Source organism: Podarcis cretensis (genome assembly GCF_951804945.1).
Source record: "Podarcis cretensis genome assembly, chromosome: 11".
Classification (NCBI taxonomy): Eukaryota; Metazoa; Chordata; class Lepidosauria; order Squamata; family Lacertidae; genus Podarcis; species Podarcis cretensis.
This window is the reverse complement of record NC_137180.1, coordinates 16,168,978-16,290,873: the sequence shown is the minus strand read 5'-3', so window position 1 is coordinate 16,290,873 and position 121,896 is coordinate 16,168,978. Positions and strand designations below refer to the sequence as shown.

Here is a 121,896-nt window from a genome sequence, read left to right as displayed (position 1 = left end):
CTGAGCAACGCGGTCCAGGTCCGGTCCCGAATCCAAGGATTCTGCGAGGAGTCAGTCCGACAGGGCCAAGGCAGGAAACAAGGCTAGGTCGGGCGCAGGGTCTCAGGCAGGTTCTAGCAAACAGCAATGTTGCTCCCGCCACCTGGGGCATGGTCCAACAGCCTTTTATCTTTGTCAGGGTAATGGCCGGTCCCGATCCCCCAGTGACTCACCTCCCTGTCTCGCCCGAAGGCAAGCACTCCTCCTGCGAGTACTCAGGTCTCTCCTTCTCTCAGACCTTAGTCTCTGCAGCTCGGGAGATGTCGGTGGGTTACTAGACCCAGAGGCCGCCTCAGCCTCTCCTGACCCAACTGGTAGTGGAGCAGCTGTGATTGCCCAGCTGAAGGCAACGAGGTAATCCCCGCATCTGGAGCCAGGGCAAGCTAAGGCCCCTGACTCGGCTCAGCTGTTGCTTGTTGCAGGGGAACCTGTGCAGACTGGGGCTCTTCAGAATCAGGCCCCAGACTTGGTCCTGATGCCGCCTGAGACAAAGGATCCGGTGCAGACCGAGACTCCTCTGGTTCCGAGTCCGAGCCCGAGTCCCAGGCCATCACACTTTGACATTGGGGGCAAAGGCCTGCACTGCTGCATGTGGTGTGGTGCGGCAAAGTCCTCTACGTGCTCTAGGCAGGTTCCCGTAGAAAGTCCTGCCTCCTTGCCTACTTAGGAAGAGGAAGGTGATGGGGCTCCAGGAAGGGCAGGAACATGGCAGGGAAAGTAATCTGTAAAGAGAAATCATACAATTATACAGTTGGAAGGTACCCCGAGGGTCCTGTGGTCCAAGCCCCTGCAATGCCAGAATCTCAGCTAAATCATCCATGAAGGATGGCCATTCAACCTCTGCTTAAAACCCTCCAATGAAGGAGAGGCCACTGCTTTCCGAGAGAGTCCATTCCACTGTTGATGTTAGGGACTGGGCAGAGGAGGAATGGTGGAGACCGCTGTGGCGTTTGTACGGAGCCCCCGGTCGTCTAATGGACTATTGACCCGTACACCACTAATCCGCTGCCCCCAACCAGGTCCTCCCAGGTAAATCACTTAAGTCTCTCTCTTTTTTTTTTTTTAATAATATTTATTAAAAATTTTCCAGAATAAAAAGGAAAGATAGCAAGAAAAAACAGAAAAAACAAATATGATTTACACTTGGTTTCAGTGGCATCTTTCCCGGACTTCCCCCCCCCTCCCCCTCTTATATTCCATTTCCCTTAAATTGATTCCACAGATTCTTACCCCAAATTTTAAAACCTTATTTGTAATTTTAAATAACCCATTTATTCCAGATTAATTTATCTTATTTATCTTAATGAACCATTTCTCCTTATATTTTATATAATTCCTTAAGATCGACCCCATTTCCCTTCCACGAATTCCCCTATTTTCAAACAACAAACATGAAAAAAGAAAAGAAAGAAATAATATATAATTTTACAGCCTTTGGATTCCAAATCTCTCCCCCCCCCATTCCCTGGTTCCAATCCCCAAAGTTCATCCATTGTCTACTGCCAGCCTGGTGTATCCACGTCTATATCTCAACTCCACTTTGCCGTCTTTTGATAGCTTTTAATTTCAGAAAGTCCAATCTCGAAAAAACTCTCAGAAAAAGTCATTGTTCTTCCATCCAGACCTCTATGTTTAAGAGTCTAACTTAAATTCTATTTCTTGGTCCTTTTAAAGTCTGGATGTTCCAATTACTCCGGCTTCAAATTTGGTCCAGCTCTTATTCCTCAGGTTGCTTTTTCCTGTTCTGCTGCAGAAACCTTCTAATTCAGAAACTTCTTGTTCTCCACAGAGGCTTTTGTTATTCAGGAACATAACTTGCGTCAAGTCCCTTCCTTTCTTCAATAGATAAATCCATTGTCTCCTTTAGTATAGAAACCTCTGTAGACAAAATAATGCTTCGTTTTTGCAGCTTTCCCAAGAGATAACAGATCCTGCTCAAATTCATAGTATTTTTCCACTTGCTGCTACTGTTGCAATGTCCCAGCCTCCCTCTAGAGGGAATATGGTAACTTAATTTCTTTCGAAATCAGACCCAAAAGTCAAATAACTTGTTGCCTTTATTTCCAATAATTTATGTCCAAATTGTAACAAATCTAACCAGCAAAGCCATCGTAACAAAGTTCTCTTTTATTTTCCTGCTTTGACAGCTACTTTGACAGCTGTCAAAGTTTCTGTGTCTCTTCACCAGTCTCTCATAGCAGATCGTTCCCGGTTCCCGGGGGGGTTGCATTTTAGTTCCCACAAATCAGTCTTCTCCTCCAGTACAATTATTGTAATTTCCCTTCGTGAAGTTAAATTTTTTTTTCAGGTAAACAAGTTCATCTCTCGATCTTAGTTGTCAAATCCTTGCGTTGAGCCATCTACAACAGGGGGGGGGCGGACTTCCTTTTTGCACTCGCCCTGCTCGCTCCAAATTCAAAGATCAAATTTCCCTTTTAAGTCCAATCAATTTACTCACGGGTTGTTCCTTTTAGTCCAAATCCGAAATTTTCAAAGAAGAAGTCGTTGCTCTCCGCCGAATGGCATGCGGCTTCGCTGGGCAGGGGAAGCATTGGACTCACAGCACCACACCCCCCGTCACCCGCTCCGCAGCCTTTAAAAAGGCTCCTTCGCGGGTCGGGGGGGCGCAAACGGTGCCCGCCGAGTCACCAAGTCCATGGGCATCTCCACCCATGGTTTTTGAGGGTCCCCGCGTCGCCGGCACGGCAGGACCCGACCCCTACCCAGCCGACTCCCTCTGGAGCTCGGAGGGAGTCCGCCATTCGGCGATGGCGCCGTCCCGGAAGTCCTCGGTAAATCACTTAAGTCTCAGTCAGGTTCTCATGTTAACAAAGAAGAGTGTAGTTTATTTCAGACACAAACTTTAACTGCATTCCAAACATTGTTACTCTTTACCTTCCTAGTCTTATTTTATCCTGTCTCTATCTCTTCTACCTCCCCTCACACAAGAACCAACTGCACTAACTGTCTCTATTACCAACTGCCTGCCAACTGCTTTTCCAACTGCCTTTCCCTCCCAACCAACCAACCAACCAACCAACCAACCAACCCACTAAAACTAACTAACTAACTAACTCAAACCTCAGGCTAAGCCCTTTTATAAACAGGGAGGCTCCGCCTCCGGCTTTCTATTGGTTGACATTTTAACCCTTTCTCTTTCCCCTGTACAGGCATTTTCTAAACGAATGGGCAAACGCCACATCAGCCTCCCCAGCTTGACCCTTCCAGCGAGGAGGAAGAGGAAGACCGTTTAGATTTACAACAGGGGTTTGAGGGAGGTCACAGCTCACAGGCACATGAGGGGGAAAGTTAGGAAATGATGGGAGAGGAGGAGGAAGCACCAGGAGGCAACAGCTGAGGGACACAGTGTCTTTAGCAAGCATTCCAGACCATCCATCTCCCAGAACCCAGTAAGCCTTAAAAGTAGGAGAGCAGAGAGCTCAAAGTCAGAGGGCACGTAGCAGCACAAATGAGGAAGTGTGAGAGATGGTGGGGGTGGAGATTCACTCAGGCGTTATCCTGACGCCATTACCCAAGAGGCTGGGTTCTATAGCCTCTCTCTGTAAACGCTGAATAAAAAGTGGACGATAAGAAACATTTCCTTGTCTTTGTACGTTCCTGGGCAACTGGCCAGCAGCAGCCTGACAGTTGAACAGCCTTACCATCTTCCTGATATTTAGTCAGAATCTCCTTTCTTGGCACTTGAGGCCTCTGGTTTAGGTCCTATCTTCCAGAGCAGGAGAAAACAAACATGCTCTATCTTCCATGCAACCAACACAAGATGTCTTCCATGTGTCAGCCCTTCAAGTCTTTGAGTTTCAATCTAAACCACTGAGCCTCTTGGGCTTGACGATCAGAAGGTCGGCGGTTCAAATCCCTGCGACGGGGTGAGCTCCTGTTGCTCTGTCCCAGCTCCTGCCAACCTAACAGTTCGAAAGCATTCCAGTGCAAGTAGATAAATAGGTGCCACTGTGGCGGGAAGGTAAATGGCATTTCTGTGCACTCTGGCTTCTGTCATGGTGTCCCATTGTGCCAGAAGTTACTGTTAGGTCCATCATGAGACGTCCGCCACCTTCCAACCACAGATACCAGCAGCCTTCAAGCAAACAAACTTGCCTTATTATCGCTCCCAAGCATCCCACTGCCAGAGGATTGCCTCCTTCCATTCACCAGTTTGCCTCCTCCAAGTGGAAGAAACCGGGGCAGTGCTGAATGTCACATCCATTGCCAAGTGTGTCCTGCTGGAAATAGAAAAGGGCTTTCCCCTTGGCCTGCCTGTATATCCACTCAGTTGCCAAGTGCTTTTGTGACATCACAAGAAACCCACAGCCAATGGCAACAGCTGGGGAGGCATCACCTTCATTGCTTTGAAACTCACAATGGCAGGTGGACCTATCAGTGATTGTGTGCTTGTTTATTCGGGACACGAGTGGAGCTGTGGTCTAAACCACTGAGCTTCTTGGGCTTGCTGATCGGAAGGTCAGTGGTTTGAATCCACGCAACGGGGTGAGCTCCTGTTGCTCTGTCCCAGCTCCCGCCAACCTAGCAGTTCGAAAACACACCAGTGCAAGTAGATAAATAGGTACCGCTGTGACGGGAAGGTAAACAGTGTTTCTGTGCACTCTGGTTTCCATCACGGTGTTCCGTTGCGCCGGAAGCGGTTTAGTCCTGCTGGCCACATGACCCGGAAAGCTGTCTGTGGACAAACACCGGCTCCCTCGGCCTGAAAGCGAGATAAGCGCCATAACCCTATAATCACCTTTGACTGGACTTAACCGTCCAGGGTTCCTCCTCACCAAAATGCTGGAGAGGGTGCACCTCCACAGGCACATACCTTCACATGTGGTGGGAGTGTCCCAAAATCCAACTATTCTGGACAACAGCCATACAAGAAATATGTAAAATAACTAAGCAAGTATTAGACTTCACCCCAGAATTGGCCCTACTAAACATCTTCCAAGACAACAATGCCCATTTATACCACAAAGAACTCATAACCCACCTACTTTCAGCAGCCAGAAACACCATAACCAGACACTGGAGAGACCTGTCAGGAATAAGCATGGACCAATGGTACCAAATAGTATGGGAAACAGCCCTACTAGAAAAATTAACTAATAAACTGAAACTGACACGGGGACAAACAGAAGAAGACACCTTCACCCCGGTATGGCTCCCCTTTATCACATACACAGCCCAACACGACAATGACAATAATCCACCAATAGCATACAAATCAATATGGCTAACCTGATCCAAAACACCCACCCACCCCACTCACACACACACGAAAACAAAGATCACCACAGCCAATCACAAACAAACAATCACATCCTAGGCCAACCCCAACCTCTCTCACCACCAAAGGAACACAAGTGAACAACACAAGCACGCTGACACCAAACTACATACATTAAACATAATAGAAACACTGCTACCCGACCCCACCACCATCCATCTCCCCTCCCTCCACCCCCTTTTTTTTTCCTTCTTTTTTTTTCTTCTCCCCCTAATGCCTCAACAAATGAAATGGATTTGTAAAAATGTTACATGGGGGGGGGGGGAATACAAGGCATTACACTTACACTGTAAAACAAGAAAACCCTTAATAAAATATTTAACCGTCCAGGGTTCCTTTACCCTTTTTTACTTTCTTATATTGAGCACTCTGGGGAAGGGGTGCAGGGAGGAAGAAGTTACCTGGTAGATCCTAACCCAAAAGCAATGTTCCGTTGGTGCACCTGTTACCAAGGCAGTCATCATTGTGTTTGTGCCCTTTGACCTTCACTCTACGGGTGACTGTAGAAAACGTGGGTTTTTCCAAGCATGGCAGAGGAAGCATGTCATGGCATGCACAGCCTTCCTTCCCTAATAGGAATAAGGCTTGCTCACATTACCATGGGAAGCAAGGACTCTAAATAGATGGAAATATCCTTCTCTGCTCCTTTTTTCTTTGGCACAAAGTGAGATCAAGCACGCACCTCTGTCTGAACCTGTATTTGTCCCAGTGGCAACGAAAGTGTCTTTCGAACCAGAACCCACCTCTCAATTCATCAACATCTATTTGCATCTCTTAAGGTTAGGATCCGCCACTCTAGGTTTGCAAATGGAACCCTGTCTGCACCAGGTATTTTTGCACTAGGCACTCCTGATCAATGAGAGTATGACCCTAGATTTTCCATTCACATTTGCACCTAGAATTCACCACTGATTTGTGGTGGGATACTTAGAACATCCCATCTCTTCTCATTTAGTATACCCACCTTTTGTGTTGGAAACTTTCAGCCAGATCTTAAGTACTGTTCGTTTTTTCAGTCCACATAACCTTCCCCTTAGTAAGCAGAACGTTTAAGTTGTTTAACTTCTTTATAGGATCCTCCAGGACAGATTGTACTAACCTTAGCTAGTTCACCCTCATTTCTTCTCTACCCTGACTCCTTGCCTCCTTTTCCATGCTTGTTATTTCCCCCATATTTAAACAGCAACCTAAAGGGAATACAAAGTGGTGCTTTCCTTTAAGCCCATTTTAGGAGGGTTTGAGGAGAACCCAGGGATGCGGGTGGCACTGTGGGTTAAACCACAGAGCCTAGCCTTGCCGATCAGAAGGTCAGCGGTTCGAATCCCCCATGACGGGGTGAGCTCCTGTTGCTAGGTCCCTGCTCCTGCCAACCTAGCAGTTCGAAAGCACGTCAAAGTGCAAGTAGATAAATAGGTACCGCTCCGGCGGGAAGGTCAATGGCATTTCCGTGCGCTGCTTTGGTTTGCCAGAAGCAGCTTAGTCATGCTGGCCACATGACCCGGAAGCTGTACACCGACTCCCTCGGCCAATAAAGCGAGATGAGTGCTGCAACCCCAGAGTCGGTCAAGACTGGACCTAATGGTCAGGGGTCCCTTTACCTTTACCTTAAGGAGAACCCAGTCCCAGGAAGTCTTCAGGGTAGCCGATGGATCTTGCTTAGCATGAATCCTGAGTTATTAACCTATAGGTTTTCCCTACAAGTCTTCTAATGAAGAAAAACTTGCCCCTTCTGCAGAACTTAAGAGGTTCTATTGGCAATCATGCTGCATGTATACATTCTGTTAAGTAACGTAAATAGAAGAATAAATGATCAGTGGCCATGGAATGTTGGGGAAAGAACACGGGAAAACAGGGAGGAGGGAGAATTGGATGAATTGTCTTGGAAAGAGGCTACTTTACTGGCATTTTGAATAAAAGCACTTTGCACATGGGCACATGGCAATCTTTCGTTGGAGTCCAGCCTTGTGCAGAACATGCAGCACACCCTGGTCTGAAACAGCACATGTGATCCTCTAAAAGTCTCCAGATCAAAGCTTCATGGATGTGGCTCCTCTTTGCTGATAGATGCCAGGTTGGCAACATTGTCAATATGTTTGGTCCTCTCCTGTGGAGAAAAAGCAGATCAAATCCCGCCAAAGAAACCTCCTAGGAACAGAGAGTGCAAGGTACCAGATTTATGAGAAAGAATAAAATGTGCCTTGATGAACAGCGGGGCATCTTAGTCACCAGGTTTATTTATCTTCTATTAGCCTGTGGTATTAACGTATAAGTTTTCCGCACAAGTCTTAATGAATGAGTGCGTCTCAAAGTCACTGACTGTAATGAATATTTCCATTGGCTAATGCACGATTGCAAGGTGGCATCTGAAAGGCAGATTACTGACAGCAATCAATAGAGCACAAAAGCAATGTATTTCTTTGATTGTTTATTTTGCAAAGATATGGGGAATGCCCTGTGATTTTTTGATTATTTCTCTGTACTCCTTCTGAATGTTAATGTTTTCTGAAGATTGTTTCAGACAGGCTGTTAGGTTGCTGTTACTCACGGAAGCAGCAGCGAGCGAGGAGTTGCTGAGGCAGAATTCACATCATGGCTTGGGTCAAAGAAACGAGAGGATATGTCAGCTAATTGCTGCCTAACACAATCAGAATTTGTGTGTGTGTGCTTTGGAGACCAAGACATACTCGGGTCCTAAGCTTTTCTTCAATCCAGTTCCACAGCTTGGGCTGTTTGCCTAATTTTCTTTATGCCTTGGAAGACCAGCAACGAAGAATGGGGACAAAACTACCTGTAACTGCTGCCGTAGAATGTGGGCTAAGTTTTCTCTCGACTGGACGAAGGTACTTCTATGACAAAAGCTGAACTCCCCAATTGCCTCTTTCAGCTTATGTGTATAACTTGATGTGAAACAAAGGCTCCCTGGAAACGGTAAATATTGCAGAGAGGACTGCGCGTTCCTTTAAAAAAATATATCAGTTGAGCAGATTTACTGAGAAACAAAGACATATTAGATCTAGAAGCATTAAGAAGAAATTAGAAATCAAAGTATATTTTTGAGCTATTGTTTATAGATTCAGAAATGATGGTGAGTTTTTGCGGGGACGTGTTTCTTTTATGTGCTTTGTTTTATTGTAATTGACTAGTGCCTGGAAAATCAAGCTTTAAACCAAAAATGTCTCTATCTTTTAAAAAAACAACCTTTTGGTATTCGTTGTTCTGCTAAACCTATGGCTGCAATCCTAAGAATGCTTACTTGGGAGTAAGCACCATTGAACTCAGTGGAGCTTACTTCTGAATAAACAAACATAGCATCAGGTCGCACATACCATAAAAATAGAGTTGTGTGCTGCATGAATGAAATCATACAGAATGACAGGTGGAATTAAAAAGCAGCAGAACCCTTAAAAATACGTTGAGCATCATTAAGAAATTGTACAGTATGTAATTTAGTTGACGGACTTTCTTTCTAGGGTGTTATTGGAAGAAAGGCTAACTATGATTAAAGGTTTGTTCTCTACTAGCCATGCGAATGTTCAGTAATTTCTTCCTTCCAAACTATTTCAAAGTAGTTCTTGGGAAATGTTCACATTTATTTATTTAAGAGATCATTTCCTGCCTTTTGATTCTAAGGTCCCCAAGAGGGATGACCTGTACTTTATAAAATAAATTTACTGTTCAGGGACTGATTTGCTGGAGATTGCGATGATGAATCTCATGATACCACAACAAAGTTAATAAACAAGCCAGTGCTTTTTTCCTAAAAATAAATAAAAAATGTTCAGTGGTACTCTCATTTTCCTACTCATATTGAAGTACTGCCCTCAAAGAGGCCAAACTTAGATTCACAAAATGTTTAGGGGTGTGCGTCCCCCCAGGAAAAAAGCGTGGAACAAAACTGCTTTTAACAAATTCTTCAGAGCCTAATGTCTGATACAGTACAGATTGGTTTAAAGTATCACTGCCTAGAATGTATGGAACGACACTATAATTGGAAACCAGATACAAGCCTTCTTGTTTGTATCTTTAAAGTACTGTAAGAAAAAGTGTGTCTTCCTGATTTGGGGTGACTTGGGAATCCCCTTTTGTCTCGACAGTCCCCTGTGCTCACAGGGCAGAATTGTGCTATTAAGCCAAGTGTTATTTGCAAGAAAGCACAGAACCAAGTATAAAACCGAAAAATTAAGCAAGGGGATTTGTGTGGTGGACGGAGCAGCACTTTCCCCTGTCCTGTGTGGTAAATGCGACCACTCTTAATCTAACACCTCAATCCTTTTGGAACGCATCAACAACATGAAAGGCTATTATATTATCTCTGAGAATTAAAGAGCATGAGGATAGATGCAATGGTTCTAGTTTATGGTTTGATTTAAAAAAGAAAGATATCTGAATAGTAAAAAACAGCAACCACCCAATTTGCATCCCAATTATACACAGCAATATTTTATCCTCATAACAACACTGAGAAGTAGGTTAGGGTGAAAATTTAGGATTTGGTCAGCCTGCCAGTAAACAGGGAACAACAGGTAGAAGCCTCTCTACATGGGCCAAATAGAATTTCAACAAGATTGTTAGCTTGTACTGCTTGCCCGCCAAATGGACTGAAATGTTTAAGAGCATGTTTTAAATGAGTTGTCCTTTTTTGCAGCTGGCAGTTCAATTTTGCTGCAAGGAAATATACAATGTTTTGAGAACTGTGTTGTATGGTTGTATTATAACATATATATATATATATATATATATATATAGAGAGAGAGAGAGAGAGAGAGAGAGTTGTCCAGTAGCATCTTAGAGACCAGCTAAGGTGCTACTGGACAAATTATTTATTTTTTTACATATATTTTGTCTGTGTCAGACCAACGCGGCTACCTACCTGAATCTATATTTTTATTGTGAGTTGGCCTGGGAAAGTTTTTTGATGCGTAGGTTGCAGACAAAAATACAAACATACCATGTGTAACAGAAGGGTTTGATTCAAATAGCTAGGAGCCACTTTTTTTACTTTTATATTAACTCCAAAAGGCCACGCTCCTGCATATTTTTCTCACATTCTTACTCCATGTGTTCTTTTTAGATGCTTCTCTTTTAATGCCTTTTTATACAGCACTATGTAGCTCTGCCCCCCAACCGTTCATCAGAACACTTTTGGTCTCCTACTCCCTTGTAGGCTTCCTCTCCTTTGTATAAAAGGTAAAGGTACCCCTGCCCGTACGGGCCAGTCGTGTCCGACTCTAGGGTTGTGCGCCCATCTCACTTAAGAGGCCGGGGGCCAGCGCTGTCTGGAGACACTTCCGGGTCATGTGGCCAGCATGACGAAGCTGCTCTGGCGAGCCAGGACCAGCGTAGCACACGGAAACGCCGTTTACCTTCCCGCTAGAAAGCGGTACCTATTTATCTACTTGCACTTAAGGGTCCTTTGAACTGCTAGGTGGGCAGGAGCTGGGACCGAAAGACGGGAGCTCACCCCGCTGCGGGGATTCGAACCGCCGACCATGCGATCGGCAAGTCCTAGGCACTGAGGTTTTACCCACAGCGCCACCCACGTCCCACCTCCTTTGTATAGTGTACAGTTATACCTCATGTTGCGTCGGCTTCAGGTTGTGTGTTTTCATCTTGCGTCCCGTGGCAACCTGGAAGTACCAGAATAGGTTACTTCTGGGTTTCGCCGCTTGTGCATGTGCAGAAGCACTAATTCACGCTTCGCACATGCACAGAAGGGCCAAGTTGTGCAGCATGCCTGAACAGACACGGCGCTTCAAATTGTGGGTTTTTCAGATTATGGACGGGCCTCCCGAACGGATCCAGTCCATAACTCGAGGTACCACTGTACTCTTTTTACTTTGGTCGAATACCATCTTCCAGCTACCCCCATTATTTCTCTATCCATTATTTCTCTACCCTACCCTATCCCACAAGTCTCTGCTTCCTAATATCTCAGCTATGACCCATTGTACTTTAGTTCCCAATCTTCCCAGCTTCTTATTCCATTTGTAGAAAAGCATAAGACAAGGTCATGTTGGATCAAAAGCCCAGCTCTGCTTCCAGTAGTAACCAGGGAGATAGATGCCAGATTTTTCCCATTTTCCACATTCCACGCTGCTCTGGCCAGCGGTGTTTATCAAAACACTCAGAACAGGAGTTATGGCATTCTTCATTTTGCATTAATAACACTGTTAATTCCACCAAATCTTCAAAAAAAGGCCAACCAAACAACAAAATATACTTGACTGAATCCGAGTGATCCCTGCTCTCACAAGGGGGGGCAGATTTATTGCACCACCATAATACAAGCCCTTCCTTTGGTTCTTAGAAATATATTTTTGGACAAGGAACTACAGAGTGAGAAGAACTCTGAGCAAATAACTCAAATAAGGAATGGCTTTCAGACTCAAAGTTCAAACACAATCCCTTTTATGCATTTGGAAGTCACCTCTAAACTTTGTTCGGGATTAGTCCTAACCAATTTTGTATTTCTACAAACTCTGTATCCAATTTAGTTAACTTCCAATTTGCCCTTTGCGAAACCTCATTTGTTACTTCAGTGGAATTAACTTTTGCTATCTTTCCTTATGCCGGGGCTGCCATATGTTCAGAATTTCCCAGACGTAGCCAGGATTCGTCTGTCAACAATGGCGTCTGGGCTGAATTTTCAAGAATGGTTTAAAATGTCTGGGAAAACCTGGGCATATGACAGCCCTTCCCAATGTCCGTGTCCGGATTTTCACTTTCTAAAATATAGCAACCCTACCTTATGCACCCTGTAATATTAAAAAGATGCAGCATGAATAAATCGTATTGTTATTGCTATGTTGGACACAAATGGGCAGATTGGCTGCTCTTGTCTAGAACAATGGGGGGTTTATTGAGTTGCTTTTATTATGCATTTGGTGCTTTTAAATTGTGATTTTATGTTGTAAATGCCCTGAGACCTCCAGGTATAGGACGGTATACAAATTTAATTTAAAAAGTAATAAATAAACTGACTGGAATGTCACCCGTCACACCTATCTGCTAGGACTTGGGATGAGAGCATATCTATCTATCTATCTATCTATCTATCTATCATCTATCTATCTATCTATCTATCTATCTATCTATCTATCATCTATCTATCGTCTCTATCTATCATCTATCTATCTATCTATCTATCTATCTATCTATCTATCTATCTATCTTAACATATAAATTATAAAATGAACCACAAAACTTATTACTTATACAATCTTTTAAAGATTGTATGATGGTGATGATCCACCATTTTAACCACTTCTTATGCAGTTCTTAACTTTATATTGCCTTTACATCTCTTAACAAATCATCCTTCCCCTTCTCCATTTTGCAATACTTACAATAATACTCCTCACAAAACTTCTTGCAAACCTACAAATGTCGTCTGATCCTCACAAATACTTTTCAAGTAGTCCGTAAATTTACTCCAGTCTTCCGTGAATTTCTGGTCCCGCCAGTTTCGAATCCTTCCTGTTAGTTTATCTAGTTCTGCATAGTCCATTAACTTCATTCTCCATTCTCCAATCGTCGGTAATTCTTCCTTCTTCCATTTCTGCCTGGTCTAGGGTCACAAAGAAATGTTTCTCTCTTTGCATCTTCAGAGCCTTGACATCCTACTCAAGACAGACTTACTTATACTTTCGTTTCTCATCTCTTCAGTTTCAGGTAATGAAGGACCTGCAAATGATTCCTACCATGCCCTGATGATGAAAAGAAGAAGATTGTGGGATTCCTTTGTTCCTCTTTCCTGGAGAATGGATGGCGAGCCCTTCACCTCTGCTTTCTTCTCTTCTGGGAACATTCCCGCAGAAACCGGCATCACCCTGGAACAGAAAACAACCTTTGTCTTTGTCGTTTTATTATTCATTTTCCTCGGAATCCTCATTGTCCGGTGTTTCCGGATTCTCCTAGACCCCTATAGGAGCATGCCAACCTCTACCTGGGCAGATGGACTCAATGGACTAGAGAAAGGACAATTTGATTATGCCCTGGCTTAAAAACCAAGGATGCAAAAACTTTATCGATAAGTCTCTGTCATGTGGAACCCGTTTCTCGCACGGGTGAAAATATTAGGGCGTTGTTGTTTTTCAACAGCTGTAAGGCAGGTGTGGGGAATCTTTGGCCCTCCAGATGTTGGTGAACAACTTGGTCAATGGTTATGCTTGGTGGAGCTGTAGTTCATCAACATCTGGAGAGTCAAAATTTCCCCACAGCTGCTGATGGGAAACCAGCAATTTCCTCCAAGAAGAAAAGATGGAATTTTTTCGTATGCAAAATTCAGCTTTGGGTATACAACGCACACAATATCTTTTAGCTCAGACAGCACTTTGATTTGCAGCTGCCTTATTTCTAAAAGGAGATATCTCTTCCCTCTCTCCCTCCTCACCTACCTCCAAACCTTTAATGAGCATATCCATATTTAAAAGCAAGCATGTGATTTTTGTGGCTTGTGTGTGGACATTAGGTAATGTTTTTCGAGCACAGGCAAAAAAATGTATTTCCACTCCACTTGTCCCTCTTACCAGAAAGGTAAAAGTTTCTCAGCAACCTTAATTAAAGATTGATAGCTTCAAGGGCTGATTTCAGTGGAAAATATGGCTCACTCACAGTACAACCTTGATTAGGAAACCATGACTGAAATCATAGATATAAATCAGGAGTGCCTTTCCAAGTTTGAAGGTATATAATCTGCTTCGTTTCAAATTATGCTAGGTTCTTTTAGGTTTGTTTCATGTTGGGTCAGCTGTAGCAATTTTAGTTAAACTCACTATTATTTTTTTTGTTTGTTTTTTGTTTTAAATGCACATCTGCTCCCAGTACAGTGGTACCTCGGGTTACAGATGCTTCAGGTTACATACGCTTCAAGTTACATACTCCACTAACCCAGAAATAATACCTCAGGTTAAGAACTTTGCTTCAGGATGAGAACAGAAATCATGCCCTGGTGGCGCAGCAGCAGCAGGAGGCCCCATTAGCTAAAGTGGTGCTTCAGGTTAAGAACATACAGTGGTGCCCCGCAAGACGAACGCCTCGCAAGACGGAAAACCCACTAGACGAAAGGGTTTTCCGTTTTGGAGGCGCTTCGCAAAACAAATTTCCCTATGGGCTTGCTTCACAAGACGAAAATGTCTTGCGAGTTCTTGCGGGTTTTTCCCCCTCCCCCCCCTTTACTAAGCAGCTAAGCCGCTTATCAGCTGATCCACTAAGCTGATAAGCCGCTAAAAGCCGCTAAACCGCTAATAGCGCTAATCTGCTAAGCTGTCAATGGGCTTGCTTCACAAGACGAAAAAACCGCTATACGAAGAGACTCACGGAAAGGATTAATTTCGTCTTGCGAGGCACCACTGTATTCAGATTAAGAACGGACCTCCGGAATGAATTAAGTACTTAACCTGAGGTACCACTGTAGTGATGTCTGGACAGAGTTTTAGGGCAGGAGTCCAGAGCCAGACTCAACAGAATGAGCAGAAAGGCCTCCTGAATGCAAAAGAGTTGGCTTACCCCATTTTGAAGTAAGGGCTACTCCAAATTTCTTCTTTATTGCATGTTCGTGATTATTTGTGCTCATTTGTGCTCAGAAGGATGTGTCCATTTGGTTCTTTCAGTTTCGCATACTGGATTGCACCATATTAAGAGCTCATCCGAATCAGAAGTTGGTTTCATGGATGCATCCAGCATTAGCAAGAAATAGACAATTCACAGCAGATGAGGCTTGTCTGAAATGCCTTTAGGAAGGCATAACTACAGCTCATACATTCAGGTCAGTGCAATCAGTTTCCATTCACACTGTAGATCAGGGGCATAGCGTGGGTTGCTGTTGCCCGGGGCAGGGCAAGTGTTGCGCCGCCCTGGTGGACTGGGCAGCAGTCAGTCTCTTTGCCAACCAGCATCTAATCAAGGGAGTCTTTGCTTACAAGCTAGGCCCAACCTGGGATCAGAGAATAGACAGAGAAACATGAAGCCAGGAGCACCGCTGTCAACTTGCCCTCCTGTCCTTTCATCAAGGCGCTCTTGCAGTGCTTTCCTGTCTTCCTCTTCCTCCTTCCTTGGTGGGCAGTGGTGGCTCCCTCCCTCCCTCTCAGCCGGCCCAGTGGTAGACCACGCGTGGGTGTTCCTTCACTGGCCACCAGGAGAAGAAGACACTACTTCCACTCCAGCCCATCCAACGACCAGCCTGGTGCGGTTTGCCTCCTCACAGCTGCTGCCTCAATGAGGGAGCCTGTTGTGGGCGTCCCTGGTTGCACCCCCTCAGAAATTTGTGCCCGGAGCCATGGCCCCCGCATGCTATGCCACTGCTGTAGGTTAACTATGTGCTAAAGGGGAACACTTGCACAGCTCATCTTAATACAGCTAAATTACCACAGCAGTTGTGAATCAGAGTGGAGCGTTCTTACCATTCAGTCTTCATTTTCTGGGCTTCCAGGGAGGTCAGTGGGATCCTGTGTACCTGGCCAGAAACTTAAGGTGCAAATGCATCATACAGAACAATCTTAGACATGTTTACTTAGAAGCAAGTACCACTTAGCTCAATGGGATTTACTCTGGATTAAAAGGGAGAACTGTAAGCCCTAGGCAACTGCACAAACACAATGCTGTCATCTTGAATTAACAATAGTAATAGTTGCTATCTTTCTCACTGGACTTACGCAGAATAGCACCAACAGATCTAAGTCCCCATTATTTAAAACTCAGCTCCTAAAATTCACGAGGGGATTAGGAGATTGAGGCACACGCACAACTGGCTGCCAATGGATTTTATTCTTGCCCCAGTCGTAACTCTCCCTGCTCATGATGACCTTCCTGAACTGATGCTCCATCTTTCATTCTCCTCAACTTCCTCCAGTCTCTGGTCACCAGTGATTATATTCCACCCCCAGGTCCTGCAAGTCTGAATAATGCATGCCCCTCAACTTCCTAGAATAGCAGGCAAATCACTATGGCAATACATCTTCCTTCCTTCCTCCCCCTTTGTCAGGATTCAGAAAGAAAATCTATGGATATTATAATTTCATTTATCATATAAATTCTAATAATGTAATATCCATGATTTCTTCAGTGACAAAGGCTAAACATTTAATGGATTTATTGGCATGCTTCATGTAAGTGGTGATTTAAATTCCAGAAAGCAACAAATTTAGATGCAAGACAGAATCATTTTTCCTGGATAGAAAACAACATGAATTTATTTATTTTTACACTGTAGCAAGGCTCCAGCAAATATCTGCACATCTGCCCAGCTTAGGAAGAAATCAGATCTATTGATTAAAAGCGTGCTGTACATGATAAAGGCAGATGTTTCATTGCTCACCTTTAGATTTGCAAGCATGCTAGCAGTTTGCTTGACAAATATATCAAACCCCATGCATTGAGACCATCCTCTTCCCTGCTCACTCCCCACAAGAATTCCAGTACTGTGCCTACATTCTGACATACCAAAATATTAGGTACGTTTGTCACCCAGCTAATGGTCAATGGTGGACTTCCACCTTATGCACACCCCATCATTCAAGGTCTCTTTATATTTCCACCCTTTAGAAGTGGAGGCCTCATTGAACTTGACAGTCTTCCTTGTCTTTGACAGGGCCACTTATCCTTCCTTTCATCCATAGCTTCTTGCTCATACCTATTGATATTCCAGACTTTCTTAGGCTCTACACCCCTTCATTCCTAGAGGGACTTATTTTCTCAAGGCTCAGACAGTGGCATAGCGTGGTTTGCTGGTGCCTGGGACATGCATGTGCACACCGGGGGCAGAGGGCGAATGGAGTCTGCTGTGACAGCCCAGGCCTCGCCGCCAACCACCGCTGGAGCAACTCCCCCCATTGGACCCAAACAAGGCCACGCTGCACCACCTGCCTACCGCCTGACCATCTGAGGAACACGCCAAGTGAGGAGCAGGCGAGCACTGGCCAGGCAGCCATTCAGCGAGGGGGATGGGGATGTGGTGGTGAGGCTGGTCCCCTGGCAGCAAGCAGGGAAGGATGAGGAGCTGGGGACAGGGCCTGCCAGGACATGCCTGGGTGGGATCACCGCAGAAGCTGGCACCTGCTGTCTTGCCAAATGGAAGGTGGTTCTTTCAAAATGAAATTCAGAAGTAATACAAAACACAAGTGAGTGAGAAGATTAAAGATTCTATTCTAAGCAGCAAGCAATATATACATACCGAGCAAGCACTTCCACCTGCCACTTGGAAGCCCTCAAGAAGCAGCGAAGTGACTCCACCAGGTAGCCTCAGTTTGCACGGCCCCATGGCCGTCAGTCCATGCATGGGCTTCTCAAAAAAACTCTGCCCAAACCAATCCAGTTTATAGCTAGCTAGCCTGTGTGGCTTGCCCAACTGACTACATGCAGATCATTCATTACTGGCTATGTGCATATCATTCATTAGCCAACCCCTCCCAATGCCTCACTTTCTCAAAACAATGTCCAACATCAAAGAAGGTACCCACCACTGTCACTTCCTTCCAACTGGTTAGGGCATTAAAGGCTGTTCTCATGCCATCAAAGAACTTAGCAAGAGATAAGAAGGGCGAGGAACAGAGGCAGGAGGAACAACCATGTTAGATCACTAAGTCCTCAATAAACAATTTATCTTCTGGATAGATTGCCCATACACCTGCATGGGGGCACCTGGTTCGTGCTTCCTCAAAATTGTGTGCCCAGGGCCACAGACCCCATGTGCTCCCCATGCCATGCCCCTGTGCTCAGATATTGTCCATAGGATAACTGGCTGGCAGCTGAATGTATGAACTGGCACCATGGGAACACAGAGTGTCTCTAAAGTCACATAGAAGTTGTACCCAGCATGGACAATCTGTGATGGACAATTGATATATTCAAGCCATTCAGACACACCCGAAGGTGTATGTATGAACTAGCCACATACTTGTAAGCATGCTTAGACTTTTAAGGTCTTATTTGATTGTCGCCATTGGAGATAAAGCTATCTGTCCAATTATTAAAGTGCATTAGTGGGACATGTCCTTCAGAACCACAGTCGATTAGGAAATCATTTGTCAAAACTGGATGCAGTTTATAATTTAATCAACCTGAAATTCTTGTGCTGTCTATCAGAACAAATCTCTCTGGGTGCATCTACACGCAGGAAAAACACACACTATAAATAAGTCAGAAATTAAATCTTTAAAAGAAAAGGGAAAAAAACATTATGGAAAATAATGTAGAATTTTTTTACTCTCTGGCACCATCTGGTGTTGCATGGTTACAAAACATTCAAAACACTGCTTCCTGACTAATGTAGCTGAGTCCCCAGTGTGTGATCTCTCTCTCAGAAAATATGTTGCGTAGGGAACATTTCAGATTAGAGAGTTGTGATATTGACTCAGTTGTACAATATGTCCATGGGTTCTGTGACTCAGTCCTTCTTGACACTAGGGAATTTTAGCAAAAGCAATCTCACACTTGCTTCCGGTTGCACTAGCAGAATCCCTCGTGCATCTATTAGACCTGACCAGAAATGTTATATGAAAATAAACATACAGTGCAATTCTATTCATGTCTTCTTACATGTTAGTCCCATTGAGCTCTATGGACTTACTTGAGCAAGGATGAAGAACTAGATCAGTCCAGAGAAGTGGCCAACTCTCCTTGGATCATTTTGACAAGTGGGTGGGCTCGCATAGCCCTGATCTTGCCATTACTACACCCATTCCCTTCCCAGTAAGGGACGCTGCTACTGGGAGACTCTTGCTGGGGCTCCATCCCACTGGGCAACCCACTCTTGCAGTTGCTTATTCAATATCACGAGTGCCAATTTCCATTCTGAAGTAGCATACTCCACACACAGGCAAACCACCACAGCAGAGGTCTCCTACTTTACAAAGGAGAAGAGGTCTTTCTGCTCCAAATCTGGTTTAAAAGTAAATAACCATAAGGAGGGAGAGCAGAGTCTCTGAAATTGTCCACCAACAATTAAAAGGTAAAAGGTAAAGGACCCCGGATGGTTATGTCCAGTCAAAGGTGACTATGGGGTTGCAGCGCTCATCTCACTTTCAGGCTGAGGGAGCTGGCGTTTGTCCACAGACAGCTTTCCGGGTCATGTAGCCAGCATGACTAAACCGCTTTTGGCACAACGGGACGCCGTGACGGAAACCAGAGCACACAGAAATGCCGTTTACCTTCATGTTGTAGCGGTACCTATTTATCTACTTACACTTTGACGTGTTTTCTAACTGCTAGGCTGGTAGGAGCTGGGACAGAGCAACAGGAGCTCACCCCATCACGGGGATTCGAACCGCCAATGTTCTGATTGGGAAGCCCAAGAGGCTCAGTGGTTTAGACCACAGCTCCACCCGTGTCCCGAATAAACAAGCATACAATCACTGATAGGTCCACCCACCATTGTGAGGCTCAAAGCAATGAAGATGGTGCCTCAGCAGCTGTTGCCATTGGCTGTGGGTTTCTTGTGATGTCACAAAAGCACTTGGCAACTGAGTGGATATAAAGGCAGGCCAAGAGAAAAGCCCTTTTCTGTTTCCAGCAGGACACACCTGGCAATGGATGTGACATTCAGCACTGCCCAGGTTTCTTCCACTTGGAGGAGGCAAACTGGTGATTGGAAGGAGGCAATCCTCTAGCAGTGGGATGCTAGGGAGCGATAATAACACAAGTTTCCTTGCTTGAAAGCTGCTGGCCACCGGTGTCCCTATAAAAATTAACATTCAGACAACAGACTAAGTACCAGGTCACCTGATTACAATCTTCCCCAGTCTGTGGAGATGCATTTCTATTTAAATCTGTGCCCTCTTTTGGATTTTGGGGTGGGGTGTGATGTAGTTCCTCTGTTTTGGCAATGCCACTCTACATCTCAGTGGGAAGTGGCCCAAGACTTGGAAGGTCAGCATCGAGGCCAGGGCAAATGAATATCTCAAAGATTGCTCTTCCCAACAGATAATCCCATCAACTGATACTGCTGGGCTGCTTGAAATTGCAGTAAGAGACACCCGAAAACGTCTGCTGCTAATAGATTGGATCATATCTGATGAGAGGCTTATATTGCTTTTGGCCAGCCGTTGCTGCTGTCCAGAGAATAAAAATAAATTTCAGAGATATGGCTATCAGAGAGTCCGTTTCAAGATGAAAACCTGAAATTAAAACTTTAAAAACAATGAAGGTACACCCAATATACCAAGGGGGTTTTCATTATGGCCACTGACTGCCAAATCAGAAATAAATTTTGCACAAATTATTGAGGTGACCACAGCATAGAGAGCATCCCTGCGGGCCACATAAGGATCAGTATAGCTGCTAATGGAGAAACTGACTCAATGGGGAATTACAGTGCTGAAAATCCTAGGAAGCCATAACACTTTGCGATTTGGAGAGTGGTCTCCTGTTACAAGAGTCACATAAATGTTATTGTTCTGTGCAAGTGTGTACCGTTTTATGCACTTTTATGGGATGCCACAGACAGTTTGGCGAGAGATGGTATATTGTCCTGTTGGCAATTTCCAAATGCTTTTATGTGCTATAAAGAGGATATTTGAGTGCAATTCCCCTCTGCCTGATAACAAAGATGTATATATGTATTTGTGTGTCTGCAGGTCTGGCAGCTGACCATTAAACATCTTTATTAGCAATATGGGCAAATAGCAGCAGCTGATGTCATGTGAATTCAAACAGGAAGAATACGCTGTCAAATGTGATTGTTTGCTTCCTCAGAGAGGGATACATGTGTGGGTCATATTTTCTCTTTTTTAAAACAAAAAAAAAAAAAACATTTTAGAAATACGTATAAGCCCCATTAGAGTCTTACCATTTAAAATGCGTATATTGTTGCAGTGGAAGTTTTTAATGTTTGATGTTTTATCGTGTTTTTAATATTCTGTAGGGAGCTGCCCAGAGTGGCTGGGGAAACCCAACCAGATGGGCGGGGTATAAAATAATATATGATGATGATGGTGATAGTGATGATGTCACCAATCCATGTGGAAGCAGCTAGCAGCTATATAAGAATCAGAAGCTCAGGTAGACAGCATGGTACTATTCAGATATCTGTTGTGCTCTGATTCCTGTCAGTGCCAACCAGCATGTCCAATGGTCAGAGAAGGTTGGAGTGGAGGCATCTGGAAAATACCACTCCTCTGGCTACTTCTGCAAGAGTGGAGAAGGCTCCTGAACATTTAATGGTTATCCAACTTTAGGAAGGATAGGTAACATCACCCTCACAGATACAATATAATTTCATAAACCGCCAAATGTCCAAAAGACCGCCATGTCCTGCGCAGTCTAGAAGGCGGTGCTCCTACCAGCTGGGCAACTGATGAGTCATCTGAATTGAAGTCCTTCTCAAGTCTGCACCCTGAAACAGAGGACATGCCACCAGTCTCGCATCAATTTCAAATCAAGGACTAACACTGAGAAGGACAGGAATGGTAAGCCTTTCCCACCCCATTTAGCTAGGCTGAACCAGGGGTGAAGGAAAGGCACTGAAAGGGCTGAAATGCATATTTCCTCCCCCCCCCCTATAATTTTTATTAAATTTTCTGTTTTACATTTTAGAGTATTCATTTAAACAAGTACCCTTCTTCTTATTCCATGGTTCATTTTGCATACCATAAATCCCTGCATATTTTAGATCAACTAAACCATTCAGTATTCCATTATTACATCCATCAAAACTTATTTACACTGTTGAATTTATCTGAATGCTGCCCACGTTTTCAAGTGTACGCAATTCCCCCCCACATAATCAACAAAGGTTTTCCGATCTTCTCTAACCGTATGTTCTTCTTGTTCTCGTATTCTATATGTTAAGTCCGCAAGCTGCGCATATTCCGTCAGTTTAAGTTGCCATTCTTCTTTAGTTGGGACCTTGCTCGTTTTACATTTTTGGGCTAATGAAACACGGGCCGCACTAGTGGCATACATATGTAAATAACCCTTTTTGACACCTGAAATGCATACATTCTTAACTCGCTCTGCGGATAATGTCTGACCATTTGGAGATTAGCTAACATTTCCGATGGGTTAATGTTAGAACTTCAGGAAAACCAAGTGGATTCAGTATTAAAAAACCTGGATGCTTCCCACTCCCCAAAAATATTAACTCTGCCTTTATTGAACAAAAGCAGAGCAGCTGCATCCATCCCACTATTCCCCTATTCATTTTCATACAGGATGTGTGAGGGAAGGAGGAAATTGAGTGGAAAGCAGAATTGTGCCAGAATCATATCTCCATAAAAGCTTTACATCATGAGTCTACGTTTGGCCTTCGGCTAGCGACTGACAGAGGAAGCTCAACAGTGGTTTTAAAATACCCCAGGAGCAATCAGTTGCTTCAGCAGAAATTTGGCACAATTGAGGTCTCTGAATTCACACAGAGCTACGGAAGATGAAACAATAGAAACTGGGGTAGAGCACTATCAGGTTCAGGCAGAGTACCATTGCATTCATCTCCGGTTTGTGTGCTTCCCACGGGCATCAGGTAGGCAGCTGTGAGAACAGGATACTGGACAAGATGGGCATTACCTACAAAACTTCCAGCTTCTCCATCAATAACCTGCAAACACTTCATATAAGGCTTGGTAAAGGTAAAGGGACCCCTGACCATTAGGTCCAGTCATAGCCGACTCTGGGGTTGCGGTGCTCATCTCGCTTTATTGGCCGAGGGAGCCGGCGTACAGCTTCCGGGTCATGTGGCCAGCATGACTAAGCCACTTCTGGCAAACCAGAGCAGCGCACGGAAACGCCGTTTACCTTCCCGCTGGAGTGGTATCTATTTATCTACTTGCACTTTGACATGCTTCCAAACTGCTAGGTTGGCAGGAGCAGGGACCGAGCAATGGGAGCTCACCCCGTCGTGGGGATTCGAACCGCTGACCTTCTGATCGGCAAGTCCTAGGCTCTGTGGTTTAACCCACGGCGCCACCCGCGTCCCTAAGGCTTGGTAAAGATGCTCAACTGCAATAACATCTAACAGTGTAACCTATATTCACAAGGAGGTCCCATTGATCTCAGTGAGGATGACTCCCTATCAAGTGATGGCCTAAATTTATACAATAGTAGTTGCCCATTAATACTTTTTATATTGACCCCTATTTCTTGAGAATTTCCTCTCATTTCTGCAAATATTCATATGTGATTTTGTATCTTGTGAAGTAGCTTTCAGTTCCATATAAATCTACCAGCATAGAGTCAGGCTGATCCTTCATGAGGCAATTTCAGACCCTTCAAGTGTCCCTACTTTCCAGGGACACCCCTGATTTAGAGAAGCCACCTCGGTTTCTGATTTGATCCTGGAATGTCCTGCTTTTCCTTAGGATGTCCCTATTTTCATTAGAGGAATGTTTGAGGGTATATATATATATATATGCATTTTTAATAAGAGACAAAAAACCACACATCCCACATCCCCTTCCCTCCCCCCTAGTGTACAAATTTCATACCAATCTTGACATACCTGGTGATTCCCCTTCCACCCTTTTCCTGGTTTCTTTATTTTTCTATTAAATCGCGCATTCCACATTTTTAATCTTCAAATTTCTTCCTCTGTTAAATTTCTATTAATTCCTATTCTGCTGGATTTACTCAAGACCTGCTAAGTTATTTACTTGTTTATACTGGTTCTTAAAATACCCAATAAACATTTTCCAATCCTCTTCATATTCTTTATTGTCCTTTTCTCTTACCCTATTTGTTGTGCCTGCCAATATGGCCTATTCAAGCATTTTAAACTACTGTTCTATTCTGTATGTTTATGCTGTGAACCGTCCTGAGATCTTCCAATGAAGAGCTGTATGCAAATTTAATAATAAATGAATGAATGAATGAATGAATGTAAAAAGCCAGAGGAAAGGGGTGTGTCTTCAGCATTCGACAGAGTATTATGAATCTCTTTGGATGAGCTTGGTCCTGTTCCTATCTCTTAGTCTTACCCATTTCACAGGGTTGTGTTTTTTTAGGATTCCCCCAAACAATCCTGAGCACTGTATCTTGTTGGTTGTTGCTGAGGTTTGTTAGAAGACTCCTGTTTCCTTCACAGAGCTTCATTCTCAGAATGGTTTAATCATCAATCCCTCTTTGCCAGGGAACTCTTGGGAAATGTAGCTCCTTTGGGGGAATAGGGGTCTCCTAACAGAGCTCAACAATGTGCGGTTCCCAGAATTCTTTGAGGGAAACCATGTTATAGTACTGCTTTAAACGCATCCCACAGATGGGGCCATAATAAAGTTGTTGTCTCCCTTCATAGAGCGTGTGCCCTCTAAGCTTTTCACGACAGGTTTCGTTGTAATAACATGACGAATTATTGGATATTGAAACCCTAATACTAAATGGCTTCTTGCCCCTTCAACTAAACCATCTGAAATCTAATATGCCAGCACAACTAGTTTATGGGCAGCACCCAGATCAGGCATCCCCAAACTCGACCCTCCAACTGTTTTGGGACTACAACTCCCATCATCCCTGTTAGCTAGGGATGATGGCAGTTGTAGTCCCAAAACAGCTGGAGGGCAGAGTTTTGGGATGCCTGACCCAGACAGTCATCTTCAGAGTGCTGCCTGCTGCCTTGTTCTGAATGCTAGAAGGCAACGAGGGGGAGCCCATATTAATTTTCCAATGGAATTTCCTGCCCGAAATGATCAGTTGGGTAAGAGCTCATTTCCCTCCTTCTGCTTTTCTATCTGATTCCTGTACTCGATATTAAATAGATAAGCAAGAAATAAAATTACTGTGTTCTGTGGCCTCGGAGAAATAAACCCCTGATTCTTTTGGCTGGTTAATAAAACATTCCAAAGGGGTGAGAGAAATCTGGAAAGGAGCAAAACCATCTTGACGACTGACGTTTCTGCACACGTATTAATTTGAAGAGGTTGAGACAGACTTTGACGACAGTTTTGAATGCGAGGGACTGTCGTATGTGTTGTGCACATAAAAGAGGAGCAGAGTGCATCTGAGGATATGCAGACTGCCTTTCCCTTTCAGCGATTACAACAGCAGGTGATATGGTGGGTTCTGCGTCGGTCACCTGACAGAGAGGAGGAGGAGCAAGGTGAGACTGGCACAGAACAAATGTGTCAATCTGGCACTCCTGCCAGTGTGTTTGCACTGCGCTAACCTCACCCCTGCCTAAGCCCACTCCATCCTAGGATGAGCAGCCGGGACTCAGATGTGGGGAGCTCAGCTGAACAGGGCAGCTCCATCACCCTGTCTCCTACAGATTGAGTCAACCCCATCAGCCCCTGTTCATCTGAGATGTAGCATCCAGGAACTTAAGACTGCAGATTTGAGAGACTAGTCATCATGACATCATCTAAATCTGCAAGTTCTATGAGTCCAGTTCCTAAAGAGGTACATCAGGATATTTCTGTCAAGTAGTACTTAGGCCAGCTATTGGTGCAGCATAGCAATGAAACATGTGAAATGGAAAGGGTTTAGTTCAACTCTTGTTTCAGATACAAGGTGATAGGTGGCCTGAGGAAGGGCCTCGGTCTCCCCATCTTCAGTATGGACATATTATATTAGAGGGCCATGGATGGATCCTAAAGTAGGAAGGTTAAATTTGAAATGCACTTACTGGAAGCTCATTAACACAGTACAGTGGCACCTCAGGTTACAGACGCTTCAGGTTACAGACGCTTCAGGTTACAGACTCAGCTAACCCAGAAATAGTACCTCGGGTTAAGAACTTTGCTTCAGGATGAGAAGAGAAATCGTACTCCGACGGCAAGGTGGCAGCAGGAGGCCCCATTAGCTAAAGTGGTGCTTCAGGTTAAGAACAGTTTCAGGTTAAGAATGGACCTCGAGAACTAATTCAGTACTTAACCCAAGGTACCACTGTATACAAGGACGCGGGTGATGCTGTGGGTTAAACCACAGAGCCTAGGACTTGCCAATCAGAATGTCGGCGGTTCGAATCCCCGCGACGGGGTGAGCTCCCATTGCTCGGTCCCTGCTCCTGCCAACCTAGCAGTTCGAAAGCACCTCAAAGTGCAAGTAGATAAATAGGTACTGCTCTGGCGGGAAGGTAAACAGCATTTCCGTGCAGTGCTCTGGTTCGCCAGAAGCGGCTTAGTCAGGCTGGCCACATGACCTGGAAGCTGTACGCCGGCTCCCTCGGCCAATAAAACGAGATGAGCGCCGCAAGCCCAGAGTCGGCCATGACTGGACCTAATGGTCAGGGGTCCCTTTACCTTTACCTTTACCACTGTATACAAAAGAGACTGAGGCGGAATCTAGACACATATTTAAAACGCCGTGAAAATGCTTTTCTAAAAAACGTTTTGAAAAATATATTGAATTTGGCACAGCTCACTTTCGCTCTCTAGTGTCACATTTGTATATTGCACTTTACAACACATTTAAAACGGTTAATTTGCAACTGTATAGCTGAGTCCTTGGTTCCTATTAGTGCAAGAGCTAAGCATAATAAGCCCCTTTTAAAGGCCCTGACCTCATTAATGGCTATGCAGCCAGGCCATTCTTTTTCTCAATTTGGATTGAGGCTGGCAAAAAAAAAAAAAAAGAGAAGAAAAATCAAAATGCAGTATTTCATAAGAAATGTCAGGATCGATACGGATTGTGGCTAAAGTCACATGCACACTGATTCCCAAACCAGCAGTGGGAGCACACTGGATGCAGAGTAAACACTCACCATTGCATCATGCAGGACCACTCTAGAAATGCAAATTCAAGTCCTGATGCAATCAAAACCATATGTTCTGTTCTTTTCCCAAGCAGGCTTGAGTATTTGTTATTGCATTACTATCACCATAATTGGAAACGGAGAACCTTTCTGTATTACTCAGAAGTAAACCTGAGCATTCAGTGGGGCTTACTCGAAAGTCAGTGTGCCCAAGTTTACAGGAAAAAACACACAGATTGTTTAAAGATTAAAATGCTGCACAAACAATGTGATATTTTCAGACTACTAATTGAGAGAGCATGGGGCTTGTTTTGTTTTCCTAAAGAGATGCCATCAGGTCTCTGTAACCATGACAATAGCCAGAGCAGCAGGTCTCTTAACAAAAATAAAATTTGCTCCTCCAAATGATGCCGGGCGCCTTGGAGAGGCGATCTCTGTTGTTCATGTTGGGAATTATTTGACTGAAAGCCATAATGCTCCAGTTTCTCTTACCGCATAAGCAACCTGGCCCCTGGTGGTTTGGGGTGTTATTTTGTGAAGTTTTATGTCACTGACATCCACTGTTACTATTTCTCTTATAAAATATGTAAATGATAAACAGAACCGTCCTATATATCTTTTCTGAGGTGCCCCACCACTTTCAGAGGGACTTACTCCCAAGTAAGCACGCATAGTCTCAATGGATTCCAGATTCAGGGGCATCTTCAAAAGAATGGAATGTGGGGAAGACTCACATCTGGTGATCACCACTCCTCACTTTTCAAGTTAAAGAATGACTTCCTGCATCCAGTTTGGGGAGTGGAGAACCAGCAGCTGCCAGCTGCAAACTAAAGGCATGTGTTTTCTTATTTTTTGAAGCCTTGTCAAATTCAGAAAGAGTGAACCCCCCCTCCATCTCCAAGCAGTGTACAGAAAACTGAAGTAACAACAGACAACTTGAAATATTACAAAAATACAGTTACATGTTGTCAGGGAACTGCCATCAGAGCCAGAGGCGGAGGGAAGGCTCCAGAGCGATGCCGGAGAGGGTCCCAGCAGGGAGAGAGGCAGCCCAGCTGCTGGGGAAGGAAATCAACGTTACACCAGGAGAGAAGGGGGGCAGATGGGGGAATCGGAGAAAAGGCTCCAGGACTCTTCACCGGAGACTAGTGGGGAGAGCACAGGTGCTCCGCTGCCCACACCCTCCCTGCGCAGAAGACTTCCGCGCAGGGAGAGTAGGAGGAGACTGGGCGTCAAAGAACTTTTTTGCTGGAAGAAGTTTAAGAAACGCCCACTGACGGATTCTGCCAGCGACTGAGACAGCCACGAAGTGAAGGGCTGTCCAGACAGAAAGGGTTCAACCAGGCAACCAAGCCAAGAGTGGTGGCAACTTACGCATGAGCAACCCCCTAGAACCATTACACATGTAAAGATGTTACATTAATGCAAAGGCACCAATATGTGTGTGTATGTGTAATTTTTTTATTTATACATTTCAAATTTATACATTTCATTAATTTTACAATCAATTTCACATTTCAAATTTTGACTTCCTTCCCCCTCTTTCTGAGGTTCCTTAAATTATTTTTTTAATATCTTCTGCATATCCAATATCATTCAACTTGCTCATTTAATTAATGTACTGTAAATCTATACTCTTATGAAACTGCAGGTTATTCCAATAATCCTGCTAATGTTTTTTATCTGTTTACAATTTATCTGTAAAAATTCAAAAAAACATTTCCATTATTTTATAAAAAGTTTTGTTGTCTAGATTTCTTATTCTTCCTGTAAGTTTCACCATTTCTGCATATTCCGTGAGTTTTTGTATCCATTCTTCCTTTACTGGGACTTCTGCTTCTTTCCAATTTTGGGCGAGTAACATGCTTGCTGCTGTAGTAGCGTACATAAATAAATTTCTATACGATTTAGGTAGTTTTGTCCCTATAATTCCTAAAAGAAAAGCTTCTGGTTGTGTTTTTTAAAAAAATAAAAGTTGTTTTGAACATCCTTTTCAATTCATTGTATATCATTTCCCAGCAAGGCACCAATATATACTGTATATAAATCGGTATCATTTTCCTTCTGACACACCCTCTCTCTCAGTTGCCGGGTTCCCACGCAGGCTCCGAACAAACTCTCAGCTCACCCACAAAAGTCTTGCAAAAAGAAGAGTTTCTGGAAGCAGAAGGCATCACCCTCGCCTCTCACTTGAGACTTGGTTTTTATGGGCAGACCCAAGGTGGATGGCGCTTCCTCAGGCTGCCTGCAGAAATGTCCCATTCAGATGGGTGTAGGTGGCGCTGTGGTATAAACTACCGAGTCTCTTGGGCAGGCATCCGCAACCTGCGGCCCTCCAGATGTTTTGGCCTACAACTCCCATGATCCCTAACTAACAGGACCAGTGGTCAGGGATGGTGGGAATTGTAGTCCGAAACATCTGGAGGGCCAAAGGTTGGGGGTGCCTGCTCTTGGGTTTGCCAGTCAGAAGGTTGGCAGTTTGAACCTGCATGACGGGGTGAGCTCCCGTGGCTATGTCCCAGCTCCTGCCAACCTAGGAGTTTGAAAGCACACCAGTGCAAGTAGATAAATAGGTACCGCTGTGGCAGGAAGGTAAACGGCATTTCTGTGCACTCTGGCTTCTGTCACGGTGTCCCATTGTGTCAGAAGATACTGTTAGGTCCATCATGAGATGTCTGCCAGCTTCCAACCACAGATACCAGCAGCCTTCAAGCAAGGAAACTTACCTTATTATCGCTCCCTAGCATCCCACTGCCAGAGGATTGCCTTCTTCCATTCACCACTTTGCCTCCTCCAAGTGGAAGAAACCTGGGCAGTGCTGAATGTCACATCCATTGCCAGGTGAGTCCTGCTGGAAATAGAAAAGGGCTTTCCCCTTGGCCTGCCTTTATATCCACTCAGTTGCCAAGTGCTTTTGTGACATCACAAGAAACCCACAGCCAATGGCAACAGCTGGGGAGGCATCATCTTCATTGCTTTGAGTCTCACAATGGCAGGTGTACCTATCAGTGATTGTGTGCTTTTTTATTCGGGACATGGGTGGAGCTGTGGTCTAAACCACTGAGCCTCTTGGGCTTGCTGAGTGGAAGGTCCCATTGCTCCCATTGCTCTGTCCCAGCTCCTACAAACCTAGCAGTTCGAAAGAACGCCTGTGCGAGTAGATAAATAGGTACTGCTGTGGTGGGAAGGTAAATGGCGTTTCTGTGTACTCTGACTTCTGTCACGGTGTCCTGTTGTACCAGAAGCGGTTTAGTCCTGCTGACCACATGACCTGGAAAGCTGTCTGTGGACAAACGCCGGCTCCCTCAGCCTGAAAGTGTGATGAGCGTCATAACCCCATAGTCATCTTTGACTGGGCTTAACCGTCCAGGGGTCCTTTTTACCTTTACCTACAAGTGGCAGTATATGCCAGAAGATGATGTCCATCATTGCTGGGTGTTGCATGCATGTACGTTAGCTATGTTGAGAATTCCGTTCCACCTTAAGGAACAGACATGGGATTGTTACGTGTCACATGTTTGTTTACATCCCAGCACAGCTTGCTGGGAACTTCCGTTGTGTATAGCTTTTGCTTTTGCTGTTCTCTCTGAGACGACGAGAGAGAGAGACAACATGTTTCTTTGTCCTGATTTATGATTAATAAATCTGTAGTTATAGTATGCTTCCACAAGTCTCATGCCTATTCTGTGTGTGCAGTTTGATCTGCTGATAGTGTGCCCTGGCTTTGAAGCCCAGGTCTCTGATTTACATCGGAGCAGAAGTGATGGTCTTTGCAGCAGGACGGCTGGGCTAGCTTGGGCTAGCCAGTTGGCCTCCCAGCCCTCTGCATGCCTACAAGCCCCAGGGTGAATGCAGTTTTCATTATGTATCCAAATAACTAAAGGTAAAGGGACCCCTGACCGTTAGGTCCAGTTGTGACCGACTCTGGGGTTGCAGCGCTCATCTCGCTTTATTGGTCGAGGGAGCCGGCGTACAGCTTCCAGGTCATGTGGCCAGCATGACTAAGCCGCTTCTGGCGAACCAGAGCACGGAAATGCCGTTCACCTTCCCGGCAGAACGGTTCCTATTTATCTACTTGCACTTTGACGTGCTTTCAAACTGTTAGGTTGACAGGAGCAGGGACCGACCAACGGGAGCTCACCCCGTCGCAGGGATTCGAACCGCCAACCTTCTGACTGGCAAGTCCTAGGCTCTGTGGTTTAACCCACAGCGCCACCCATGCCCCATGTATCCAAATAGCCAGTGGTATAAGCATGGATGTTCAGTGCTCTCTGAAATCAGGAATATTGGAGGAAATGATCCGCCTAGTCGTGCAATAGTTAATCACACAGCCGATGCTTTTCTTGAGACGATGCCATAGACTCGAATGTTCCCCTGCAACTTCCTGTTCTGTTGCAAGCATATGTGTGGTGCCACCGTTGCCACATGAGTCAGCATCACACAATTCAAAGAGAAGGAAAGGCTGGGAAGACCTTTGCCAACGGGGGAAAAATGAAAAACACTTGGGGCTGCTAGCATCTTTTTGTAGGTGGCCATGACTATGCCTTTCCTTGATCCCAGTACGACCATCTTTGTCGATTTGTATCACAGCTCAATGTTTCTGTTAGAGTGATCTGCAAGGAGGGGGAAGACAAACCGCACAGATTTTTGTATTATGGCGCTGAGTTTCCAAACCATTAAGAAATAAAAAACAAGTGTTCACTCCAGTGTAGCAAATATTGGCCTGATATCACGTGAAGGTGCAAATAAACTATTCGCTGTGTGATATTGGTGTCGAAACTGTGACATATTGAAAATGATCTGCCTTAACACGGCTTGCATGGTGTTTCTCAGCTGTGGGAATACGATTCTTTTCGCATCATCTAGAGGCGGAAAAAAGATCCATGTGTACTTTCCCCCAATCATGCAGGAATGGCACATTTCACTTAACTTGTGGTTAGGGGTGTATGGATGTGCATCAGTCTATCCAACATTCATTACCACTTTTGTCTGGTATTTCCTATTTCAGTAAAATTGGTTTATTTTCTACCATTCTTTTTTTTCTGTTTTGTTGTTTGTGGATGCAGAAATATACATATTTTAAAATTTATATACACATAAGCTTAAAATATACATGTTTTAAAACTTTTATACATATAAGTTTAATGGGGTCAGCAAACATTTTCAGCAGGGGGCCGGTCCACTGTCCATCAGAACTTGGGGGGGGGGGCAGACTATATTTTGGAGAGAAAAAAGAATTCCTATGCCCCACAAATAACCCAGAGATGCATTTTAAACAAAAGCATACATTCTGCTCATGTAAAAACACCAGGCAGGACCCACAAATAACCCAGAGATGCATTTTAAACAAAAGCACACATTCTGCTCATGTAAAAACACCAGGCAGGACCCACAAATAACCCAGAGATGCATTTTAAACAAAAGGACACATTCTACTCATGTAAAAACATGCTGATTCCTGGACTGTCTGTGGGCCGGATTGAGAAGGCGATTGGGCCAGATCCGGCAACCAGGCCTTAGTTTGCCTACCCATGGTTTTAAATATGTATATTTTTAAACTTACAAGATTTTCCAGAGGGATAGCCCTGCTAAGTCTATTGCAGCAAAAACAAAAGTTAATCTTTAAAAAAGCAAAAACAAAAACAAACAAACAAACCATTGAGTCTTGTGGGACCTTAAATGAAAAGGTTAATGAAGTATCTAATTGCCTGTTAGAAACCTGTTCATAGCAGCAGGTCTACTCTAAGGCACATTGAATTCAATGGGACTTACTTCCACATGAAAGCATTTAGAATTGCATCCTTTCTCACTATTTGGATTTCACAGTTCAGAATAAACTTGCCATGCTTTCTCATTTTGCCCAGGGAAGGTCAGTTGATATTTTACTTTTGGGTCCTAACTGCATGTATTCATGTGGGCATATTTAACATCTTCCAGGTAATCTCCTTTGCTCATATGTCCCTTGAGAATTACCATAACATGGAATTGTAGAATTGGAAGGGATCACAAGACCTATCTAGATGATCAGGTGACAACAAAAACTGCAAGGTTTTTAGCAGGGGCAAGAGGCTCAGTGGTTTAGACCACAGCACCACCCGCGTCCCAAATAAACAAGCACACAATCACTGATAGGTCCACCTGCCATTGTGAGGCTCAAAGCAATGAAGATGCTGCAGCCTCCTCAGCTGTTGCCATTGGCTGTGGGTTTCTTGTGATGTCACAAAAGCACTTGGCAACTGAGTGGATATAAAGGCAGGCCAAGGAGAAAGCCCTTTTCTATTTCCAGCAGGACACACCTGACAATGGATATGACATTCAGCACTGCCCAGGTTTCTTCCACTTGGAGGAGGCAAACTGGAGAATGGAAGGAGGCAACCCTCTGGCAGTGGGATGCTAGGGAGCGATAATAAGGCAAGTTTGCTTGCTTGAAGATTGCTGGTATCCATGGTTGAAAGCTGGCTGATGTCTCATGATGGACCTAAGAGAAGCTGGCAGATGTTGGTGGATGGAAGCCAGTGGCTTTTGGATTCGGAAGTTGGTGGAGGCTACAAGGCTAAAGCAGACTGATGTTTGTGGATGTCGGCTGATGGAAGTTCACCTTTGGAAGACAGTCAACAGAAGCCAGTGGATTTTTGTGGAATGAAGCCAGGGCATGAACGTGAATGGATGCCATGTTTTTGGATGTCAGTTGGTATATGTTTGTGTGAGTAAATGGGAAGTTTCAAAATGTGGTTGAGGCAAAATGGTGTTTGCATGTTCACGAATGTGATGTGTGAAAGGTAGATATTCAAGAATAGATGGAGCCCATGGGAAGTGGGATATTGGCTTCATGGAATCAGAGAATCAGGGAATCGAGTTTGGGAGGGTCATCTAGCCCAACCCCTTACAATGCAGGAATCTTTTGCCCGACTTGGGCCTCAAACCCATGACCTTGAGATTAAGAGTCTCATGCTCTACTGATTGAGACACTCATTTCATTAGACTCGATTTTTTTTTTTTTTTTTTAAATGTAGAGTATGATGTATAGATATGAATGGTGATGTCCGGGAAGTATTGAAATTCAGACCTCCTCACTAACAACAAGGAGCCGAAGGAACCATCTAGAATCAGAGGAGCAACAGGGAGTAAAAAAATATACAAAGAGATCAATTTAGACCAAGAAACAAGAACGTGTGTTTTTTAATTATCTTGTGGAGACTGTGTGCGGTTAGGTTTCGTATTTCACATTCTCTCCTCAGGCCTCAAGGGATGCATGAAGAAAACTACTGTATGAATTTGTTTGTGATAGTCAATTGAAGGGCTTCTGACAGAAGTCTGCACTTCTCTCTATTTCTACATTTATTTACAAAGCTAAATTGGGTCCTCAAGGGACCTATTTATGCCCATGCACGTAATGCCCCTTCCGACCTTCAGGAGGAGGGGGGGTTGTGGGATCACGACCCCGCCCACACTCTGCGAGGCTGGCGTCAGCCTCGCAGGAGACAGGGATTCACCCAATTAGCATACCCTGTGGCGCCAGCCAATTGGCTGGCGGCAGGGGCGGGCCTTCCTAGGGCCACTTAAGGTCAGGGCAGCCCCTGGCTCACCCCCTTTCTTCCCTGGAGACGACGCAGTTTGCAGTTTGCAGTTTGGGTTTCCCTCAGCTGCTGGACCACAGGGAAGTTTACCTTTTGTTATTCCTTTCTCCTCTAGGAGTGAGGGCTGCTTAATTCGCCTTTATTGCGCTGCTCTCTTCATAATTGGGTACTTTGGCTGAATTTTAATTGATTGGGGTGCCTGGGGGGGTGACTACATTGCCATTCGTCGTTAATTCTGCTGGTGCGTTGCTGTTTGTGTGTGTGTTTATTGTTCCCGTGGTCAGCAGAGGTGCTTCAGAATTTCCTCATCCTTCCTCCTTTTGCTTCTCCCCCTCTCTCCCCATGGTTTGAATGCTCTTTAATCAGCTGATTTTACACGGTCTCCGTTCTGCCCCCCTTGTTTTTCCCCTCTCCCCAGCTAATTTAAACAGTCTCCATTCTGCCCCTTCGTTTCTCCCCTCTCCCCGGCCAGCCCTCACGTTTCCCGCATATCAGCTGTTCCTGCTTGTGGGAGATCTTATCTGCCTTGCCTGGAGCCTTCCTGCCTTGCTTCTTTGTTGCCTTTGTTCTTGAGCTGCAGGGCACCTCGTGGAATATGCTGTAGCTTCACAGAAAAAGCTCCCTTTCTTTTACAGGGAATTTTCAGCATTCGCTGCTGGTGTTGCTTTATTTCTAAACTGCTTGATTTTCAGGAGTTGTTATCTCTATTTTTGTGGGGCTTTTCTCCTTCTGGGGGTTTTCCCCCTTTGCGCTCCATTCCAGCTGCTGCAGTTTAACACGGGAGCTGTAATTGAGCTAAAATCACTGTGTGTGTGTGTTTGTGTGCTTTCCTTCCAGCATCTCTTTCACGTCTACAGTTTTACAGGAAGCTCTGTGTGTTTCAGTGCAAGTTCCCTGCCCTCAGGAGCTTGCCTTGCCTGCTGCTGCATGCCCCCTTCAGAAGAATTTATTCAGCTTTGTGGAGCTTTTTCTAGTGATCCGTTGCCTGCCCTCGACTGCTGACCGCCTGTCCTGCAAGGAGCTCAAGGAAGAAAGGCCGGAGGACACAGCGCACCCATCCAATCAGGTTTTTGCTGTTGGGGCTTCAGGCTTTAGCTAGGGGTTTGTGCAGGGGAGCGTGGTGCAACTAGGTGGATGGCAGCTGCGGGAGGAGAGCGGGCTGCATTTGGTGCCGGTTGTGTTTCATTTTCCTGCTGGGGTGAGGGGGCAGAATTTCTTGTCAAATAATCATTTCAGCAGCATTCTTGAGGGGGTGAGTTCTACAGGCTGTTTTATTTTCGCGCGGAAGTTTAGACTTGGAAAGCATCGGAAGCAGCTGTGCCGTTGCCGGGCAACCACCGTGCCCCTGCCGCCATTTCATCCACCCACATTGCCTTCCGGGCGGTTGCCATTTTACTATAGGCACTCCACGTGGGAAGTAATTTTAAAAACCCTACCTTTTAAGCCTAACCGGCGGAAAAACCAGGGAAATAATTAATGTTCATAAGGGGTACGTGGGGAATGCCTGCAGGTTTTGCTCTTGCGGTTGTGGAATTTTTTCAGTGTTAAAGGGCTAGCGTTAAGTGTTTCCGCACATGTTCCTTGCCGCTAGGCAGTGGGAACGCATTACGGCCGCCATTTTGATTGCCCACGTGGCCTTGCGGCGGCGGCCATTTTAGGAGAGGCAAAACCACGTGGGATCTACTTTTTGAGTGCCCCTCACTTTCTATTTGGTTTTAAATTCAAAAGCAATATAAACAATATAAACAAAGGAAATAAACACAAGCAATATAAACAAAGGATGATAGCGCAACTATTAATAGAGCCTAGCTTAAATATGAGCATGCAAGGGGCTGCAGGGAGCCCCTCCTCTTGGTGCATAAGCTTGCATAGAGCTGGCTACAGCGTCTCTGGCTAGGCTAATCTTAGAATTAATATCCTCTAATTAATTGACTGCTTTTGTTTATACTTACACTCTCGAGAATTTCATTCTGGGAATTTAGGAAACACATTTAAATCAAATTGAAGCATTAGTGCATAGTATACTGGAATTCAGATTATTTTATTCAGCTTGCGGTGCTCTGTGGAGCTGTGTCATTTACTCTCTGCCTAGGCTTTAATTTTATAATTTGGTATAGTCAATTCATAGTTATAAGGAAAAGAGATCCAGGTTTTACATCATTTGATTTATTAAAGGGTTTCTTCGCCTGCAATCTCTTGCGAGCTTCGCATACAGGTTATAGGGAATCTAAAGCAAATAGCTCATGCCTCTTTTACGTTCATCTCTTTCTGGTATTTCATCAGTTAGTTTATAAGTATATATTTAATCTGGCAATTTTAAATCATTTGGTTGATTTTGATAATAGTGCTTAAGGGCTTTTGGGAGCTTTGCTTTGCTCATAGGTTTGTTGCATAAGTCAACTTATCATCTTTCACTGCTGTATTGCTGGGTTACAATGTATAATTCTACCTCTAGCTTGCTGCATAGCTGCTGACATTATCAAAGGTGCTCTTCTGTTTATTATAGACTCAGTATTCCTCTAAATACATTGCTTGAGGTGTGGGCTGGTATTTTGGTTTGCTATCCAGTGCAGATAATAATGAGCTACGGTGATATTGTTTGCAGCTAAATACAATTTGTTGGAGATTAGTTAGGCATCTTTGATTCCTTTAAACTCACCAGTGCAGACAATACTGAACTACTGTGATATTGCTCGCACCTCACCCATATAATCCAAGCTAGTTGGCGTTGATTTTACTGAACCAGGCTAATTAAGGGTATCAAACTACGTCTGCTCAAAATGCCGCTATATCTGGGGTGGCACAAGGGAACCAGGAGGGGTCCCAGGCTTTGTAATGCCTACTGTATCGGGGGGGGGGGGGCATAAGGGAACCAAGAGGGGCCTCAGGCCTTCGTAGTGCCTAGTAACCCACATACTTTGGCACAGTTTTTTTCAATGCTCTTAGACATTTTATAGGCAATATAGGCCCGCAGGCCAGGTGGCAGCGGTACCTCTTGCGCTCACCCAAGAATGCATCCCGGATACGCCACCTAACGTTGTGGACCGCCCTGGTACCTCCGCGGCCACCGCAGCAGTGCTGAGAGCAGCCAATGATTCAACAGTGAGTCCTGTGTCCAAGATGGGTTAGGGTAGCCTCCTGTGCCCTGCAACCCGCAGGCCTAGTCAGTGTTTCCTCTGCTTTGGAAACCTTTTTACCAACAATTCAGGCCCATGGTCACTACGGCCTCTTCCGAAATAGTGAGGAGCTCCTTTGCACTTTGGCCTCCTTATTTAGGGTTCCACATTCGGGTAGCAATCCATTTATGCATCCTCACACATAATTACAGTCTACGTGTCCCTGGGTTTCCAATGACAGATCCTCGGGAGGTAGGGCTCATGCTTACAATTATAACCTTTCTGCCTCTCAGTATACCCCAGACTTTCCCAGTATTCCACAGGGAATGCTGTGGAAGGGAGAAAGAAGTCTAAGTAAGAAGAAGCATTCGGCCAAGAAGAGCAAAAGAAGTAAGCCTTCTGATGCCGAGGACGATTCAGAAAAGCTTCCTGCTGCCCACAACCTGCTGTGTTCCGAGCGACCAGAATTACTGGATGGAGCATATGGGTCCCTATGTGGGAAAAGGAAAGTCAGAAAATTTGAAGCCAAGCGAGTCCCTCACCATGAGGTTTGCTGGGAGTACAACACGGGTGTGTGCCAAGGGCCAAATTGTAAGTATGTGCATGAATGTGAGAAGTGCCTAGGTAACCACCCAGCGTCTTCGTGTTTTAAAGGTAAACAGCCTTTTCCGGGCAGCAGGGGGCATTTCCATCAGGGGTCTTGAAAAGCTCACAGACCCGCCAAAAAGAACAGCCAGAAACTGGTATTAATTTGGCCCTTGACTGGCATGTTCTCTTCTGTTGAGCCCTCACCTCTTAGAACCCTTCTCGATAGATACCCTAAAAATAGAGGCAGCAAAGAGTTTCTCTTATGGCCTCAGGATCCTCATTTCATTACCCCCTAACTCGGGGAACCCCCCCCCCCCAAACCAAAGAATCAGTTCGGGAAGTGTCCCGTCTAAACAGTTATCGCACTCCTAGAGTGGCAAACCTGTCCCGGACCTTTGACCTTTAGTGCTTAGAAATAAACATCTACTTCTCTAACAAATTTACCCCTGGGGTTAACAAGGGCATCACGGATGCACAGGTGCAGCGAATTGCCACAGCCATTCCGGGAGCACCTTTGGAGCCTTGGGAACATGATGTCCTGAAGGGAGTATTAGCTTCAGGAGCCAAGCCCACGCTTAGATCTTTTAAAAGGGCTTGGGTGGACTTTATGGAGTTTCAAGGCAAACTTATAAAATAATAATAATAAAATATGATAATGATAATAATAATGACAATAATAATAATAGTAAAAAAAAAAAAAAAAAAACCAAAAACCTACGCTTGACACACCTCAAGGTAAATTAAAAAATCCTAAGCTTCACACGCCTCCTACCAAGGCTGAAGCTCTGCAATACTTGGTACATTGGAGAGTGCTGGGTCGTGCAGCAAAGACTCTTAAACATCCAGTAGGCGGCAATCTCTTTTTTCTGTAAGGTTGTTTAATCCAGAGACCCTGGTGTGGCCTTCTTAGTGTGAAGGGCACTGTGGGGCTGGCGCAGGCCGCAGCCTCCTAAAAGTGATGGTAGAAGGCCCTTAACTTATGACATTCTATGCTAATTCATAAATAAATAAATAAATGTAAAATAATAATAATAATAATAATAATAATAAACCATAAAAAAAAAAACAACAAGAAGGAAGAAAATTAAGAAGTATCTGTTGGTCCGAGGACAAGGCCCAGTTATTTACAGCTGCATACTCCATTGCCTTTGGCGCTATGCGCAGTGGCGAAGTGGTTTGTAAGGGCCAACCAGATTCCATTGCCCGAGGTAGTTTCAGAGACCTGACCTTGTTCAGATCCAATTTAGTCCTGCATGTCCAATGTTCCAAAACCGATCAGCAGTAAAGGACACTAAACAATTCATGTACATGGGACCAACCGTCTCAGGTCCATTCCTCGAACATTGGGATGGCTCCGGCCTTGCACGGCATCAGTCCATGCACGTTATGCGAAGGGCGATTGCTGCCTGAGGTTTACCCTCAGCTAAATTCACGGTTAACTCCTTTCGGATTAGGGCCGCCACCACAGCAGTGCATTTGGGACTCTCATCTGAAAGGATGAAGGACTTGGGGGCAGTGGAAGTCTGATGCATTAAGGGAAGTCTGATGCATATAAAGGATATATTCATAAGACCTTGTGATTGTTCACAGTATACCTGACCTGGCTTTGTTACCTTCTTTTGCTTTCAGGTGACGTTGTGATGCATATTTGGAGTATAGGCCCTGCACCGTCCACTGGGATATAAACCATGCCGCTAATGGGGACCTAGGGTGCAGGAGCTACGAGGGCGCGCATCTGGATAATCGGGCACAGCATGGTGCATTGGGCCAGGGTCCGCGCCATCAATTCCGGTCTCGGGCCGCACCTTAGCTACATAAATATATCTTGGATCTCTCGAAGGAGAATGCGCTGGGCCAAAAAATGTTGCCCGCTATTAGGGCCAGAGAGGCGGCGGAGGGGCCCCCAGATGCTTTAGATACCCAATTAGGCGAAAAGTGTTAGCTTACAGAAAGGCAGTCGACTTGATGTGGCATATCTTTAGTGACTTGGAGGAACTTAAGGCCTCTTACCCAAACGTCACTACTAGTTTATTTGGGGCCTCGTGGATGGAGAGGCGGGTTTGGAGAGATTGCAGGTGCCCGATAGCCATAAACAGGGCTAGGAAAGCCTGGCATTGGGCGGTGGTGCGTAGAGTGGCAGCCCTGGGTGGGAGTGGCATTGAGGGCCCACCCAGTGCCATGGTCATCCAGCTGAGCGAGAACGACTTGGCGTATAGGAAAGGGGTGGACTTGATATGGAACATTATCAATGACTTGGAATTGTTGAGGGCATCCCATGAAAACATTACAATAATCTGGTCATCTTTGCTGGAAAGGCGATGTTGGAAAGGGATGCAGAAAAACCCGTGGCTGTGAACAAAGCTAGGAGAATTGTGGAGCGCACGGTGGCTCGTAGAGTGGCCGCATGGGGCGGTCGGGTCATTCAGCACCCATGCATACGGTTTGACAAGGAAATGCTTTATCACTGGGATGGCGTGCATACGGTTTGACAAGGAAATGCTTTATCACTGGGATGGCGTGCATCTATCTGATGCTGGCAATGCTATTTGGTTGGCAGATAATTTTCAAGGCGTTAGGGATTGGTTACAGGTCTGAGGGTATTGGCGGCGAGCCGGCTTGCGGCTCGGTGGCGGTAGGCATTGGCCGGGGTATTATCATGCAGATGAGGTTGGGGGGGAGGAACGCCATCACCTCCCCCAATGCTTGAAGGGTAGTTCGTTAAAGGACTCCGAGGGGCGACGCCTCGTCCGAAACCTACGGAGGCTAGGGCCTAAAGCGCGCCCCCGAGCGGTAACCCCTTGGGGAGCGCCCAGGGATATGCATCTCGGGTGGCTCCCCCTGTTGGTGTTTAACCCTTCCCGGTCAGACCGGATAGTCGGTTAGGGCCAATGCCTAAAGCCAATACCCTTCTTTCCTGTAATCAATAAAGTTGTGGCCATTTTTCGCCCATTAACCTAAAACTCTGTGTCCGTTGTCTTCATTTATTCCACCTGTGGGGGGGAGGGAATAGCCACACAATGCCCCTTCCGACCTTCAGGAGGAGGGGGGGTTGTGGGATCACGACCCCGCCCACACTCTGCGAGGCTGGCGTCAGCCTCGCAGGAGACAGGGATTCACCCAATTAGCATACCCTGTGGCGCCAGCCAATTGGCTGGCGGCAGGGGCGGGCCTTCCTAGGGCCACTTAAGGTCAGGGCAGCCCCTGGCTCACCCCCTTTCTTCCCTGGAGACGACGCAGTTTCCCACCCACCCGCCCTTTAGGTTTTGCCACTGACCTTGCTATGGGCTTCGGCTGGTCGCCGCATGGGGCCTGGTAGGAGGTTTTCCATTTGGCTAATTGGCTGGTTTTGTGAGCCACTTGGTTTTTTCGCCTACCTCGTAGCAAATCGTCACAACTCCCTCGGTTTTGGCGGTAGGCATTGGCCGGGGTATTATCATGCAGATGAGGTTGGGGGGGAGGAACGCCATCACCTCCCCCAATGCTTGAAGGGTAGTTCGTTAAAGGACTCCGAGGGGCGACGCCTCGTCCGAAACCTACGGAGGCTAGGGCCTAAAGCGCGCCCCCGAGCGGTAACCCCTTGGGGAGCGCCCAGGGATATGCATCTCGGGTGGCTCCCCCTGTTGGTGTTTAACCCTTCCCGGTCAGACCGGATAGTCGGTTAGGGCCAATGCCTAAAGCCAATACCCTTCTTTCCTGTAATCAATAAAGTTGTGGCCATTTTTCGCCCATTAACCTAAAACTCTGTGTCCGTTGTCTTCATTTATTCCACCTGTGGGGGGGAGGGAATAGCCACACAACCCAGAGCTTTCTCCTTTGGCGTGCGCATTCGGAACACCCGCCCACCTCTCCCTACTTTTAGGGCTTTGCGCTTGACCTTGCTACGCTGTTGTGTGTCATCTGTCATTGGAACAGGGGCACGGCAGGAATTTTCCCCACTTGGCTGATTGGCTGGTGCCAATTGGGTTTCGCCTGCTATGCAGCAAATCGTCACAACTTGTAAGGTTGCAGATAGGCTCTGGTTCAGGTGATAGGGATGGGAGAACGCTCTCGCCATCCCTATGTGAAGGGTATTCCGTTAAAGGAATCCAGGGACTCGATGGTTTGGTCAACCCCTGAGAGGGGGTTGTGCCCATGCCTGAGTCCAGGGGGACATCTGGGTGGTAGACATAGCCTGTTCCCAGCTTTCCGCCTATCTGGGTGTTCACCCTTGGCTGACCTATGATAGAGCTCTGGGTCAGCGCTACCTGCAAGGGTGCAGGGAGCTAGTCAAACCAGAGCCTATGCAACCACTCACTTGCTGTAATCAAGTTGTGGCCTAAATTCTGCCAAAAACCAAACCAAAATTTGAGTCTTGTCTGAATTTATTTAAGGGGGAGGTTTAAAGGTCTGAACACGCAAAAGCATGGCTTTGTCTCGGCTGTGGCACCAGAGCCAATTGTTGAATCAGAATTATGGAGGTGTCCTAGAGGTGGAGCACTCCAGCACCAATCAACATTCTCTGTCCTTTTACTCACACCGGCAGCCAAACAGTGAACATTGAATAGTCCACTGATTGGTGGCCAAAACATTAATAAAAAACAAACAAACATTGAGAACTGTAATTACAGACTTTGCCCAGAACGTCTGTGTTCCTGGAGTTTGGCTTTTAATATACACAGTTTACATCAATATCTTAAGGTTTCCAGAATGCACTCCAAAAACCAGACCACATTCTTAAAAGACCCTGGGACCTAGTACAGCAGTAATAATAATAATAACAGAAGCAAACCACTGTTTTATTTTTCAAAATAGTTCCCTGCAAATGTCAATTCATCTCTTTTCTCCAATGTCCCGTGCAATTAACATGCCTTCGTGATGCACATATAAGTATTTTTTTATCATATGCATGAAGTTGTAACATGGTGGGTTTTTTCTACTGGGTATTTGCTTTTAAAAATGTAAAAAAAAAAAAAAGTTCTCTTTTTTCCTAATACTTTTCAAGAAAACAAAACAAAACAGCTTTGAATTAAACATACGTAACAGAATCCGGTCACAGATTATAGAATACCTGGTACAGAATCAGACTAGATCACAGCAGGTAATTAAATTTTCTTAGAAGAGTTGCTACCTGTTTTGTGTGTTTATTATTGTTCCGCAACAGCCTTTCCTACTGCAAGTAATATCAGCCAGTCATTGAGGGCATGTCTGACAAAAACTATAGCTGACACCTCACATGCTTCCAGGAATACAGCTGTAATATAGACTTGATGTTTGAGTCGGTCATCATTTGCCTTTCAGTATTTTAAGTTTTGGAACTCAGTCTGGCAGAATCTCTTCATCTGGGTTGCCCTGGTAACCAGTGCCAAGATAGCTTTCCCTTTATTAACAATACTTTCCAACTTGATTTATCACTAGCCGCCATCTCCAATTTAGTATATGATATCCCAAGGTTAGTCCTATCAAATTAGAAAAGATTTTTCATTCTACATATGGTTGCTTTCATTCTCGGCTGCTAGTAAGATCTGGGTCAAGATAAGAGGGAAATAATACATTTTTAAGAGTCTTTAGCATGAAAATGTAGGGTAGTCTCTAATGTTAGCCATATTCACTGTAGACCCATTAAAGCTATTAGGCATGACTAACTTAGATCTATTAATTTTAATGAGTCTGATCTGAGCAAAATTTAATTGGAATAAAATGTATGGCCATAGCCACTCAAAGCTTACAGGGTGGGCATGAATTTATCATATGAATTTCAACCTGCATCTTATCTCTACCTGTTGCAGTATTTGACACAGAGGCTGCTAGTGAAGAACTGTAATAATACTAATACTAATACAACAACAACAACTACTACTACTACTAATTTATTTATACCCTGCCCATCTGGCTGGGTTTCCACACTCTGGGCGGCTCCCAGTAGAATTAATGATGATGATGATGATGATAAGGCGATAAAACATCAGACAGTAAAAGCTTCCCTAAACAGGATTGCCTTTAGGTGTCTTCTAAAAGTCAGATAGTTGTTTATTTCCTTGACATTTGATGGGAGGGTGTTCCACAGGGCAGGCACCACTACCGAGAAGGCCCTCTGCCTGGTTTCCTGTAACCTCACTTCTCGCAGTGAGGCAACCACCAGAAGGCCCTTGGAGCTGGACCTCAGTGTCTGGGCTGAACGATGGGGGTGGAGACGCTCCTTCAGGTCTACTGGGCTGAGGCCATTTAGGGCTTTAAAGGTCAGCACCAACACTCTGAATTGTGCTCGGAAACACAATCTGAAGTCATCTTTCCCACAGTTGACGAAATAGCTCTAATAGTGATAATAATAATAATAATAATAATAATAATAATAATAATAATTTATTTGTACCCCGCCCATCTGGCTGGGTTTCCCCAGCCACTCTGGGCGGCTTCTACAAAGAAGACCGCCCCCCCATTGTTACAATGACATTTAATGATGTGTTTTTCAAATGTTTGTGTTTTAAGGCACAGTGGCAGAACCAGTTTTGTTTAAATATTGGCAAACTTATTATTTGGATAGGAAGCATCTCCCGTTCTTCGACATTTCCTTTGTGACTCTGTCTTCGTGCTTTATAGAGAGACAAATGGGCAGCAGTGACTGAAGACTCGTTGCTCAGGAGCAAATGCAGAGAAAGGAGGATTACACAAAGGCCTAAAATGGGTGGCCATCATTTCATGTCATTGTAGCAATGGGGGGGGGGGAGAGAAGGATCCGTTAAAATGATCTCTCTTTGGATCTAAATGCAGAAGAAAGTGGTTCATTTCATTCATTAAAAAAAGAAGCATACTTTTCAGATATATACATTTCACTGATTTTACAGTCATTTTGAAACTTTTAAAACTTGACTTCCTTCCCCCTTTGTCTGCGGTTCCTTAAGTTTATTTTTAGTTTCTTCTACATATCCAAATTAACTTAACATACTCATTTACTTATCTTCTTTAAATATATATTCTTATGTAGCTGCAGGTTATTCCAATAATCCTGCCAGTGTTTTTATCTGTTTACAATTTGTCTGTAAATATTCAATAAACCATTTCCATTCTTTTATAAAAAAAGTTTGTTATCTTGATTTCTTATTCTTCCAGTAAGTTTCACCATTTCTGCATATTCCTTATGTTTTTGTATCCATTCTTCCTTTGCTGGGACTTCTCCTTCTTTCCATTTTAGGGCAAGAAACATTCTTGCCATCGGAGTCAAATACATGAAAAACATTCTATACGATTCTATCCCTACAATTCCCAAGAGAAAGGCTTCTGGTTGTTGTTGTTGGGTTTTTTTTTTTTTTTACAAATGTTATTTTTAACATCTTTTTCATTACATTGTATATCATTTCCCAGTAAGCCTTAACCCTACTACAAAGCCACCACATATGATAAGTTCATTCCACTCTTCATTGTAGAGCTTGGCTCTGCCATTAAGCAGAATGAGGCGGACACCTCAGGTGGCAGATTCTGGGAGATGCAGAAAGATAATGAAGACAATGAAGAACTAGGTGCACTATTCACAGCCTGCCTTGCATTCCCTAACTTGCTTCCCCCAGATGTAGTAGAGGAGGACATCCCATCAATGGTGTTGTAAGAATTTGTCCTTCACAGCAGGAAGAAAATGTCTTGGGCCAGTCTGTCTAAGCCATGGATAGGCTACTAAATCCGGCCCATGGACGGTCCAGGAACCAGTGTGTTTTTATATGAGTACAATGTGCCCTTTAATTTAAAATCTCTGGGTTATTTGGGGGCATAGGAATTGGTTCATTTCCCCCCCTTCAAAATATAGACCGGCCCGCACAAGGTCTGAGGGACAGTGGACCGGGCCCCTGCTGAAAAAGTTTGCTGACCCTGCCACCTAGCATCACATTATAAATATTGGACCTAGGGAGTAAAATCAGTACTTTTGACAAATAGATGCCAGCACGAAGCCTTCGCTTTTATTGTCTTGTTGAGCCCTAACCTTTTAATCCGATATATTTAGGATAGACGAATTCTCCCTTTTCTGCTCCTCTGATATAAAATGGAGTGTGCTATTCATTTATTCCGTTAAATCCACTTTGCAGACTTATGTGGAAGAAGGGGAAGAATTTAGATCAGATCCGAATGAATCCAGATGGACAGAAATTTGATTATATATAAGGAAAATCAGGACAAGCGTGGGCTATTAGATTTCTTCAGCTGCATCCCCATGATTAAACTTTGAAAAGAAGTTTTGTTCCTGCCCTGCCTCCCTCAATCAGAATTTGGAGCACAAACCTTAATTCCTACCCAGGCCAGAACCGGGGGTGGAGGGGGGCAATGGGCATGGGCCTATGATTTTGAGGAGGCCGACGCAGGTGGCGCTGTGGGTTAAAGCCTCAGCGCCTAGGACTTGCCGATCGAAAGGTCGGCGGTTCGAATCCCTGCGGCGGGGTGCGCTCCCGCTGCTCGGTCCCAGCGCCTGCCAACCTAGCAGTTCGAAAGCACCTCCGGGTGCAAGTAGATAAATAGGGACCGCTTACCAGCGGGAAGGTAAACGGCGTTTCCGTGTGCGGCTCTGGCTCGCCAGAGCAGCGATGTCACGCTGGCCACGTGACCCGGAAGTGTCTCCGGACAGCGCTGGCCCCTGGCCTCTTAAGTGAGATGGGCGCACAACCCCAGAGTCTGTCAAGACTGGCCCGTACGGGCAGGGGTACCTTTACCTTTACCTTTACTTTGAGTTTCCTGGGGCACATCTCAAATGGATGCCAGTGCCACTCTAAGAGAATGAGGGAGGCGTTCATGGTGAGTTCTGGCACCTCTTTTTCTAGAAAAATAGCACTGTGAGCCACCATGCTTACTGACTTTGGGAAGTCAGCACGAGGCTGCCAGAGCCCTCACACTACCTTCCCAAAGTTGGGTAACGGAGACGCAGGGTTTTGGGAGGGAGGCGCTAGGGCTCTGGCAATGTCCTGGAAAGGAGTACAAATTCTGTGGCATACAGTGTGTATGCCACGACTGCGGTCCGTGTTTTGTTAGCCCCAAAATGGAAAACAAGTGAGGTCTCAACTAAAGAAGAATGGCAACTTAAGCTGACGGAATATGCACAGCTTGCAGACTTAACATATAGAATACGAGAACAAGAAGAACATACGGTTAGAGAAGATCGGAAAACGTTTGTTGAATATATGGGTGAAAATTGTACACACCTGAAAACGTCTATCAGAGCATAGGAGTCAACTCCTAGGGGCCAAAATCCCTTCAGTCTCCCCACAAAATAGTTGAGCGCCCCCCCCCAGTTGAATTGCCATTCAAATGGTGTGTGTGTGTGTTGCATCTTTTGTGGGATTATGCAAGGAAGGGCTTACTTGAGCCATCCCAATATTTTATTCAAGTTGACACCCCTGTGTCAGAGACATATTACCTGTGATTCCTGCATTGACTCTTGGGCTCCTTCCAACTCTGCAATTCTATGATTCTACGAATTGAAAGATACATTCAAAACATATGGAACAATCGTTTTCTATTCTTGCCCTTGACTGTCGCTCCAAGCAAAGTTTCTGTTGGAATCCACTGACGTTTTTTAATTTATGAAAGAATGTATGCATTATGTTCCTGGCAAAGCAGACTGCGACAGAACAGCTAATATAGCCTGAGACAATATCTAATATTCCTTCCACCTACACATTTCCCCCTGCGTACATATCCACTGTTATAGATGTCTTTAGAGTAATGCCAGCTTCAGCAAATCAAGGTGGTTGTGATTGTCGTAACAGTAGAGCTGCCTAGAGATTTTATTCCTTTTCCATTCCCTATTCAAAATGCACACTCTTTCTGTTTGAAGGGATCTATTTCTGGCTTAAACTGCCAGGCGTTTTGCTGAAGTTGGTTACACCCACACGGCTCTGTTTAACTTTCGTCTTTTGCTAGCTTGGTCATGCGTGATGGTGACCCACCTACAGCGGTACCTCAGGTTACAGACGCTTCAGGTTACAGACGCATCAGGTTACAGATTCCGCTAACCCAGAAATAGTACCTCGGGTTAAGAACTTTGCTTCAGGATGAGAACAGAAATTGTGCTCTGGCGGCGCGGCAACAGCGGGAGGCCCCATTAGCTAAAGTGGTACCTCAGGTTAAGAACAGTTTCAGGTTGAGAACGGACCTCCAGAACGAATTAAGTTCTTAACCAGAGGTACCACTGTAGTGAGGTTCAAGTATAGGTCAATTATTGAGAAGAGAGGAGGGAATGTTGAATATAATATTATTAGTAAGTTAAGAGTTTTAGAAGTATTGTTCTATTATGGGAAATCTTGATCTGTTTTGAATTTCAGATTATTATAATCTGCTGATTTATAAATTATATATGATTATGAGTTTGACCAAACTGCGGGAGGCAGTGGAAGACAGAGGTGCCTGGCGTGCTCTGGTCCATGGGGTCACAAAGAGTCAGACACGACTAAACGACTAAACCACAACAACATACTACAGTGGTACCTTGGTTCTTGAACTTAATCCATTCCAGCAGTCCATTCAACTCCCGAAATTGTTCAAAAACCAAGGCGCAGCTTCTGATTGGCTGCAGGAGCTTCTTGCACTCAAAGGGAAGCTGTGTCGGACATTCGGCTTCCAAAAAATGTTCGCAAACTGGAACACTTATTTAGGGGTTTGCGGCGTTCGCAAACTGGCGTTGTTCGCAAACTGGAACACTTATTTAGGGGTTTGCGATTTGTTTGGGAGCCAAGCCGTTCGAGTACCAAGGTACCACTGTATTTTGAAACCCAAAGAAGAATGTTAAGTGATATAAAGCTGCATATATATTTGTTGCTGCAGCTGGCATCCATCTGTCTCAAGAGAGAATGGAGTGTGCTTTCGGGGGTGAATTCAAACCACTGTGTTAGCAGCCCCAATGTTACCTCCCTGGGGCGCAAGCCTGGACAATTTATATGCAGGTCCTGGGCTTCACAGGGAAGAAGACCCCCATCTCATCCTTGCTGATGTGGTCCAAAGGAAAGCAATTCATTCTTTCTTTATGTCTACTATATCTGTTAGGGATGTGGGTGGCGCTGTGGGTTAAACCACAGAGCCTAGGACTTGCTGATCAGAAGGTCGGCGGTTCGAATCCCTGCAAAGGGGTGAGCTCCTGTTGCTCGGTCCCTGCTTCTGCCAACCTAGCAGTTCAAAAGCACGTCAAAGTGCAAGTAGATAAATAGGTACCGCTCCGGTGGGGAGGTAAAGGGCGTTTCCGTGCGCTGCTCTGGTTCGCCAGAAGTGGCTTAGTCATGCTGGCCACATGACCCGGAAGCTGTACGCCAGCTCCCTCAGCCAATAAAGCGAGATGAGCACTGCAACCCCAGAGTCGGTCACGACTGGACCTAATGGTCAGGGGTCCCTTTACCCTTAATATATCTGTTACCTATTTGTTAATGCTTACTATATGCATGATCAATTAGCATTGTGTGGGTATTAATTATTCAAACAGAAATTGGCGGGAAATAATGCAGCATTTGTTGCTTTGGGGCAGATGATTGATACCTATCTGCAATGTTATCATAATAAATAGGTTTCCCAGAAGGATCATTCTGGGAAAGGCTACATTCAAAACACATTCAGGATAATGGAAATATCCTCTATTATATTCTAGGCTTGGCTCATGCCCTAAAAATAAATGGTGCATTTGTACATTTGCATATTGTTTCAATGATTTTTTTAAAAAAGAGCTGGGTAATTTGAGTTCATTGATTTATGGCACGGCCAAAAATAACCTCTGTGTACAGCCGGGAACAAGATGAATACATATCTATATAGATACAGATATATGGATATAGTTTAGATAAGTATCTACCCACAGCCTGGACACAGTCTAGATTTTACTCTGGTCCTCATAGTTAGAAAGATCCCCAGTTCACAGGGATTTTAACGTTAGGCTTCATCTAGGTCCTAGATTCCAGGAGTATGCATCAATGCTCTATGGGGCTTGGCTAACCAAAAGGTGATTCAGGGGCTCCCTAAAGTCTTGAGTCAAAATGTGATGTTAGTAAACCCCCAAGCTGGTAGTGTATGCATACCCCACAAGTGTCCCTTTTTAAGCGGAACATCCCAGATCACAGAATCCAAACATGGCTTCTGTTTGGATCCTGGAATGTCCCATTTTTTAAGCCCATCTCTCGCCCCAGGGCACCGGATCAAAAGACGTTCACTCTGGAGCAAGTCGCAGGGTTGCTATTTCTCTGGAACAGGAGAAAACAAACTTGCTCCCCCTTCCTTTAAATATATATATATATTTATTTGCTTTTTCAAATTAAAATTCTACACAGATATATCAAACATAAATAAACAAAAACAAGATTTCAAGGAATCTCCTGGACTTCCCTCCTGCCCTTTGTGGGTCCTGTTATTAATCATTTCCTTCTGCATCTTTTTTGATAGTCCAAATCTTTTACATCCCTATTGTATCTAGAATTCACCCTTAAACTACAAGTGATATTCCAATCGTACTTTTACAAGATTGCTCCATCTTCCATGTGACAACCTGACAGGCATAATCTGTCATAATCTGACCAGCATTCACCCACACCACTGGTAATTCAATTAATTAAATTGGGTGTTAGCCGCCCTGAGCCCGGTCTTGGCTGGGGAGGGCGGGGTAGAAATAAAATTTATTATTATTATTAACCTTGTTTTGTTTGTTTTTAAAAAAAATCCTACCTTTACTAAAGCAAATTTAGCATAGCTGAAAATTATGGGAGCTAGAAATAAACATGGCAATATCTCCTTTTTGGACTAGATCTGGCATCCCCAAACTCAGCCCTCCAGCTGTTGTTGGACTACAACTCCCATCATCCCTAGCTAATAGGACCAATGATCAGGGATGATGGGAATTGTAGTCCCAAAACAGCTGGAGGGCCGAGTTTGGGGATGCCTGGACTAGATTGTTTTCTTGCACTAAATCTCATTAGCCCCCACTCCTCTAATTTTAGTTCATTGTAAATATTTCGTTGCAGCTGTTCATATTTTCAGTATCAGCAATAACAAGCTTCTTTCATAGTAGGTTCCTTTTTAAAACGTTCTGAATTCATTTTTTAAGTGGATCAGTTTTAAGCTGCATCTCCTCCAAAAACAAAAAAATAACAACTAAGAATTAGTTGGTGCTGCAAGAAGGAAAAGGGTTAGGGAAGAAAAAATACATTAAAGACATAAAACCATTTGGCCACTAGGTGCCGCTCTTCTTCCTTGCCAGTCACCAAGTTCTTCCACAGCAGCAAAAGAACATTGTTAGCCTGGAAAGTTTTTAATTCAGTGATTGCATACTGATTCAGTTCGTGCCAACCGTTTTCATTGTCTGGAATTTTTAGCAAAATGATAAGCTTTTCAGAATTTCCCCTATTAGTTTCCATAGATTTTTCAGTGTCGCTAGGAGTGGAGAGGATGAATATGAATAATTCAGTTGGCTGAATAATTCAGCTTACATGTTAATGCAAATCTCCCTAATTTGTACTTCCTGAAACAGGGGAGGCTAAATGCCAGCTTTTAAATTCACCATTTTCTGAATTTTGCAATGTAGTTCTCCAACAAACAAACAAAAGTGCAAAAGTGTGTTGATTAGGGGGAAATGTACACAAATAACTTACAAATTAGGGAAATTTGCTCGCCAAAAAATGTGTATATTAGGAGAAATGTGCCCCCAAATGCTGAATTTTCATGAGGCCTTCTAACAAAGTAAATTGCAAATCAATGAAGAAATATGGTGATCTGAAGATTGGAAAAATGAGTGGTGATGTGGTGATCTAAAGATTGGAAAAATCGGGACAAAGCAAAATTGGCAAATTTGTCCATCTCTAGGTATAACTAAGAACAACTTGAGATTGCTTTAGCATGCAAGCCATCATAATAACTATTCAACTCAATGATATTGTCTTCTCAGGGTTCCTTGCATTTCAAACAAATACCAGCTATTGCCATCCAAGATATGGGTGCTTAGCTCATGGATGGCTATGTTTTCTTCACCAGAAAACAATGACACTCTCCATCTGGTTTATCCACCTTGGAGCCAAATCAAGAATTACGCCAGTGTTGCATGCAATGTTAACCCAGAAGCTACCTTCCTCTTGGGAACAAGGGAAATGGTGCTTAACTCTTCCTTATTTGATGATTTCCCTTTGAAACATGCCCCCAAGATATGTGAAACCAACCCAGCCAGGATTGTGGACTTAGGTCTATATCATAAGTTCAAAAAGAAATATGGTTCTAAAAAGGGACGCGGTTCTAAAAAGGGACGCCAATCAGAAGGTCGGCAGTTCAAATCCCTGAGACGGGGTGAGTTCCCGTTGCTTGGTCCCTGCTCCTGCCAACCTAACAGTTCAAAAGCACATCAAAGTGCAAGTAGATAAATAGGTACCACTCTGGCAGGAAGGTAAACGGCGTTTCCATGTGCTGCTCTGGTTCACCAGAAGCGGCTTTGTCATGCTGGCCACATGACCTGGAAGCCGGCTCCCTCAGCCAATAAAGCGAGATGAGCGCCGCAACCCCAGAGTCAGTCACGACCGGACCTAATGGTCAGGGGTCCCTTTACCTTTACCTCGGGTTACATACGCTTCAGGTTACATACGCTTCAGGTCACAGACACCGCTAACCCAGAAATAGTGCTTCAGGTTAAGAACTTTGCTTCAGGATGAGAACAGAAATCGTGCTCTGGTGGCATGGCAGCAGCAGGACGCCCCATTAGCTAAAGTGGTGCTTCAGGTTAAGAACAGTTTCAGGTTAAGTACGGACCTCTGGAATGAACTAAGTACTTAACCCGAGGTACCACTGTATTTGAATTTCTATACCGCCCTATACCCGGAGGGTCTCAGGGTGGTTCACAAAATAAGATCAAGATATAAAACCACAAAATACATAATAAAAATAAAAACAACAACCCAATAGCCCCCTCCCAAAAAAAAACACCACATTTTAAAAGGGCGTAGGATGAAAATTAGATCAACCAAATGCCTGGTTTAAATGGAACGTTTTTGCCTGGTGCCTAAAGGTGTATAATGAAGGCACCAGGCGAACTTCCCTGGTGCGTTTGTGGGGAGGGCTCTTCCCCCTGCTAGCCCATTCTCCATCTTGGGCTTGGGGACGGGCCCATACTCCACCTCAGCGTGAAGGACTCCAAGGAGGCCCGGGACACTGCTGCTGCCGCTTTGCCGGTGAGTCTTGGGGAGGACCGCTCCCCTTGCAAGCCCATTCTCCACCTTGGGCCTGGGGGCGGGCCCCAGACTCCACCTCAGCATATAAGGCTCCACGGAGGCCTCGGAACATCGCTGCTGCCACTCTGCCGTGCGTTTGTGGGGAGGGCTCTTCCCCCTGCAGGCCCACTCTCCACCAGGCCAGGGGGCGGGGCCCACGCTCACCACCGCCGCAGCCTCGGGGACACTGGTGCTGCTGCAGCGGTTGTTGGAAGTGTTCTTATATGTTTTAAACTGTTTTTATTTTTTTGCTTTGTTGTACCACCATAAGCGGTGGTTTTTATCCATGTACTTTTATTTTGTTTTGATTTATTTTGGGTTGGGGTGGGGTGGTTGGGGAGTGGGGTGGGGATTGGTTTTGTTTTCATGTAATTGTTTTTGTTTGTTTGCTTTTATATTATGTAAATGGAGGCAAGTATGAGGCTTGGGATTCCTACTGTGGAGGGGCGAGGGAGGTATGGCGGTGGGGGCAGATGTCATAGGCGAAGGGGATCGAGATACGGATATGCTCGTACCCCTTCCAATCTGCGCCCCATCCCGAGAGACGAGGGTAGGGTGAGCAAGGATTACTCACCTCCGTCACTGGTGTTGTGCAATGCCAGGTCTATAGGCAACAAAACCGCCACCCTGCGAGATTTCTTCACCTCGCAGGGGGTTGACCTGGCATGTGTGACTCAGACCTGGGTGCGCGAAGGGGATACTGTTACCCTACGAGAGATGGCACCCCCGGGTTTCTCCGTTCTTCACCAGTCGCGGACTGTGGGCCGGGGGGGAGGGGTGGCGTTATTAATCCGGGAAGATTGTTCTTTCAGGGCTCTACCATCGCCATCGATCCCCGGCATTGAATGTGTTGGCCTAGTGTGGGGCTCCGAGGTGAGCTTGGCTGTCTGGCTGGTGTACCGGCCACCTAGCGCACCAGCAGCCACCCTGTCAGGCCTGCTGGAGGCAGTGGCCGGCTGGGCCTTGGACTTCCCTAACCTATTGGTATTGGGGGACTTCAACATCCATGCTGATGCCACTCCCTCCTCACAGGCTCTGGACCTGGTGTCTTCCATGGCGACACTAGGGCTCTCCCAGTTTGTTTCGGGCCCCACACATCAAGCAGGCCACACGCTGGATTTGATCTTTGGCGTCGGTATAGATGTGATCATGTTTCCTTCAATGAAGGTGCCATGGTCTGATCACTATGCTCTGAAAGCCAGGATTGACGTTCTACCCCCACCCTGCTTGGGTGGCGAGCCAATTTGGGCTCGCCTGCAGAGGCTGATGGACCCTGATAGATTCCGTCAAGCCTTGCGGGACCTTTCTCCCCCTGGCGACTCATTGACTGAGCTTGTTGAGGCCTGGAATACCCAGCTCCTGGCAGCCATCAATGAGATCGCACCTAAGCGCCCTCTGCGACCCCGCAGAAACCGGGCTCCCTGGTTTACCGAGGAGCTCCGGAAAATGAAGCGAGACCTCAGACGGCTAGAGCGAGTATGGCGGGGTGCCCGTGACGGAGCCTCAAGAACATCTTATAGGGTTTTTATGAAAACCTATGAGATGGCAGTGAAGGCCGCTAAAAAGTCCTACTTCTCGGCCTCCATTGCATCCGCTAGCTCTCGCCCGGCGCAATTATTTAGTATAATTCGGTCTTTAACGTCCCTCGAAGGACAGCCAAATTTAAATAACAATTTGACACACAGCTGTGAGGCATTTGCGAGCTTTTTTGCGGAGAAGGTCTTGTTGCTCCGCCATGACCTCCCTGCCAATTTGGATACAATACAGGAACTGGAGGCCCCTCGACTGTCCTCGGGTTCAGTATTGGACCACTTTGACTGGATATCCCCAGCTGATGTAGACAGATTCCTCCGAGCTGGAAAGCCCACCACCTGTCCTCTCGACCCGTGCCCGTCCTGGCTGATTAGAGCGTGTCCAGAAGAGGTGCGGGGCCCCCTGGGGGATATCATCAATCTGTCCCTTGGCACCGGGACATTCCCAGGGGAACTGAAGGAGGCAGTGGTGCGCCCGCTCTTAAAGAAAACATCATTAGATCCCTTAGATCTATCCAATTACCGCCCGGTTTCGAATCTTCCATTCCTGGGTAAGGTGATTGAGAGAGCGGTTGCTGAACAGCTTGGTAGGTTTCTGGATGAAACATCAGCTCTGGATCCATTCCAGTCCGGCTTCCGCGCTGGTCATGGGACCGAGACGGCTCTGGTCGCCCTAACAGATGATCTCCGCAGGCAGCTGGATCGAGGCGGGTCGGGGCTGCTGATTCTTCTAGACCTGTCGGCAGCCTTCGACATGGTCGATCACGAACTCCTGGACCACCGCCTTGCTGACGTGGGGATCCAGGGCACAGTCCTTCAATGGCTGCGCTCGTTTCTCTCTGGTCGGGGACAGAGGGTGGCGCTTGGGGGGGAATTGTCATCCCGCCACTCCTTGGTGTGTGGTGTGCCTCAGGGTGCAATACTCTCCCCGATGCTTTTTAACATCTTTATGCGCCCCCTCGCCCAGCTTGTCCGGAGTTTTGGGCTGGGCTGCCATCAGTATGCTGATGACACCCAACTCTATTTGTTGATGGACGGCCACCCGGACTCGGCCCCAGACACACTGATCAGATGCTTGGAGGCTGTGGCTGGATGGTTACGTGGGAGCCGGCTGAAGTTAAATCCTTCGAAGACAGAGGTCCTCTGGCTGGGACGGGACGACATGGGACTGAGGGGGCAACTCCCATCTCTTGCGGGGGTGCAATTAGTGCCAGCACCGTCCGTTAAGAGTTTGGGTGTAATCTTCGATACCTCCCTCTCCATGGAGGCGCAGATTGCAGCTACAACAAAGGCGGCATTTTTTCATCTCCGCCAAGCTAAGCAGTTGGCTCCTTACCTCTCTCGCCCTGACCTAGCCACTGTGATCCACGCGACGGTCACCTCCAGACTGGATTATTGTAACTCGCTCTACGTGGGGCTGCCCTTGAGACTGACCCAGAAACTCCAGCGGGTGCAGAATGCCGCAGCGAGACTCCTTACGGGGTCTTCGCTTAGAGATCACATTCATCCGGTGCTATACCAGCTGCACTGGCTCCCGGTGGAGTACAGGATCAGGTTTAAGGTGCTGGTTTTAACCTTCAAAGCCCTATACAGCCTAGGGCCCTCGTACCTACGGGACCGCCTCTCCTGGTATGCCCCACAGAGGAACTTACGATCTTCAAATAAAAACACCTTGAGGGTCCCAGGCCTCAGAGAGGTTAGGCTGGCCTCAACTAGAGCCAGGGCTTTTTCGGCTGCGGCTCCAACCTGGTGGAACGCTCTGTCACAAGAGACAAGGGCCCTGCAGGACTTGACATCTTTCCGCAGGGCCTGCAAGACAGAGCTGTTCCACCTGGCATTTGGTCAGGGCGCAGCCTGACCCCCTCCTCTGGCAATCTTTACAAAGCTTTAGTTTATGGTTGCCATCAGTTTTGATTTTAATTCATTCTTATAATGTTTTATAATGTCATACTGTTTTAATGTTGTTAGCCGCCCTGAGCCCGGCTTCGGCTGGGGAGGGCGGGATATAAATAAAATTTATTATTTATTATTATTATTAGGGAGAGCATTCTACAGATGGGGAGCGACTGCAGAGAAGGCCCCGTTCTCGTGTGGCCACCCTCCGGACCTCTCGAGGAGGAGGTGCATGAAGGAGGGCCTCAAAAGATGATCTCAGGGTCCGGGTAGGTTCATATTCTCTAATCATACACTGCACTGGGAGGCATTTCTGTGAAATGGAATATAATTTCAGCACTTGAGCAAAGCAAATGTTGGCTTTATTTAGGGCTGCCATATTTCAAAAAGTAAAACTGTTGTTGAGCACTTTTTTAAAGGAAGAACCCAAAATTCTTAAGCTTTTTGCCAGAACAAAACCAAATTGTTGAGCTTTTCTGGGAAAACCTACCCCCAAAATTGTAATTTTAAGCTTTTTGAACTGTTTCCGCTGCTTTTCCCATCGCGTTGCCATCCATCCAGGTTTTTCCTGACAATTTGCCGGTTTGGCAAAATCCCCCCATGCCATTTTTGCACCCGAAAAACAGGACATGTAAGGAATTTTCAAGACATATGGCATTTGTACGTGTTCCCCTCTTCATACAACCAGCTTATTGTTCTTAGTACTGTGATCTCAGTGCTAGTTATGACCCCACAAAGTAATTCAATATCCCATTCTCATGTAGATAGCAGTCGCTTTTAAAATAAAATCTGTGCAGAAGTGCACTCCGGTGCTATAAATATAGCTTTCAGAGTACTAAAGAAAAGCAAAAAAATAATTGTAAGGCCACTTAGAAATGTGGAAAGAATGAGGTGTTGTACATCATGTATTTTTTTTGGTGTGCCTCATGCATTAATTGATAATTGTTTTCTTTTTCTTTCTTTTACATTCCTTTATGTAATGCCTTTGGAAATCTAGCCATGGAGTGGGGAACATTACTTATGAAATAAATGGAAAAAAAATAAGAAAAAAGTTGAAAAGCCAAAGGTTTGTGGGAAAATATAGAAGAGGGTCACTTTTTGGTGTTTGGTGTTTAAAAACAAGAAGGAAAAAAGAAAAGACTATATTAAGGCTCCTGCAATGTTGTGGCAAAATGGGAAAGTGGGGATCAGTGCAAAAAAACTACTACAAAAATAAACTTTTTCAAAAGGTCAGGAAGTGGCGTGAGGGAGGGATTGTGTCCTGGTCTCTAATGATGCTATAGAAGTTATCCTATATGTTCCAGCAACAGTCCCTCAGCCACATTCCCCAAGGCAATCACAATAGATGTAATAACTGGGGAAAGGACTTACATTTTTCTCAGCGACAAAATTCTGGGAAAATACTGTATCCCTGCGGCATTAGGGTTTCCTTATGTTTTATACAACAAACGAAAAAGAACTGTGTGTTTATTATGTGATGAAAATCACCCGTAGAAGCCCTGAGGGAGACATGAGGAAGGCCCTTTTCAAACTATAAATACCCAGTTTTCTACATGGCAATTAGGAGCTCCAAAGAAATGACTCTTGCATAAGTCTTCAGTATTCATAAATTCCATCTAATCTGATTACACACTTAGATGCCTCTGGTGCAGAAGGAGATGTTGCCTCCGCAACTTTATAAATTAGTCATTCTTTTGTTTCGCTTGAGAGGAAGAAAACGCTTTTGTGCAAGCTTCCTTGTTTGGGTGCTTCCTTGTAACTGAAAACTTTGAAAAAGTACGTGGGCGATTGGGTCTGAAAAGAGACATTTGTCGAGTGTGCAGAGTGTTAATGTATTATAACATTTCAAGCTGGAACCAGAGAGCCACTCGTCTCTGCCTCACAATCCTTTGGGTGACACCCGAACTGCTCATGTGACAGCGCTCCAATATGAAAAGAAACAATGGGCATTGTTGGGCGTGCATATTAATAAATAAAAGAGACACCGTGTGGGCAAACAAAGGCTGCTTCCTGGAACACTGTGTCACAAGATTCCCAGGCCCAAAGCCTCCTTGGCTCGCTCACATAAGAGGCATTATAGAACTCATAGAACCCAATGTTTGGTTCTCTATAGGGGCTGTTCCGTGTTGGCTAAAGTCAAGTGATCATTGTCTGATGTTTCTGCATGTTTCTTTGCAGCTATTTGACGTTTACAGCACAGTAGAGCTCAACAAGCACTCTGAATCCTTCACAAAAGAGGTGAAGACTCTCCCTCCACAAGGTGGAGGGGTAACGTCTGAAGAAGGAAGCCAAAACACGTCTTTTTCATGGGAGCTGAATAGGATTTGCCATTAGCATACATGCAATAGAGCCACGGACATTGCCAGCTGTCTAATGTATTCCCAAACACCTGTTTGTCATTACCTCAGGTTACATACGCTTCAGGTTACAGACTCCGCTAACCCAGAAATATTACCTCGGGTTAAGAACTTTCCTTCAGGATGAGAACAGAAATCGTGCTCCGGCGGCTGGGCGGCAGCAGGAGGCCCCATTAGACAAAGTGATGCTTCAGGTTAAGAACAGTTTCAGGTTAAGTATGGACCTCCGGAATGAATTAAGTACTTAACCCGAGGTACCACTGTATTACCATCTGCATCAGGCCCCTCTTCCCAAGCCATGTCTTTCTTACACGGTGGGAAGCTTTCTATACTGGGAGTCCTGAACACCTGGGGAGGCACCAACTTATTGCTTTGAGCCTCACAATGGTGGGTGGACCTATCAGTGATTGTGTGCTTGTTTATTCGGGACACGGGTGGAGCTGTGGTCTAAACCACTGAGCCTCTTGGTCTTGCTGCTCAGAAGGTCAGCGGTTTGAATCCCCACAATGTGGTGAGCTCCTGTTGCTCAGTCCCAGCTCCTGCCCACCTAGCAGTTCAAAAGCACACCAGTGCAAGTAGATAAATTGGTACTGCTGCAGCGGGAAGGTAAACGACGTTTCCGTGTGCTCTGGTTTCCGTCATAGTGTCCCATTGCACCAGAAGCGGTTTAGTCATGCTGGCCATGTGACCCGGAAAGCTGTTTGCGGACAAATACCAGCTCCCTCAACCTGAAGTGAGATGAGCACTGCAACCCCATAGTTGCCTTTGACAGGACTTAACCGTCCAGGGGTCTTTTACCTTTACCGTTTACCTTGTGGCAGTTATTCTATACATCAAAACAGCAAAAAAAATCTCTAAATTTCTTTATACCTTAACCCTAAATATGCAAATAGCAAATTGGATGGAAGGAACGTGCAAGCTGTTTCAGACGTGGTGCACAACACCTGCCTGTTTTGCTTTGGAACAGTATGTTGGAAACATGGCAATAAGGACTATTGCTACTTACCCTTAAATTTTGTCCTTAAAAATGTAGTCATGTCGTCTATTCATAGAAAAGAGTTACAGTAGCGTTTTAACATGCAACTTATATTAAAATCTAAGTTCCATACTACTTCCAATTAGAGCTCATCAGACAGTATTTTGGTGAGCATGAAGAAGCACGCCAGTTTCATATGAGAAAAATGCTCTTAATTTGAGATTTCCAGCATCTGTTTCTATTGTATGTATGACTTTGGAAATATTATAAACGTGTTCTGATAACATTGTGCATGAAATGTTGCATGTTTGTTGTATGATAAATCTGAAGAATATGCTGTTTAAACTAGAAGCAGTGTATTGAACTAAGAAAGGTTTGACGCACTTGCGAGTGAAATGGTCCTTTTAGATACCATATTGCATACCTTGCAGAAATAGTTCTTATAATTTTATTTCCTGTTTTTATACATCAAGCACTTTACAAGACATTCCTTTTGCAGACAGGGATTTTCCACGACTGGCGTCAGTGACATATAGAAGAAAGTTTAAAGGAACTTCTTGCCAGCAATCAAGGAAAGAAAGAAGAGAGAGAGAGAGAGAGAGAGAGAGAGAGAGAGAGAGAGAGAGAGAGTTGTGTCTCTCGTAACTTTGCACATCACAGCCAATATACAGTGGTACCTTGGGTTACATACGCTTCAGGTTACATACGCTTCAGGTTACAGACTCCGCTAACCCAGAAATATTACCTCGGGTTAAGAACTTTGCTTCAGGATGAGAACAGAAATTGTGCAGCGGCGGCACAGCAGCAGGAGGCCCCATTAGCTAAAGTGGTGCTTCAGGTTAAGAACAGGCCTCCAGAACGAATTAAGTACTTAACCCGAAGTACCACTGTACAAGGGCTGCATGAGACTGACATGTGCAACTGTAATCTACGTAGTGATGGCGGTTGTTGTGCTGTTGTTGTTTAGTCGTTTAGTCGTGTCTGACTCTTCATGACCCCATGGACCAGATCACGCCAGGCACTCCTGTCTTTCACCGCCTCCCACAATCTACATAGTGATGGTGGTTGTTGTAGCTATATGCTATTTGGCAGAAGAATCTCACTCCCCCCCCCCCTATAAAGAACTGTGCCTAGAATATCAGAAAGGTGAAATGTGGGGGTTGTTGATTTTATTTTTGTTAAGTTGTGGGTGAACATATCAGACGACACAGCGATTCTTCAAACAGCTTTTCTTTATTCAGATGCCAGAACAGAACTGAATTGAAGGGCTCAGTCAGCCTGCTTATATAGAGCTCCAGTACCATGTTATTGTAACAACTTTCTAAAACTATCCAATCACTGAACATCACTTTTGATCCTTCATTTGCATAACTATCTACAGTATCCATCCAATCACTGAAGGTCACTTTCGATCCTTCACTTGCATAACTATCTACAGTATCCCCCTGCTGGCCCAGGGTGAGAATTTTGATTATAAATTTTGTGGTTTTATATTTTGATTTTGTTCTGTGGACTGCCCTGAGACCTCCAGGTATAGAACAGAATATAAATTCAATTAATAATAATAATCATCCTCCCCCACACAGAAATTATTCTTAAGAGGATATGCTTGGCCCACGTGCTAGAAGAATAAGGATATAGCTTGAGTCCCTCACTTGTAGTTCTAGAAACCATTTAATGTGTCAACACAATGGAAGTTATTAATATTGCAGTTGTTGTATAAGGGATTATTATTTTGACCGGAATGTAATTGAAATTAGTAAGATTTTGGAATGCAGAAATAAAGAAAATCATCAAACCATCAAATCTAGCACGTGGGGAGCCACGTAAATTCAGTATTTGAATGATTGGTATTAGTAATTGTATTACAATTATGTATTGTTATAATGAGGCTATAATTGGATTGTAATTGGAAAAATAATAATTCTCATAAAAAAGGAGGAGATGCTTGGCCCACGTACACCAGAAGAGTAAAACCATTGTTGGATTTAAACATTCTAACGGAAAGTGTGTGTTAGGACAGGAAAATCAAGTTTTTGCGTGTTGCAAGTCAAGTTCATAATGTCAGATCAGAGTTGGTGACCTCAGGACTTCAGGTCTTTAAGTTTGGCCCACCCCTGTCACCACCTCCTGTGTTTCATACCCTTTGAGTGTTTTTGCCTGGCTGGAATGTGTTTTTCATCTCTGATAAGGATTCCTGCTTGCTTGGAGGGATAGAGGCAAGAGTGTCTGACTGTGCATAGAAACTATGCTACTATACAAAGGCAAAATTTGCCTTCATTTCTCTGCCTGCTCTTGGCTCTAGACACATCCTTCACTCCTTTCTTCCTGTATGTAGGATGCCAGAACCCTACGCCCACCGGATCTGTTTTTCACATGTGGTGGTCCTGTAAAATAATTCAGGAATATTGGGAAACTATAGATTATGAATTTAAAAAGATACTTTAAAAAGCTTTCCCCCAAACAACTGAGACTTTCCTCTTGGGGGATGGTAACAACGGAGGTCTCCCCAAAAAACAATAGAGTTTATTACTGTACGCCACTACTTCAGCTGGAAGCTTATTGGCACAAAGGTGGAGAACAAGTATAGTACCCATCAAGGAAGAATGGCAGTGTAGAATGTGTGAATTCAGTGGTACCTTGGTTCTCAAACTTAATCTGTTCCGGAAGTCTGTTCCAAAACCAAAGCATTCCCAAACCAAGGCACACTTCCCCAGAGAAAGTAATGCAAAATGGATTAATCCGTTCCAGGCTTTTAAAAATAAGCCCTAAAACAGCAATTTAACATGAATTTTACTATCTAATGAGACTATTGATCCATAAAATGAAAGCAATAATGTACTGTACGATAAAATAAACAACACAGTATTGTAGATGTTAAAAATTAAAATTGATTTCCCCCCGCTTACCCGCACTGATGATAGTCATTGTTTGGATGGGGGGCTTTTATCCATTTCCGCAGTCACACAATCAATCAATCAATCAGTAGCTGAACTGGGTTCCACACAGTCACAAAAACAACTTAACCGAAAAAGCTTCAAAAACAAAAATGCAAAATAAATTGCAAAAACAAAAGTGTGAAACTTCATCCAAAGTCCATTTGACTTCCAAAATGTTCAAAATCAAGGCGCAGCTTCTGACTGGTGCAGGCTCCCTGGAAACAATAGCCAACAGCCGCATCGGACGTTCGGCTTCCGAAAAACATTCCAAAACCGGAACGCGTACTTCCGGGTTTTCTGCATTTGGGAACCAAGGTACCACTGTGGATTACGCGGAGTTGTAGAAAAGGAAAGGAACTAGGAAAAGGGTGGAAGGGAAGTCATATGGTATATGTATACATGCTGTATTTGGTACAAAGTTGTCACTGTGACAGGGACAGGGGGGTTAAATATGCTCTCTGCTCCTGTTTTTGAAAAGGCAAATAGAATATAAAATAGAATAAAGAACCCTACCCCCACCCAACATTGTCGCTTGACCATTGTGGCACCCATGAAATTAATTTATTCCATGCTTGTGACATCCAGATATTCACACCATGTCTGATTATAATATACCATTATACTATTTGCTGTAATCTTCCCCTAGGATCTAGTACAGTGGTACCTCGGTTTAAGAACAGTCCTGTTTACGAACGATTCGGTTTATGTAGTAATAATAATTAAAAAAATGTTATTTATACCCTGCCGTCCCCAGCCAGAGCCGGGCTCAGGGCGGCTAACACCAGTAAAATTACAATAGAAACATAATGGGGGGGGGGGGCAATTTAAAATACAGGTTAAAATGCAATCTAAAAATGCAGCCTCATTTTAAAAGTAGCCCATAGATCAAAACCATAAGGGGAGGGAAGATATAAGGGTCAGACTGAGTCCAAATCAAAGGCCATGTGGAACAGCTCTGTCTTGCAGGCCCTGCGGAAAGATGTCAAGTCCCGCAGGGCCCTAGTCTCTTGTGACAGAGCGTTCCACCAAGTCGGGGCCAGTACTGAAAAGGCCCTGGCTCTGGTTGAAGACAATCTAACTTTTTTAGGGCCTGGGACTACTAGGGTGTTGCTATATACGGACCTTGAGGCTCTCCGTGGGGTATACCGGGAGAGGCGGTCCCGTAGGTACGAGGGTCCTAGGCCGCATAGGGCTTTAAAAGTCAAAACCAGCACCTTAAACCTGACCCTGTACTCCCCCGGGAGCCAGTGCAGCTGGTAAAGCACTGGATGAATGTGATCCCACGGCAAGGACCCCATAAGGAGCCTCGCTGCGGCATTCTGCACCCGCTGGAGTTTCTGGGTCAGCTTCAAGGGCAGCCCTGCATAGAACGAATTACAATAATCAAGCCTGGAGGTGACCATCGCGTGGATCACTGTTCCGGTTTGCGAACTTTAACTCAGGCTACAAATGGAAACCGAACGGTGGAAGGGCACCGGCGACAGGAGGCCTCATTAGGGAAAGTGTGCCTCCGTTTAAGAACAGATTCGGTTTAAGAACGGACTTCCGGAACGGATTAAGTTCATAAACCGAGGTGTCACTGTATATCATAGCAGCTCAGGTGCCCTGTTTCTTTCTCTGTGTCAAATTTGGCTTTTGCGTTGCATTATCGCGGACAAGTAAGAATGTTGAAAATGCCTGTTTATGTAATGACAATGGGGCACTGATCTTTTGGGGAGCTTTACAGACTGGCTGGTGGAAGTATTCTATTTAGGTCAGTGCCCATTTAGATTGTTTTCCTTATGTTTCTTTGCAAACTCGGCTCTATGAAAGCCACAGGATATTTCAGCTGGCGCATTTCTGGAGGATTATTGTCCTTGCTGGGTGGTTAAACATCATCCCAGGCATGCAATAATTGCCCAAAAATGCATTGCCTATTGTGTTTTTAAAAGAAAAGCAGATCTAGTGTGAACAACTTTGTTTGAAGTTGGGTATTCTCAGTTAGAATATTCAGATGTGAAAGCAGCACTAAGCATTCTTTTGTTCAAAATAATGTTTCCCTGGTAGCATTCTATACCGATATTAGTTGGCTGGAGAATCGCAAGAATTCTGGATGTTGGACATGGAAAATACCCTAATAATTCTAAGCTTATTTTCCAGTAGCAGCGGAAAGCTCACTACAGATTAATGTTTTGTGCAGAATTCACTTATGCGGCTAAATTTACTCAAAGTGAGATCCTGCAAAAGTTAGCCCTGTTGAGCTCCATGGAGCTTACTCCCAGGTAATTGAGTATCAGATTTCAGCTTAAATGGCATTTGTATTTGATGCAAACATAGTTACATTTTATTTTTGCTGAATGGGAACAGGCAGACAACCCATAGGAGATGCATAGGCAAAGAGTGTGATGGATTCTTTTTTAAAAAACAAAAAACAAAAAAAACCTATTTTAAGAATATTCCATTCATTTTTTTATCCTTACCATGAAAGTTGAAAGGTAAAGGACCTCTGGAAGGTTAAGTCCAGTCAAAGGCGACTATGGGGTTGCGGCGCTCATCTCGCTTTCAGGCCGAGGGAGCCAGCGTTTGTCTGCAGACAGCTTTCCAGGTCATGTGGCCAGCATGACTAAACCGCTTCTGGCGCAACAGGACGCCGTGACGGAAACCTGAGCGCACGGAAACGCCATTTACCTTCCCGCTGCAGCGGTAACTATATATCAACTTGCACTGGTGTGCTTTCAAACTTCTAGGTTGGCAGAAGCTGGGACAGAGCAATGGGAGCTCACCCCATCACAGGGATTCGAAGCACTGACCTTCTGATTGGCAAGCCCAAGAGGCTTGGTGGTTTAGACCACAGTGCCACCCGTCTCCCACGTTACCTTACCTTTTCCTTACCATGAAACCAAGAGCAGGCAATATAGCAGACAACAACACATAAAAAGATAAGATAAAAGGATACATGTGACAGTTGCAATGTTTCATATGCAATATTTATACCAATGAGTTCTATTATTATTAGTAATTACTGCTACTACTGGTCGTTGAAAGAAAGGAAAACCAAGCCAATGCAATTTTTTATTTTGCCATTTGCATCCATTTATATCTGACGTACATTGCTGATGCCTAACTAACATCAACACTGAATTGTCTGGATAGACAACAGTAGTATAGACAAGGGCCTTACTGAATGGGGGAAAGATTGTCTCTTGCACTAATCTGTGGCCTCCACACCAACGTGTTGGCATAGTCCTAAGATCCTGTGATCTGCATAGGAGTTACCAGGAATGTTGGCACAGAACTTTCTGCGTGGGGTGAAAACTAAGGGATGGAGAAGGCAAGTCAGGAAGAGGGCAGCAACAAGCTCATGTGAGCATTTTGATAGGCTTTTTTCGCTAATGGAAGAAGTTTGGATGGGGATTGTACAGCATATTACCCCTCTGGCACAGTATGAACATACGCAAACAAAAGCAGATTTCTTGATCGTTTCACCATCAAAACATGATTTCTTAGTTGAGGGTTAGGGTTAGGGTTAGGTGTTTCCCCCCCCCATTTAATATGTCATGAAACTAAAGGAAGTTTCCAACGCAGCACTATGACAAACATTCCATCTGTGTAAGCCGCTCTGCTCCCCTTTCTTCCTTAATGTGATTTTCTGGGGGTTCTCGTGACCCAATTTGAGGTATGCAATGGAAAGGGACGCGGGTGGCACTGTGGGTTAAACTTGCCGATCAGAAGGTCGCGGTTCGAATCCCCGTGACAGGGTGAGCTCCCGTTGCACAGTCCCAGCTCCTGCCAACCTAGCAGTTCGAAAGCACGTCAAAGTGCAAGTAGATAAATAGGTACCACTCCGGCAGGAAGGTAAACAGCATTTCCGTGTGCTGCTCTGGTTCGCCAGAAGCGGCTTAGTCATGCTGGTCACATGACCTGGAAGCTGTACGCCGGCTCCCTCGGCCAATAAAGCGAGATGAGCGCTGCAACCCCAGAGTCGGTCACGACTGGATCTAATGGTCAGGGGTCCCTTTACCTTTAATTTAATGGAAAGGAGAGGGGCAAAGAACCCCACTGCATTATAAGAAGTATTTGTACAGGCTCCCACTAGCAGTACTCATTAGCTGACTCCATTCCCTACTGTTTATATTTTTTAGGAACTGAAAACAAAGTTTGGGCAAACAAACGAATGATTGGAAAGAAGAAATGGTGGGGAAAGGGGGAAGAAACATGTACTGTGGAAAAGACAGCGGAAAAGGGGACTACCCACTAGGGATGCAAGAGATTGCATCAACGATTTGGATGAGTTTCACTGGACAAACAGAGATTTTTTAGATCAGGGGTCAGCAAAGCTTTTTAGCAGGGGACTGGTCCATTATCCCTCAGACATTGTGGTGGGCCGGGCTATATCTTTTTTGGGGGGGGGGAATGAACGAATTTCTATGCCCCACAAATAACCCAGAGATGCATTTTAAATAAAAGGGCACATTCTACTCATGTAAGAACACCAGGCAGGCCCTACAAATAACCCAGAGATGCATTTTAAATAAAAGGACACATTCTACTCCTGTAAAAACACGCTGATTCCTGGACTGTCCGCGGGCCGGATTTAGAAGGTGATTGGGCCGGATCTGGCCCTAGGGGCCTTACTTTGCTTACCCTTGGTTTAGATGTAGAATTCTCTGCTTGAGCATCTGAGCTTGGACTAAGCAGACCATGGGGATATCGTTCAGCTATGAGCAGTATTGTTGAAGAGGTTTCATTCATCCTTAACCAACAGCTCTAGAAAATAACTAGCCCAAGTAAGTCCTGGAGAAGCTTTGGGTAAATAAAGACTTTGTGTTTCAGAGGATCTGGCTCACTTCCATGGAAATCCTCTTTCCGACCTGTAATACCTCTACATAATTTGCCCCTTTATCTCTCTTCCAAGCACAATGCTGGCAATATTTGGACTATCACATGAAGCAAATGGAAAAAACAAATACCTGCTACAATGACATTGTTATTATTATCAAACCGAAATGGTGTTTGAGAAATGTATGAGAATGGAAACTTGATTTACCTGTGCAAGCATGGTGAACTTAGAACAGGCATTCTGAAGCATGAACTGTTCATGGAAAACCTGTTAGTCTAAACTTCCCATTTTTACACGGAGGCATGCCTTTTACAAACAGGTCATCTATTTTGTAGGGATTTTTTTTTATTATCCAAATAACTCTGTAATCCATGAAAGATAGTGCTCTTGAGTATATAGCATCATAACGTGTGCAGTGACCAAAACGATAGCAAACACAGTATTTGATTGTAATATATCAGTGGTTCAGTGCTCATTTCTTCTCTTTCCAAAATGGATTATTTCTTGAAAAATTGCAAACGAAGTAATAAAGGGTCCACTTGTGATTTACCACTGGTTCAGTGCTGGGACGTCGTTCCGGTAATCCAACTTTTCGACGCTATAGAGTTTAGTCAGCGAGCTGTCAAAATCAATTGTAACAGAATTGCACTGAATTGACAAATAGAATAAGGAAAATTACACTTAAAAATACATTGAGAATGCAAGAAGTAGAATAAGGAAAATTAAAATTAAAAATATGTTGAGAATGCAACAAGTAGAATAAGAAAAATTAGAATTAAAAATACATTGAGAATGCAACAAGTAGAATAAGAAAAATTAAAATTAAAAATACGCTGAGTGCATTCTTTCTTAGCCTGTCAACACTGCATTGCCTGCAGCTTTGATGCAATTGGAGCCACCCTCCTCCTTGCCTGTCTGAGCCTGACGGCTGAAAACGCAAGACACAATGGGGCTTTTCCTATAGCTGTATCCTTAGCTGCCCCCTCTCTCATCCTCAACCTCACGCCATCCTCTCAGTGTTTCTGTTTTATCTGTGCATGCTAAGAGAGGAGGCATGCCCTCCAGCCCGAACATGGTTGCTGGGGAAACTTCTGGCAAATACTCACAACATTGTGAGCTAATGGCAGGCACCTCCTCGCAATGACCTTAATTAGACCCAGCTCAAATGTTGGCACATGATACAATCATCACCAGCCTCTGCAATCCTCACAGACCTCTACCACCTCACAGTGCATGGATAGAGATCATGTAGAAATGAGAATCTACCATTATTTTTTTTTTTTAAAAAGTAAGCTTTTATCCAACTGCACCATCCCTCTGCAAGCAGAGAGGTGTTGACATGAAGATATATTTAAATATCTAATCTTTCACATGTATTTTGAAGTCGTACAATCTTATGTGGGGATGAGTGATAGGTTTTTAAGACACTGCGGTGGTTAGAGTGTTGGGTTAGGACTGGGCAGACTCAAGTTTGTATCAATACTCAGCCTTGTAGCTCACTGAGTAACCTCGAAGACTTGCCGTCTCTGCCTTAACCCACCTCACTAGGTTGTTGGGAAGATAAATGGCGACTGGGGAGAGTTGCCATCTTCACCTCTTTGTGCTCCTGTATCAGCAACATGGGGCATAAGTGAGTAGTTGCAGCTTTTACTTAAAAAATGGGAAGAGTGTGAGGACTCCTTAACACATTTCATATTTCATTAAATCATAGACTCTTAGAGTTGGAAGGGATCCAACGGTCATCTAGTCCACCCCCTGCAATGCTGGAATCTCAGCTCAAGCATCCATGACAGATGGCCATCCAACCTCTGCTGAAAAACCTCCACGGAAGGAGAGTCCACCATTTCTCATGGGAGTCTGTTCCACTGCCGAACAGCTCTTACTGTCAGAGTTTTTCCAAATGTTTAGTTGGAATTTCTTTTCTTGTAACTTGAAGCCATTGGTTGGAGTCCTACCCTCCAGAGCAGGAGAAAACAAGCTTGCTCCCTCCACCATGTGACAGCCCTTAAGATATTTGAAGGCTATCCTATCTCCTCTCAGTCTCCTCTTCTCCAGGCTCAACATACCCAGCTCCTTCAACCGTTCCTCATAAGGCTTAGTTTCAAGACCCTTGATCATCTTGGCTGCCCTCCTCTGCACACGTTCTAGCATCCTTCCTAAATCATGGTGCCCAGAATAGAACACAGTATTCCAGGTGTGGTCTAAGGCAGAATAGAGCGTTACTAATACTTCCCTTGATCTGGACACTATACTTTGTTGATGCAACCTAGAATAGCATTAGCTTTTTTGCTGCTTTTTTGCTGCTGTTGACTCATGTTCAGCTTGTGGTCCACCAAGACCTCTAGATCCTTTTCACATGTACTGCTAATGACCGCTCCCCGCCTAAAACGGGGGGGGGGGCCGCCCTTTGCGTGGACGCGTGCAGCCCCTAAATCTGGAGCGGCTCCAACAGCATAGGCTTGGCTTTGCCTTCCCTCAGGTGGGATACCTGGAGGTCTCTGCCTACCTCAGTCAGTTGTCCAATCCCACCTGGGGGAAGCGTTGCCAAGGAGACCAGGCCAGGTAGGGGAGGGATTACCTGCCCACACAATAGAGGGAGGATCTTACCTGGGAATCCTCACTTGGCTCCAGAGCTTCTCCCACCCTACCCACCCTCAGTTAATGTCTTATTTTGCAGGTTAACTTTTCTTCACAGGTTTCGCAGGTTAACTTTTCTTCACAGGTATGTGGGCACTGCTACGATAAGGTCGCTGTTAAAGGGCCAGAAAGGAATTTCCCTGCATTGGCAGGTTTCGCCTTTCCCGTAGCAAAACGTCACAACTTTGGCGGTATCAGGCCTTGGGCGGAATCCTTTAGTCCATCTTCCTCTTTGCGGCGGCGATACCAGGGTTCCCCGTTAAAGGGGTTTCTGAAGGGAGGCTTTGACCGTACGCCAAAAGGTCGTCATTGCTCTCCCCTGCGGCGGTGGCATAACGGGGGGGGGGGGCTATCTCTGCTTGAACATATGTTCTCCAGAGCTGGCCCATCCCCCCCCCTACACTGGATAACCCTGATGCTCCCTAGGTCCCCGGCTGGGGACTGGGGAGGGAGAACGCCCAATGCCTGAGCCAAGGTCTACCCACATTTGAAATTTAATAAAGTTGTGGCCAATTTAATCCCATAGCACGTTGTCTTGAGTCGTTATTCCACATGACGGGGGGGGGGCCACTCGGGATCTGGGGACTCCACACAATAAGCCAGGTGTCCCCCATCCTATATTTGTGCATCTGGTTCTTCCTGCCTAAGTGCAGAACCTTACATTTGTCTCTACTGAAATTCATTTTGTTAGCTTGCGCCCAATCTGTTAAGGTCATTTTGAATTCTGATTCTGTCTTCTGCGGCATTAGCTACCCCTCCCAGTTTGGTGTCGTCTGCAAACTGGATGCCATCACTTTAGGTAGTGAATCCTAGGGTTGAACAGATGTGTGTGTGATACATGATTGAATCATACATGCTGCATTCAAATTTCAAAAAGCTGCAGTATTACAAGCCAACAAAGTTCTTATCAGCCTGTGGAGGATTTGGCCAGGGAGATGAAATGGAAGAATGTTGTGCCAAATCCTTTTCTCCCTCCCCGTCTTCTTTTTATGGTCACTCTTGCAAAAAATAAATATTTGTTTTCCTTATTGGATCCTTCCTGCTGAACCTTCTGCTGCAGCCTCCAAGCATCCAGGCTTAATGGAGTGAAGCTTGCATACGTTCAGAGCACTCAGCCGCAAATTCTGTCTGAAACAAGCAGATTATTATATTTTGCTTAAGACAAATGTTAAGATTTGCATTAGTCACAGGCAGACAAACAGCTATTTGTCCAAGCTCCAATAAAAGAGGATGCCACTATAGCAAATAAATGTAGGGGAAACACATATTCAAATTCTTAAGAGGCCATTGTTTGTGAACCAATTAATTTGCACCTAGCTAATTAATTCCCAAGGCTCAATTGAACTACCATCACCAAGAGTAAACAAGCAACATGCAGGGCTATGAATCAGTCTGAGTTACCACAGAGAGCTGATTTCTAGTTCCGGTTGTGGATCAGACTGTTGGCACAGTGGCGTTTTTAGCTCATTTCTCCGCCTCCCCTCCAGCTAACATGTTTGCCAATCTGGTTCATGCAGCTTGTGTTTGCAATTCTGTGCAGTTTCAGAAAGGATGTGTGTGTGACTTCTGGTCTCGGCATGCTACTCCAATTGCTTTGAGATCATACTTAAGCTCTCGGGACTTCAGATTGTTCATGTGTAATACTGGAATAATGCCTACCTCCCCGGAAATTTTTGCAAAGCTTCATTAGTGAGTCTGCAAGGTGAAAGCCTCTTTGCTGAACTTGGGTCCAGTGATTCATAATCTCTCTCCCCAAATCTCAAAATGCAGTTAAGGAAAGTTAAGTGGGAGAGGAGCTGCAGGTGGTTAGTCAGGTTTCTATACTCCTTACTGACACCCCTTAAATCAGATCTCTCCCCCCCCCTTCTGCCACTTTCTACATTACTAAGATATTAAACTCAGATATGTCTTGCCTTTGTGCTGGAAAGCCAAAATGCAAAGCAAAATCACATGCGTAAGTGACGGGAAAATGACACAATGGAGCCTTATCACTGTAGGAAGGATGGGAAAAGGTGAAAGCAAGAAAGCTTTTGCAGACCTCATTAGGTGCACCAAAATGTAATTATAACGTGAAAGGCTTTCCTCATCTTATTTTTAATTCTTAAAATAATTTACTGGAAGAAATACATACATTTTGCTCAGGGCCTTTCCAGGTGGTTATTTTTTTGCTCAGTAAATGTTACAAATTTGTTACCTGGTGTTCAGACTCTTCATGTAACATTGCGGTGCCAAATTTGTATAAACTGACCTGCAGAGATTGGGAACTGGCTGATGGCAGGTTTGCTTTGACCCTGCACTTGGAGTTTGATGCTTGGAGTCCATGGGTGTGTTCAGATGTGGGGAATATTATGTTAGTCTTCCAGATTATAATGCTAGTGCTTCTGTCCTGTTTTCTAATGTTTCTTTCATGCGGCAGTACTTGCTGTGTCGCGGGTTTTGTTTGGGCTGATATGCCAGCACGCCGCACTAAATTCCATTCACACAACAACTAATGCCATCAGACAACGTTTTGCGCACGCATGCTTCTGTTCCACCAGGATTGTCTCATCAAAATGGCAAGGAAGAACTGTGTGCCAGTATTCTGCCCTAAATTTCACCACTTTGCTACTGCAATTTTCCAGGTTGTAAAGGTAAAGGTAAAGGGACCCCTGACCATTAGGTCCAGCCATGGCCGACTCTGGGGTTGCGGCGCTCATCTCACTTTACTGGCCGAGGGAGACGGCGTACAGCTTCCGGGTCATGTGGCCAGCATGACTAAGCCGCTTTTGGTGAACCAGAGCAGCACACGGAAACGTCGTTTACCTTCCCGCCGGAGTGGTACCTATTTATCTACTTGCACTTTAACATGCTTTCAAACTGCTAGGTTGGCAGGAGCAGGGACCGAGCAATGGGAGCTCACCCCATCGCAGGGATTCGAACTGCCAACCTTCTGATCAGCAAGTCCTAGGCTCTGTGGTTTAACCCACAGCACCACCCACGTCCCTTTCCAGGTTGAGGGGACTACAAAAGGATTCCCTGCCGCCACAGCCCCACAAAATCCAATAACATGAAAATGAGTGCTAAAAATGCAGTATATTCCATTAGTTTCCTAAAAGTGGCATGGACATTGTGTGAATCTCAAATACAATGCTGAAATTAACGGTTAGGGAAACAGCAGGGAACTGGAATAAAATATGCGTATCTTCCTAGCTAAATAAGGAATCTTGCACACAAATGGCTTCCACACTGACTTCTCCCTTCCTACCTGATCACTAGCCAATCAGCACATGTGCTGTCCTGCAAACTCTGAATATCTCTGATAAATTATTGGGCATGGGGAGCAGATGATTTTGTCATCCTTTTCATCCATACCTGTTGAACAATTACTGGTTTATATGCAGAGCTGGGATCTCATACTGCTCAGTAATTTGATTTCTCCTCAATATAGTCATAACAAAATTAAACATTATGACTTTTTATTTTAGTAGTGTTAGAGATATGTATTTGAAATTAAACACTAATAAAAATTTAACAGTTCATTCTGAGACAAAAAGGGACAAAGTATTTTTAGCTACCTATTGATCTTTTCCCATAGTACAAGAGGCTACAGGACAGAATGTTTGGAACAGAGTTGAGGGTCAATAGAAAGCCCTTAAACCATGTTAAGCCTCTAGTGTTTTGGACGGGTCCCATTAATAACAGTAGGCTAAGCATCTGAGAGCTTGTTCACATGACACTATTGGCACTGAGAATATCAGGCCTGAGTTTTAGCGCCTCGGCTACTTACAACACAATGCTCAATCCTGGTTTAGTGTGCTAGCATAAAGCTTCATGAGTTTTATTTGTCTGCTTCTATAGTGGCATCAGTGTACCTGGCATTTTGGAGAGTACAAGAGCATAGGTCTCTTTTCTTCATAGCTAACAATCAAAACAGTAAAAATATACTATCATTTATAAGTATACAGTAGAACCTCAGTTGTTGAACGTAATCTGTTCCGGAAGACCGTTTGACTTCCGAAATGTTCGACAACCAAGGCGCAAAGGGCTGTCAGCAATTTCCACTGAGAAAATTGAAAAACACTCAGCGGAAGCCGTTTGACTTCCATGGCGCGTTTGAAAACAGAAGCATTTACTTCCGGGTTTTTGGCATTCGGGTTCTGAAACATTCGGCTTCTGAGACATTCAAAAACTGAGGTTCCGCTGTACATGTAAAACATATAAAGGTATGCTTGAGTGATTGCACAGTAAACGTAGGTTCTGTTAAGTTGTGGGTGAACATATCAGATGACACAGCAATTCTTCAGACAGCTCTTGTTTATTCACAGGCCAGAACAGAACTGAACTGAAGGGTTCAGCCAACCTGCTTATATAGAGCTCAACTACAAAGCAACAGTAACAACTTTCTGTAACTATCCAATCACTGAACGTCACTTTCAATTCCTTATTTGCATATGTGGACCTGAGTGAAAACTATCTACAGTATCCCCCTGCTGGCCCAGGGTGAGAACTTCAGTACATAACAGGTTCGGTCAGGATAACACAATCCAGCATCCAGTTTAGTATATATACAACTCAACCCACAATCTCACTCTATTTGTGTTGTTAGATCCTGCGCCAGAGGCATGTCTATCTCTGTACTTCCTTCTTTCTACAGTCAAGATTTATTTTAAGCTTAAGCCACCCTAAGCAAATATATTTACCCTAAGCAAGCCATCACTGTCAAATATCACACCAATGGGTGCAATGGAACTTCCTCTTCCTATCTTCCCCCCTCCAATAGCCTCCCACCCCCCAGTTTTTCTGGAGGCTGCCCTAGCCCTCCTCTAGAGAAGATTGGGGGGGGGCATGCAAGTAATGCAAGAGGAAGGAGAAGCAGGGAAACTCCCCTTTCTTTGAGCAGGATTCTGTTGTGCAAGCAGACCTTCAACGACACTGAAAAGCTTAACTGAGGAGCTTAACCCTGAAATGTGATTTTTTTTGTTCTTCTTAGCAGTTGTGAAATAGGATGCACCAGGGCTACACCTCCCCAGTCCAAGACTGCATGCACAAAGATACGGAGATTATTTTGTAAGCTTTATAGAAACTCTTTTTTAAAAAAATAGGGGGAAGTTACACTCAAGGGGAAGTTGAGGAGACCTCTCCCCCCCCCAAAGATTAGGTTTGTAAACACAAAAGTTGCAGAATCCAAATGTTTACTCTGCACAGCTGCTTGTACTGGTGTTGACTGATTTGACCAACACAACAATGTGTTGGCAGCATCCCTCAAGCTAATGCCACAATTCCTACATTATTACTCCCACATGCCATATTATTAGCAAATACTTTTTAAAATACTCATAAAATACTCCTTCCCATCAGAGACAAAGGCCCAGCCTTTACCTGATGTGTTATGTATAGGGTATTGTTTTGTTTTGTTTTTTGCATACTTCCCTATTCAAACACTATGGGACCTCTTACCCATGTTAATGAAGAAGAAGAAGAGTTTGGATTTGATCACTACCCTAAGGAGTCTCAAAGTGGCTAACAATCTCCTTTCCCTTCCTCCCCCACAACAAACATTCTGTGAGGTGAGTGAAGCTGAGAGACTTCAGAGAAGTGTGACTAGCCCAAGGTCACACAGCAGCTGCATGTGGAGGACCAGTGAAGCGAACCCAGTTCACCAGATTACGAGTCCAACCGCTCTGAACCACTACACAACAGTTTGATATCAGATCCACACAAAAAAATGGACATTTGCAACTGTGAAAGTTGATCAGATGTTAACATGTGGTTTATAGTTTATTTCAGGAAAAAATAGGAAGCCTATCTGAAAACCTAGCGCAGCATCAAATTCATTCATTGTGTTAGATTTGCACTTGCACAATGGAAAGTTCCCTTTCTTGTCTCCCATCCCCGCCCCGGTCCATGCCCCATGTCACCCCCAGAAGTGCTTCAAAGATTTGGAACCCCTAGAGTAAATTTAGTGGTGTTGTGGGCAAAAGAGAGGGTGATAATGTTGCAGACAGTTCATGCAGTACTACTTTGGATAATCATTGGCAACTGAGTCAGCTAAGTATCTTGACTCTTAATTATCAGTACGCCTTTTGTCCCAATGGTTGCATTAAAATTAAATGTAGATGAGAACTGTTCTTCTTTGTTGGTTTTATTTGACTGTGAAACTCATGAAATTGCATATCTCAATGTCTAAAGAGCAGATCTTGGACATCATATATGAAATGATAGTCTTCTGGCAGAGGGGGTAGTATTTAAAATTCTCAAACACCATATAAATGGAAGAGAATTTGGAACAATATAATTATTTCTAAGCTGCATGCATACGTACTTAATGAGTGGATTTAAACATAATCACCCCTTCCGACGACTTATATAGCAATTAAGAAATGTTAGCAATTTGCCAGGATTTAGCAGAATTTCTAAATTGCTACTCCTCGAATTTTATCCTTCCTTGCTGTAAACTCATTGGTTGCTGAGAGACACAATGATGAGCTGTCAGTCTCATTGTTTTGTAACACATTTTGTTACGGCTGATCTATGATGAAATCATGCTACAGTACCTTTAAAAAATATAGCTATTGCCCGAGAAGCATGATAAAAATGTGACTTCAGCATAGCAGAGAGGTATTCTTTAAAACCAAACAAACATCTACACAATTCCTCCAATGTAATCCCTTTAAAATGTCATTTCAGTGCTGGGGTGACTGATCTTTCCACATTCTTAAGCTGACCAAATGACGGTCCATCATTTATCTTTAAAAGTTAAGGGTGGGGGGAGTAGATTCATTCAGAGTGTTTCCCCGCCCCCTCCTGGCAGTTATCTCAAGGAGAAAATCTCTCAGCCAGACAGTAAATCTCCTGTTTTCATTCTCTGTGGCTAAAAGCTCATAATTTAGCATTTCACTGTCTGGCTGGCACGTGGATATTTGGTATCTCATGATTATTGTTTTTAAAACTGTACTATAAAGTTACATATTTTAGCCATTATAAAGATTTCAGACTTTTCTTCTACCTTTCAAGAAATGAAATCATTGCATTTCGGCTGTTACGAATTACAGGAAAATAAAAATCAAAAACATTAAAATTATATCAAAACTGGTAAATGCATCAAATTAAGTTGTGAGCTTCTGCCAGAGGTCAACAGCACACATCTATCGAGTATATGATGAGTAGACTGATGTTTGGCATTGATGTAAGAATTTGGAGCTCAGTATGCTCACAAATGCTTTGAGCAATGAGTAAGGGGATGATGATAAAGGCCCAGCCTGGAGTTCATAAATGCTTAATATCAGCACACTAACTGTGTGCAGATGTTCAGTTTAGCTCATGCATCTCAGCTTCCGTTTGCCCAGAAGACCCTCACATGCTCAAAAGTGCAGAGGTGTTTATCTACAACCCATACAATAAATGGTCTAGGGCAGAGGTGAGGAACATTTTTCACCCCCTGGGAGCCACATTCCCACCTGGAGAATGTTCCAAGGGCCACATGGGAGTGGTGGCTGAGCCCCGAGGCAAATGTGGACAGAATAATGCCTTTGAGCTGGCTACAGTCCAGCCATGCAAAAGCCAGTGGTTTCTACGCACAAATCTTACCATCTTATGCAAGCAAGATTTCCAGCGAGGCAAACGGACTTTGAGAAGCAGGGGACAACACTGGTGAAGGGTGTGCCAGCATAAAGGGTATGCATCCCAAGGAAGAGGCACGACCCAGGTAGAGTTTCAAGTACAGTGGTACTTCGGTTCCTGTTTACGAACGATTCAGTTTACGAACTCCGCAAAACCGGAAGTAGTGTCCTGGTTTGCGAACTTTACCTCAGTCTAAGAATGGAATCCGAATGGTGGAAGGGCACCGGTGGCGGGAGGCCTCATTAGGAAAAGCGCACCTCAGTTTAAGAACAGTTTCGGTTTAAGAATGGACTTCCAGAGTGGATTAAGTTTGTAAACCAAGGTACCACTGTATTTAGAGAGGTCTAAAGGACTGCATCCCCTTATAGTCTGAGATTCCTTACTCCTGATTTAGGGCATAGAAGATAGATTAGATAGATAGATAGATAGATAGATAGATAGATAGATAGATGTGTGTGAGAGAGAGAGACAATAGACAGATAGCTATAGGGTATATATATATAGGGACGCTGGTGGCGCTGTGTCTAAACCACTGAGCCTCTTGGGCTTGCCAATCGGAAGGTTGGCGGTCTGAATCCCCGTGACGGGGTGAGCTCCCGTTACTCTGTCCCAGCTCCTGCCAACCTAGCAGTTCAAAAGCATGACAGTGCAAGTAGATAAATAGGTACCGCTGTGACGGGAAGGTAAACAGCATTTCTGTGCACTCTGGCTCCTGTCACGGTGTCCCATTGTGCCAGAAGTTACTGTTAGGTCCATCATGAGATGTCTGCCAGCTTCCAACCATAGATACCAGCAGCCTTCAAGCAAGCAAACTTGCCTTATTATCACTCCCTAGCATTCCACTGCCAGAGGATTGCCTCCTTCCATTCACCAGTTTGCCTCCTCCAAGTGAAAGAAACCTGGGCAGTGCTGAATGTCACCTCCATTGCCACGTGTGTCCGGCTGGAAACAGAAAAGGGCTTTCCTCTTGGCCTGGCCTTATATCCACTCAGTTGCCAGGTGCTTTTGTGACATCACAAGAAACCCACAGCCAATGGCAACAGCTGGGGAGGCATCGTCTTCATTGCTTTGAGCCTCACAATGGCGGGTGGACCTATCAGTGATTGTGTGCTTGTTTATTCGGGACATGGGTGGAGCTGTGATCTAAACCACTGAGCCTCTTGGGCTTGCTGATCAGAAGGTCAGTGGTTTGAATCCCCGCGATGGGGTGAGCTCCCATTGCTTGGTCCCAGCTTCTGCCAACCTAGCAGTTCAAAAGCATGCCAGTGCAAGTAGATAAATAGGTACTGCTGAGGCGGGAAGGTAGACAGTGTTTCTGTGTGTTCTGGTTTCCATCATGGTGTTCCATTGCGCCAGAAGCAATTTAGTCCTGCTGGCCACAAGACCCGGAAAACTGTTTGCTGACAAATGCTGGCTCCCTCGATCTGAAAGTGAGATGAGCGCCGCAACCCCATAGTTGCTTTTGACTGAACTTAACCGTCCAGGGGTCCTTTACCTTTACCTTTTACTCCTGATATAGGGTATATATAGATATAGGTCCTGGTACAAGTGAAAATTTGAAGAAAGCCAACTGGCACAAATCTGATTTCTCCATGCATTCATAACCTCCATGGAATGTATGCACTCTTGTTACAATTCATCTGGCAAACACAGCAATTCTATCTTCTGTGTTTCCTGTGTTTATAATGACTCCATCAGTAGACTTCAAATGGCATGAGATTGAGGGAGTACGGTTTTTGGGTGGATGGGTGGGAATAGGTTAGTTTGTATGAATTGTTAAGATCTATGTGGCAAGAGGGACGTGGGTGGCGCTGTGGGTTAAACCACAGAGCCTAGTTCTTGCCGATCAGAAGGTCAGTGGTTCGAATCCCCACAATGAGGTGAGCTCCCATTGCTCAGTCCCTGCTCCTGCCCACCTAGCCGTTTGAAAGCACGTCAAAGTGCAAGTAGATAAATAGGTACCGCTCTGGCAGGAAGGTAAACGGCATTTCAGTGCGCTGCTCTGGTTCGCCAGAAGCGGCTTAGTCATGCTGGTTACAAGGACCGGAAACTGTACGCCGGCTCACTCGGCCAATAAAGCAAGATGAGCGCCGCAACCCCAGAGTCGGTCACGACTGGACCTAATGGTCAGGGGTCCCTTTACCTTATGTGGCAAGAAACAGACAACTATCTTCAGCAAGACCACCCTTATATATTTTGATTCAGTTTCAAACAGTAACAAGTCTTCTTCTCACCAGATAATTTGTATTGCATCCCCTCGTGTGGCTCTGAGGCTCAGTGACCAGACTTCACTGATACATCTTCATCTCCCCATTCTCTCTGCTAGGCATGGAAGGATCTGTCAATTTCTGTTTTCCTGGTTTCCAGTCTTTCCAATCTAAAATTCCGCTCTTCACATTTTGCAGAAAGTTGTAATTAAAAAAAAAAAAAAACTTGTGAAAACCACCAGTGTTTTAGTGTGAATTTCTCCCAATAAGCACATTTTTATATGCAGTTTTGGCAAATGTACACATTTCTGCTAGCAAATCTCCCTAATGTAATGCATTTTTGTATGTTATTTTTCATGAATGACTTCATTTTTATGCACACACTCTCCTCATTTTTGTAAACATTGGTTGGGGAACTGCACAGGAAAATTCAGATAAATGTGAATTTCAAAGGATTGCTGTGTTTTGGTTTGCATATTATTTCAGAAGGTGTGAATTTGGTAGATTCAATTTTAAATACCTTCCCAACTGACTTTCTCCTCCAACCCTACTCTCAGCCCAGTCTTTCTGCTCCCATGTTGACTGTATCTTTCTGGCAGCTTTCCATCCTTTCGTTTCAGAGATTTTACAAACTCGAAAGGCAAGGGGTGAGGAACTAAGATACTCAGATGCAACGGAAGACTATCAGATCCCCTGTACTTTTAATTAAGTATATAGAAGGTGAAGCTGTAGCACATTTAGTGTTTTTATCCTTGCATTACCCTTCATCTCAAGGGTTCCAGCATCTGCTTGAAAAATAAAATCCATTGTTTCACATTGCCATAATATTTGTGTTCAATATATTTACCTAGACAGAGAAGAGCTTTGTTGTTTGGCATCAAATTATCTCCCCTTGGCATTAACTCACTTAGAGTTTCATTGCTGTTTACACAGCGTTATTTTATAACCTTCCGTTAAATCTGCTTTTTGTTTGCCACTCGCCTTTGGGCTTGTTTATTTCCTCATGAAGTCTCCTGTTGAAGGGTTCCCAAGCACTGTTTGTTTTGTCAAGACAAAGGAACATTGAATAGGACCTGGCATAGCATATAGCTTGAGGGACGGAGCCTGCAAATCATGAAGCCCCTGGTTTGAATCCTGCCTCTGCTAGAAGAATTCTTTGTGTCTGCAGTCCTAAACAAATTTGCCAGTTAAGTCCTACCGAGAGCAGTGGGATATCCTTCCAAAATTAATGTAAACTGGAGGGTTTTATGATTAAATGAAATAAATAAATAAATAAATAAATATGCATAGCTGTGGATTGTATGTTCTCTTGGGCTAGCCAGTCTCAACCGTAGACCTACTCATTCACAACATAACTCCATCTAATGGCTTCCATTATACTGGTAGGCCCAATTCATGGTTCAGGTTCTGACGCAGAAAGCCCTGTATGACTTGTGACCCAAACAGTTGAAAGAGCATCTTCCCAAGTCCCTTCCCACCCAGGTTTTGAGATCTATAGGGGATGCCCTGCTTGTTGTGTCTCCTAGGAACATGATTGGGGAGGGGCACTAGAAGAAGCATGACCTTATCAGTGACCATCTATGGAACTCCCTACCAGTACAGATTTCATCCCCCCCCCCCATGTTACGTTCATTCAGATCGCAGCTTAAGAACCATTTATTTTTGCAGGAGACCCTATAAACGTCTCTCTTTTCCAAAGACAGTCCCAGATTCACAGAAGCTGTCCCGGTGACTGATTTGATTCTGGAATGTACCACTTTTCCTTAAGATGTTCCTATCATCGCCAGAGAAACGTTGGGGCCTATCGAGTTATGCAACCCTCAAGCCAAGGAGATAAGCACTTATACAACCTTTAGAAGGCATCTGAAAGCAGCTCTGTATAGAAAAGTTTTTAAAAAATATTTACTACTTTATTCTTACTTTTATATGCAGAGTGGCTGAAGCAACCCACTCAAATGGGCAGGGTATCCGTAATAAAATGATGATGATGGAATACGATGTTCCTATTTTCATCAGAGAAATGTTGGAGAGTACATAGCAGGAGTGGTTCTTGTCTAATTTGTCTAAAATACTCTCTGTTCCAGTGTCTTAAATACCACTTAATGTTGCATGCAGTTATTATTGTATGTTATTGTAAATTGTGGTTTCAATTTTGTTTTTGCTCTGTATTATGAAGGTTGGAGTTCCCCCAAGCCTACTTGTCAGGGAACTGCCATCGGAGCCAGGAGTGGAGGTAAGGAGCCCCAGCGATGCAGGAGAAGGGCCCAGCAGGGAGAGAGGGAACACTTCCTCTGAGGAAGGAAATCGGCGTGACACCAGGAAGAAAGGGGAGCCTGGGAGGACTTCAGAGAGAGGGCTCCAAGACTCTTCCACAGAGACCAGCGGGGAGAGCACAGGACCTCCGCTGGCCACACCCACTCTGCGCAGAAAGCTTCCGCGCAGGGAGGCTAGGCGGAGACTTGGTGTCAAAGAGCTTTTATGCTGGAAGAAGTTCAGGAAACGCCCACTGACGGATTCTGCCAGTGACTGACACAGCCACGGAGTAAGGGCTGTCCAGCCAGGGAAAGGTTTAGCCAGACAACGTTGCCTAGAGCAGCGGCCACTTTTGCACGAGCAACCCCAATTCCCATTACACTACTGATACCCGCTTCTTGGGCAATGGACTGTTGACATTTTGGCTACATAAGTGGCAGCACTCATAGCCTAAAGATTTGAAATATAATAAAGGATTCTAAAGAATAAATATTGTTTTTTTAAATGTTTTATTAAATTTTCCAACATACATTTATAGTATCCAATCTAAATTTATTACATATTTTCTCTTTTAGACTTCCTTCAACCTCTCTGACAATCATCCATTATTCAATTTTTTTAAATACGCATTTCCTAATTTTATATTGCATTTTATAAACCTTCACACACTTAGTTTTCATCAATACAATAGTCCTCTATCATTTACAGAACTTCTTGAAATCCCACTAGCGTTATTTGCTCATCACATACACATTTCAGATAGTCTGAAAATTTTCCCCGGTCTTCAATGAACTTTTGATCTCGTATATATCTGATCTTTCCTGTTAGTTTGTTTGTTTGTTAGCTTGTTAGAATAAATATTGTTTGCCTTCATTTACACATTTTATTTTAGTTAGTTTGTTTGTTAGTTTGTTAGAATAAATATTGTTTGCCTTCATTTACACATTTTTCACGATGGTGCCTAAATCTAAGTATCCAAGGGCCAATCAAAATTGCACTCTAGAAAAGTGTAACCAACTATTAGTGCCATCATTAGAAGCAGAAAGCATTAATAAAAAATTAAAAATGCACATTTCTAATTGATCTCAGGTCTCTCTATATTTACTGTTGGTGTTACCCAAGTAAATCATACTCAGAATATACCCATAGTGGATATCACACAGTGAGAGAAACTGAGCCCCTGCCATCTTCCAGCTGATTTTGAAGAAAATAGATAATTTCAACAGCTTGGCTCATCAATACAAACAGTTGCTTGTTACAAGGAATTGATTTTGACTTTGCTTAGAAGGAAGGTGGGATGCGGGTGGTGCTGTGGGTAAAACCTCAGCGCCTAGGACTTGCCGATCGAAAGGTCGGCGGTTCAAATCCCCACGGCGGGGTGCGCTCCCGTCGTTCGGTCCCAGCGCCTGCCAACCTAGCAGTTCGAAAGCACCCCCGGGTGCAAGTAGATAAATAGGGACCGCTTACCAGCGGGAAGGTAAACGGCGTTCCGTGTGCTGCGCTGGCTCGCCAGATGCAGCTTGTCACGCTGGCCACGTGACCCGGAAGTGTCTGCGGACAGCACTGGCTCCCGGCCTCTAGAGTGAGATGAGCACACAACCCCAGAGTCTGGCAAGACTGGCCTGTACGGGCAGGGGTACCTTTACCTTTACCTTTAGAAGGAAGGTATAGCATTCTTTTCCTTGACCAATCACTGTTATTTTTTTTTTACTCATTTGCTAGTTCCTTTTTAGGAAAGTGAGAATTTTGGGTTTGATGCTTTGGGGTAACTGATTCAGTGTGCCAGCAATAGTCACTTACCCAGATATAAATTATACACCAGAAGCACTTGTTAAAGGCTTTAATCAAACATCTGTAATACTGCATAAAATTAACACCTTCCTCATATTTAGGCTGTCAGGCTGAAGGCAAAAATCAGAGATAAATGTAGGATGCATTAGATCAGATTCTCGCCTGACTGACACCACGCATAATTCCAATGATTTCTTTCAACACATGCAAATATGCAAATAAGCACAGGAAGCTTTTGCTTTCCTGGTTTTTGAAAATCATTCTCATCTATCTGAATCTAAGCAGTAGTGATCTGGAAATTCTTAATTTACGTTGGATCATTTTGAAATTCAGAAATGTAGGAGAACAATATTTAAGGGTTAGTCAGTCTTGTCAATTATAGCTTCAGATGGTTGCCAGAGTACTTTTCCTAGGGATGCAGGTGGCATTGTGGTCTAAACCACCAAGCCTCTTGGGCTTGCCAATCAGAAGGTCGGCGGTTCTAATCCCCGCAATGGGGTGAGCTCCTGTTGCTCTGTCCCAGCTCCTGCCAACCTAGCAGTTCGAAAGCACGCCAGTGGAAGTAGATAAATAGGTACTGCTGTGGCAGGAAGGTAAAAAGCATTTCCATGCACTCCGGTTTCCATCACAGTGTCCCGTTGTGCCAGAAGCAGTTTAGTCATGCTGGCCACATGACCCGGAAAGCTTTCTGTGGACAAACACTGGCTCCCTCGGCCTGAAAGCGAGATGAGCGCCGCAACCCCATAGTCGCCTTTGACTGTACTTAACCATCCAAAGGTTCTTTACCCTTTACCTTACTTTTCCTAGACTAAAACTGAATGCAGGGAGAGATCTATGCAAAATTTCCTAGCCACATCACTCGTTCCTCTCTTCCGTGTGGTCAAGGTCAAAAGATTGTGGCAGCCTATGACACCTTGTGGTGTTGCACTCTTTTCCATTTAGAGCAAGAGTGGGGGACCACTGGACCTCCAACTGTTGATGGAATACAACTTCCATCATCCCTGATCATCTATAGTGCTGGCTGGGACTTGCTGTGTCCAACTACATCTAGAGGGCCACAGAGCAGCCAATATGGCCAGACCTTAATTTTTGTCCCAGAAGTAAAATGACAAGAAGTCCCCTTCCATCTCTTCTTATTGACAAGGGGCAGAATTAATAATAAAGCTCTTCTGAAACATGAAATGAAGAAGGATACCCTCCTAACTGGGATTCTGGTGGCGGGTGCTCATTAGGACTTGAGAGGCAGAAGGAAGAGAAGGAAGAGAGTGAACACTGTTGTGTGACATTTATTATTATTATTATTATTATTATTATTATTATTATTATTAGTTTTACATGCTGCCTAAAGGTGATAGCCTCCCACAGTTTGGTCAAACTCATGTTCGTAGCTTTGAGAACACTGTCCAGCCATCTCATCCTCTGTCGTCCCCTTCTCCTTGTGCCCTCAATCATCACCTTGCCAACAAAGGTCCATATAGTTAAAGCCATGGTTTTCCCAGTAGTGATATATGGAAGTGAGAGCTAGACCATAAAGAAGGGTGATCGCCGAAGAATTGATGCTTTTGAATTATGGTGCTGGAGGAGACTCTTGAGAGTCCCATGGACTGCAAGAAGATCAAACCTATCCATTCTTAAGGAAACCAGTCCTGAGTGCTCACTGGAAGGACAGATTGTGAAGCTGAGGCTCCAATACTTTGGCCACCACATGAGAAGAGAAGACTCCCTGGAAAAGACCCCGATGTTGGGAAAGACTGAGGGCACAAGGAGAAGGGGACGACAGAGGACGAGATGGTTGGACAGTGTTCTCGAAGCTAAGAACATGAGTTTGACCAAACTGGGAGGCAGTGGAAGACAGGCGTGCCTGGCGTGCTCTGGTCCATGGGGTCATGAAGTGTCGGACACGACTAAACGACTAAACAACAACAACAACAACAAAGGTGATAGCAACAGATCCCTTGGGGTTGGGCTGGTGGAATGAGGAGAAGCCATTTGTGGTGTGATCCTATTCATATCCAAAAGTTAAGCCCTATTGAGCTCAATGGGATTTACCTCAAGTAAGTGCTTAAAGTAGAGGAGGGGATCCATTTTTAGTCTGTGGGCCTCGTTTGCTTCTAGGCAGTCTCTGGTGTGTGGGGGGGCCTTATGGCAGTGGTGTGGGGGGCAGAGGTAAAAGGGGACAGAGCAACAAATGAAAACTTTACATTTGTACAGTTTCTACACACCTTTGTATACCTGCAACCTGCTCTCTATCATTCAGTGTGGCAAATTTGCAGCTTTCAAGGGCACATTCCAGTCAGACAAACACATTCAAGGAGAATGCAAAGCAGGATGGGAAGAGGGGCATTCCTAGGGAGAGAATGTGGCCTGGAAAGAGAGTCCGGAGGATCAAATGGGCTGCATTTGGACCCTCTGATCTGAGGATTCCCATCCCTGGTATGTAACACTGAATCCTCACAAGCAGGTTCTGTGCACACCTAGTGTCTATATATTTCCCCCTGAGCACAGGGTCAGTCCTGACCTGGAAGACTACTTGTGTATTTTCCCATCCATTTTGAAGATGCCCTTAAAAGATTCGTAAAGGATACGAAATCCTTCTACGTTTCTTGCTTTCGCCTCACGGTGCTGTGAGGAGCCTGACCTAGCTGCATGTCACACACAAAGAGATCTTATGCTTCCCAAGTCCCGACATCTATCTCAAATCTTGGGAACTAGGTTCACTGGAACAGCATGTGTTTCCATCAGCTGGATAACAGATAACCTTGAAGCCTATGAGCCTACTGCTGCTTACTTCCTGTGATGCAGTTCTGAAAGGTCTAGTGTAGATTTTTTTGGACAGACTACACTGCTCTTCTGTTCTCCAGGCTTTAATCACTGTCAAAGAACTAGGTGAGGCAGAGAGGAAGAATGTGCTGTACAGTGGTATTTCTAGTTATGAACTTAATTCGTTCTGGAGGTCCATTCTCAACCTGAAACTGTTCTTAACTAGAGGTGTGCTTTTGCTAATGGGAACTCTTGCTGCCGCTGTGCCTCCATTACACGATTTCTGTTCTCATCCTGGGGCAAAGTTCTCAACTCAAGGTAACTCTTCCGGGTTAGCGGAGTTTGTAACCTGAAGTGTTTGTAATCTGAGGCATTTGTAACTCGAGGTACCACTACTGCAAACTTACATTAGCACTGATGGGTTCTTCCTAACACTGTTATGTAGAAATAATTATATATCGACCAGACTATGATACATTAAAATTGAGATGGAAAGAAGACAAAGTCTCTACCAGAGAAGAAAGGCAGAGGAAGTTAATGGACTACTCTGAAATGGCTAAACTGACCGGAAGAATCAGACATCAGGAAGACCAAAATTTTAATAAGGAATGGGGTAAATTTATAACTTATCTTAAAGACCATTGTAAAGAGTTAAAATTGTTAGTAGGATTGGAACTTGTAGGACTAGAACCATTAAACTTGTAGTTTAATGGTGCATCTTGGACACAATGGAGATGTAAAGGATGTGGATTATCATAAAAGATGCAGAAGGAAATGATTAATAATAGGACCCACAAAGGGGAGGAGGGAAGTCCAAATATATATATATATATATATATATATATATATATATGAAAATGCCAAATACTCCTGAATTTATGCCATATATAAGAGCTGCCCTTGCAGGCCCATCTTTCTGAGAAGAGCTCCTACCCCATAGGAACTATGACCTACCCCATAGGAACTATGACTAAGACCAATTTGCTTAGACCTGTGGGACTACAGCTTCCATCATCCTGACTATTGAACTTGTTGGCTGGAACTTATGGAAATTGGAGTCCAGCCATATTGGGGGATTAATACTTTAGCCAGCCAGCCAGCCACAGCTTAGGTTCCATCTGCACTATGCATTTAAACCCTATCATCTGAAACAGTCACGGCATCCTCAAAAGAATATTGGCAACTGTAGCTTGTTGAGATGCAGAGTATTGTTATTAGATCCCTTCCCAGACTTACAATTCCCAGAAAGTTCCCTGGGAAGACGCATTGGTTGTTAAATCACTCTGTTAGGACTCTGCTTTCAATACATGGGGCCTTAAACTCCACTGCAAGATCACCAGCAAACTGGCATGCCATGTCAAAACACTTACGAACAGGCCATCTGGGGAGGGTGGGCCTTGTATTTAATGCCATAAATCCTGCCTGTCCCTAAATCAACTTGGACTTGCATATTTCAGTTAAAAAAAAAAAAAAAAAAAAACAAGCAACCAAAAAGGTAGCCACATGGTCCCATAGGAAAATTCTCCAAATCCAGAATGGAGAAATACAGTGGTACCTCGGTTTAAGAACAGATCTGTTTACAAATGATTTGATTTACGAACTCCGCAAAACCAGAAGTATTGTCCCGGCTTGTGAACTTTGCCTTGATCTAAGAATGGAAGCCGAATGGTGGAAGGGCACCGGCGGCAGGAGGCCTCATTAGGGAAAGCGCGCCTCGGTTTGAGAACAGACTTCCGGAACGGATTAAGTTCATAAACCAAGGTAAAGGTAAAGATAAAGGGACCCCTGACCATTAGGTCCAGTCGTGACCGACTCTGGGGTTGCAGAGCTCATCTTGCTTTATTGGCCGAGGGAGCTGGCGTACAGCTTCCGGGTCATGTCTAAGCCGCTTCTGGTGAACCAGAGCAGCGCGCGGAAACGCTGTTTACCTTCCCGCCAGAGCCATACCTATTTATCTACATGCACTTTGACGTGCTTTCGAACTGCTAGGTTGGCAGGAGCAGGGACTGAGCAACAGGAGCTCACCCCGTCGCGGGGATTCGAACCGCCAACCTTCTGATCGGCAAGTCCTGGGCTCTGTGGTTTAACCCACAGAGCCACCCACATCCCTTCATAAACCAAGGTACCACTGTACTTATTTAGGCCAACCAAAATGTGACAAAATTTTGTGGTTTGTTCAATGCCGTGCTGGGCTCATTCCTTTCTTTGTTTCTCCTGCCGCCAACTTCAGTTGAAAACATTGGTTTGTTGAGACTACATCCGATGTGGGAACATGTAGTTTCTTGCATATTTCCATCACTAATGTCCAATCCAGGAGAAATGACTTCTCAACCAAAGATGAATCATTGCTGCTAATTATCATGGAATTGTTAATTTGGAATGCCATAAAGGTGAGTCGCTTCTTCTCATCTTCAAGCTGCCTTGTCCCTGAGCTATGATGGCCCATTTCCATTAGCAAATAAGAGGCTGTTAAAAGAATCATCCTCGTACATTTCCTGAGCCAATTCACTCTCTGAGAGCAGATTCTTCTCCCTCCCACAGGAAAGTTGGGAGGATCATCTAACAGAAGATGCCGAAATTTTCCATTGACTGGAAACATTTTGTTCCAGCCAGCAAAGAAATCTGGCCAGCAAAGAAATGCAAAGATACCGTTGGGGGAAATAATTGAGTAGGAGACATTAGTATAGCAGACATAGAAATATGATTGCATTGTATAACAACAGTGAAATCTTTGTTGAAAGTTCTCGTCTCATCCTTTCTGGTGTCCTACCTGTTTTTAAAGCTTTTCTGATGGGCATTCAGGTTTTCTGTTGGCTGAGAGCCATAGCTGTCAAGCGTCCCTTATTTGGCGGGACAGTCCCTTATCCCAGCGCCATGTCCCGCTGCTGTCCCTTATTGATGATGTCCCTTAAATAAGCTACTTAAGGTAATGGGGCCCTATCTATGTCCAGCTGTCCTTTGTTGCTGTTTTTGTGTTGAATATATGCTATATGGTAATTTATGGACCTAATAGGTATCTAGGCAGAATTTTACATCTCCGCCAAGCTAAGCAGTTGGCCCCTTATCTCTCTCGCCCTTAGCTAGCCACTGTGATCCATGCGACGGTCACCTCCAGACTGGATTACTGTAACTCGCTCTACGTGGGGTTGCCCTTGAGACTGACCCAGAAACTCCAGCGGGTGCAGAATGCCGCGGCGAGACTACTTATGGGGTCTTCGCTGCAAGATCACATTCATCCGGTGCTATACCAGCTGCACTGGCTCCCGGTGGAGTACAGGATCAGGTTTAAGGTGCTGGTTTTAACCTTTAAAGCCCTATACGGCCTAGGACCCTCGTACCTACGGGGCCGCCTCTCCTGGTATGCCCCACAGAGGAACCTACTGTCTGCAAATAAAAACATCCTGAAGGTCCCAGGCCTCAGAGGGGTTAGGCTGGCCTCAACTAGAGCCAGGGCTTTTTCGGCTGCAGCTCCAATCTGGTGGAACGCTCTGTCACAAGAGACTAGGGCCCTGTGGGACTTGACATCTTTCCGCAGGGCCTGCAAGACAGAGCTGTTCCACAAGGCCTTTGGCCAGGGCGCAGCCTGACTCCCTCCTCTGGCAACCTGCACAGAATTTTGCTTAATGGTTGCCATTAATTTGATTTTAATTAATTTTTATAATGAAATGTTTTTAGAATGTTGGATTATTTGATTGTTTGATTATTTGATTGTTGTTAGCCGCCCTGAGCCCGCCTTCGGCTGGGGAGGGTGGGATATAAATAAAAATTATTATTATTATTATTATTATTATTATTATTATTAACCCATTTGCACGCAACAAAATATGTATTTTATCAAAGTCATTGTTGATCCCTTATTTTGTCTGCTGATCCCTTATTTTTGAGGCTGCTGGTCCCTTATTTTCAAATCTGTAAGTTGACAGCTATGCTGAGAGCTAATGATGCCTTTCTAGAAAATACTTTCTTCTATGGTAGTGCAAACTCAGTTGGGATTTTATTTAACAATGGGGCCTTCATATCCTCATTATTATAACTGTTGTAATTGTTGTAATTAATGCTATTTATTATAACTCACCTTCAACCTGAAGGTTCCTAGGTCAGCACACACACGATTCATGAAAGATCCACACATTAGGAGCACATATAAAATTCATAAAGCCAATTTTAAAAAAAACCCAGTTATAACTGTGTACAGCTGAAAATGCTGGCATCATTAAGATAAATTAAACAGTGTAAGGAAGTTATGATGGATGGAATAATGAATGGAATAGTTTCTGTAAAATATACAGGGATTTATGATATGTAAAATGAACCATGGAAAGAGAAGATGGGAAGTCATTGATATTTTAAGGATGTAAAAAAATCAGTACTTTAAATTGTAAAGCAGAAAATTAAATAAAAACTATATACAAAAAAATAAAAAAAATCAGAATAAACCAGTTCCAAACCAGCCATCTCCATAGGCCTGAAGGAAGAAATACATTTTAACTTGGCATCTAAACATATTATTCTACCCTTCCTGTTCTCAGTTCTAACCATACCAAATACAGAACCATTTGCTTAACAATATACCAGAAACTTCCTTTTGCCAGTTAAATGGTTTTGATTGGCAACCAGAACACCACTGTTCATGGCTGAAGTTATTCTCTACTATGTATGTCTGGTTTATATTCCATTCAGTAAGTCTGGAAAAATTTGGCATCTGCCCTGGCTTTCTGGAAGAAACCAGTTTTCCATGACCTTTTTTGCCCACAATATTAAACCCTGTGTTATATCTTTGAATCATCTGTTTCTTTATGCTTCCGAGAGTTCTTATATTTTTGCTTGATTGGTTTTAGGTTGCATTTTTGTTCTTGTTTTAATGTCTAATGGATGTTTGTTTTTAAAGAATCTATCACTTACAGATTCTTGAAACGTTAAGCAGTTCATACATACTGTTAGATGAACAAATAATAATAATAATAATAATAATAATAATAATAATTTATTATTTATACCCTGCCCATGTGGCTGGGTTTCCCCAGCCACTCTGAGCTGCTCCCAACAGAATGTTAAAAACATGATAAAACATCAGACATTAAAATCTTCCCTAAACAAGGCTGCCTTCAGATGTCTTCTAAAAGTCAGGTAATTATTTATTTCCTTGACATCTGATGGGAGGGCGTTCCTCCGGGCAGGCACCACTACCGAGAGGGCCCTCTGCCTGGTTCCCTGTAACCGCACTTCTTGCAGTAAGGGAACCACCAGAAGGCCCTTGAAGCTGGACCTCAGGGCTGAACGATGGGGTGGAGACACTCCTTAAGGTATACTGGGCTGAGGCCGTTTAGGGCTTTAAAGTTCAGCACCAACACTTTGAATTGTGCTTGGAAACGTACTGGGAGCCAATGTAGGTCTTTCAGGACCAGTGTTATATGTTCTTGGCGGCCGCTCCCAGTCACTTGTCTGGCTGCCGCATTCTGGATTAGTTGTAGTTTTCAGCAAAGGACCCCACAGATCATCAAGTCTCTCTACATTTTCTTAAATGACTGGTGGCTTAACACCTAAATAATAATCATAGAGTTGCAAGGTACCCCAAGGTATCCAGTCCAACTTTCTACAATGCAGGATTTTCAACTAAAGCATCCATGACAGATGGCCATCCAAACTCTGCTGAAAAACCTCCAAGGAAAGAGAGTGCACAACCTTCTGAGGGAGTCTGTTCCACTGTTGAACAGCGCTTATTGTCACAAAGTTCTTCCTGATGGTTAGCTGGAATCTCCTTTCTTGTAACTTGAATCACAACACACTATGGTGTTTCTTCACCCCCTTACAGAAGTGTTCTCGTTCAGGATGTCAGCCAGAAGCCATGCCCTCCTCCAAGATTCTGTAAGCTATGTAGGGCTCCAGCACTTCACATCACACCCCTCATGGTTTCCCATTTATTTTTCCGAACTGATACTTAATATTCCATATGTCCTGGAGGCCATGCAGCATGCTTCGTTCCCACTGGGTTGTTTGGTTTGGAGATGGAGTTCCTCCTTCTTTAAAAAGAAATGTTTTGTAGCTCTGCATACCTTGTACGCTGATCCCTCCCTCTTCCAGGTACGCTGATCCCTCCCTCTTATTTGCCGTCACAGATGCATGATGTGCAGGGAAGACCAAGGCAGCGGTCCAGGCATTAAAGCGCCATATCTGAGTGTTTTACCACTGAATCGGGGCAAACAGCAATCAAGTTTCCCAAAGGTTCCCATTTGCTCTGATTCAGTGGTAACACACTGATTTCCCCATATTTTAAAAAGTGAAAATCTGGACACAAAACTTGTTGAGACAACAACAAATGCTCAGACACAAAGCTTTAAAGTCTGGATGAGCCATACATCTTACCCCAGATGCACAGCCGTCCCCGTACATATGTGGGGATTGCATTCTGGGACCCCGTGCACATAAGTGAAAATGCATAAAGCGGGGAGTACCCTTCGCTTTCTTTCCACACAACTCTCTCTTCCACCAAAACTGAAACTCTGGGGCTAGCTGGAAGATGTGCCAGAAAGCGGCTGCAGCTTCTGTGCTACCCCATAATCAGCTGTTAGGCGGGGAGGCTGAGCAGCATAAAGCCCCACTGCACCTCTGGTCTCTTCAGGGCTTCCTCCATCCTCACTGATGTCCTCAGTCCAGGGAGGGTCTCCTTGTGAGCCACAAGGACTCTCCAGTTCTTTCCCACCATTTCCTGGCATGATTCTATTTATGTAATTATTTCTCATATACGCGGCCCCACACAAGTGTAACACACACATGGGGAGGGATGCCCGTAAGGCAGAATTCAAGTGCAATGAATAAGCAGCATTGAATGTTTCGGCAGGTGCATTTCAGTTGATTCTTTTGCTCTGGTGGGCTATGCTTTGAACAGATGCTCTCCCTTCCCCTTTTCAATGCTCCTTTAAACCGAGCAAGGAGAGACAAAGAGATTTTGCCACAGACAAGTGCAAGGCGGGCTGCTGACAGGGACACTGCTCTTTGTGTGTTCTCTGGGTCAGCCAGCCAAGCAGCCAGCCGGTCAGCAGCCAAGCCAGAGGCCCTGGACTTTTGCTTTGTTTGTTGCTTAGTACGATGTGGTGCCGCCAGTGACTCTGGCAGCCGACTGAGTCAGCAACAGCCACAAAACACAGAAGATCTGAAGTGGAAAAGTAAATAGGAGCTCAGGACTTGGCAGGAAGGCTGCCACCATTTTACATCCTTGCAAGGTGACACTGAGCATATGTGATACCTTTTCCTGCCTCTCTCTTTCAGAAGGTCCTCTGATCTGGGCACAGATAACTTTCAGAGTACTGAGGAACAGCTTTGTATTTCTGTATATTTTGGAACACCTACCAAATCGAGCGGCCTTATTAGATTACCATTTCCTGCAGCACCAAACTATTTCATCAGTACTTTATGTAGTTTATTTAGATTCAATTAGATTTATAGAGCATAGAGTGCATAAAACATATGACAAATGTTTTACTCCCACCTATCAAACGTGCATTTACTTCTGCTTCATTGACTATGCAAAAGCCTTTGACTGTGTCGACCATGGCAAACTATGGCAAGTTCTTAAAGAAATGGGAGTGCCTGATCACCTCATCTGTCTCCTGAGAAATCTCTATGTGGGACAAGAAGCTACAGTTAGAACTGGATATGGAACAACTGACTGGTTCAAAATTGGGAAAGGAGTACGACAAGGCTGCATTTTGTCTCCCTGCTTATTTAACTTATATGCAGAATTCATCATGCGAAAGGCTGGGCTGGTTGAATCCCTAGCCGGAATTAAGATTGCCGGAAGAAATATCAACAACCTCAGATATGCAGATGACACAACCTTGATGGCAGAAAGTGAGGAGGAATTAAAGAACCTTTTATTGAGGGTGAAAGAGGAGAGTGCAAAATATGGTCTGAAGCTCAACATCAAAAAAACGAAGATCATGGCTACTGGTCCCATCACCTCCTGGCAAATAGAAGGGGAAGAAATGGAGGCAGTGAGAGATTTTACTTTCTTGGGCTCCATGATCACTGCAGATGGTGACAGCAGCCACGAAATTAAAAGACGCCTGCTTCTTGGGAGAAGGGCAATGACAGGCCTAGACAGCATCTTGAGAAGTAGAGACATCACCTTGCCAACAAAGGTCCGTATAGTTAAAGCTATGGTTTTCCCAGTAGTGATGTATGGAAGTGAGAGCTGGACCATAAAGAAGGCTGATCGCCGAAGAATTGATGCTTTTGAATTCTGGTGCTGGAGGAGACTCTTGAGAGTCCCATGGACTGCAAGAAGATCAAACCTCTCCATTCTGAAGAAAATCAGCCCTGAGTGCTCACTGGAAGGACAGATTGTGAAGCTGAGGCTCCAGTACTTTGGCCACCTCATGAGAAGAGAAGACTCCCTGGAGAAGACCCTGATGTTGGGAAAGATGGAGGGCACAAGGAGAAGGGACGACAGAGGACGAGATGGTTGGATAGTGTTTTCGAGGTTACCAGCATGAGTCTGACCAAGCTGCGGGGGGCAGTGGAGGACAGGAGTGCCTGGCGTTCTCTGGTCCATGGGGTCACGAAGAGTCGGACACGACTAAACGACTAAACAACAACAACATCAAACGTGCTGAGATGACAAAAGAAAAGGTATAATACTAATAAAGCGAAAACAGTGAAAAGACAAAACAGCAGTAAAATCAATAAATGCTCCCAAAGAAGCAAAATATTATCAGAGCCATGAAGCCCCACTGAATTCAACAAAACATGGTAAGGGTGGACTCTTAGGCATGCTTATGGCAGGACCATTTCAGTAACTAAGGTTGCATACACACCAATTGACACACATTTAGGGAACTGCAGTTTGTTAAGGGTGCTGCAAAAGTATATTATCTGTGTCCTACCTTTCCTCTTTGGATCTCAAGGTGGCAGCACATGCCAGAACCCATAAGGAAAGACCAAAAAGATGCTCAGCTTCATCTAAAGCTCAAATATCCTGCCCTTTGGCTTCCTTGACATTCTTCTGTTTTTTTAGCTTCATGATGCCAGCAGAACTCAGGTGCATCAACTTCATGCACCTTAATTTGTGTTCTGTTCTCACTGTGTACAATTTACATAGACATTCAACAATATACTGGTGAAACTCGGAAAATATGAATATGGTGGAAAAGTTCATTTATTTCAGTAATTCAACTTAAAAGGTGAAACTAATATATGAGATAGACTCATGACATGCAAAGTGAGATATGTCAAGCCTTTGTTTGTTATAATTGTGATGATTGTACAGCTGATGAAAACCCCAAATTAACAATCTCAGAAAATTAAAATATTAAATGAAATCAGCAAAGCAAGGACTGCAAATAGAGCAATATTGGACCTCTGAGAAGTAGAAGCATGCATATGTACTCAGTACGTGGTTTGGGCCCCTTTTGCATCAATTACTGCCTCAATGTGGCGTGGCATGGATGCTATCAGCCTGTGGCACTGCTGAGGTGTTATGGAAGACCAGGATGCTTCAATAGCAGACTTCAGCTCTTCTGCATTGCTTGGTCTCATGTCTCTTATCTTTCTCTTGGCAATGCCCCATAGATTCTCTATCGGGTTCAGATCAGGCAAGTTTGCTGGCCAATCAAGCACAGTAATCCCATGGGCATTCAACCAGGTGTTGGTACTTTTGGCAGTGTGGGCAGGTGCCAAAGTCCTGCTGGAAAATGAAGTCAGCATCCCCATAAAGCTCATCTGCGGAAGGAAGCATGAAGTGCTCCAAAATCTCCTGGTAGACGGCTGTGTTGACCTTGGATTTAATGAAGCACAGTGGACCAACACCAGCTGATGACATGGCTCCCCAAATCAACACAGACTGGGGAAACTTCACACTGGACTTCAAGCATCTGGCATTGTGTGCCTCCCCATTCTTCCTCCAGACTCTGGGTCCTTGGTTTCCAAATGAGATGCAAAAGCTGCTCTCATCAGAAAAGAGATTTGGGGAGCCATGTCATCAGCTGGTGTTTCTTCAAAATGATGTGAAATAGCATGCTTAAGCATCCCAAGTGATATGTCGGAAAATTCCCGTCTCGCATCATTTGGAAAAATTCCAGTTTATCTGTGTATAGAAACAGTACTCCCCCCCCCCTTAAGGGGCACTGGTTTCAGTCATCATTGAGATGACTAAACAAAATGAAAAAACCCATTCAATATAATATTTAAATAGTCACCATACATTTTTCCATGGCTGATACATAAATTATTTTCATTGAATGATGCATTTCTATTTTTTTAAAAGCCTCATAAAAGATCTTTCAATAGCTACAGCATTTTTTAAAATGCTAAATGTACATTGCTAGCATTACTTGTTCATAGGATTCTAATAGCCTGTGCATCTTTTTGTTAGATATGCATTATTTGGGCATCTTGAAAATTAGCCTGTGTTGCCATTTGCTTCCTCTTGCATCTTCAGAAGGACTTCTGTGTGATGTGTTTTCCAGCAGATTCATGCTATGTGTTTTCCACTAACCATGTTTATGGAATGGGTGGTGTGCGGAAGTGGGCAATTATGCCACATTTTTGTATGACGTGTCCAGGCAAATTCATTTCTGGTTATCTTTCGGACATGTTCTTGCTGCATGTGAAATAAACACGTGACACTAAATCAACTAGACAGCGACTGCATGTGAGCACAACAAACAAAAGTAGTTTTTTTTATTTTTTAAAAACCTGATACTCAGCAGGGTTGTATCCTGGCTTGTGCCCATGTGATCGGCTGCTCAAGGAGGTGATTTTCAATGATTCTTCCTTTCCCCTGCAATCCCTTGCAAGCACACTATCCTTCAGCTTTGAATTTTAATGATGTCTGCGAGGACGTTCACGCAGGAAACAAGGAATGCCTGTGACTAGTAATGATATGACGTATAAACAACTGCTTAATTTCCCCCCAGTAATATTGATGTGTTCCAGTTATCATTTGGAAGAGCAATACTTTCCTGTTCAGCAATTTGCATACTCAAAGAAGGATCCCCAGATTATCTGGGGGACAAGCCTGGTAGCCAGGACCCAGCATGACATGGGATAGCAATGTTCAATAAATCCCACCCTCAGGCTGTGTGCATCCGTCAGGCTTCAGGGAATTGGCTTCCTCCCCCCATGGTAGCAGATAAGCAGAACAAAGAAAAAGGAGTCTTCTTACCAGTTAGAAACTTGAATAATCACAGCGAGAGGACAAAGAACCCACCTCCTAGAAATGGCGGTGCTCCCAATTAAGGCTCACACCCCTTTGCATCCCTATTAATCCGTGTCACTTCTACGTCATGTAATCTGAGCTTGGCCCGTCTGTGCATTGTGTGCTTTCTGTTCTGCCACTTTCTGAGCTCTTCTTGACCTTGGGTAGAGTGGATGAATGCTTTCCAGAGACAGTGAATCTGTTAACTCTCTCTCTCTCTCTCTCTCTCTCTCTCTCTCTCTCTCTCTGTGTTCTCCTAGCTGTTCCCCATCCAGTATTTCCCAGCTTCTGCCTTCTGAACTATGCCCTTCTGCAAACCACAGTTCCAAATCTATAATGTCCTCCTGCTCCTGGGAAGATGCAGGATTCAGATCCTGATCAGGGGGAGGGGGAGGCTCCCACAATTCTTCCTCGTTGCAGCTCTCCTCAGCACAGTCCCTGACCGTAACTTGAGAGCCAGTGTGGTGTAGTGGTTAAGAGTGATAGACTCGTAATCTGGTGAACCGGGTTCGGGTCTCCGCTCCTCCACATGCCGCTGCTGGGTGACCTTTGGCTAGTCACACTTCTTTGAAGTCTCTCAGCCCCAGTCACCTCACAGAGTGTTTGTTGTGGGGGGAGGAAGGGAAAGGAGAATGTTAGCCACTTTGAGACTCCTTCGAGTAGTGATAAAGCGGGATATCAAATCCAAACTCTTCTTCTTCTTCTTACAGCTTAAATTCCCTGAAAGGATTCTGAGCACTGTAGATTATCACACACGAAGTTGGCAACTCTTCAACAAACTCCAGGACCCAGATTGAGGGAAATAATGTGCTTTAAAGGATATAGTGAAAGTGCCTATTGTAATTTATGTTAAGGAAATCAAAATCAACACAACTTGCAGCTTGCAAAAAAGCAAGCACACTTTTTCAAATCATTTCAAAACAGACACACCAAGAGAAGCAAGATAGCTTAGTTCTAAGTGTCTTATGAGCAAGAGGAATTTCCTGCTTCCTGCCAGTTCAACCAATTACCATCGCAGGGAAAACCAGAGGATTCCTGTGTCTCCCGTATTTATCTCCTTCATCCAGCTGTGAACTTTAGTCTCTGAGAGTGAGTAATGAGTAATGACTCAATGTCCTAGGAAGCTGCCTCAGAACATCAGTCCACCTACTGTTGAAATTGACTGGGGGTGTCTCTCCAGGGTTTCAAATCAGACCTTACCTGGAGATGTGGGAGATTGGACCTGGGATCTTTTGTGTGCAAAGCACATCCTCTGCTACTGAGCTACAACCGTTCTCCCTAGAACGCAAGAAGGAGCATCCAGTTGGCATTTTAGCAGGCTGGTCTCTGAATGAACCTTTGTCCTCCCTGTCAAAGATTTGTCATAAAGGTAAGGGAGGGGAAGAGAGAAAACAATGCAGACAGCCTCAAGCTGCGTTTCTTCCAATACTACTAAGAGGGATGGTAAGAGGCAGCTGCACCTACGAAGCTGGAGCCCTTAGGGGGAAAGAAAGAGAAAAGCAGAAAAACTGGATTCCATTCTTTTGGCAGGTTCATTGGGGCAGAGTAGGTTCCTAACATGTTCAGTTCACATTCTTTTGAATTTCACTGACCTGCAAAAAGCCTTGCATATTCCTCAGTCTCAGGTATGCTTCGTGTCTGGAAAAAAAATGAAGAAGTCACAGGGATTCCCAATCAGCTTTAGACCAGCCTGCTTCAGCGAGGGAGCCATAAAATTTGTTTCCAGATCATATCCACAGATGCACACCATGTGCATATTGCTCCAGCTCCAGTGCTGGTGTCTGAAGCCGAGGATGCATAATGTTGGCCACAATCCATCTGTATCCTGTAACTTATTGAGAAATACTTTTAAATGTGTTTCCCCTCAAACCAGCTTTCATCTGATTTGAAAATCTACAGCATGGTTAAGCCAAGGTGTGTACATTTCAGGCAGCCATTGCGCACACGCAATGCGCACATACAGACAACAGTTTCATTTTTATGAGAGTTGCAGGAGGTTGTCAGGGTGGAGAAACAAATCAAGTATTGTGTATCAGATGGAGAGACATCCCCAGCTCCTTTCTGGTGTGTGCAACAATGTAAAAATGCAACTGGAAATGACCCTGCTGAATTTCGAGCTGCTAATTTGTATACATAGCCTCAGACACCACAGACAATAACTAATAAGTACAGTGGCACCTCGGGTTACATACGCTTCAGGTTACAGACACTTCAGGTTACAGACTGTGCTAACCCAGAAATAGTACCTCGGGTTAAGAACTTTGCTTCAGGATGAGAACAGAAATCGTGCTCTGGTGGCACGGCGGCAGCAGGAAGCCCCATTAGCTAAAGTGGTGCTTCAGGTTAAGAACAGTTTCAGGTTAAGAACAGACCTCCGGAATGAATTAAGTACTTAACCTGAGGTACCACTGTAGTTGTTTTTCTCTTTGACATCTGGTGGGAGGGCGTTCCACAGGGCGGGTGCCACTACCGAGAAGGCCCTCTGCCTGGTTCCCTGTAACTTGGCTTCTGGCAGGGAGGGTACCGCTAGAAGACCCTCGGCGTTGGACCTCAGTGTCCGGGCAGAACAATGGAGGTGGAGATGATCCTTCAGGTATACTGGACCAAGGCCATTTAGGGCTTTAAAGGTCAGCACCAACACTTTGAATTGTGTGCGGAAACATACTGGAAGCCAGTGTAGGTCTTTTAAGACCGGTGTTATATGGTCTCGGCGGCCGCTCCCAGTCACCAGTCTAGCTGCCACGTTCTGGATTAGTTGTAGTTTCAGGGTCACCTTCTAAGGTAGCTCCACATAGAGCGCATTGCAGTAGTCCAAGCAAGAGATAACCAGAGCATGCAGCACTCTGGCGAGACAATCTGCGGGCAGATAGGGTCTCAGCCTGCATACCAGATGGAGCTGATAAACAGCTGCCCTGGACACAGAATTGACCTGCGCCTCCATGGACAGCTGTGAGTCTAGAATGACTCCCAGGCTGTGCACCTGGTCCTTCAGGGGCACAGTTACCCCATTCAGGACCAGGGAGTCCTCAACACTGCCTGTCTCCTGTCCCCCCCAAAACAGTACTTCTGTCTTGTCAGGATTCAGCCTCAATCTTCAACCTCAATCTGTTACATTTTCTGATTTGAAAATGTACAGCATGGTTAAGCCGAGGTGTGTACATTTCAGGCAGTCATTGTGCACATGCAATGTACACACAGAGACAACTGTTTCGTTTTTATGAGAGTTGCAGGAGGTTGTCAGTGTGGAGAAACAAATCGAGTAATGTGCATCAGATGTAGAGACATCCCCAGCTCCTTTCTGATGTGTAAGGCAACGTAAAAATGCAACTGGAAATGACCCTGCTGAATTTCGAGCTGCTAATTTGTGTACATAGCCTCAGACATCACAGGTAATAACCAATAAGTACTCTTATGTTCCCACAACACACAAACGCACACAAAACATATGGCTATTGCGTAAGCGATGAAAATGCCAACAGGAAGAATAATCACATTTTGCCGGCAGGTGTGAAATTCCAGGGATGTGTGTGATTTGCCTGCAATGATGGGAGTACTATCTGAGGGAAGCAATTTGGACTCCCCACTCACTATGGTTGGGCTACCTGGGAAACATCATTTGGATCCCTGGCACTGATTTGTGAAGACCAGATTTTCCATTTTTTTATATTTCACTGGGGGCAGGATCACAGCAAGGTTTAAAGGCCTGCTCTTGGATGCATTCCATATTAAATTGTGGGAAAGCAGTGTACTTCAAGGGCATTTTTACTGCAATTTCCTTTTCACACCTAATTGTACGTAATTATGGTATTGTTCCCAGCACAGATTTAATACTCACTCACTTTTTACTTTTTTCTTTTTGGTCTTTGGAATGATATATGAGCCATATAATCAGAGACAAAAACCCACAGGACTCAGCAGGGCCCAGTATCTCCTGTCTAACAGTGTGGGACAGAGATTTGGTCATGCATAGTGTTATGAGTTTGGGGAAGGGGTGGTACTGTGGTCTAAACCACTCTGGCTTCTGTCATGGTGTCCCATTGTGCCAGAAGCTACTGTTAGGTCCATCATGAGACGCCCACCAGCTTCCAACCACAGATACCAGCAGCCTTCAAACAAGCAATCTTGCCTTATTATTGCTCCCTAGCATCCCACTGCCAGAGGATTGCCTCCTTCCATTCACCACTTTGCCTCCTCCAAGTGGAAGAAACCTGGGCAGTGCTGAATGTCACATCCATTGCCAGGTGTGTCCTGCTGGAAACAGAAAAGGGCTTTCCCCTTGGCCTGCCTTTATATCCACTCAGTTGCCAAGTGCTTTTGTGACATCACAAGAAACCCACAGCCAATGGCAACAGCTGGGGAGGCATCATCTTCATTGCTTTGAGCCTCACAATGGCGGGGGGACCTATCAGTGATTGTGTGCTTATTTCTTTGGGACATGGGTGGAGCTGTGGTCTAAACCACTGAGCCTCTTGGGCTTGCTGATCGGAAGGTCAGTGGTTTGAATCCCTGCAACCAAGTGAGCTCCTGTTGCTCTGTCCCAGCTCCTGCCAACCTAGCAGTTCGAAAACTCACCAGTGCAAGTAGATAAATAGGTACCGCTGCGGCGGGAAGGTAAACGTTGTTTCCGTTTGCTCTGGTTTCCATCACGGTGTCCCATTGTGCCAGAAACAGTTTAGTCATGCTGGCCACATGACCTGGAAAGCTGTCTGTGCACAAACACTGGCTCCCTCGGCCTGAAAGCAAGATGAGCACCGCAACCCCATAGTCACCTTTGACTAAACTTAACCATCCAGGGGTCCTTTGCTTTTTACCTTTACCTTTAGACCCTTCTAACTCCTGGATCCAGGAAGTGTTGAAAAATAGCTTCCTGGTGAGGTGATCACCTTTTTACCTTTACCTTTGGACCCTTCTAACTCCTGGATTCAGGAAGTGTTGAAAAATAGCTTCCTGGTGAGGTGATCACCTGGGTGATGGGCCATTAAGGGGAACATAAGGAAGTGGCTCTGTGTGCGAGACAGCAAATGGGTGGGGCCCTGCTCTTAGCTTGTGGGTAGTTAGAAAGTTTGGAGTGAACTGAACTAGAAACCAGAGAACAGCAATGAGGAACCAAGAGAGAGAGAGAGAGAGAGAGAGAGAGCAATGTTTGATTTATGTTTGAATCCAAGGCTGTGGTTATGGAAGAACCAAGACCCTTTTGGGATGTTAATGCTGTGAACTCCTCCATCGCCTGCCCTGTGGAACACCCATCAGATGTCAAAGAGATGAACAACTGACATTTAGAAGACATCTGAAGGCAGCCCTGTTTAGGGAAGTTTTTAATGTGTGACATTTTAATGTATTTTTAATCTTTGTTGGAAGCTGCCCAGAGTGGCTGGGGAAACCCAGCCAGATGGGTGGGGTACAAATAATAAATTATTATTATTATTATTATTATTATTATTATTATTATTATTGGCTCAGGCTCATTGTAGACACAGCTATGTACCTATGTTCGGTATAAAATGTAGAACAGCCTAACATGAAGTTTGTGTGCTAGCTTCTTCTTCAGGAGAAGGCGATAGCAGATGGGACTGAAAATAACCATGGCTATTTCTTCTTCCATCACTAGTCTGTCTTTTAAGAAGCGGGAGTATAGGCTGGGATCCAAAAAGTCACTTTAGGCATGCCCAAGGGTTTGGTAATGCCCAATGGGATTTTAAAATTTTCTTTCCTTGAAGAGCAGGTCTCCATGTCAAACCACAAACTGCTTTAGAAATTCTCCTCATTTTCAAAAGTCATTATGTGTTCTTTTTTAAAAAAATATATATATTTTTATTTGATTTTACAAGTATAAAGTTGTAACCATACAAAATACATATCCATATTTAGAGATTTCTCTGAATCTGTAGACTTCCAACCTTCCCTTCCATGGGTCCTATTATCAACCTTCTCAACTGCATATTATTTCAGCATTCAAATTTTATATCTCTCCATTTTGTCCATAACATTTTCTACATTACAAGTGTTATTGTAATCCTGCTAATGTTTTCATCTGCTTACAGTGGTCTTTCAGGTAGGTCGTAAATTTTTCCTATTTTTTATTAAAGTTTTGGTCTTCTTGGTCCCTGAGCATTCCAGTCAGTTTTGCCATTTCGGCATAATCCAACAGGAACTTTGTCTTCTTTCCATCTTTTCAAAAGTCATTATGGGACACAGGGTCTGGGGGGAGGACAGACTACTGCAAAAGGGAAACTGTGTTTCATCACTCAGAAATTTAGCAGATTTTTATATTATGGATGTATGAGTTGTAATATTTTATTAATGCTATTCCTTTGGTATTATGTCATGGCCTTTAGAGCAATAAGCTTATTAACTGAGCTGACTACTGCTAAAAGCCCTCTTGGATGTCCTAAATGAATTGCCTACTAGTTCTTTCAACCTTTTGTGGATAATGTCATTACATGTCATCACTAGGTGGCATTCGACAAGTTATTTCTACGTGGAGTCATGAGGTTCCTGTTGCTATTTTGCTCTTGCCTGAGAAAGACAATAAAATCACTGTCTAGTTTTCTGACTGGTGTTTGCTCTAAGGGTTAAAACTGTGCACCGATGCTTAATGTGTAGCATGCAGCCACATCACTTGTTTTTCTTAAATTTATTATCGCTGGATCAGGGGAGGATTATTATTGGGAGTTAAATGTGTGAGAGGGAAGATTTAGCCCTTTCCTTCCCAGATAACCTGATACTCTCTCACACACACCCCTTCCCATTTACTCTCGTGAAGTTTTCGGGCTTAGTGAAAAATGTTCCCTAGGGCACTAATGGGATTTTTTATATTAAGCCTTCTATCATAGCTTGCAGACATGGTCAGTCAGATTAGGTTCCCAGAATCTCAGAAGGGCCTTCATTGCCCAAGCCTGACCCTGCCATGCCAGTTGCCACTCACTCGCCACTTGATGAGATCTTTATTTGCAGGCAAGCATGGGCCCAATCCATGCTGCGCCTGCAGCAACCACATTCACTGACATGGCTGGGGTCCTCACCAGTGGTGTAGCACGGGTTGCCTGCACCCGGGGCCACGTGGAGGGGCAGGTGGGAGGGAGGGAGGGAAACAGACCGAGTACGCATGTGGATTCAAATGCTTAATGGCGTCCATGTCACCTAGGACATCACAGCTACAGAGATAAGAAAAGAAGAGTGGTTCCATTGTCTGGAGAGGTCGCCTCCTGGTTTGCAAGGAGAAGCCATTTTCTTTCTTCTTCTTTTTTTCAAATCCTTTATTATTTTATTCACATAATATACATTCTTTACAGCAAACAACTCCAAAATAAGCAGACAGCTCCAAAATAAAATTATATGTAACAAAACCATAAGTCTCATGTTTTCATTTACACTGATCTCCTCTCCGATACTTTTACTTGATATTTCCTGCTGCTTACTGCTTTCCTTATAGAATCTTTATAAAAATTTAAATCTCTTAAATCCTATACCAATCTTTAACAATCTCAATTAATCCCTTCACCTCCCTCCCCCACAACCCAGCACTTCCCCTCCATCTGTGTGCAATCTTCTTTACCTACTATTATTTTTGTTATTGTTGCGTTATTCAATAAGGAGAAGCCATTTTCAACGGAGCCCAGCGACGGAAGTGCACAGCTGTACTGAGGCTGCACCAGGTGTCAAAATTTTGTGCCCCCTAATGTATAGTAAAAGCTTTGGTTTTCCCAGTAGTGATGTATGGAAGTGAAAGCTGGACCATAAAGAAGGCTGATCGCCGAAGAATTGATGCTTTTGAATTATGGTGCTGGAGGAGACTCTTGAGAGTCCCATGGACTGCAAGAAGATCAAACCGATCCATTCTGAAGGAAATCAGCCCTGGAAGGACAGATCGTGAAGCTGAGGCTCCAATACTTTGGCCACCTCAAGAGAAGAGAAGACTCCCTGGAAAAGACCCTGATGTTGGGAAAGATGGAGGGCACAAGGAGAAGGGGACGACAGAGGACGAGATGGTTGGATAGTGTTCTTGAAGCTACCAGCATGAGTTTGACCAAACTACGGGGGGGGGGGCAGTGGAAGACAGAAGTGCCTGGCATGCTCTGGTCCATGGGGTCACGAAGAGTCGGACACGACTAAACGACTAAACAACAACAATAATTCTGGGCCCCACACACTATACCACTGGTCCTCACCACAAGCCAGACTGCACTGTGGGCTCAATCTCTCCCTTTATGGTTCCTGCACTGAGGGCAGCCTCATTCATTGACCCATCTGCTCTCCTCCCCACCAGCTTGGTCCAGATAGAACATGTTGCCGCCATGGCAAAGTGCTTTTCGATGGGAGCTGCTCAGCAACCATGCATGGCAGCTGTTTGTCCACTTGGGGATTGCATGTAAGGTAATTTAATGGTGGATGCAGGAACTCCGCTTGCCTCCATTGTGTTGCCTGTCCACCTGCTGCTCTGCATCTTTGCGGGAGATTGGCTCTCAAGGTACTAGGAGGGAAGTTCATTCTTCCTGGTTCATTGTACAGCTCCAATGTGGAAGTCCTCAGTCTTGGCTTTTGGCAGTAAAGTTAGCTGGCTAAGCAAGGAAGGAAAGGGGGAAAACCTTTCCCTTTCTCATGCTGCAATCCATGATGAAATAAAGCTTTCCCCCCCCCACCTCCTCCCAGACAGGTGTAATTCACTGAAGAATAACAGGAAGAACACACTACACATTGCACAATTTTCTACCACAGGGATTCCAAATTCATGAGGTTTTCAAATTCCAGAGTAGATGCAGGTGCGCAGGAGAAAACAATGCGACGCCTTAAAAAGTTCTTGCCCGATATCAAGTTTGCTCCATTTCAAAAGCTCAGCCGCCATCCCATTTTTGCACAGTGTGCTGAGTATCTGGACAGGGAAGAGGAAGAGGGAAATACAGTGGGTACAATAAAGAGAGATTAAAGTGATATGGGAAAAGGTTGTGCTGTGCTTGATTTGTTTGTTTTGGCTACTGTTGCACTGAATGTTTCGGCCGCAAAGACAAAGGTTACGCACAAGTAGCAATAACTGGTAAAGGTAAATCTCTCCTGGCAGGGGGAACGAAAGTGTTTTATGAGTCTACTGATCAGAGGGCAGCAGAGGCTCTTGCAATCACACTTCCTGTAATATTTTGTGGCGATAGTAAATCAGATCAGAAAGGCAATAAAAATCATTGTTTACAGGGTCTGGAATATGCTTCTCCCAGACTTACACACTATTACCCCTGTGATAAGTGTGTCTCTCCCCATGTTGCAGTGATTCTTGAAGACCTTTGGGATTGAGGCTTTCTGCACAATCATCTCTGCACAATGCACACTTGCTCATTTGTTGTGCTCAGTCTAGGCATCTTCTCTGAAGGTTGCACTATGGTCCTGAATGGGATAACTTTGCCCCCTGAAGGACCAGGTGTGCAGCCTAAGGTCATTTTGGACTCACAGGTGTCCATGGAGGTGCAGGTCAATTCTGTGTCCAGGGTGGCTGTCTACCAGCTTCATCTGGTACGCAGGCTGAGACCCTACCTGCCTGCAGACTGCAGTGGTGCATGCTCTGATTTTCTCCTGCTTGGACTACTGCAAGGCACTCTATGTGGGGCTACCTTTGAAGATGACACAGAAACTGCAATTAATCCAGAATGTGGCAGCTAGACTGGGGACTGGGAGTGGCTGCCGAGACCATATAACAATGAAAGACCTACATTGGCTCCCAGTACATTTCCGAGCACAATTCAAAGTGTTGGTGCTGACCTTTAAAGCCCTAAATGGCCTCAGCTCATTATACTTTAAGGAATGTCTCCACCCCCATCGTTCAGCCCGGATACTGAGGTCCAGCTCCGAGGGCCTTCTGGCGGTTCCCTTACTGCAAGAAATGAGGTTACAAAGAACCAGGCAGAGGGCCTTCTCGGTACTGGCGCCCGCCCTGTGGAATGCCCTCCCATCAGACGTCAAGGAAATAAACAACTATCTGACTTTTAGAAGAAATCTGAAGGCAGCCCTGTATCGGGAAGTTTTTCATATTTGATGTTTTATTGTGTTTTTAATATTCTTTTGGGACCCACCCAGAATGGCTAGGGAAACCCAGCCAGATGGGTGGGGTATAAATAAATTATTATTATTATTATTATTATTATTATTATTATTATTGGAATATGGACAGTATTTTGTAGCCAGGAAAATGCAGTTATTTCCTATGAATATATATACATTCTACCCCAGATCCAGTGAGAAAGAGGTGTCACCCACCTGCTACCCCAAGACCAGCTATCTGAAAATGCCTCTGGGGTGCACATGGGACAAAAAGAACTCCCGTTCACAGAAAGGTGCTTATTTTATTTTATTTTTTTACATTAACCTGCTTTCTGAAAAATATTCCCAAATCAACAACAATTTTATAGACGTTTAACTTGCCTCATATTTGGTGAGGCTTCTTTCCTAGAAAGTATACTTATGATGGCAACCCCAGCTGTGCTGCTACAGGGACGAGGCAAAGAAAAAAAGCCCGTCGTTTCATTACCATAGTGAATAATTCCCTGAAGTGCTGTATCTACAAATGACCTGACCAATAGATACAGGACCACTGGCTTGCTGTATAGAAAGCCAGCCAGCCCTTTTGTACGGCTGAACAGTTTAGCAGCTTACGTCAACAATGGATTTCAGTTCAGAAGAGGAAATTCATTCTCTGTCATATCCCAGGGGAAAGATGAGAGAGATAATGAACCTCATGTGATAGGGTTGGTAATGCTACTTACTGCGCTTGTGAAAGGCAATCAGCAACCAAACCACAGGGGACCAGAAGCATGGATGGTCATGTTCATTTGACTCTGCACTGGCAACCATCACCAGGCCTACCTACCATTATTAGGCAAGGCGAGACAGTTGCTTCAGGCAGTTGGCTTGGGGTGTCATGAAATGGCAGCAAACATAATAGCCATTTAACTTATGATCATTGCATTTTTACTGCCAGGGAGGAGGGAAAGTGCTTTTGGGCTGTTTGGCCTCAAAAATAACGAGGCTAAATTATACAGAGAGTTTCCGTGGGTTTTCTTCTTTCCTGAAGCCAACGTAAGCTGCGTATATAGAATGAAGAAGATATCAAAAGCTATAGTGACAGCAAGTAGTTAAGAAGTTAAAAGAGTGGTTTTGGTCCACCACCAAAACTTTAATAAGGAATGGGGGAAGTTTATAATTTATCTTAAAAACCATTGTAAACAGTTAAAATCGTAAGTGGGATTGGAATAACACTTGTACTGTAACCATGACCTTTGGACATAATGGAGATATAAAAATCTGGATTATTATAAAAGGTGCAGAAGGAAAGGATTAACAATAAGACCCACAAAGGGGAGAGGGGAAAGTCCAGGAGATTCTTTGGAATATTGCTTTTATAGATTATGTTGTTATGTGAATGTACATTTTAATCTGGAAAATCAAATAAGCAATTGTGAGTGTGTGTGTGTGTGTGTGTGAGAGAGAGAGAGAGAGAGAGAGAGAGACAGAGACAGAGACACAGAGAGAGAGAAGTTAAAAGAGTGAACTGTACAATTATGAACAGCCAGTGAATGCCAGAACTGAATCTGAAAGCTCAGGAGCAAAATATGGGCTCAACGTTCTTATGCGTAATTTTCCATCTTTCTTGCGGCTTCTTGAAAGAGGCTGCCAGTAAGCCCAAACAAGCCACTAAAAGGGGGTGGGATTTATTGGACATCTGACAGGACAAAGCTGAGCGGAAGAGCATGCAGACATCTCCAGCTAGAAGGATCAGGTCACAGATTATGGCACAGAACTCTGCTAGAGAGCAGCAGTCCATCAAAGCTGTCCATACTAGTCTAGACAGACCAATGGTCTGACGTGGTCTAAGACAGCTTCACGTGTTCCTATTATATATGTGTGTGTGTTATATATGTTCAGCACATGGCCTTCTGGAATGCATGTTGCCAAGGTTTAGGGAAGAGGCCGTCCAAAATGTCAAAGGGGATACAATAAATTCCTAGGAGTTTATCTCAGTGAAGACCTTACTTGGAAAATCAATACAACCCAGGTGGTTAAGGAAGCCCAACAGAGACTCCATCTCCTCAGAGTATTGCAGAAAAAAGATGCTCTCCTTCTACAGGTCCACAATAGAAAGCGTCCTTTCATATTGCATCACAGTGTGATACGCTGGTTTGACATCAACTGATAGGAAGTGCCTATAGAGGGTGGTGAATACAGCTCAAGATATTATGGGCTGTCCTGTGAATCCGCTGGATGACATCACGGAAGAACATTGCCTCAGGAGAGTGAGGAAAATTCTCAGGGATGATTCACAACCTGGCCGGCACTTTCTTGATCTCTTGCTCTCGGGCAGAAGATATAGAAGCATGATTAGTCGCACCGCAGGGTAAAGAACAGCTTCTATCCGAGGGCTGTTAGGCTACTGAATGAAAAGATAATAACAGGGCAACTGACTTTCGGGTTTGGTGGGTGTGCATCAGTAAACGATGGGAATTAAGACTAAGAGAGCTGAGTGGGGGGTGCTCGTGTATCTCACTGTATACAAGTTGTACAAGTGACAATAAAGTATTTCAATTTCAATATTTAGGGCAAGGCCAGCTGATGGCATTTTGCTGTCTGAGGCAGAGCAGAAAATGGCACATTTTCCACAAACCAAGGTGCACTGCTGTAATACCGAAGGCAGACCCACTTATTGTGGCACCTGAGGCGAGAAAAAGGTGCTTCTTCCCCTCCCTGGCATTATAAATACAACAATAAATTAAATGATTAGCCCTGCTGTTATCAGACCAAAGTCCTTAATCAATTGTGCTATCGTAAAGTAAGGGGTCATTAGCCTACCAAAGATTAGATTATAGAAACAACAAAAGTTCCAACTGGCAGGGGTGTCGAAATTCAGTAACGCTTTGCCTTCTAAATAGCCACTTAATTTGACACCCTAAGGTGTGGGCTCCCAACTCAGACTCGAATGGTTGCTCTGAGATGTAACCACAGATTTGATCTTGCAAGCACACGGATGCTGAGCACTTTTTATTCCTAGAAGCATGAGGTCAAAGTGAAAGCAGACACTCTTATCCCAAGTTTCTAAAGCGGCAGACAAAATGGCTGTTACATTTTACAATAATAAATTTAATAATAATAAATTCTATTTATACCCCACCCTCCCCAGCCAGAGCCGGGCTCAGGGCGGCTAAAACCAATAAAAGTAAAGTAAAAACATAATGGGGGGGGGGGACTAATTTAAAATACAGGTTAAAATGCAATTAAAAATGCAGCCTCATTTTAAAAGTAGCCCATAGATCAAAACAATAAGGGGAGGGAAACACAAGGGTCAGGCTGTGCCTTGACCAAAGGCCAGGCGGAACAGCTCTGTCGCAGGCCCTGCAGAAAGATGTCAAGTCCCACAGGGCCCTAGTCTCTTGTGACAGAGCGTTCCACCAAGTCGGAACCAGTACTGAAAAGGCCATGGCCCTAGCTGAGACCAATCTGACCACCTTGTGGCTTGGGACCTCCTAAATGTTGTCATTTGTAGACCTTAAGGTCCTCCGTGTGGAGGAGCACTCGGAGAGAGGGTGCTTTGTAAATATGTAGCTTTTGTTTGGGCCCCAAAACTTTAGTGTCTGTATTGGGGTTGTTGTTGTTTTTTAATGACAGAAAATTGTTGTACAAAAATGAGATTTGGTAGCATCCTTTTGTTCAGGATGCCAGACTGAAATGTATCTTTTTTAAAAAGTGTGGCTGGTAATACTACATTTGTTTTGCATTCAGGGACGTATCAAGGGGTTGGTGAGACTGGCTCCCATCAAGGACGCAGGCCCAGAGGGGTGCAAAAATTGCACCTCTCCACTCTACTTCAGAGTGGCTAGGAACCTGCCCACCCATCCAAGTGCTCCTTGGGCTTGTCTTCTGCTGCTCTGGGCAGCCAGGAGAGGCATGTAGGCCTCTATGGGGACCTTGCTGGGGGAATCCAGCCACTGGCATAGGGCACTACCACAGCCCTGGGAGGGGGGCCTTACCCAAACAGCTGGTGTTGATATTAGAAGTGTGAGTGGATCACCTAGTGGGGCTCAGAGTAAAGAAAGGCAAAGAGCGCAGGCAAGAGTTGCAGAAGGATGAAAAGGAAGGGAGAGAGGAAGGAGGCAGAAGGGAAGGCAGACAGATAGAGTGATGGTGGAGGAGGGGAGACAGAGCATAGCAGACCCAACCACGATGGCCGGGGAGGAAGTCACTGGTGAAGGTGGCGAAAAGCTAATTTTATGAGTTTGTGGTACATCGTCTCCATACCCTGCAACATTTGTCTGATGAAAATAGGGACGTCCCATTCCATAAGGATAATTTTGCTACTGATACCCTGTGGGCAGCTTCCAACATATATAAAAGCATAATAACACACACTCATGATAATTTCACGCTTTATACCCCACACATCTGACTGGGTTGCCCCGGCCACTCTGGGCAGTTCCCAACATATATAAGAAACATTAAACATTTTTAAAAAAACCTTCCCTATCCAGGATTGCCTTCAGGTGGCTCAGGGGTTGGATAAGTCCATACCCTCAAACATTTCTCCAATGGAAACAGGGACACCCTAAGGAAAAGTGGGACATTCTGAGATCAAATCAGAAACTGGGATGGCTTCCCTAAATCAGGGACATCCATGGAAAATAGGGTCCCTTGGAGGGTCTGGGTCTCTCTCAGCTTTGGGGGCACCGATACAGCTCCTTGCCAAGGACCCAAGGGAGCCTAGGTACACCTCTGTTTTCTTTAGCACCTCAGTGTGCTCTGTGGCCCCAAGGAAAGATACTCAGAGTGGAGAACAATTTTCTATCCATCTCATTATGTGAGGGCTGAAAATTATTCTGTAATTTTAACTACTGTTGGACCTAACACCTAACAGCAAAAGATTTTATTGCTGCATGTTTAATGCTAGAAAAGGGGGAAGGGGACAGCAAAGGATTTTAAAAACAAGGTGGGCATGTACAAATCTTCACTTGCTGTCATCAAGTGAAGTAATGATGGGTGTATATATATATATATATATATGGGAATTCCCCTGTATCAGTGTGATTGTCCCCAGAAGCTTCTGAGATGGTTGTCACAGCCAACATCACTTGGAGGTTGCTGATGGCACTTTTTTGATGGGCAGTGTCAAATGGTCTAACCATCAGTGGCATAGGAAAGAATAGTTTATGAGCTACTTCTGTTGAAATCTACAATTTAATACAAGGAATAAGGTAAAGGTAAAGGGACTCCTCACCATTAGATCCAGTCGTGACCGACACTGGGGTTGCGGCGCTCATCTCGCTTTATTGGCCAAGGGAGCCAGCATACAGCTTCCAGGTCATGTGGCCAGCATCACTAAGCTGCTTCTGGCGAACCAGATCAGCGCATGGAAACACCGTTTACCTTCCCGCCAGAGTGGTACCTATTTATCTACTTGCACTTTGATGTGCTTTCAAACTGCTAGGTTGGCAGGAGCAGGGACCGAGCAACGGGAGCTCACCACGTCACGGGGATTCAAACCACTGACCTTCTGATCAGCAAGTCCTAGGCTCTGTGGTTTAACCCACAACACCACCTGCGTCCCTAGTATACCTTATTTATTCAAACGTACAGCCGGTTACGTTTTGTGTGTTTATTGAATGTGTAGCCCAAAAGTGTCATGGCTTAATTCAGCCTATTTCAGAATGGGAGAACTTGCTTCATGATATTGTGTAATATAGTGGCTACAAATGTCAAGTTCCTTTGCCCTCCTTAAAATTCATGGATTTCCCCTGACGTCACTGGTTTTAAGATTACGGCCCTGGTTTGTTCTCATAATCAAACTCTGTACGTAGTATTTTCTACAAAACTAAACTTGTTGATTTTTGTATTCCACATCGTCAGCAAAGTTTACAGATCGTTACACATTGTTAAAGTTGAATTCAAATTTACACATCATTAAAGTAACAGTTGTAACGGCAAGTACTCAGAGGAGCTGATAAAAAACAAAATAGCACATTCGTAGTGAGTGACTGAGACAAAATGTATTGATTTACTTAATTTTAAATGGTTCTTCGATCAAGGATAAAAAGTGGACCCGAAGAATTTTTTTGAACCAGGTGACATTTATTAGATAACTTTTCTGCTGCAGGCTATCCAGTCTTAAGTGGCTTTTTAACTGAAGAGCCAAATTGTTGAAAAGTAATCACCTTGACATCTGATAAACGTTGGTGTAATTCCATTGGTGATAACGGAATTGTTGCCAGTCTATCACAGGGAAGCAAAGGCATCAGGTGACTGCTCTAAACGACAAGCAGTTATACTAATGCACAATAGTTATGATTGTTTTTTGCTGTGGGACAAATGTGCCTCATCATTTTTCTTTTGAAGTAGTTTTATAGTACTAAAAACTAAGAATCAAAAGCATTTTTGTACGATTTTGGTTTTTGGTTTTTGCATAAAAGGGCAGGAGGGATGCTAGTTTGTTGTTGCTTTTATGATTTTGTAGTAGCAAAGGACCGCAAAACCTCAAGGACCGCCTCTTTCCATATGAACCTACCTGGACCCTGAGATCATCTTCTGAGGCCCTCCTTCATATGCTCCCTCCTTGAGAGGTACAAAGGGTGGCAACACAAGAACGGGGCCTTCTCTGCAGTGGCTCCCCGTCTGTGGAATTCTCTCCCCAGGGAGGTTTGCCACATTCATTACACACCTTTAGGTGCCAGGCAAAAATGTTCCTCTTTAAATCAGGCCTTTGCTTGGTTGACATCCTATGCCCTTTTAAAATGTGTTGGGGGATCATTGGGTTGTTTTTGTTTTGGTTATGTATTTTGTGGTTTTATATTCTGGTGTTTTTTTCTGTGAACCCCCTGGGACCTATGGGCATAAGGCGCTATACACTTTACTTACTTACTTACTTACTTAATAATATATAATTAGTAAGTAATAATGATGTTGTTGATGATGGCAAAATCAAGCAGACAAACATTAGCTGAACTACAAAAAGAAAACTGGGGAAAATGAGGAACTAAGTTAGAACAGGGGAACTAAGAGAAATAAGTGACAGATGCAGCTGAACAATACATTGTCAGTTTCAATCTGCTACGTTGACCTTTTTTATTAAAAAAATAATCACAACTGACACTGATTTTCCACCATGGAATACCCTGCTAAATTAATTTAGAACGATAGGATTTCCCATTCCCCACCTAAGGATTTCCTGATTATCTAGCAATTCTATTGTAGTCACAGAAGGGGGAATGGGGGTGGCTGCATTAACCACATGATCTGAGTACCGCTTTCCAAAATTAGATGTCATGTTTTGCTTCCAGTGTGTTACGTGGCTTTCAACCATATTACTTATAACTGTACTACTCTGGTGTAAATAGGCTGTGGGTGGAAGATGTGGACTTTGTTTCGTTCAGGCGGGGCACCAGTGATACACAGTTCAGGGCTCTTTTTCCCACTACAGTTGCGTTATCAGCCTCTCATAACTGTCAACTTTCTTCCTGTGTCTCTTTTTGCTGCCACAGCCAATTCTGTTTTTAACAACACCAGGCAGAAATCCAAAAGGTGCCGTTTTTCTCGAAACGGAGTGGAGGGAGGAGCTGTCTTCCTGTCACAGAACTCTTACATTTTCAGGACAGACAGATGCACAAACATGCAAATCGTATACCATAGATTTGCACAATACAATGGTACCTCAGGTTAAGTACTTAATTCATTCCAGAGGTCCGTTCTTAACCTGAAACTGTTCTTAACCTGAAGCACCACTTCAGCTAATGGGGCCTCCTGCTGCCACTGCGCCGCCACTGCACGATTTCTGTTCTCATCCTGAAGCAAAGTTCTTAACCCGAGGTACTATTTCTGGGTTAGTGGAGTCTGTAACCTGAAGCGTATGTAACCTGAGGTACCACTGTACTTTTTTTCTCCATGCAATCGTATGAGCAACAGAAGGCAGGATAAAAGCTTGTGTCCATAGCTGATTTATAAAAGCTATTGTTAATTTATAAAAGGAAGCTTAAAAACTTTGCATACAAGCTGCAGTATTTTCGAAGGGTGGAGAAACCCCTGACCCACTTTTTTAGCCTTTAGGTGTCGATTTTGCTTTTACCCTCACCCCACCCCCATGTTATAATGTATTTTTAAGGATCAGAAGCAAATTCCTTGCCCGGAGAAAGTTCCTGCTTCAGTCTCTGGCAATCACAAAGTGGTTTAACAGTCAGTCTCCCCTTCTCATGGGAGATAGGGGGTCTCCTAACAACTCTCAGCACTCTCCACAACTCCCATAATTCTCTGGGGGAAGAAGACATGATGGTTTAAAGTACTTTGGAGAGACACACTAACCAGAGAAGCCCCTATACAACTATAGTACAACTATAGTAAAATTAACCTATGGCATTCCACTATGGGGCTCTACAAATCCGCTGCCGCTAACAAATGCAAAACCTTTCCCAAAGAGCTCTCGAAGTTGTACCTGCTTCTTGCTGATATATCTAGAGAGAGAGTTTTACAATTTAAAATACTAATTTTAACATCCTTAAAATACCAATGACTTCCCTTCTTCTCCTTCCATGGTTCATTTTGCATATCACATATCCCTGCATATTTTACAAAAACTAAACCATTATTGCACCCATCAAAACTTATTTACACTGTTGAAATTTTCTTAATGCTGCCAGTGTTTTCAGCTATACATAGTTATTTCCCATATATTCAGTAAACATTCCCCAATCTTCTCTTCTCTAAACATATGTCCTTCTTGTTCTCTTATTCTATATGTTAAGTATGCAAGCTGCGCATATTCTGTCAGCTTAAGTTGCCATTCATCATTAGTTGGGACCTCGCTCGTTTTCCAACAAAACACGGGCCGCAGACCAGCTCTCCCTGATTTCTGACACATACCAGCAACATCTCTGAGAGGTTACTGGAGTGAAAACGGAGCCTCTGGGGTTATTGTGACCCTGAGAAGAGCAGGTGAATGACCTTGAATGGGAGATAAGCCTAAGGGCAACTCAGAATGAGCAATAGAGACAAAGCCTACATTGTACAGCAGATCTGCAGAAGAGAAAACAGAAAACCATTATTAACATGGAAGCAGAATTGACTGGCAGGTGCCAATGGCATGCAGAGAGAGAGAAACAGCCACCAAAGAGAGACAGGTCCACTGCTTTCAGCTCACAGCAGTGCCCACCTTTCATTGTAAGGAGGGAACAAAGACTTCACCAGCCCAGCAACTTTCCTGTTTTCTTTTATCTTGTGGCCAGAGTTGTTTATTCTTGCACTTTGGCCTCCTGCTTGCAGGCAACAGCAGCTAATGCCCAGGGGGAAAGATGGGACACTGATTCTCTCTGGCAAAAAAAAAAAAAAAAAATAAGGTGAGAGGATAACAGCAGGCCTTTTTTGCCCTGCTTGGGGAAGGAGATGGGAGGGTTCTAGGACCCTGCCAGAGCCCTCCACTTTCTTCCTAAAGCCAGCACAAGGACTGAGGGGGATGCCAAATTTTGGGCTCACTCAGGGTGCCATAGGACCCAAGTCCGCCACAGTGGGGGGAGAAGAGCCTTGAGCTCCTGGGAGGAAAAATGGGACGCACACACCTTATTTATTGAACTACCTGTTAGACACCATCCCTTATATATAAACCACCCATTAACAATGTCCTCTGCGCAGAACACCCAAAACTGAAAGGAATAAAGTACAGTGGTACCTCGAGTTAAGAGGTTCTGGAGGTCCGTTCTTAACCTAAAACTGTTCTTAACCTGAGGTACCACTTTAGCTATTGGGGCCTCTCGCTGCCGCCGGCACGCGGTTTCTGTTCTCATCCTGAGGTAAAGTTTTTAACCTGAGGTACTATTTCTGGGTTAGCAGAGTCTGTAACCTGAAGCATCTGTAACCTGAAGCGTCTGTAACCCGAGGTACCACTGTACAGTGACATACCCTCCAACATTTTTCCAATGAAAATAAGGACGTCCCATTCCATAAGGATAATTTTGCTACTGATACCCTCTGGGCATCTTCCAACATATATAAAAGCATAATAACACACACTCATATATAAACATAATCAAACTTTTTAAAAAACTTCCCTATACAGGATTGCCATGTTTCTGCTACATGGTCTCCATACCATCCAAAATTTCTCCAGTGAAAACAGGGACATCCCATTCCATAGGATAATTTTGCTGTTTATACCCCTCACATCTTACTAGGTTGCCCACTCTGGTCAGCTTCCAACATATATAAAAAGAGAATAAAACGTTTTTTAAAAAACTTCCCTATACAGGATTGCCTTCAGATGGCTGGGGGGCAGGATGGGATAACTCCATACCTTCCAACATTTCTCCAATGAAATAGGGACATCCTAAGGAAAAGTAAGGGACGTGGGTGGCGCTGTGGGTTAAACCACAGAGCCTAGGACTTGCCGATCGGAAGGTCAGTGGTTCAAATCCCTGTGATGGGGTGAGCTCCCGTTGCTCGGTCCCTGCTCCTGCCAACCTAGCAGTTCGAAAGCACGTCAAAGTGCAAGTAGATAAATAGGTACTGCTCTGGCGGGAAGGTAAACGGCGTTTCCGTGTGCTGCTCTGGTTCACCAGAAGCGACTTAGTCCTGCTGGCCACATGACCCGGAAGCTGTACGCTGGCTCCCTCGGCCAATAAAGCAAAATGAGCACCGCAACCCCAGAGTCGTCCGTGGCTGGACCTAACGGTCAGGGGTTCCATTACCTTTTTAAGGAAAAGTGGGGCATTCCAGGATCAAACCAGAACAGCTTTTCTAAATCAGGGGACATCCCTGGAAAATAGGGGTACTTGGAGGTTCTGGAGTAAATAACAATCAAAACTAAAATCAGTTTAATTAATTGCACACAATAGATGAACTTAGAATCATAGAATTGGAAGGGACCATGACGGTTATCTAGCCCAACCCCTTGCAATGGAGGAATCTTTTGCCCAATATGGGGTTTGAACCTACAGCCTTGAGATTAAGAGTCTCGTGCTCTACTGACTGAGCCATTGACCCGGTGATGCAATATAATTAAGCAAAACAGTGCAAACAACATTAGTATAAACATTAAATAAAGCGGTCTCCTGCCATCATAGTGTTGTGACAGTCAACAAATGAATCCCAGAGTACCGTTGTGAAACTACCTGCGAAAATTCAGATCACTTACGCAATGTGCGATGAGTTGTATTTACATACCGTTTACAACGAATTGTCACGAGTAGTCAATATGGGAGGTCAGTACAATTGTCTTGACCTCCACAACTGGAGTTGTTTTGCAAAGGATGTTTACAGACTCCATGCTGCTTTAGAGATGATTGGACTATAATCACAGACAAAATAAAGTTTGTACATGCAATATTAACCTTGGTGTGTGGTATCACTCGCTTCTTAAAAATTATGTACCGAAATATTCCCATGGAAGCCCACGATACTTTGGCTTAACATATGGATGAAAAGAGGCGTCACTAGAGCGATGGGATATTTAACTTTTTGATTCTTGAAGTAACTCTAACCAGTTCCCAGGAGTTTTGATGCCCCTGGGAAACAGATTATCCTGAACCAGATCAGCTCTGCAGAGAATTTCTCCATTCCAACCCCAATTAAACAATCCTTTCCGTAAAACCCTTAGATGTAGAGAATCCCCCTCAAGGACCAGATTTGGCAATCCTAGTCCAAATAACCCCATTGCCAAATGTTACAATTGGTCAGGTCGTTTCTGGATATTAAGGTTTTTTGTGTTTTTTTTACTAAGACTGCAGTCAGAACTATTTGGACCCAACCCAAATCATTTCATGTACTTTTCATATGCAGCTGAAATAATATAGCTAGTAAGTATTTTAAGGAATTGTGCTCTTAAAATTTTAAGGAATTTTAAGGAATTGTGCTCTTAAAAAAGGAGCTAATTCAGCACTGTGGTGAATTATGGCCTTTTAAAAGTTTCTTGTGGGAGTGGCTGGTTTGTTTGTTTTTTACAATTTTTTTAGCGTTCTCATTTTGTATTTTTATGTTGTGAACCAGCCTGTGATGTTCAGATGAAGGGCGGAATAAAAATTTAATACATAATAATAAAAACTGGAGGGAATCAGTTAGAGCCATTCATTTGTGTAGCATATAGGTCCCTGATTTTTGCAGGAATTTGACATCTTTTAAGATTTCAATAGATGCAATATTACACTTAGAAATGTATTATGTAAAACAGGGTGGGGAATCTGTGACCCTCCCAATCTTGTTGCCATACAATTCCCATCATCCCTTAACCTTATAATTTATTTAATTAGTATTTGCTGTTTGTTAAATTTATGTCCCACTTTCCCTCCCAAATGAGCACAGAGCGCCAAACTCAAAAAGTTAAAACAATACAATTTAAAATAAAATAAAAACGTATTTTTAACATTTAAAAACAATTTTAAGCATCTACGTAATGTTCACAGACAAGCAAAAGCATCTAAAACCATTTAAAATCCACTGACTCTGCAGACTGCAGCTAATATAAAATTAGCCGATCTCTCCACATACATTGAAATAAATTGTGGTCATTAAATCTAGAAATTTATGATTTTAAGGAAAACCAATCTGTTTTTTTTAAAAATACATATTTATTAAAGTTTTTTGAATACAAATACATAAATAATAAACGACATTACTTATATTATAACATAATTTCATCACTTCTTTGGACTCCCCCACGTCTCCCGCTCCCACTTACATCGTTACAAAAAAAAAAAATTTTCCAAGCAAATTACCCACTTGTTTACAATCTTATCTCCGCTCATTTAAATAAAATCTAACAATTCTCCAAAAAAATTATATTTTCCTTAATCTCACTTATCGTCAAAATCAGATCTAATTCAGTGGTGGGCAGTTATTTATGATCTAGCATCCTTCTTAACATTCAACCAAATTACAATATTTTTGTAAATAAATCTTGAATTTCCTCCAGTCCTCCTCAACCCTCTCCTCTCCCAGGTCTCTGATTCTACCAGTCATCTCGGCCAGTTGCATATAGTCCATCAGCTGGGTAGATCTTGGGTTTTCCAGCTCTTAGCGATGAGTATCCTTGCTGCCGTTGTTGCATACATAAAAAATGTTCGGTCCTTCTTTAGCACCTTCTGGCCGACAATACCCAGAAGGAAGGCCTCTGGTTTCTTAGTGAAGGTATACTTAAATACCTTTTTCAACTCATTATATATAATTTCCCAGAAGGCCTTCACTTTAGGGCAGGTCCACCAGAGGTGAAAGAATGTACCTTCATGTTCTTTACATTTCCAACATTTATTATCAGACAAATGGTATATTTTGGCGAGTTTAACTGGGGTCATGTACCATCTATATATCATTTTCATTACATTTTCCTTCAAAGCATTACATGCAGTGAAGTTCAGCCCGTTGGTCCACAACCTTTCCCAGTCCTCAAACATGATATTATGCCCTATATCCTGTGCCCACTTTATCATGGCCGATTTAACCATTTCATCTTGTGTGTTCCATTTTAACAGCAAGTTGTACATTCTTGAAAGTATCTTAGTCTTAGGTTCATTTTTAAGGAAAACCAATCTGAAGTTTTAAGTGCA

General features: G+C 44.2%; 1 protein-coding gene and 2 long non-coding RNA genes across 3 annotated transcripts; 2 read left to right on the top strand and 1 right to left on the bottom strand.

Annotated features, from left to right (window-relative positions):
* The first annotated feature begins 362 nt into the window (after positions 1 to 362).
* LOC307226898 lies at positions 363 to 85,151 on the top strand. Its single transcript, XR_013843670.1, has 3 exons — positions 363 to 756; positions 3,688 to 4,058; positions 85,037 to 85,151. It is a non-coding gene; the product is annotated as an uncharacterized lncRNA (long non-coding RNA).
* On the top strand, positions 13,048 to 13,917 carry CTXN3 (cortexin 3; the record flags this gene model as incomplete). The annotated part of the gene is made up of 1 exon (XM_079995921.1): positions 13,048 to 13,917. One exon carries the CDS (start codon positions 13,048 to 13,050, stop codon positions 13,339 to 13,341), a length of 294 nt encoding a protein of 97 aa, XP_079852047.1. The 3' UTR covers positions 13,342 to 13,917.
* LOC307226489 lies at positions 67,486 to 67,701 on the bottom strand. The gene is made up of 2 exons (XR_013843469.1): positions 67,629 to 67,701; positions 67,486 to 67,553 (listed from the first exon to the last, which is right to left on the bottom strand). It is a non-coding gene; the product is annotated as an uncharacterized lncRNA (long non-coding RNA).
* Positions 85,152 to 121,896: the final 36,745 nt, after the last annotated feature.